This window comes from Camellia sinensis, chromosome 5 (assembly GCF_055761805.1).
Source record: "Camellia sinensis isolate YWXY chromosome 5, ASM5576180v1, whole genome shotgun sequence".
NCBI classification, from domain to species: domain Eukaryota; kingdom Viridiplantae; phylum Streptophyta; class Magnoliopsida; order Ericales; family Theaceae; genus Camellia; species Camellia sinensis.
The window spans coordinates 112,667,019-112,811,197 of NC_138965.1; the positions used below are offsets into that span (position 1 = coordinate 112,667,019).

General features: G+C 37.2%; 2 protein-coding genes and 1 long non-coding RNA gene across 4 annotated transcripts; 2 read left to right on the top strand and 1 right to left on the bottom strand.

Moving 5' to 3' along the window:
* Positions 1–6,893: 6,893 nt before the first annotated feature.
* On the bottom strand, positions 6,894–23,196 carry LOC145790186 (uncharacterized). Its single transcript, XR_014328850.1, has 2 exons — positions 23,071–23,196; positions 6,894–7,152 (listed from the first exon to the last, which is right to left on the bottom strand). It is a non-coding gene; the product is annotated as an uncharacterized LOC145790186 (long non-coding RNA).
* Positions 23,197–45,391: 22,195 nt separating this feature from the next.
* On the top strand, positions 45,392–45,892 carry LOC114304577 (SAUR-like auxin-responsive protein family). Its single transcript, XM_028249738.2, has one exon. It carries the CDS (start codon positions 45,392–45,394, stop codon positions 45,890–45,892), a length of 501 nt encoding a protein of 166 aa, XP_028105539.2.
* A 39,350-nt stretch (positions 45,893–85,242) lies between these two features.
* PDLP8 (plasmodesmata-located protein 8) lies at positions 85,243–89,459 on the top strand. Of its 2 annotated transcripts, XM_028249981.2 has the most exons (3): positions 85,243–86,186; positions 88,179–88,286; positions 89,297–89,459. In XM_028249981.2, exons 1-3 carry the CDS (start codon positions 85,418–85,420, stop codon positions 89,299–89,301), a joined length of 882 nt encoding a protein of 293 aa, XP_028105782.1. In that variant the 5' UTR covers positions 85,243–85,417; the 3' UTR covers positions 89,302–89,459. The 2 variants fall into 2 exon arrangements, with proteins under 2 accessions (XP_028105782.1, XP_082725730.1); XM_082869604.1 differs by lacking the exons at positions 88,179–88,286; positions 89,297–89,459 and adding an exon at positions 86,940–87,314 and having other exon boundaries at positions 85,290–86,186.
* Positions 89,460–144,179: the final 54,720 nt, after the last annotated feature.

A 144,179-nucleotide genomic window follows, 5' to 3' on the forward strand; every position in this document is an offset into this window, starting at 1 on the left:
ATGTGATCTCCTTTTGGGGACAAATTGCTTGATTTAGGGAAGAAAAATTAGCCCAGGGTACAAATGTGATTAGATATTGATATATATATATATATATATTGTACTTGTAACCAATTCAACCTTGATTAATCAAAACCTTAACTAGATCATGTTTGAAGGCGTAATTAAGGCTCTAATCATCATACATTCCATTTCATCCTTACTAAATCCAAGACTATTCAATTGAATTGGAACTAAGGACATTTTAGACTTTTCACCATTCTTTTTTTTTTCCCTATAAATACACCAATTCTCTCTACACTTTTGAGCACAAAACACACTCACGCACTTACATATTTGACTGAGAGAGAAAGAGAGAGAGGGAGAAAGAGAGTGAGCCTGGTGGAGGAAAAGAGAGAAAGAAAAGGTTTTATTAGTAATTCAACCTAGCATCAGGTAAGCCACATCACCATCTCTCCTTCTATTTCCTTTTTCAAATACATGTTATTAGAGATTTAAAATCATATTTTTAGATGTGTTGTAATGGTGTTCATGTGTTCAAAGTTGATGAATTGGGCTTTGATCCTTCTTCTATTCATATTTCTTCTTAATAGATGTAAAACTACATTTTTCTTCTCATATCTCACATTATTTCCAAAGGCATACCATCACTCTAAAAATTTGAGTTATTAATACATTATTTCATATGTTTTCATCACAAAAGAAGTGAAAAATTTTCCTTAGTTGGCCTATTTTCTCACCAATCTTTTTATTTTGAGTATTATGCATAAAAAAATAGTTTTACAGCTAACTTTCGAAAATTCTAGAAAAATTTATAAAAATCTCCTAGACCTCCTTTTTATGTCAAAAATTTCCTTAAAGCGTTATCTTTCAAGGAAAATTGGTTTATTTGAAAAAGAGTGGGCGGTTAGAAAGAAAATCTGATTATTGTAATGGTCGAAGAATTTGGACAGTGCTAGAGTGTTTCTTAAATAACTAAAAATATAGAAAAGATATTCCATTTCCGAAAAAAATGTTATGAAAACTAGATGAAATTCTCTATGAACCATAGGAAGGCTAGGCTTAGAAAAAATCTGAAATGGTCCTTTGATTTTAATCTTTAAATAGCACCGAATCTGAAATTTTAGTTTTGCATTGGTGTTTTATGCCCTTGTCTTCATGAATATGCTTACTAGTGTATGATCATGTCTTGGTATGATATTACATATGTCATGGTTATGTACCCTTTATTTTAGTCCCTCGATGATGCTCATACTTATACAAATTTATTCACTTTTTATTTGTTTGTGCTAACTAACTTAAAACATTAATCTAAATGGAAAACTTAATGGGGTGGTGTGGACTCGCCTTTTTCCATGCCCCGCCTTTCGGAAAGGGTTTGAAAAAAAGGCCTCACAGTTCGGACTCCCGCGGTTCTGAATCTAGTCTCACAAGTGCAATGTGAAACTGATAATCACCAAAGAGTCCAAATCCGACAAATTGTTTTGGAAAATTGATTTTGAATCAAAAAGTGCTAAAATTGGACTGCTTTTCCAGATACAGAGTCGCCACCTAAATATTTTATTTTTGAGAAATTTAGGAAACCCTGACTCGTGCCGAAGGCCACATGTCTGTCATCACCAAAGTTGCCTCAGCTCGGGAACTTAGGTACGAGAGGGGAAGGTCCTGAAATGAGCACCCCCACTCGCCCGATCAAAGATCGGCCTCTACTAATCATGATATGCTCTTTTATAAACATTATGTGTTCTTATTTCGGTTATTAAACTAGTTTTACTATGTGATGCACACAAGCAAGTATAAGACTTGGAACAATTCAACTCATGTTTGTTTGCGAAAATGGTTTGAATTTGCCACCTCAAGTGGGCTTAAAAATGCGAATTTGCCATCGAACATAGTAGGCTTAAAACATGATTTGCCACTCAACAGAGTGGGCTTAAAACGCATATTTGTTGAATCATTCCAATTCAAACAACAGGCCTTCATCCACAGACATTCATGCAGTTTATCAAGTAAGCACATAGTCTCATGGCAAGCATACGAATCATGGCAATATGACAATCACACTCATGCAAGTATACTAAAGCATAAAAACTTACCGAGTATTCCAAGCCAAAACAAAAACTAGTTAGAAAAAGATGCATGATCCTAACTATGTTAAGATGCCTAACGCAACACATGCAATAATGCAATTAATAGGCTCGGCTACTAATAAGTCATATGATCAATTTAAAAAAAAATGCGATTAAACACGTATTCAAAGAAGATATTGAAATAATGATGCAGTTTGAATGATACGCCGAGCCTCGGGGCATGCAAGACAAATGAATGGATGCAAACATGCAAACATAAGGTATGCTAATTGAAAATGTCCCTAATCTAACCATCAAAAGTGATTAAATAAAAGGGAGAAAGACGTGGGGTTAGAAGACATGCACACACGCACACACACTTATTACAATATTATGCCCTCGCGAAGAAGGGTCCGAATAAATAGGCTAACTAGCTACGCTAAGCTAAGCTAACTATTATAACATGATATGAATTAACTAACTATTCTAAGCTAATTAAATATTACAAATCAAATTAATTATCTAAACACTTAACTAACTAATTACAAAGCAATTATCCTAATTAATTACAACATTAATTAACTAGCTAATCTACTTGAATAATTACAATATTTGCATGAATTAGCTACCACTAACTAACTAAGCAAAGCAACTGAATGGCCTTGGGAAGTGAGGGATGCATGCATGCTTGGTTTCTCCACCCGGAAAAGCCACCATTTTGCCACTGTGAGCCTCTGTTTGCACATATCTGAACACTGAAAAGGATTGCCCACTTCCAAAACATTCTTACTTCAACTTACCAACACATTGTGCAATTTTCATTGGTGGCCGACAGGGGGCATGTCGGCTACTGGTGGTGGCCGGTCGGCCACTGGTGACAAGAACTCCTCCTTTTGCTGTAACAGAGAGCAGACAGAGCAAGGTAGTGTATTTTCACAGGTTTGTATGTACTGTTACCCTCCTTATCATCAAACAAGCTCAAAGGAGTGTAACTCTTGGCTCTTAAACCACCATCCAAGCAATTTCCATGCATGATGGTCAAAGAACCAAGTTTGTACAAGTTTAATGAGTGCAAAACAAGACTAAAAAAGGCCACCACCCTATCATGCATGATCAAGGATGATGGTGACCAAGGAAAGTAGCACATTTCATCACTTTGAGTATGAAATGTCCCATTTTCCTTGTGTTCAAATTAATGTCCGATTTGAACACATGCAATGCAACACGAAAGATACTTATCTTGCCTCTTTTACTTGTCCAATTTTGTTGACCCATTTTAATTACCAAGCCATTCTTTAGTCAATTAGTCCATTGGTGAGTGTCATCTAAAGCAAAAGAAGTGTCAACCAAGAGGTAGTTCAAGGCATGAGGGAAGCTTCATGCCATTGGTAATGAACCCTCAAAAGAGGATTAAACCATTAAGCATGAGCCTCAACCTCAAGCTTAAACAACCCTAAGGTTAAAACAACCCTCAAACAAATGAAAAAGTGAAGCAAAGAGGGAGGTTGCAGAGATGTTAAGTGCTGGAATTAGGCATGAAAAAGCATTAAAACATGCAACCAAGACACAAATGATGCTTAAAGCCTAGAAACACTAAGCTAGTGCATGGACTTACACTACAACTATTTAATACAATGCTCAAATGACCCAAACAGCCTAAAATAGAGCTAAAGTAGACCAAAACAGAGGCAAAACATGCTAGACCAAAGCTAAGTTAGGCTAAAAAAGCATGCTAACACGTGAGGCAACTAGGCATGCAAGCAAGACAACAAAGAGAGGAAGCTAACCCCTCTAATTTTGGACTTCGAAAGAAGGTTTTTATCACTGAAAAGCCTCTGAGATTTAGTGGATAAAAGGCCCAAAAAATTTATTTTCAAAGTGAGGAAAAATAGCACAAAAAGCTTGACAAGCTAAAGAGCCAAAAGGGGGAATAACCCCCTAACTCAAAAAGGCTCAAACCACCATTTTTAGGTCACAAAAACAGAGGTTTTTACACTTCAAAAACAGCCTTAAAACAATTGAAAAAGATAGGAAAATAAGTATGCACAATAAGCTTAAATGAGGTAAGTTCTATACCTTTGAAGCAAAGCACAATTTAGGCACAAATCCAAGCTCAAACCTCCTTCCAAAGCTCAAACAAGGCTCCAAAGGACCTCAGCTCAATGGTGGTCAAGTTTGGTTAAGGGTTGGTGGGCAAAAGTGTGGAGGAACTAGGCAATCAAGCACAAAATATCAAGTGAGCGAGAGAAAGCTAGAGAGAGAGAGATATTTTTGGCCCAAAATCTTCTAACCCCTAAAAATAGGGGAGGACACCCCCTATATATAGAAAATCAAGTCTTGAGCTTGTATACATCCTACCATACACGTGTATGAAGATGCAGCTCAGTGAGAAACAGCTGGCACAGTTGGCAACAAATATCCAGAAATATCTAGAAAAAAAGACTGGTGGCCGTCGGCCACCATTGGTAGCCAACTGGCCAAATCCATGGCCGACAGCCTTGGGGGTGGCCGACAGGTCACCAAGAGGTCCAGACACCAAGTTTTGGTCCAAACAAGGTGGAGAAAGAACAAGGTTCAAAGGCTAAAAGACAGGGCATTCCGCCGAGGACTCCAGGCACTCAAAACGAACACAAACAAACACAATCATCGAGTGCACAAACGATGACGTCTAAGTCTTAAGGATGGTCAAAAATGGGGTGTCTACAGGTGGCTAATGAGGTTTCGATCACATGGGTATTGTTATGAGATAAAGTTATGTTTAAATAGAATCGGTTAGTGGCACGTGTTCCCTTTTGAAAGTTAAAAGTCTTACTCAGGTGATTGTTTCAGAACCCTTGAACGGAGCGGTTGTGTTCGGATCCTAGGTGGTTTTGCTGTGAGAAGGGAATGGGCAAGGCCCTAATTTTATTGTCTCCTTTGAGGCCCTGCGGTTGGCGCTACGTGGTATATAATCGTTGGTAGGCATCCGAGGTAAGGTCTACAACAAAGTAGGACATACCGAATAATCCGCGTCCGATTCTTGTGATTGGAAGAATTAAATCTCTTTGGGGGATTTCTAGGCTACTAACATCTAACCTTGTAGCCCTTGTTATTTACTTGAATATCATGTTTCTTTCCCTATTGTTGTAATTTCTTAAAAACTCATAGCGTTTCATGCCAAGTATCGAAGAAACATACAAGGCCGACAAAGAGCCAGAGACATTTGAAGATTGGTGTCTGCTTTAGAGAAAGTTATAAGTCATTTTGCTTATAACAACTAACCTTGTAACCCTTGTTATTTACTTAAAGCCAGTTAGAAGCCATTTCTAGAGATTTGAAACCTTGTCTTTCTGTACTTTTATTTTTGGATTGTAATAATAATGGAACTCGTTTTGTAATTTGAGATTTGAAACATTGTAATTATTATTTGCTTTTGTAATTCTACGCCTATCTCCGCATTACTTATGAGACCTTGTGTTAATACCTCTTAAGATCTGTTAAAAAGATGGCTCGCTATCTAAGGTGATTAAACTTAGAAGGGAGGCTATATTGACTCCTCCGACCTTCCTAGGATCTTACTTGGCTATTGACCAAAGGACTCTTAGTGACGTTACCCTAACCCTTAGAGTAGAATTTGATGCGTCACAATAATCAACACAAATTACAACATATATGATCTCATATACTGTTTATGCTACTGATAATTGATCTAAAATATTCTGGTGATAATTAATTACACGTCTATAATGTGCAAATGTATCCCAAATGTGGTTGGGTTGAAACCTTCCTGGAGGGTATTCAGATTCTAAAGCTCTTAAACTTTTCTGGTATCTTCACAATTGAGTTAATACTTAAAATATCATTATCATAATTCATAAACCATAAACCATAAAAACAGAGAAAGAAATACTTACAATCAAACTTTTTATTACTTTTTCAAACCGGCTACAAAATTCTTATAACCAGGAGAGTAGGAAAGAAAAAGAAAAAAAGGAAAATGTAGATATGCTTCAATAATGGTGAAACCTTTCCTTAACTACACGAAATTGTTATCCAAAGATGATAAGGGTAAAGACAGGAGGCGTGTTCTAAATGGATGGAGTCGATCATCTTTATCTTCATCCTGAGTGGGAATCTTATTTATGACTCAGTCTTTTATCTTGTTTGGCTGGATGCTGGTAATGGAGATAGCTAGAATCTCATTTTTCTGAATGGAGCAGTAATGTGCTACTAATGGTTTGTCCATTTGTATCGATAGATTTTTCTAGTTGATCACGGAGGAAACAAAGCTTTTAGTCACTGGCTTTGCCTTTTCCTTTCTTGTCTTTTTCTTTTTCAATTTTTTCTGAAATTAATGCAATGAGGGAATCCCAAAAATCACCTTGCCTAGTTTTCTGGTTCTTATGACTCACAAGCTAGGACAGAGAACTCATTGTCATCCTCATCCTAACTTCCTACTGCAGACTTCATAGAAGTATCATCTCTGGTTTCGAATTGTGATGTCCCGAGTCTTCGACTTGACCGATATTGCGTAGTAAGCTGGTTTGTTTTACGTTCGGCGTTTTGATTATTGTATTGAGTCATTGAGATTTCTTTTCTACTCTTACTTAACCTCTCTTAACGTTTCTGGGTGAAAATTTTGAGTTTTGAGATTGGAACTTGTTTCACCGTGTGAAATCAAAATTTTGGCTTTGGCTGGCAAAACCGCTAACACGGATTTGGCAACCGCTCGAGCGGAATCACACAGAGTTTATGGAAAAATTCTGGGCAAAATCCGCTCATGCGGATGTAACGCCTCAAAATAATTACAATAATCCAACTCCCAACAACTAATACAAGGTGTCATAATTGAAATAATAAGCTTTCATTAATCAGAATTAATATACAAAAGATAATAAGGATTGAAAGCTAAACAAATGTTTATATGCTCTAAAGGCTTACATCTTTCCAAACCAAGGCTTGGGTACATCAAAAATGAGTCATAAGCTCAATACAAATAAAGCCTTAGGTTTGTACAAAAATTAAATACAAGATAAACAAAACTGAGCCTTCAGCTCCGCAATCCTCCCAAGCTAAGTCCTTGGTGGACGCATATCATCAACACCTGAAATTCATTTTTCCAAGTAAGGTGAGCCAAAACCCAATAGAAACAATCTAACATAACATATGAATCTTAACAAAGATATAAGTGTAATATGCATCTACAATGCTCGTAATAAAATCATTTACAATTGCTCTACAAAACCATGATATACCAAGCTCAATATCTCAATCCATATTATCTCGATTCATAAATCATTTTTCATTTCATTCAGACAACCAAACTAAGGGTACAACTCAGTGGGTCTTTAACCATCACAGCTGTTATACAAACGCTTCCATTTTCCATTTTACAGATATTTCGTCCACGGGAATTGGCACCCTTGTATATGTGCGATTTTCGGGACTTTCATCCTGGACACACAGACCATCTTAATTTAATGGAGTCCATCCCATTTCTTCTCTCAAACATGGAGTGCATCCCCTTTCTTCTCTCAAACATCATACATTTACAATGTATTAAAAATATAGCCATATTCAATGACAATGGATAAAAGATTACTTTCAATTCACCTAATCCTCATGCAATTTCTACAATAATCACAGCTATCCTCCACTGATAGCCCAAAACAGATATTTCTAAACAGATATACAATCTCTAAGACAGATAAATTATCCAAATTTTCATAGATGAGAGGTAATATATATCCAACTCCACCATTTATATAAACATCTATCCAATTTCATATTCCCAATACCAATTTCATTTATTTATACAAAATAACTATTTGAGACATTTTAGGGCAAAACTCCATTTTCTTCCAAAATCCATCTCGGGTATCAAAATCAACAAATTTATCACAACATAACATCACATTTACTCCCATAACCATTTTTAATATATAGATTTGAAAACCCCTCTTTTGGTTTTAAACCAAAACCCTAGGTTTGTTCAAAATCATTCCAAATTCTAATATTCTTTATACATCAACAAATAACTAAGTTAAAACTCATAGAAGAGTGTAGAAAGTCCTTACCTCAAATTTAGAAGATGAGCAAAGCAAGGAAGAAACTTCAAAGACGCCGAAACCAAGTTTTGTTCAGACCAAAGTAAAGCTCTTGAGATGCTCTGCCTCTTTCCCAAAGACACTAGGGTAGAAAAACCAACGGATCTAGGTGAAAGTGTAGAGAGAGAGAGAGAGTGTGTGTGTGTGTTTTAAAGACAGAGGCTCTAGATCTAGGGTTTTAAGAGAAAAATATGTGAAAAACTAATGTAGAAAGGTGTTGCTGCGAACTGATATACGCACAGTGCATTCGAGCACAAAAAGTGACGCTCGAGCATCAGACACAATAAGTTGTTCCGCTTGAGCGCAAGAAGTGACGCTTAAGCACAAAATGCACACTCCCAATAGTTTTGCGGACAACAGACCAATGCTCGAGCACAAAAAAGGCCGCTCGAGCTGAGACCGCTCAAGCGTAGAATACATTCTCCTAGTAGTTTTGCAGACCTGCAAAAGTACTGAGAGTTTACAAAGCCCGCTCAAGCGCAAGAAATGCTGCCCGAGCGGAGAAGTAAAATTTTGGGCAACAAAAGTTTGAAAACCAAGCAACCAACCTGTTTCAAATGTATCCATTACAATCCAATAGCCAAACTCAAGGAAGTATGAGGGAAAAAAGACATGAACAACACTACAACACCATAAAACTCGAGTCTAAGATACAAAGGGTCGGGTTAAAACCGAAATCGTTATAATCTCCCCCCTTAAGGAATTTCGTCATCGAAATTTCGAATCAAGTTTTAAAACTATGTTTAAACCGATCACAATAAAGATAATTAATCAATTTCGTCACCATGACCCATCCTCTGGTCACCCATTCTCATCAACTCGATATACAAGTTCCAACATTGAAAGCACAATTCACATTTTTCCAAAGCATATACAATGTTTACATTAAATCTGTGTTTCTAAAACACATACAACATATACAATGTTTCCATATTCTCAAAACATATACAATGTTTTCATATTTCATTAACGTAATCGAAATTTCGATACATGCTCAAGTATCAACAAATTAGTCCGGATACTTCTCACGGACTTCCAACTCATGTTCCCAAGTTGTTTCCTCAATCCCGTGATGTCCCCACAATACTTTAACCAAAGGAATTGTCTTGTCTCACAAGACTTGGTCTCAAGTATCCAAAACTCTCACCAGTCTCTCCTCATACGAGGCATTCTCATCTACCTCTAAGTCGGTCCAATCTAACACATGCGATGGATTCGGCTCATACTTCCGAAGCATGCTAATATGAAACACATCATGAACCCCATAAAACTATAGTGGCAAAGCCAAACGATAAGTTACCTCTCCAATCCGCTCAAGGATCTCCAAAAGGCCCAATGAATCGAGGGGATAACTTCCCACTTTTTCCAAACCTCATCAAACCCCTCCTAGGTGATATCTTCAAGAAGACATGGTCTCCGATCTCAAAAGACAAGGGTCCCCTCCTACGGTAGGCATAACTTTTCTGGCGACTCTGGGTTGTAACCAACCTCTAACGAATAAGTGCAACTTTCTCTGTCGTTTTCCAGACTAACTCTAGACCCAACCTAGGTGCATCACCCACCTCGGCTCAACACATAAAGGATCTATACGGTCGACCATACAAGGCCTCAAATGGTGCCATGCCATTACTCAATTGGAAGCTATTGTTATAGGCAAACTCCACTACGAGCAAGTGTCTCTTCCACAACCCCTTAAAGTCAAGAACACAACCCTAAAGCATATCCTCAAGGATCTGAATAGTACGCTCGGACTGGCAGTCAGTCTGAGGATGATACGTGGTACTGAAAGTCAATCTCGTGCCCAAGGCACTTGGTAGGCTTTGCCATAACTGAACTGTGAAACGTGGATCTCTATCCGAGATAATCGTCACAAGGACCCCGTGCAATCTCATTATGTCTCTAATATAGAGGTTGGCAACATGATCTACCAAATCACTCACACGCATAGATATGGAGTGCGCCAACTTGGTAAACCAGTCAACTACCACCCATATTGCATCACTACCCCGTTGAGTCCTTAGAAGGCCCACAACAAAATCCATCATGACATGCTCCCACTTCCACTCGGCTATAGGTAAGAGTTGCAACAAACCCGCTAGCCTCTGATGTTCAGCTTTCACTTGTTGTCAAGTAAGGCACCTCGACACAAACACAGCCACATCCTTTTTCATTCCCCTCTACCAAAACTAGCAGTTAAGGTCGTGATACATCTTTGTGCCTCCCGAATGCACCGCAAGGCGCTAATGATGAAACTCTTGGAGTACTTCCTTTCGGCAAGACTCTGGCACAAAGAGACGGTCAAGGTATCTAACACTCGAGTCGGAGTACACGTTCAAGCCTCTTTCTACCTTTCCACTGGAGATCTTCTCTCGGAGGGATTCTACCTCAAGGTCACCTCTCTGTCCTTTTATCACTCAGTTCACAAGTGTAAGTTGTGCAACTACTGGACACAAGGCTACTGACTCAACAGACTCACTGAGATACAAGTCAAACTCACCGATAGCACCTAACATTTCCCATTCTTGGATGGCAATACAAGCTACACTGCTAATAGATTTCCTACTCAATACATCGGCCACAACATTGGCCTTCCCCAGATGATAATGTAACTCGAAGTCATAATCCTCTATGAACTCCATCCACTTCATTTGCCTTAGATTCAAGTCTTTTTGTGTAAACATATATTTCAAAGTCTTGTGATTAGAAAACACTTCAAACTTCTCACCATACAGATAATGCCTCCAAATCTTTAAGACAAAGATCACCGTCGCTAACTCTACGTCGTGAATAGGGTAGTTCCTCTCATGTGTTTTCAACTGCCACGAGCCATAGGCTACTACCTTCCCCTCTTGCATCAATACACAACCCAAACCTTCATATGAAATATCACAAAACATTGAATAACCCAAACCTCTCTCCGGAATAATCAATATTGGAATAGTGGTAAGTCTAACCTTAAGCTCTTGAAATGACTTCCCACAAAACTCACTCCACACGAACTTGATCCCTTTCCTCGCCAGCCTAGTCAATGGTAAGGCTAGCATAAAGAAATCCTTCACAAATCGACTGTAATACCTGGCCAACCCCAAGAAACTATGGATCTCAAAAGCATTCTTAGGTTGTCCCTAATCTTGCACTGCCTCTATCTTGGATGAATTTACAGTCACCCATTCCCCGGATACCACATGGCCTAAGAACTTAACTTCTCTCAGCCATAATTCACATTTCCTAAACTTAGCATACAGTTTGTGGGCTCTTAGCAACTCAAGAACCACTCGCAAGTGTTCCTCGTGCCCCTCCTTAGTGAGTGAGTAAATCAAGATGTCATCCATAAAGACGACCATAAAACGGTCTACGAAATCATGGAAGATCCTGTTCATCAAATCCATAAATACAGCTGGTGCATTGGTTAGCCCAAAAGGCATCACAAGGAACTTATAATGGTTACACCGCGTATGGAATGTCGTCTTCTAGATATCCTCCTCCCTTACTCTCAACTGGTGATAACCCGATCTCAAGTCTATCTTAGAGAAACAATAATACCCCTTCAACTGATCAAACAAATCATCTATACGAGGCATTGGGTACTTGTTCTTAACAGTTAGTTGGTTCAACTTCCAGTAATCTATACAAAGTCGCAATGCACCATCTTTCTTTTTGGCAAAGAGAGCCGATTGTAGACATCCCATTTTTTACCTCCCATAAGACTTGAGCACTTTGTCATGTGCACCCAATAATGAAAGTTACATTGTGTATAATTTGAATTCTCAACGAAGGACTCCAAGGTCGAGCTTTGAAACAATCCCAACACCTTCCTATTTACACTATTCTAATCTCAGAAGTCCCTTTTTGAACATTGTGCCACCCTACACTGAGCCTGAAGCAGAGGAACAAGGGAGCACATTAGGGCCCGACCGCACCTCATCAGGAGCAGGTCATGCCTTGTTGGCGAGAAATACTGTTTTGGGCGGGAGCCCGCCAACTGTCTATTTTTAAAGATATTTTTGACCTATTTTGCTCAAATTCTATAAATACGAGGTCATATCTCTGTTTTAAGGGTTAAACAATTTTCAAAAAGCCTATACACTCACGTGAGAGCTCGTTCTTCCTTGCCAAGCCATCTTTGAGCAAGCTTATCATCCTTGAGCTATATCTATACACCATACACACCCTCAAACCTTAACTTTGGAGTCTTGGTTGAGCTTTGAGAATCATAATTCAACCTTGAGAGTGTGCTAGGATTGAGTTTGATTTGCAAACAAAGCTTACTTCCTTCAAGAGGTATAAGCTTGTCACCTTTGTTTTTGCTTTCATTTCAGTCTATCTCTATCCATTTCTTGTGTTCTTGTGCTGTTTTGGATCCATTTCAAGTGTTGAAACTTGGGTTTGAATAGCTACCATAGGTAGAGAGGGTTAACACCCTTTCTTGCACCTAAATTCATAGCTCATACCCTTGTTTTTACACTTTTTTCTTTGACTTTTAACCTGTTTTTTCAGAGTTTTAAAAAGGCTAAAAAACATGGTTTGAAATCTCAAAAGTGAAGGGGTTAGCCACCTCTCCTTGTTCTTGTTTACTACTTTAGTGTCTTCTTGCTTTTACCTATCTTTTTGTGCTCTTTAATACACTTGTAGCTACTTTTTTTTGTGTGTTTTGGGGCTTTTTAGGGCTGTCCTAATTTATTTAATTAATTTATGCTTTGAATATTTTACTTGTTGTGTTGTAAGTCCTCATGGCTTCAGTTGTTTAGGCCTTAGACACCGAGCCATTTCAGTTGATTACTTTTCTTTAGTAGTTGTTTTATACAAAAAGTCTCATTCTAATAATCAATCTCGCGTAATCATTATTGCGCCCTCCTTCATTTCTTCTTTTATTTTTCTTAAGAGTTATTTCAAAAAGATTCATGGTTATTCGAGGCATGGGAAAGAGACCTATACTCAATGGGTGTACGAAGGTTCATCGTCAAGGTGTAGTTTCTCTTTCATGCCAAGAATCGCTTCTCATTTGATGTTTCTTCTCATTTAGTAGGCTTAACCATCAGTTCGGACAAATTGACTAAAGAATGGAAAGACAAATAAAATTGGCTTAAAATTAATGAAACCGACATAAAGAAAAGGGATTAGAATAGTTGGATTCTGTCGGACGTTATGCTGAGTCCATCGTGTCAAGAATTGTCACATACCAATTCATGATGTTTTGATGAGTCTTGAGACGTGTTTATCTTCTTTTTTGAATTTCCATGATAAGAGTGAGGGGTGGTCATATTCATTGCATTTATTAATTTTTTATTTTTTATTATTATTATTTTTTTTTTGTCCAAACATGCCCGAAATCACCAAGCAATCAACTTGTTATCATTGGTGGTTTCGAACTCGAATTCTTTCTTCTCTTGAGTTCGCCATGACAGAGAAGAGCAAGAAGGACAAACAAAGCTTAAGCTGCTTTGTCTGCACTGTTTTCACCTCAAAGCACAAAAATGTTTTTAGCACAAAATTATAGCACGACCAGCTATTTTTGGACCCGACCGGGCCTCATTGGGAGCCGGCCGGGTCCCAATGTTTGGTAAATAGTGAATTCTGGCAGAAACAGAAGGCAGTGGCTGAGGGTAAAACAAAGCAAGTTTGGGCAGACAGAACAGTTTCTGAACATTGTGCATGCGATCTTGGTAAATTGTGAATTGTTGTAAATTGTTGTAATAATTGTTATAAATATCATTGTTGTAAATTAAATAGGTAACTAGCTAGTCATTAATCATTCGATTTTATAATAGCTAGTTTTAAATTCGGACATTTAGACACTCATTTGGACCCTCTTGCACGAGGGCAAAACATGTAATAATATGTGTATGTCTTCCAACCTCATTTCTTTCTCCCTTTTATTTTTCTTCTTATGATGGTAGCGTAGAGCACTATGTTTCTTTTAGCATTTCTCATGATTTGCATCCATTGTCTTGCATGCATAAGGCTCGGCACATCATTCTAACAAAGCACTGTTATTTATTACTTCCTTGAATACATGCTTAAAATCGCATGCTATCAAATTGATTTATGTGTCATGTTAGTAGCTGAGCCTAATAATTGCATATTGCATGTGTCACATTGTCACATTGCATTATTTAGGAACATGCATGTTTTCTAATTATTTTGATTTGTTTGGCTTACCTTGGAGAACTAGGTGAGCACTTATTACTTTATTGTGTATGATTGTTGCCATGTCAAGAATACTACCATTAGGCTAAGTGCTTAAGTGATATACCTGTTTGAATGCTTGTGGATGAAGGCTAATTGTTCAAATTGGGATAATTTGATAAATGTACGTATGAGATCACTTTTTCAAGTAGTACATATTCAAAACACAATTTTCAAAACAAACATAAATTAAAGTGTTCCAATTTTTACAAATTAGTCTATACTTATGTGCATCACATAGTAAAATAGCCTAATAAATGGAAACAAGAGCATATAATGTAAATAAGAATTACATCATGATTAGTAGAGACCGATATTTGTTCAGGCGAGTGGGGTGCTCAATTCATGGCCTTCCCCTCTCGTACCCAAGTTCTCGAGCCGAGATACTTTGGTGACGACGGATAAGTGGCCTTTGGCACGAGTCTCAGGTTTTCTAAATTTCTCAAAAATATTTAGGTTACAACTCTATAATCTGGCAAAATAGTCTATTTTTGGCATTTCAATTCAAAATCAATTTTCCAAAAAAAATTGCCGAATTTGGAATCATTCGTGTTTATTTATTTCATATTGCATTTGTGGAATCAGGTTCAGAACCATGGGAGTCTAAACTATAGGGCTAATTACATCCAAAAGGAGCACGAAACGCAAGTTACAATTTCTAGCGACTCTGCTAGGGAAACTTAGAGAACTTGACTTGGACTTCATAATGTGAAATTTTATCTACATATATATGTTCTTTGCATTTGCATTTGCATTTGCATGGTTACTATAAAGTCACTGTGTTTTCCATTTATTATTCCTAGATGGTTTGCCAGAGGCTTGCCTAAAAACGCCTACCAAAAGGCTGACCGGTCGTGGGCTCTACTATTTTGGAAACACAACCCTTGGATCTAGACTACCATTGTACGGCTTGATCCTCTTTTCACTTCTCGATGATAAGTGTGAGAGGTATATTAGGTAGTCTTGCTGAGATACCCTCTTTGACCATTTGGCCTAGCTGCATGTAGTAAGCCATAGTGATTGTTCCAAACTAGGATAGGATGCTCACTTGCGTGCAAGATTGCGTGAAACTGCTTGATTAAAATAGTGAAGCCCTAGTTCATGACAAAAATTAGGGCAGGGTAACCCTTCTCCCTCATAGGGATGTTTTGGCTCATTTAAACTAGTATGTGCTTTATAGTGAAACTATACAGGAATGTGCATATCAGTTGCAAGGTTGGTATCTGTTTTGGGGCAAGATTCAGTGTGGAGTGCAGCCCCACAACTTTGATCATGTCTGTGTTGATAACATCTTAGCTAAGGTGCTGTGTGGTTTCTGATTACTGTTTTCTTTCTTTATTTTCTTTTGCTAGGTAGTTAAAAACCATAGCTTCAGAAGGTTCTGATATCCCCCAAGTACTCTAGACCCGTGCCGGAAGACTGTGCAAGGTCAGAGATCTTGTTCGGGGGCAACCTATGCTTGCTCACTATCACCAATTATAAGGTGGAGGAGAATCAAACAGAATTCACCAGTCCAATTCTTACAGCAGTCATCTCTTAACTCACCTGTATCCAGTCTGGTTCGAGAACGGTCAGCTACTTCCAGTTCAGCTCAGGAACAGTCACCTATTCCAATGGCACAATATCCCCCGGCAAATATGGAGGACTTAGTACTCCAACTATAACAAACAGTTGAGGCACTGCAGCATGATGCGGCCCGTCAGGCCAAGGTTATAACTAGGCTATAGCAACAGCAATAGCAACCGCAGCCGGCTGCGGCCTTTATGTCCTCTGCGTCCCATATACCCACCGCGGCTATCCCTATGCCCGGTGCCACTGCTAATGCTGCCGCTGCTCAGGATCTACAAACAGAGGGTATTCTGGTTTTTCTAATCCCAGCTGCACCCATCCCAACACAAGCATCCAAAGCCCCGATTTGTCAGACCGAGGGACCTTTGGAATTTGTGTCAGACCGAGGGACCTTTGGAATTTGAGGCTGACCCTACTGTGCTCAAAGTCAACTAATGGGAGAAGTTATTCAAAAAAGCGCAAGGGGTCAATTCCATTCCAGACATAGAAGATGGATACACCGAATCTATGGTTACATTACTGAAGCGGTTCAAGATGCCACACATTGACCGCTTTGATGGTTCCGGAGACCCGATGGTTTACTTACGGTTGTTTTCGGACATCTTGCGGCCAATGGGCTTAACTGGACTGTAGAAGCTATCACTCTTTGATCGCACTATGTCAGGCATAACTACCATTTGGTATGCTAAGTTGGAAGATTGAGTAAAACAAAACTGAGAGGAGTTAGCCGAGTCCTTCATCACTCAATACTCTTATAACACGTAAATTGAGGTCATAACTCGTGATCTTGAGGCAACGCGTCAAGAGCCAAAAGAAGGTTTCTCCGAATTTGTGACAAGATTGAGGGCTAAAGCATCCATGATGACTATTCGATCTTCAAAGAAAGATTAGATCAGAATGGTTGTCCAAAATCTACATAGAAAGTTGTTGTAGAAAATGATTGTTCTCCCCCTATTTACTTTCAAAGAGCTTCATGAAATGGGGGTACAAATTGAAGATGCCATAAAATAGGGGATTATTACTGACGATAAGGAACTGGTTAAGAGGTCGTTTGTTCGTAGTTCCAATGCTGGCAGCAGTAGCATAACTGCAGGGCCGTCTGACGTAAGTGTTGTCACCACAACGAAAACTGTCGACCCCTTCGCCAACATAGGCCCACAAACACCATCCAACCCTACCCGAACCCTGAGTAAAATTTTTCACCAGCTATACATGACTCTATTAAAAGCCATGCAGGTGCTGATCAAGAAAGGGCATCTGAAACCCTTAGAACCTCGCCTACTTCCCGATCCTTTTCCATCCAAGCATGACCCAACAAAATACTATGCATTCCACCAGCACCACAGTCACAGAATCAACCAATGCTACCGCTTGCATCATGAGATTCTGGATCTCATTGACAATAAGGTCATCGCTCCACCAAAGAAACCAAACGTAACTACCGACCAGCTTCCCGTCCATAACCACGTCCCCCCACCTCAAAATCTTCACCTCATCCACACACTGCCTGTCTCATATGACCCCAGTGTCTATATTACCCCCTTCTATCTACCGAAATCGACGGTGTTCGTTCTTAAGGGCATAAACTTGTGCTTGATGGACACATCTAACCTATAACTTGAACCTCACAAATTAGCGGTGACAACACCTGCGGTATAAGAGATGTTGACATTGAAGGGAGGCAATAATCTACTATCGAAATGTCCTGGGGACTCATCTGGAAGCAAGTACGACCCGAGCCATTATATTGTTCATACCACTCAACTAAGGCCTGAGGTGGTGTTACCAACCTTAGCAGGCATTAATGTGGTCAACGAGGATGGCCTGAACCAAGGGTTGGACAACCTTGCAAATCTTGAAGAAGATCTAGACAACCTACAGTTCTTCGATGAACATGATTAGGGAGATGTACAGATTGGGTGGTTTGACCTGAACGGATCAATTGATAATGACGGATCATTAAGTGATGAGCCAAACAATGAAGAAGAAACTGGGGGTAAAACAAAGGGAACGAAAGCTGAGATAGCTTTGGTAGTCGATGAGGCTGATGAGAAAGGAAAATTACCAAAGGGCACCTATGCGGGGAAATCCACCCAAGCCGCAGGTGTTGTGGGAACGACAAACACAAGACAGGAAGTTGCGCTGGGGCAGTTTGAAAGAGAAAGAATTGAAGGCAGCCAGAAAATTGCAACTACACGTCGCATTGAGAGAGACATTTGTAGTATAAAAATGATTCAGGTAGAGCCGGACAACTGTTTGTCGGCGGCTGATGGCGAGTGGTAAGATGACAATGATTTGCATCTGGCCCATACTAACGAAGACTAGGGCGACTCCAGCCCAGATAATACATGGTATGCTAAGGAGATAGATCATCTCATAAGAAGTGGACGTTATTTTAAACCGCCACACCTAGATCAAGCAGAGCCATCAGGAAAGGACCGGGAGGTCAAGAAATAGAAGGAAAAGTAACTAGAAGATGAGCTAATTCTGAAGCAGCTCAAGAAGATTCAAGCCAATATCTCTATCTAGGGACTTCTCATGGCTTCACGGGTGCACCGACAAGCAATATTGTTGGCAATGGACAAGGCTAAATTGTCCATCGATACTACGCCCTAGCAACTTATGGGTTTGGTCTTTCTAAGTGGAGCCAAGACAATACTCACTTTCTCTGACAAAGAGTTGTCGCTGGATGGGTCGGCTCATAAAACCATTATACATCTCTGTAGAGTGCAGAGAGAAATGGGTGCCAGTGGTGTTGGTAGATACTGATTCTATCATTAATGTCTGTCCATCCCAAACTGCCTACGCAGTTGGCCTCAAACCGGTAAACTTTATCCCCACAACCCAAGTGATATGGACGTATGACAATACAAACAAAGAGGTCATGGGTACAGTGAAAGTGCGACTCTAGGTGGGCTCGTCTAAGCAAGAGATCGAGTTCTATGTACTGGATGTGTCGGCAACCTTTAACCTGCTGTTAGAGAGGCTTTGGCTGCATCACATAAAGGCTGTCTCCTCCACCCTCCATCAGATATTGAAGTTTCCTCATAAGGGAGGAGTAGTAACAGTTTTTGGGAACTCATCCATCCACCTGCCTCCAGAGGTGACTACACCAGTGCTCAAGATCAATCATGGTGATGAGGATATATTCATCTCAGGATTTACTTTGGCAGAAGCCCGAGTAGTGCCGACACTTTTGGCTATGGACGAAGGTAAGTTTGTTAGGGCCCAGTCTGTCTACTTCATGAACAAGCTGCGACATATTCTGGGAATGGGGCTCAGAAAGCGTGGATGGAAGGGTATTGCAGCATTAGCAGAGGTGCCACACAACCCGCATACCTTTGGGTTGGGATATGTGCCAACCAGAGGGGATCAGATCAGAAAGGGAGAGGAAATAAAAGGCAGAGCCAAAGCTAAGAGAGCTAGGAAGCATTATGAGCTCGTCCACATGCCAATCCGAGGGACGTTGAATGGCCGTTTTATTCGAGAGTAAGAGAATTTTTCTTTTTGTGGCTTTCCCGAGCCTTGGGTAAATTCCTCGGAATAGCGCATCCCCAGATTCAAGATTTTCTTTGATCTACAGCTGTAGGACAATGATGAGGAAAGGGCTGAACCAAGCATCAACACTGACCAGAGCAAAGAGGATGATTCAATCAATAGTAAGGTTGGCATAGGGGCAACACTGGCTGATCTCTTGACAGATCCCGCGACCGACCTAGAGAACTTAGGGGATAACTTTACTATCTCTATGATCGGGGAGGAACCGAGTGTGGACCCAACTAGTTGTATTTTGGATACATCAAGGGCACCATGTCTTCCTTGGCAGCTGGAGAAGGCCTATCTTTCCAATTCAAAATCGGATGATGATGAGCCAAAATCTGATTCCACTGAGTCTGTAGGGTTGGGATCAAATTCGAGTCAGTCCAGGAAGTCTGAGTCTGGCATTCTCGAGGGTGGTAACCCGGATGCCAAGGTCCTATCGAGATCTTCTTTCTCTTTTACTTTTGAGTCTGTTGCAACAGAAGAGCCGGAACTTATGAATGAGAATACTGCAGATTTTGTGTACTACTCTGTGCCACTAGTTTATTGTATTAACCAAGATTTTTAGAATTTTAACGAAAACGAAGATGAAAAAATTCCTCTGGCTTTGAAAAACTTGATTAATTGAGAGAATGAAAGGCATGCTAAGCCCTGTATTGATGAAATCATTGCCATTAATGTGGATACTGAGAAGAATTCGTGCTTGGTCCAGATCGGGTCCACATTGTCTTCTGAGGAACGCGAGCGTTTAATCGCTTTATTAAAAAATTTCAAAGATGTTTTCGTGTGGTCCAACGAAGACATGCCTGGAATCGACCCTGAGATTTTACAACACTGGATCCCTTTTGACCCTAAGGCCCGACCAGTCAAACAGAAGTTGTGCCGAATTCGTCCAGATTGGGCATTGAAAATCGAGGAGGAGGTCACCAAGCAAATTGATGCAGGATTCTTGTTAGTATTCGAGTATCTGACCTGGTTGGCCAATATCGTCCCAGTTCTGAAGAAAGATGGCAGAATTTGGGTTTGTGTCGACTTTAGTGACCTGAACAAAGCGAGTCCAAAAAATGACTTTCTACTGCTGCACATAGATGAGTTGGTGGACTTTACTGCTAGCCATGCTTTGCTTTCATTTATCGATGGGTTTTTTGGGTACAATTAGATTCTGATGGCATCGGAAGACAGGGAAAAGACTGTTTTCAACACACCATAGGGTACGTACTGCTACCGAGTCATGCCTTTTGGGTTGAAAAATGATAAGGCTACTTATCAGAAGGCTGCGACCACTATTTTGCATGACATGATCCACAAAGAGGTTGAGGTGTATGTAGATGATATGATTGTCAAGTCCAAAAAACTAGAAGGCCACTACACCACACTGGAAAAATTCTTTCAACGGATCAGGGAATACAGATTAAGGTTAAACCTGCAAAAATGCACCTTTGGCGTAATGATAGGGAAAATGTTGAGATTTATGATCACACAGAGGGTAATTGAAGTGGATCCGTCCAAAATCAAGGCCATCCTAGAAATGCCACCACCAAGGACTGAAAAGGAAGTGCGCGACTTTCTGGGCAAGGTGCAATTCATAAGACGGTTTATTTCCAAATTAACCTTGACTTGTGAACCACTATTTAGTCTCCTGAAGAAAGGAAAGAAGTTCTGATGGGACAATCGATGTCAATTTGCCTTCGAGCAGGTCAAGCAATACATCCAGAATCCGCCTGTGTTGTTGCCACCAGAGCCGGGAAAGCCTCTGATTTTGTATTTGTCAGTGACGGACTCAACCATGGATGCATATTAGCTCAAGAATCTGAAGATAAGGTGGAGAAGGCTATCTATTACTTGAGCAAGAAGATGTTGGACAATGAGACCCGCTACACTCCCCTGTAGAAAGCTTGCTTAGCCTTGGTATGGGCTACCAGGAAGTTGAGGCACTATGTGTTAGCTCACTCCGTAATTCTGGTTTCGAGATTAGATCCCATTAAATATCTCTTTGAGAAACCAGCGCTTACGAGTAGGCTAGCTCGTTGGCTATTTTTTCTCTCTGAATTTGATCTCAGATATGTCACACGCAAATCTATTAAAGGGAGAGCTGTAGCTGAATTCCTAGCAAACCACTCAGTAGAAGGAGATAAAGCAGTAGAATACCTATTTCCAGATGAGGACCTTCTACAAGTAGAAGAGAAAACATGGACGATGTACTTTAACAGAGTGTCTAATCAATATGGTTATGGGATAGGTGTGTTGCTGATAGCACCCGATGATTCCCATATACCCCTAACATTCAAACTCCAGTTCAAATTGTCCAATAACGAAGCAGAATATGAGGCGTGTATTGCTGGTCTGGAAGTTGTCCTTGAACTAGGGGCAATGAGGTTGGATGTCATCGAAGATTTGAATTTGGTTGTTTCTCAAGCTAACAGAGATTGGCGGGTTAAAAAAAAGAAAATGAAGGTTTACCATTATGCCCTGGATAGTCTAATTCTGAAGTTTGAAAAGCTAACATTTACGTATCTACTGAGAGAGAACAACAGGTTCGCTAATGCTTTGTCAACTCTATCTTCTATGGTAGACATTCCGCTGGGAGTTAAAATGTGTCCAATTATTATCGAACAAAAATACGCGTCGGCCTGTGAGACCATGGCCGCAATAGATAAAGTTAGGATAAGAACCTTTGGTATTACGACGTTTGGAACTTTCTGGAAAAAGAGACGTATCCACCAGGTGTCACGACCCACTCCCCGTACCCAAGGGTTAAGTATCGTGATGGCCAATAACTGAAGTTATCTCCGGTTAATAAACGCGAGCAGAAATAATATTTAAGTGTAGGTACCAAAATAATCATTGAAGCTTCTACTTTTATTACAAAATTTATTGACCAAAAAGGCCGATAATTACATATAAAAATATCATAAAAGTGCTGTGTGTGTCTATTCCGCAACCCCGCATCTAAGACTTTCTAAAAGCTATTTCTGAATTGCATTGTTTCTTGAAAATTGGTGAACAGCTATAAGCACATAGCAGAGTAAGAAATATTATACTAAGAGCATAAGGGCATAAAATTCACCATGGATAATTATGGGACTAAACATAAGTTGATATTAAATTACAGAATATATATAGTACGAAAATCATTTGACATATAATACCGAAATTACATAAATAACTATAACCACGGTACAGAACAGAACAAAACAGATGTATGGACTCAAGAGGTGACTCGTACGAACTCTGAAGGTAGCTCCCACAATAGTGTAGCACTTAGTTCCGTACAGCACTTTGCTCCACACTAGAAATCAGAGTATCAATGGATCCATGACAGACAGAGGGTCACAAAGTGACTAATCAGAGGGCCAATGGTTATTTAAGTCCCCAAGACATGAGACCTCTGTGGTGGTACTTATAAAATATAATTGTTTATAAGGTCATAGTCAAATATTCTTTAAGATTTAAACAAACATATCCATGGGTTTCATTTTAAACAAATAGAGTTCAGAAAATAATCCACATAATGGAAATAGTAATATAACTTATAAAACATAACTTATATAAAATAAATTATGATAAGTCAAAACATATGTAAAATATATTATGGTAACTCAAGGTATAATATAACTCACCTTAAAATTAATACCTCACTCTTTCTTTCAGTTTTCAAAGCCTTCTTGAAAGTATTTTCGTCTTCTTTCCTTAATTTCTTTTTCTTCCTATTTTTCTTGGCTATGCATTTCCTCCTTTCTCTCCCTGTTCGTTTTCTTTCTTCAATCTCCTATTTATAAGAGTTCTGCTCAAGACCCACACTCTGTGTCAATTGGGGTCAATTGGATTAGGATGATAGCCAGCAAGCCACGTCGTTCTAGATTGTTTTAATCTTTTCTAAAGATATTTGATTAATTTTATTTTGACCCTATTACTATAATTATTATATTATTACCATGCACAATAACTCTCAAATTTTAAATTAAAATTCATTTTATCACATATAATCATAATATTTAATATTTTATTTTATTCTTACAGAATATTTAATAAAACCTTTAGTGTTTTTCACATTTATAATTAAACAAAACTAATATAAAATTTAAGGGACAACTTAAATTTTTAGGTTGTTACAATCTTTCCTCCTTTTAAAAATTTCATCCTCGAAATTTGGCATATGTATAAGCTATTCGCTGCGCACTCTAATAAATATATATTTGATAATTAATCTGATAGAAAATATTACCTCAAAAAAACTTTACCAAAAATAACTCGATGTTTATTTGTCAAAAATTATTTTGGGCCAAAATGAGAAATAATTGGTGACTTTAAAAAATTTTCGTTAGTTTTGTTTCCAAAAAAAATAAAATGAGAATACAATTAAATAAGCAACTGGAAGTGAAATGACAGAATCATATACAGGAGTTGAAGGGAATTGAGATGAACTCCCATTTCTTTTATACGTGAACTTTCCACTGACAAAAAATAGTTTCAAAATTAGTATCTTTATAATTTGAACATACTTTTTAAAAAGTCGAAATGAACTTCTTTTTTTTTTTTAATACTGAACTGGAAATTACATATATTTAATTATATTATAATTTTGGTGGGTGCTTGAGCCCAACACCCTTTGTATCTTTTCCTTCTTTTGCTATAACAAATAAAAATTATATCTAATATCCTTCACAAATTATGCACACAAAAAAAAATTAATATATATAAAATCATACAAAATTATAATATAATTAAATCGACTAACAAAATATAATATTTAAGTACTAATTATCCGCTATCCTACTTTTTAAATGTGCATGTCCTATGCTCCAATAATGATTTTTTTTTTTTTTTTTTTTATAAATCATTGCTCTGATACCATTTGTCACGACCCGCTCCCCGTACCCAAGGGTTAAGTATCGTGATGGCCAGTAACTGAAATTACCTCCGGCCAATTCTTAAATAAATTAACAAATACGAGCGGAAATAATATTTAAGTGTGGGTACCAAAATAATTATCGGAGCTTCTACTTTTATTACAAAATTTATTGACCAAAAAGGTTGATATTTACATATAAAAATATTATAAAAGTGTTGTGTGTGTCTATTCCGCAGCCCCGCATCTAAGACTTTCCAAAAGTTATTTCTGAATTGCATTGTTTCTTGAAAATTGGTAAACAGTTATAAGCACATGGCAGAGTGAGAAATATTATACTAAGAGCATAAATGCATAAAATTTACCATGGATAATTATGGGGCTAAACAGAAGTTGATATTAAAATACAAAATATATATAGTACGGAAATCATTTGACATATAATACCAAAATTACGTAAATAACTATAACCACGGTACAGAACAGAACAGAACAGATGTATGGACTCAAGAGGTGGCCCGTATGAACTCTAGAGGTAGCTCCCACAATAGTGTAGCACTTAGTTCCGTACAGCATTTTGCACCACACCAAAAATCAGAGTGTCAGTGGATCCATGATAGACAAAAGGTCACAAAGTGACCAAGCAGAAGCCAATAGATATTTAAGTCTCCCAAGGCGTGGGACTCCTGTGGTAGTACTTACAAAACAAAATTATATATAAGGTCATAGTCAAATATTTTTTAAAATATAAACAAACGGGTTTCATTTCAAACAAATAGAGTTTAGAAATTAATCCACGTAACTGAAATATTTATAAAACATAATTTATATTAATATAACTAATAAAATACAACTTGTATAAAATAAATTATGGTAAATCAAAACATACATAAAATATATTATGATAACTCAAAATATAATATAATTCACCTTAAAATTAATACCTCACTCTTTCTTTCAGCTATCAAAGCCTTCTTGACAATATTTTCGTCTTCATTCCTTAGTTTCTGCTCAAGACCCGCACTCTATGTCAATTGGGGACAATTGGATTAGGATGATAGCCAGCAAGCCACGTGGTGTTAGCCACGTGGTTCTAGATTGTTTTGATCTTATCTAAAGATGTTTGATTAATTCTATTTTGACCCTAATTATTATAATTATTATATTATTACCATGCATAATAACTCTCAAATTTTAAATTAAAAATCATTTTATCACATACAATCATAATATTTAATATTTTATTTTATTCTTACAGAATATTTAATAAAACCTTTAGTGTTTTTCACATTTATAATTAAATAATGCTAATATAAAATTTATGGGACAACTTAAATTTTTTGATTGTTACATCAGAGGCAAATGCCAAAGATAAACGGGGAATACGGCGTCTGGTCGTTCAATTTATCATCTGTGAGGGCAATCTATACAAAAGAGGTCATCTAGGAATGCACAAGTTGTGCGTTGAAGAAGAGGAATCGAGGCTGCTCATGGAGGCTATCCACGGGGGAGAGTGTAGGGCACACATGAATGGTATGATGCTAGCTCGGAAGATCCTCAGACAAAGTTACTACTGGTCAACCATGGAGGAGGATTACATTAGTTTTGTACGGCGATGCCATAAATTCCAGATCCATACCAATCGCATGAACATACCGCCGTCAAAGCTTTACAATATGACTTCACCATAGCCTTTCTCAGTCTAGGGAATCGACGTTATCGGTGCGGTCTCGCTGGCCAGCCTCTCCCTTGACTCTGGCTCTGAGAAAGAGCCGAAGACGATGTAAACCGCTGCCCTCCTCCTCTCTGCAAGTAAGCTAGAGACTTGTGGCCTAACTGACCACACTTGAAACAAGTGACATCTCTCTGACCATCTCTCCCAGAACCCGAACTCGGTACTGGAAAAGTGGACCTCGACTGAGCTCCCTAGGACTGCTATGGGTTAGAACTCCTCTACGTCTTACTGTCCCTCTGAATATCCTGACTCCTTTTAGAGCCCCTCATCCTCTCCTCCTCCATCTACATTGCGATCTCTAGATGAGCCGCCGTCTCCACAAGGTGTCTATAATCTCTAATCATTGACCCGACCACTTTGAACATGAGCTTGGTCCTCAACCTCTTCTTGAACTCTAAACAACGGTGCTCCTCAGTTACCAGGAATTCCGATGCAAACCTCGACAAGCTAGTAAATGTGGTCTCAAACTCAGCCACTAGAGTGTTCAACTACACAAGCTTGGAGAATTGATCTGTAACAACCCTCATACTGTTTACTGATTAAGGACTGATTGATTACCGATAATCACCGATTACTGTTAAACGAAACGGATAATGACTGATAACTGACTGATAATTGAACTGATTAAAAGTACTGAGACTGACTGAAACTGGAAACTGAATTGACTGAGTATATGTTAGTTAATTGCATTCTATCTGTTTGATTGTCTGATTATCTGTTCATGTTTATATGTTTAAACTGCTAATTGAAGGCCTTATCGGCGGCCGAATTAGAAACCGATTGATGTTCCGTGACCCTCATGATTAATGTGATTTTATGATATATTTATCTGAAAACTGATTAGGTATGATTAAATTAGATTAAAATAAGCTAATTAAAGAGGTTGCCATATTTACCATTTTGCCACATGAGTGGCCACTATCTCATATACACACTTGAGCCTTATACTTGAATCAAGACAACATTTCCTCAGCCATTTCCCCTCTCATTGCCGACCATAGAGAGAGTTAGGGAGGGAGAGAAGTGTTCTTGTTGATTTAGCTTGTGAATCTTGAAGAATTGAAAGTGTATTTGCATATTTGAGCTCCCTTACCTCTAATTCTACACCCAAGGTAGATCATTCATCATCTTAATGGTGTTCTTGAGTTCATTCTTGCATGATTCGTGTTAATTTGTAGAGCTAAGTCATGATTTGGTTCATTAATGATGGATTGAAGATCATTTCTTGCATGCATGTTAGTATTGTTGCATTTTGAGGTTGATTACATGGACATTAGTGCATGCATGCTCATATTGTTGTTATAGACCATGTTTTCATCTGGTTTTGGAAAGAAATGAGCCCATTTGAGCAAGCTTTGGAGCTTCAATTTGGTTTAAAACTCATTCATGCATGTTTGAATGTTGTTCTTGAAAATGGGTTTGAATGTGGTTTTAATTGACTCACCTTTGGGGCTTGAATTCACAAATTGAGCTTTGAAACTTGTTATACATTGAATTTAATGAGGTTTTCCAGAATTTGGGCCCAAGATGTCGAGTTTGGAGTGGTTGAATGCTTGGTTTGAGCTTGGGAGGCAGATCTGGAAATTCCAGATTTGGCTTCCTCGCTCGAGCGAAGGATTCCCCGCTCGAGCGAGCACCTTTGTCCAGGGCTCCGCTCGAGCGACCATCGAGCGACGATCGCGCGTAAAATTTCAGCATCCAGTACTTTTACTGTTTTGCAGACCGCTCGAGCGAAGGATTCCTCGCTCGAGCGAATCCTTTGATTTTGGACCTACGCTCGAGCGGAGAAAGTCTCGCTCGAGCGAAGCTCCTATTTTCAGCAAACTTTGCGAAATGTTTTCTAAGTGTATTTTTGCATCCTCATCCCATCCTAGGTATTCTTAGGCCTAGTTTAAGACATTTAGATGAGGATATCGTTGTAGAACACACCAAGGCAAATTAGGGATTAAGTTATGAGATTTCCCAACTGTGTAGCTTAGTGTGTTCAACCTGTGAACTGTGTAGGGTTGGCAACTGGGGAGACACGCTCTAGCATACTGTAGCCCAGAACTCTGTGAGTAACAATTGTGTAAAGATATGTTCAACTGGTTATCTTTCGAATACTGAACTGAACTGTTTACTGAACTGGTATTATTTACTGAATGAATGTATGTCCTTTATTTCTGAACTGTACTGTGGCATCCTTAGTACTTACTGTTTACTGTTACTGTTACTGCGACAGAATTCTCTGTCGGTTCCCTCGTGGAACCACTACTGTTTACTGACTGATGGCCATCATTACTGTTCGGTCTTTCAAGACCTACTGTTACTGTTATGCTAATGGATGTACCACATATGACTGTTTACTGTACTGAACAACTGAAATACTGATTGAATTGAACTGTTTTCATTACTGTAAGGACATTCATTCTAAACCCCTTTACGCTTTATGTTATTCACTGGGCTTTAGCTCACTGCTCATATATATATGTAGGTGTTCAGGCACCAGACCGCAGCTAGAGGCGTCAGGGTTACTCCAGTTTTGTCAAGCCAGCCTTTGTGCCTCACTCCGAGGTTCCGAGTTGCCATGCTATGGCTTGGGGGTGTCTTGTTTGTTTTTCCCCCTTCTGTACTGTTTTACTGTTTTGTATAGACCGTACTGTTTTGTACAGACGGAATGTTTTCTGTACTGTTCTGTAGGGTTGAGTCCCTAGTTGAATGGATGTGAATATTGTACATACTGTTCTGTACTGTTTATGTGTGAATGTATGAAAAATCTTTTGCATACAGACTGTCACAGCTCATTGGACATTGTTTAATTACCGTTTTGGCTTCCGCCAGGCCCTGTACTCTGTTTTACTGTATTTCTGTTAAGCAGGCCTTCGGTAATCTCGGATTACTGGCCGGTTACGGTGCTAAACCCATAGGGCCGGGTTTGGGTCGTGACAGAGTGGTATCAGAGCGATACTTAACCACGAGTTATACCGCACACACGTGTCCAAATGAGCTATAGGGTGTCCTAGAAAAGTGATTAGGGCATCTCATGAGCATGATAAGTGTGTGTGGTTATGTTATGACTGAATGCATGCTAATGTGGTAAACTGTTAAACAAATGACTGCTTATGTTTAAAACTGCTATAACTGCTTATAGTGAAATGGACAATGCAAATGAACCTGAGTCCTCATCTACTGAGGCAAGAATGGAAAGAATGGAAAGAATGATAGAACTGATAACTGCTAGACTTGAACAACAACAGAACCAACCGCCTCCTCCTCCTCCTCCGGTACAGCCGGAACTTAATGCGAATGTGAATGATGGGGACATAATTGCTTTGACCCAGAAGTTCAGCAAAATGAAACCGCCATCCTTTCAGGGAGGCCTTGAACCGTTGAAAGCTGAAGCTTGGGTTCTTGAAACAGAAAAATTGTTCGAAGTGTTTCCGTGCTCGGAAGCGAACAAAGTGCTGTTAGCTACCTTCACCCTACAAGAAGAGGCTAGAAGGTGGTGGATGTTGATCCGTGACACAAATACTGTTATGACTTGGGCTCAGTTCAAGGAGTCCTTCTTTGAAAAGTACTTCCCTCAGTGTGTTAGGGATAGAAAAGTGACTGAATTTGAACAGCTGAAGCAGGGCACAATGTCCGTTGCAGAATATGAAACGAAATTTACTGAGCTTGCTAGATATGCACCGCACATGGTGGATACCGAATATAAGAAGGCCAGAAAATTTGAAGGTGGCCTTAATGTGGCAATACTTGACCGGATAAATGTTTTGAAATTACCGACTTTTGTGGGTGTTCTCGACCGGGCATTGATGGCCGAGTCGAACATTGCAGCAGTGAAACAATCTGAAACACCAACAACTGAATGGCATGGAAAAAGGCAGGGTTTCAAATTTAAGAAAGGCAAGTACAACCCAGCCAACAAGAAACAGAATACGGGGACGATGATTAGCCCCAGCCAAGGGAGTGGATTCATACCACCCTGTTCTGAATGTGGCAAGAAACACAAGGGGGTTTGCTACAGAATATCTGGAGCCTGTTACAGGTGTGGCAAGGTGGGCCACATGGTTAAAGATTGCCCTTCTGCTCCTCAAGGCAATAGCAAAGCTGCACCAAGCGCAGCAGCATCAAATGCTCCACCAAAGCCTAACCCCAGAGCTACCGGGAAAGAGCCTGTGAGGCAAGGCCGAGTGTTCGCACTAGTACCGGGAGATGTGCAGAATACCGAGACCGTTGTGTCAGGTATTCTCTCTATCTGTACTCAAAATGCATATGTATTGATTGATTCGGGGTCTACGCATTCTTATGTATCGCATGCTTTCTCACGGAAATTGAACAGACCCTTAGAACCCATGAACTATCTGCTAGCTGTATCATCACCCATAGGGGGATCTATGACATGTGCTTATATGTACCCCGCATGTGAAATCATTGTTGGGGATATGCATCTGTTTATTGATTTACTGCCATTGAACATTGATCATTTTGACGTAATATTGGGGATGGATTGGTTACAAAAATATCATGCCACTATTGACTGTGTGACCAAGCAAGTTGTTTTTCCGTCCACCTGGTTTGCCTGAATTTGTGTTTAATGGGAGTGGAGTAGTACCTCCTCCGTATTTGATTTCATCTGTGAAGGCTGTTAAACTGATTAAGAAGGGCTGTAAAGGATATCTGTGTTCTGTACTGACTGTGCCTACTGATGATAGTATTAAAACTGATGTGAATTGTATTCCTATAGTCAGAGAATTCCCAGATGTTTTTCCAGATAATCTTCCAGGAGATTTGACTGACAGGGAGATTGAATTTGCCGTTGATGTGATTCCCGGAACACAACCAGTTTCTAAAGCTCCTTACAGAATGGCTCCAACTGAACTGAAAGAACTGAAAGTGCAATTGCAAGAACTGTTAGACAAAAAGTTCATCAGACCTAGCACTTCGCCATGGGGTGCTCCTGTTTTGTTTGTCAAAAAGAAAGATGGCTCACTGAGATTGTGCATTGACTACCGTGAGTTGAACAAGGTAACTGTAAAGAATAAATACCCATTACCGCGTATTGATGATTTATTTGATCAGTTACAGGGTGCACAAGTATTTTCCAAAATCGATCTCAGATCGGGATATCATCAACTGAAAGTTAAACCAGAAGACATTGATAAAACTGCTTTTAGAACGAGGTATGGACATTATGAATTTCTAGTTATGCCTTTTGGAGTCACGAACGCACCAGCTGCTTTTATGGACCTCATGAACAGAATTTTTAAACCGTACCTTGATGACTTTATTGTTGTATTTATCGATGACATATTGATTTACTCCAAAAGTGTAGAACAACATGAACATCATCTGAGACTTGCCCTACAAACCTTAAGAGAACAGAAACTGTATGCTAAACTGTCTAAATGTGAATTTTGGCTTGACCATGTTATGTTTTTGGGGCATGTTGTTAGCAAAGATGAAATTTCTGTTGATCCGCAGAAAATTGAAGCTGTAGTGAACTGGCCTAGACCAACAAATGTGACTGAAGTCCGAAGCTTTTTGGGATTGGCTGGATATTACAGAAGATTTGTCAAAGATTTCTCCAAAATTGCCCTACCATTGACTCAGTTAACTCAGAAGGGGACATCATTTGACTGGACTGACCAAAGAGAATCTGCTTTCCAGGAGTTGAAAACTCGACTTGTGACTGCACCAGTTTTGACTTTACCCTCAGGTACGGATGGTTATACTGTATTTAGTGATGCTTCTCATAAGGGTCTGGGGTGTGTTTTAATGCAGAATGGGAGAGTTATTGCTTATGCTTCCCGACAACTGAGACCGCATGAAAAGAACTACCCGACCCATGATCTGGAACTTGCTGCAGTAGTATTTGCACTGAAAATCTGGCGTCACTATCTGTACGGGGTGACATGTGAAGTATACACCGACCACAAGAGTTTAAAGTATTTCTTCACACAGAAAGAACTGAATATGAGACAGCGGAGATGGCTGGAACTGATTAAAGACTATGACCTACAGATATTGTACCATCCGGGAAAAGCCAATACCGTTGCCGATGCATTGAGCCGGAAATCGATTGGAAACTTAGCCTGTTTGCTTACAGGACAGAAAGAGTTGCTTTGTGACCTTGAAAAATCCGAAATAGAAATTGTTTTGAGAGAACAAGGTGGAACCTTAGCTGCTATTTCTGCTCAACCGGCACTGATTGAAGAGATTAAAGAGAAACAACAACTGGATGACTTCTTGAAGAAGATCATCGAAGAGAGAGAATCTAAACCGAGACCGGGATTCAAATTCGAGAACAATGTACTGAAATTTCAAGAAAGATTGTGTGTACCAAATGATACTGAACTGAAAGGAAGAGTTCTGCAAGAGGGCCACAATTCGAAATTGTCTATCCATCCGGGGAATACGAAAATGTACCAAGATCTGAAACAGAATTTCTGGTGGCCGGGAATGAAGAAAGAAATTGCTGATTTTGTATCCAAATGTCTTCATTGCTAACAGGTCAAAGCTGAACATCAGCGACCTGCCGGATTATTGCAACCCCTACCCATACCAGAGTGGAAATGGGAGCATATCACGATGGATTTTATCGTTGGATTACCTCGCTCCAGAAAAGGTATGGATTCAATTTGGGTTATTGTTGATAGACTAACCAAATCTGCTCACTTCTTACCTGTCAAGACAATCTATAATGCGGACAAATTGGCTGTTATCTATATTGATGAAATTGTAAGACTGCATAGAGTGCCTGTGTCTATTGTTTCTGACAGGGATTCGAAGTTTACCTCGAGGTTTTGGCAAAGCCTACAAACTGCACTGGGTACTGAACTAAGACTGAGTAGTGCCTATCATCCTCAGACAGATGGCCAATCAGAAAGGACCATCCAAACTCTGGAGGATTTATTGAGAATGTGTGTCCTTGATTTTCAGGGAGACTGGGAAAGTCATCTGCCACTAGCTGAATTCGCCTACAACAACAGCTACCATTCGAGTATTGGTATGGCGCCTTTTGAGGCATTGTATGGCAGAAAATGTAGATCTCCAATTTGCTGGGCAGAAGTTGGAGATGGGCCTTTGCTTGGGCCCGAGATTGTGTATGAAACAACTGAAAAAGTGAAACTGATACAGCAAAGACTGAAAACTGCGCAGAGCAGACAGAAAAGTTATGCAGATGTCAGAAGACGGGACAGAGAGTATGAAGTGGGTGATCACGTTTTTGTGAAAGTGACACCAATGAAGGGCCAGACTCGTTTTGGAGTCAAAGGCAAGTTAGCGCCGAGATATGTCGGACCGTATGAGATTATCGAGAAAATCAATCCGGTGGCGTATCAAGTCGCGCTCCCTCCTGAAATGGAACACATGCATAATGTTTTCCACATTTCTATGTTAAGAGATTATCTCCGGGATCCTTTCCATGTGATTGAGCCTGCTCGGATAGTGTTGAGTGATGACTACACTTACGAGGAACGGCCTATACAGATTGTAAACCGACGGATCAAGAAACTGAGGAACAAAGAGATCCCGTTAGTGAAAGTTGACTGGCAAAACCACGGTGGCGTGTATGCCACTTGGGAAAGGGAAGATGACATGGCCAAAAGATATCCTGAACTGTTTCCACTGAATCCTGTTTTCTTCCAGAATGAAGGTAACTCGAGTTTAGAGGACTAAACTCTTTATAAGGAGGGGAGACTGTAACAACCCTCATACTGTTTACTGATTAAGGACTGATTGATTACCGATAATCACCGATTACTGTTAAACGAAACGGATAATGACTGATAACTGACTGATAATTGAACTGATTAAAAGTACTGAGACTGACTGAAACTGGAAACTGAATTGACTGAGTATATGTTAGTTAATTGCATTCTATCTGTTTGATTGTCTGATTATCTGTTCATGTTTATATGTTTAAACTGCTAATTGAAGGCCTTATCGGCGGCCGAATTAGAAACCGATTGATGTTCCGTGACCCTCATGATTAATGTGATTTTATGATATATTTATCTGAAAACTGATTAGGTATGATTAAATTAGATTAAAATAAGCTAATTAAAGAGGTTGCCATATTTACCATTTTGCCACATGAGTGGCCACTATCTCATATACACACTTGAGCCTTATACTTGAATCAAGACAACATTTCCTCAGCCATTTCCCCTCTCATTGCCGACCATAGAGAGAGTTAGGGAGGGAGAGAAGTGTTCTTGTTGATTTAGCTTGTGAATCTTGAAGAATTGAAAGTGTATTTGCATATTTGAGCTCCCTCACCTCTAATTCTACACCCAAGGTAGATCATTCATCATCTTAATGGTGTTCTTGAGTTCATTCTTGCATGATTCGTGTTAATTTGTAGAGCTAAGTCATGATTTGGTTCATTAATGATGGATTGAAGATCATTTCTTGCATGCATGTTAGTATTGTTGCATTTTGAGGTTGATTACATGGACATTAGTGCATGCATGCTCATATTGTTGTTATAGACCATGTTTTCATCTGGTTTTGGAAAGAAATGAGCCCATTTGAGCAAGCTTTGGAGCTTCAATTTGGTTTAAAACTCATTCATGCATGTTTGAATGTTGTTCTTGAAAATGGGTTTGAATGTGGTTTTAATTGACTCACCTTTGGGGCTTGAATTCACAAATTGAGCTTTGAAACTTGTTATACATTGAATTTAATGAGGTTTTCCAGAATTTGGGCCCAAGAGGTCGAGTTTGGAGTGGTTGAATGCTTGGTTTGAGCTTGGGAGGCAGATCTGGAAATTCCAGATTTGGCTTCCTCGCTCGAGCGAAGGATTCCCCGCTCGAGCGAGCACCTTTGTCCAGGGCTCCGCTCGAGCGACCATCGAGCGACGATCGCGCGTAAAATTTCAGCATCCAGTACTTTTACTGTTTTGCAGACCGCTTGAGCGAAGGATTCCTCGCTCGAGCGAATCCTTTGATTTTGGACCTACGCTCGAGCGGAGAAAGTCTCGCTCGAGTGAAGCTCCTATTTTCAGCAAACTTTGCGAAATGTTTTCTAAGTGTATTTTTGCATCCTCATCCCATCCTAGGCATTCTTAGGCCTAGTTTAAGACATTTAGATGAGGATATCGTTGTAGAACACACCAAGGCAAATTAGGGATTAAGTTATGAGATTTCCCAACTGTGTAGCTTAGTGTGTTCAACCTGTGAACTGTGTAGGGTTGGCAACTGGGGAGACACGCTCTAGCATACTGTAGCCCAGAACTCTGTGAGTAACAATTGTGTAAAGATATGTTCAACTGGTTATCTTTCGAATACTGAACTGAACTGTTTACTGAACTGGTATTATTTACTGAATGAATGTATGCCCTTTATTTCTGAACTGTACTGTGGCATCCTTAGTACTTACTGTTTACTGTTACTGTTACTGCGACAGAATTCTCTGTCGGTTCCCTCGTGGAACCACTACTGTTTACTGACTGATGGCCATCATTACTGTTCGGTCTTTCAAGACCTACTGTTACTGTTATGCTAATGGATGTACCACATATGACTGTTTACTGTACTGAACAACTGAAATACTGATTGAATTGAACTGTTTTCATTACTGTAAGGACATTCATTCTAAACCCCTTTACGCTTTATGTTATTCACTGGGCTTTAGCTCACTGCTCATATATATATGTAGGTGTTCAGGCACCAGACCGCAGCTAGAGGCGTCAGGGTTACTCCAGTTTTGTCAAGCCAGCCTTTGTGCCTCACTCCGAGGTTCCGAGTTGCCATGCTATGGCTTGGGGGTGTCTTGTTTGTTTTTCCCCCTTCTGTACTGTTTTACTGTTTTGTATAGACCGTACTGTTTTGTACAGACGGAATGTTTTCTGTACTGTTCTGTAGGGTTGAGTCCCTAGTTGAATGGATGTGAATATTGTACATACTGTTCTGTACTGTTTATGTGTGAATGTATGAAAAATCTTTTGCATACAGACTGTCACAGCTCATTGGACATTGTTTAATTACCGTTTTGGCTTCCGCCAGGCCCTGTACTCTGTTTTACTGTATTTCTGTTAAGCAGGCCTTCGGTAATCTCGGATTACTGGCCGGTTACGGTGCTAAACCCATAGGGCCAGGTTTGGGTCGTGACATGATCTCTCAACTTCTCCCCGAACAGTGGGAAGCAAAAACTTATCCTAAAAAACACTGACAAAAACCTCCCAAGTCACACCAATACGCCCACACACATACTTCCACCACTGACCCACATCTCCTTTCAGTTGGAAGGATGCCAAGGTCACTCTTAGTTAGTCGTCCTCGATGCCAAGCATCTCAAACGTTTTTACTATTGTTCTAGCCACTCATTCACCTTTAGTGGCTCCTTAGGATCACCCAAAAACTTATTCAGATTCGACCCGAAAAACTCTCACTTCAAGAAAGACGACCCTTCCTCAGCTACTTGGGCTTGGACTTGATTCTCAGCCCTGAAAATGTCCATATACTCCCGTAATGCTCCGGCCATTTCGTGGGCTAAGGCGCTCATGGCCTGTTCACCAACTAGTTCGGCCACATTGGCCTGACCAATCCCTTCTTCTTAGGTCAGAATATCATCTGGTAAAGGCACCTCATGCCTCTTCGCCGTACCACGCCTACCACCACCACGTCCACGTCTTGACATCCTAATGAAGGTAACACAAGAGATTAGCACATTTATAAATGTGTCGAAACTAACTCACTTGCCTCATAATACGGTGGACAATAGTGACTCACTCCACATAAGCACGTTGTGACATAAACACACGAATTTCATTTCTAGATAATGACCGCCCCGTGGCATTGCCAGAGTTCCAATTAGAAACAGTAGTAATCAAGTGCTCTTCTAATAGGACTTCTAGAAACCCGTAGACTTAATCAACATCCTAGAAACTAAATCCCATACCCATGTAACCACAGAAGCATGTTATCATGTAAGCACATCGTACATACCAAGGTCTCTATCAAGCAAGACAAACCTATTATGGCAATAACCACTTTCCACGTACCCAAAGTATTCAAACCTCGCTTTGATACCAAGTTGTAACACCCCGAAATAATTATAATAATCCAACTCCAAACAACTAATACAAGGTGACATAATTGAAATAATAAGCTTTCATTAATCAGAATTATTATACAAAAGGTGATAAGGAATGAAAGCTAAACAAATGTTCATATGCTCTAAAGGCTTACATCTTTCCAATCCAAGGCTTAGGTACGTCAAAAATGAGTCATAAGCTCAATACAAATAAAGTCTTAAGTTTGTACAAAAATTAAATACAAGATAAACAAAACTGAGCCTTCAGCTCCACAATCCTCCCACCATAATCCCCCTAAGTTAAGTCCTTGGTAGAGGCATATCATCAGCACCTAAAAATCATTTTCCTATGTAAAGTGAGCCAAAGCCCAATAGAAACAATCTAACATAATATATGAATCTTAACAAAGATATAAGTGTAATATGCATCTATAATGCCCGAAATAAAATCATTTACAATTGCTCTACAAAACCATGCTACACCAAGCTCAATATCTCAATCCATATTATCTCGATTCATAAATCGTTTTTCATTTCATTCAGACAACCAAATTGAGAGTACAACTCAGTGGGTCTTTACCCAACATAACTGCTATACAAACACTTTAATTTTCCATTTTGCGGATATTTCATTTATGAGAATCAGCACCCATGTATACGTACAGTTTTCGAGACTTTCACCCTGAACACACAGGCCATCTTAATTTAATGGAGTCCATCTATTTTTTTCTCTCAAACATCATACATTTACAATGTATTAAAGACATGGCCATATTCAATGACAACAGATAAAAGATTAGTTTCAATTCACCTAATCCTCATGCAATTTTTACAACAATCACAGCTATCCTCTACCAATAGACCAAAATAGATATTTCTAAACAGATGTACAATCTCCAAGACAAATAAATTATTCAAATTTCCATAGGTGAGAGGTAATACATATCCAACTCCACCATTTATATAAACATCTATCCAATTTCATATTCCCAATACCAATTTCATTTATTTATATAAAATAACTATTTGAGACATTTTAGGGCAAAACTCCATTTTCTTCCAAAATCCATCCCGGGTATCAAAATCAACAAATTTATCACAACACAACCTCGCATCTACTCCCGTAAGCATTTTTAATATATACATTTGAAAACCCCTCTTTTGATTTTAAACCAAAACCCTAGGTTTGTTCAAAATCATTCAAAATTCCAATGTTCTTTACACATCAACAAATAATTAAGTTAAAACTCATAGAAGAGTGTAGAAAGTCCCAACCTCAAGTTTAGAAAACGAGCAAAGTAAGGAAAAAACTTCAAAGACGCCAAAACCAAATTTTGTTTGGACCAAAGTGAAGCTCTTAAAACGCTCTACCTCTTTTCCAAAGACACTAGGGTAGAGAAACCAACGGATCTAGGTGAAAATGTAGAGAGAGAGGGATTTTTAGAGAGAGAGAGAGAGGCTCTAGATCTAGGGTTTTTAGAGAAGAAGATGTGAAAAAGTGACGTAGAAAGGTACTGCTGTGAAATAATATGCGCACAGTCCGTTCGAGCGCAAGAAGTGATGCTTGAGCGCAGAATGCACACTTCTAGTAGTTTTGCAGATAACAAACCAACACTCGAGCGTAAGAAAGACTGCTCGAGCTAAGACCACTTGAGCGCAAAAAGCACCGCTCGAGCATAGAATACATTCTCCCAATAGTTTTGTAGACCTACAAAAATACTGAGAGTTCACAAAGCCCGCTCGAGTGCAAGAAGTGCTGCTCGAGTGGAGCAGTAAAATTCTAGGCAACAAAAGTTTGAAAGCCAAGCAACTAACCTATTCCAAACGCAACCATTACAATCTAATAGCCAAACTCAAGGAAGTATTAGAGGAAAAAGACATGAACAACACTACGACACCACAAAATCCGAGTCCAAGATACAAAAGGGCGACGAGGGCTACATTTACACCGATCGAATCAAGTTTTTATCAACATTAAATTTAGGGTTTTTATCTCCTTCCTCTCCCAAGCTTGAGGTAGGGGCATTCTTAGAGTTATATATATGTTTTTGTAAGTCTATGCTTGTTTGGAGTATTTCTTTCTTGTTTGAACTATGGTTTTTGGGTTATGAACTCTAGATGATTTTAAAAGTGTATTTTCTCTACATTTTCCCAAACTTTTGAGAGTATGAGCTATGTTCTAAAGTGTGAGTGTTGTTTTGAAAAAAATCCTTTCAAAAATGTGACAGAAACCTAGTTTTGGTGAAAACTCTAGAAATTTAGGAATATTTAGGGGAAAAAAATGTTGAGATATTGTGAAATTCATGCTTGATAAATTATTATGGGGAATAAATAATGGAGGAATTTCTATAGTTGTATTAAATGAGGGATTTCATGGAAAAATGAGAAATGTTGATTTTTGAAGCTTGATAAATAGCTTGTTGTTTGTTTGTCTTGGAAGGACCAAGTTTAAAATGATGATTAATATGTGGAAAATGTATGTATGAAAATATTGCTATATTATCTCTTGGAAGATATATTATGATGTTACATTGATAAGAGAAGTGAGAATTTAATCACAATGGAGGATTGTATGGTGGAAGTTGAAAAGTGAACTATATTAAGGCATTGTTACATATTGCATTGCCATTCCATTTCATCTTATTATCATTGATTTTGAATTTTGCATTTGAAAACTATTGCTTTGAGAAAGGAATTGTTTTGTGAAACAAGATTATCTTGAATTGTTTTGGTGTATATATGTTGATAAGTCCTGATAGGGGGTGTAATTTGGTATTGGTTAAGTTGGCCTAAGTGTCTATAGTGAAAGACTGAAAACACACGTGGAGGAAGTACCACGTGCCTTCCAGTTAGCAACCGATAAAGTGACGATTAGTAGTGCTTAATATGTCACCTACTTGCAGACACCAACCCAAAGATTACCTGAGTTGTATTTACCACCCCTTGAACCATATTGAAGTTACTAAATTGTTATATTTTCAAATTTGCATTATACACAACATTTTCAAAAGATATATATCTATATATATGTTTTGAGTATGACATGATATATGTACTCATCTCAAGAGACCTTTTTGAAAGACCAAATTAGATTTTTTTTTTTTTTTTTTTTTTTTTTGAAGTCGGGGTTCAGGTTTGCTTTTTTTTTTGTTAGATTATTTTCATTTTAATAAACTTTTTTTAAAAAAAATTTGGAAAAACTTTAAAAGTTTTTAAATTCTATTTGAGGAGACAACTCGAAAAATTAAATTCAAAAAAAAAATTCAAAAAAAAAGGTTCAAAAATAATAAACGTCTTAAATTTATTTTTATTTTTTCAATTTTATTTTGATTTTTGGGCTGAAAAAATAAAAAATTTGATATAATTTTAATTTTTTTTATACTAAAAATCAAAAAAATAAGTGATTTATTCAAAAAATCCCAAATAGCCTCTAAGGCCTTGTTTGAGAGTAGGCTTATTTAGTGCCTTTTTGGTTAAAATATGAGATAAAAAAATTAAGATAAATTACACTTACCTCTCCCGAGGTTTCTGACAAATATTTGAACCTTTACAAAAACATTCCCTACTTTTGCTGACAATATCAAGGTTCTCTCAACCTGTTAATTTAGCACAAACGATGTTACTTGGTTTTCAAGCTTTTTTGGCTATTTTAGCCACAAAAAATAAAATAGGTTATTTTAGCCATAACAAACAAAACATCACATCCAACCTATAATCATTACATTCTTCTCTCACAAAAAAAGTCAAAAAAGCCAAAAAGCCCTTCCCAAACCAAGTTTTTTAGCCCAGGCTAAAATAGTCAAAAAAACCAAAAAGCCAACCTACTTCCCAAACCAAGCCATATTACCCATTTGAATTGAGTAGGAAGAGATGAAAACTATCAAATCAATCAATAAACTATTTAAACAAAAAAATTTACTCATCTTCCCTAAGGTTTTGCATATATATTATTAAAAATCCAAACATATTTTAACATAACACCCTAATAATTTAATATAAAATCCTAATAATTAATATAATGATTATAAGACTTATTTCACATATAGACAATGGAAAATTTATCAATTTTAATTAATGCATTTATTATTTAAATTCCTTTTTTCTTTTATGTTTTTAAGTTGAAACAAATGGATTTTTTTTTCTAGAAATTTGTCCTACTTATTATTCATATGTTAAAAAATATATATTTATCTCTAAATTGTTAAGATATTATTAAACTATTTAATGAAAAAAAAATAATTTTTATTGATAAAATATTTAAAAAGAAATAATCTATCTAAAATTAATGTTAGATAATACCCAAATAATTTAATGGACACTTTCTACCTCTAAATTATTGCTAAATTGTTTATTTAGTCTCTGAACTATCGATTGAGTTTACTCAATCCCTAAAGTATATAATAGTTCCTAAACTATCGATTGAATCTATTAAATTCTTAAATTATTTAATGCAAACATATTTAGTCACTGAAAATATTATAAAATTAAAAAAAATAAGCCTATAAATAGAGCGAATGAAAATGAATTTTTAACTTTTGAGTACTTGTTAGCTTTTTGAATTTTTTAGCGCTCATTTGAGAACTTGACTATTTTAGTTAGTTTTTTTTTTATTTTTTAGCTATTTTAACTTGGATAAAAAAAAAATTGTGTTTGGGATAATTATTGGCTTCTTTTTCTTCTTTTTCTTCTTCTTCTTCTTTCTTTAGTTGATTTGATGGTTGTGAGAGAAAAAAATAAAATAATTATATTATGAATATGACATTTTATCTTATTGGTTATTTGAACTTATTTTATCTTTAAAAGTTGTTTGAAATAATCTAAATAAGTATATTTTTTTATTTTTTACGATAAGCTGTGCAATATGGTAGAGAAGTGATATAATCCAAATAAAAAGTGGTGTAACTTAAATAAGATAAATAAACAAAAAGATAATCTAAAATAAATCAACTCAAGTAAGGCCTTATTAGCTATTTTAGCTAAAAAAATCTCTCACCCCAAGTTTCCAAACAACCCCTAAAATCAATACGCCAAACGAGACCTAAGTTTTAAAAAAGGGCAAATTACAAACACCCCCTCGAGGTTTGGTAAAAATGCAGATTTCCCCATGAGGTTTGAGAAATTACATCCCGCTCCCTGAGGTTTATATTTTCATAACAAATTGCCCCCTGAGATTTTTATTTTCATATAGATTCCTCCTTAATTTCCCCTAATTTGTTATGAAAATTTGGCCCTTAGGGGGCAATTTGTAATTTCTCAAATCTCAGGGAAAAATCTGTATTTTCACCAAATCACGAGGGGGGTGTTTGTAATTTGCCCTTTAAAAAAAACAAAATGGTAAATTATACTTATACCCCTGAGATTTGAATTTAATACATATCACCGCTTGAGGTTTGGGAAATTACACCACCCCCTTGTCATTATAATTATTTAGACGGAATGAAAATATTGAACTCATGCACTCTCTCTTTTTTCTTCTCTTTTTTGTTTTACATCCTTTGTTTTTTTTTTCCTTTCCTTTGTTTGACTCTTTTTTTTTTTAATGTAATTTTTTTTATTTTTCTACGAAGAGTTTTTACTTTTATATAAAGAGTGGAGTTTATGAAATGAGATTAATAATCATAGGAATGATAATATAATTTCTAAAATGTTAAGAGATGGTATATAATTAAATAATGCTATATGCACTAATTAGTGTATTAATTAATATATTAATTGATGATGTGATATAATTTAAAATATTTTTAATATTTATAATTTATATAATAAATAGAATCAATAATAAAATCATAACTAATGTTGATACATTATTTAATATACTAATTAATATAAATAGCACTATAGTATATAATTAGATCAAACTTCAAGAGGCTTTAGTGTAATTTACCTTAAAAAAAAGAGCCCAGAGGGTTTTGACTGGCCGATCTAAACATAAAGAAAAATGCTTGGGAGCACTAATTAGTGCTCCCACTAATTAGGTGGCAGTGGGTCCCGTCATTAATGACGTGATGTTTTGGTCTTGGAGTTGTATTTTTTTTATTTTTTTTTTACTTTTTTAATACATTAGTGCTATTAGTGGTGATGTTTTTAGTGGGATGAATCATTGTTGAAACATAAAACGTGCAGCCTACAGAAAAATGTAGGGGAAAGAATCCAACGGCTCTGGTGCACGTACAACCTGACTAGGTTTCCGTGCAATTCATCCCTCTTAAGATACTACGTGGCACACTTCCTTTTATTAAAATATATATGTTACTATTACTCCTCGATTACTTAAGATTATTTAAAATAATCTAGATAAATATACTTTTTAATTTTTTATAAAAAAAAATATAAAGGCCTATTTTGAGAAGTAGATCATGATCTACTTTTCAAATTATAACTCATTTCCTTTTTTTATAAAAAAGTTGATTATAACTATTTTCTTAAAATAGTCCAAAATATGAATTAAATTTAAACTGATGTGTTAAAGAGATGATGTAATTTAAATGAGATAATATGACTTAAATAAAATAATGACTTTTTAACTTTTTAATTTTTTTATATTATGCCAAACTAGACCTTAATATGAATATGTGGTGAACTCCCATAATAATAGAAGATATGAGATGGCATATACTTGTTTAGCAAGATTTTTTTAGTTAATTTTTTAATTTTTTAATTTTTTTTTTTTTTTTTTTAAGTTTGAAACTTTTTTAGTGGTTTGGTATTCTTAGGTTTCTTTTGGGAAGCCCAACTTCGGAGTTTTTTTATTATTTTAGTTATAAAAAATAAAATAAATTTTTTAATTTAATAAGACAAAACATTATATCAATCCATAATCATTATATTCTTTTTTTCATAAAAAATTCAAAAAAGCCAAAAGTCTTTTCTAAATTAGACTTTTTAGCCTTAAACTAAAATAGTTAAAATATCAACTCACTTCCCAAACGAACTCTTATTTAGCTTTTTATTTTTTTAAACTTTAGAATGATAAAATTATCCTTAAAATAATATTTTTTTTAACTTTTTGTTTGTATATAAAATAGTTGGATACTTTTGTAATTTTTTTATCCTTTTATGATTTTGTAGCCATTTTTTATCTTTTATTATTGTATAACCTAGCAAAAATGCCAAACCAAGGCTTACCCGCATGTAAAAATTCCGCCTTTGGTAGGGGAATGAATCCAACGGCTCTGGTGCACGTACAACCTGACTACGTTTCCGTGCAATTTCACCTCTCTTTACAGATTGTCTGAGATGATCTAAATAAATGTATTTTTTAATTTTTTATAAAATATAAATTAGATTTAGATTGGGTTTGAAATAATGTATTAGAGGGGTGGTGTGACTTAAATAAGATGATGTAACTTAAGGATTGTTTAAGATACATTTTTTTTCTTTTTACGAAAAAATATACAGAAAAATAGAGACGTAATGTGATAGAAAAAAGGTAAAAAGATAAATTATTTTGTGTATACCAAACTTAGCCTAAACTTTTTGACTTTTTAATTTTTTTCAAACATACTAAACCAGCCCTTAGGCCTCGTTTGGGAACAGGTAATTTAGTAATTTTTTGGCTATCTGGCTAAAATATGAACTAAAAAAAACTAGTATGTTTGGGATGACTATTTGATTTTTTACCAAAAAATATACAAAAAATAGAGAGAAAATTAAATTTTTAATATTTTGATATAAATTATTAACTTTTTAACTAATTTAATAATTTTTTAATTAAAAAAGAGAGTTCTCAAACGAGGCCATGGTTTGGAAAGTTTACCATTTTAATTGACTATTTCACTTTCTAATTACTTGGTTAAGATAATTATAAAAATAAAAATAAAAAAACTATAAATGAAATATAATATTTTATTTTATTAATTATTTTAACCAGTAATTAAAAGCCGTTATATATAATCCATTTTGTTGGATAGTGTGTGTGTACCGAACCTTTCAAAGTCGTCCTCACCTTCACTGTCTACTTCGTTGGATACACCTTCCTCTACATTTCACAAACCTCCTCTTCCGATTTCTTCTTCGTTTCGTTTATACTTATTGTTTTACAGAAACGTTTGGGGATTTCCATAATCCACAGAGGAAAATTGATGACAAAAACCGTTTAGATTCGCAGTAAAGAAAAAAACAACAAGAAACGCTCTCTGAATGAAGCTCTCAATTTCTACCCCCACCACAAAAAGATGTCAAACATCCTCACCTCTCTCTCTCACGTTTCTCTATCTCTCTTTCACTTAACCATGTCCATCGCTGATTCTTGGCCTTTTCCCTAGATTCCAAACTACCCACAGACCAAATCTCTCTCTCTCTCTCTCTCTCTCTCTCTCTCTCATCATCATCATCAACCATGAGAAAGATCAGAGGCTTCAAGCTTAAACACAGGGTCACAACCCTTTTCCGATTCTTCCTCCACCGGAACCGCTCTTCTTCCGGGTACCGTAGACTCGACCCACCAGACCCAAACCCCAAACCCATCTCCGCTCTCTTCACTTCCCTCAAAACAAAGGCCAAGTCCCTCTGTTCTGCCAATCCGGGTCGGATTTTGGGTCGGGGTTACGTTCCAATGAATAGGAATCACCGTTTGGTGGAGGTGCCGAAGGGTCAGATGGCGGTGTATGTGGGTCAGAAAGACGGCGGCGATTTTCGCCGGGTTTTGGTGCCGGTGGTGTATTTCAACCACCCGTTGTTTGGAGATCTGTTGAGGGAGGCCGAGGAGGAGTTCGGGTTTGATCACTCGGGTGGGATTACGATTCCTTGTCGGATTTCGGACTTCGAGAACGTCAAGACCAGGATCGCCGAAGGCCGCTGTGGCCGGAATTTGCTGACGTGGAAGAAGGGTTCTTCTTGATTAGTTTGATTTGATGAGGACGACGACGACTATAAATTGGTGATGTTGATTGAGATATTTTTGTTTCTTATATTTGGCAATTAAATATTTAGTTGATAAATCCAAAAGTTTGTATATATTTTCGTAAAGGATCAAAATAATTATTAAAATAGTTATCAAACCAGGTCATAATTTTGATTTGATTTGATTTTTATGTTTTTTGAACTTAGTTTTATTTGAGTTTAAATTCAACAAGTTCAAATATATGATGTATTTGATTATTAGTTGTAAATGTATATACAGTAAATTTTTTCTTCAATTAACATTTTGCTCTCCTATTTTTTAAGTGTTGATTTTTATTAATAAGATCAATCAACATTTTTCTTATTAACGTGGGCATATCTCCCATGAAAGTGAATTTATAACAAAATCCTTATAAAGGGTTCGATTGAGAATTATTATTTCGATGATTTTTTAAATTTTTACGAAAAAAAAAAGTAAAGAAAATTGATTGACTCTTTATATTAATTTTTTGATTTTTTTTTTTATAATTATTTTTAGCCAATTGCCAAACATCCCATAAAATTGTATATTCTTTGTGTGGGACGTTTTTTTCCTTTTAATAGAAAGGGATATTCTTGGTTCACATTTTTAGAAATTAATTTTGTTCAATAATTGTAAGGTGCAAATCTGATGTTTAGATGTCAAAAAAAATAAAAATAAAAATAAAAATAAAATGATTGAGAATTGTGAAGTGCAGATTTGCCTCGAGCAAGATGGGTGCTTCTTTCGGCTCCACAATAGAGCTTGTCGACCCGGTATTGGCCGAGGAATAAAGATTGAGTCTTATAATTTTGGAATTTTAAAAAAGTTTTAGTAATGTGATAAAGAGCAAGATTCGCATATAATGTGTTGTGTGTATTTATTTTTTTATTTTTTATTTTTTATTTTTGTGACATTATTAAAAAAAATTTAACACTCTAAAATTAAAGTTCTGTATCATTGGTCGAGAAAGTAATCTGACTGTCAAATCTGTACTTGAGATGTATAGGATTTATGAAGTGTTGTTAAGTACATGATATACTACTAGCTTTCTGTATTTATAATCTTGTAGATGTAGATGTCTCTTCTTTGTTTGTTTAGTAACATCAGGAAAGTAATCTGACAGTCAAATCTGTACTTGGAGATGTATAGGACTTATGAAGTGTTGTTAAGTACATGATATACTATTAGCTTTCTGTATTTATTAGCTTTCTGTATTTATTAGCTTTCTGTATTTATAATCTTGTAGATGTAGATGTAGATGTCCCTTCTTTTTTGTTGGCTTAAGTGACATCAGGTCGTCCATTTGGTGTTGTAAGATGTCAAATGGCTCTGCTCTACCGTGTGTTATTCTTTTCAACTTGGTTGGCTATGATGGTATTCTTTAGCCGACTTGTTTGTTTAGGTCTCTTTTGACAACTTTTCATTTTAATTAATAAGTTAAAAAATTATTAAATTAATTAAAAAATTAATAATTCATATTAAAAAGTCAAAAAAAAAAATTTTAAAATTTTTTGTATATCTTTTTATAAAATATTAAAAAATTATTTTAAACATATTAATTTTTTTAATTTATATTTTAATTAAATAACTAAAAAATTATTAAATTAATCTATTTCCAAACGAGGCGTTAGTCGAGATGATCTTCTGTTTTTTGATATGTGTTTTTTTAGGAAAATGTTTGGTAGCTTAAATTTTTGTGGCTCAAATGGCTCAAATCTGTCAAAACGACGTCGTTTTACACTCAAAATCTGTCAAAACGACGTCGTTTTGACAGATTTGAGCCATTTGAGCCACAAAAATTTGAGCTACCTAGCATTGTCGGTTTTTTTATGTCGGCTTGTGCGATTCTTTGGGCTTTTACGAAGGAGTTCCGAGATTGGCCCACGTTTCATACTTCCATTTGAGCTTCTGTGATTTTTTTACAAAAAATGTTTCGAAAGCTTTACTCATCAATGTTTTGATATGATATATATATATATATATTTTTTTATTTCTTGCTATATTATTAGAATAATTATTACAGTTGCAAGTTTAAAGTTATGACTCATTGTTGGATTTTTTACTCCCGCATGTATATATAGGCGCTGTTTGGAAAGCAAGGATTGAGGGTAATATAGTCTTATTTGCAAAATAAGTCAAAAAGTTTCGGAAGCATCTATTTACACACACACACCTCTCTCTATACACATCTTCCACACACAACTCTCCAACATATTCTCTCATTAAGTGTGTGAGAAAAGAGGATCTGGTGTGTGCAAATAGAACCTCCCAAAAGTTCCACTATTCAACCTTTTTCATCAAAAAAAAAAATATATATATATATATAGTGCAGTTCAGCTAGACAACTTGTTACATCAATGGGTAAAATTACGATTTTATCTCTTTACATTAATTTAAAAATATATATTTTTAAGGATAAATTTGTTATTTTAACTTCAAACATCATTTCAACACATTTTTTAATATAACAATTCAAATAAAATTCATCTCATCTTTCCAAACATAAAAATTAAAATAGTTAACTAAAATAATCAAAAAGTCAAATAACTTACTAAAATAGTCACTTTCCAAACGAGACAATATATATATATATATATATATTATATATTTTGTACATCATAGGAAGAGAAGAGAATACTTAAATTAAGTTTTAATGGCTGAGGTATTCTGGTGGTTAGAACCAAATTTTTTTGCCCAAATTTAAATTTTTTTTGCCCAAAAATCCACTTACTGAACTATTAAGCCCATAAGGACATATTTTTGTACAATGACCAAATTACTTACGGTCACGTGCCTTTTATTTATTTGGAAATAAATTACACTTTACACCAAATTTTATTTTGATTCCTACGCATGAAATCGTGACAGTCAACTCTTTACGGTACTAATCAAATCACATTTTGGTCCTTATACATAAAATCGTGATAGTTAAGTACTTATACTTATGAAATCGTAACAATTAACTCCCTGTACTTCTAGCCAAATGTTAATGTTTCCCTTTTATTATTTCATCATATAAGTCTTTAATAGAAGTCAGTAATATGCCAAGTATATGGCTATAAATGAGAGCAAAAGAGGAAAATCACTTAAATTTCCTATCTATATACATTTCATCGTAAAATTTACATCAAATTTTGATTGTATTCAGCTAAAATAAAATGTAAATTGTGAACAATTAAGGAGATAAATTAGGATTTTGTAAAAATTGGAATAATAAAACTTTGTTTTCACAGTAACTGAGACTTCGATTTCTCTGTTATGTTTTTTTTTTTTTTTTTTGGCTATATTTTTTTTATCTCTTCATCATAATTTTCAGCATATGAACACACACACGCACACACATACACATATTGTATTGTATAACTCTCAAATGCTTATCACGTGGGACAAAGTATATATTGATGGAAAATGAGAATGATTTTCCTCTCTCGCCTTCATTTCATAGTCACATATTTGTTACATATATGTTACTTGACGAGAAGTATAAGGGGTTGACCGTCACGATTTTATGTGTATGGACCAAAAGTGTAGGGGTTGACTATCACGATTTCATATGTAGGGATCAAAGTGAGATTTTGTCCAAAGTATAAGGGTGCAAAGTGTAATCTACCCCTTATTTGGATTCACACGTTTTATCTATTGAATTCAAGCCTATCTCTCTCTCTCTCTCTCTCCCCTACCTGATCTATTGAATTGGCTGGTATTCTTTTTATAGACCTTTGTGCAGATCTCTGATTCCACCTAATTGTACAACTCTCTTGCCGGTCCATTGCAAATCCCCGTTGTTCCTAACTCTGGTCTAAAGGCGGTGTGTTTCGAAGCCATGACCACGTGGCTGGCGCAGTGATGGTGAGGTCTCTCTTTTGCCGATCTCTCTTCTTCGCCTTCTTTAGTGTCGCCGCCCTCAACTTGGGCCGTATTTGTATCGAAGAAGACAAGACCCTTGACATTGTCCTCTTCTTCCTCCTCCTCATCGTCCGTCGCCGCTTATCTCACTCTCATTGCCCTGCTCTTCGTCACCACCTTTTACTACTTCTACAAATTCCGCCGCCTCAAACAACTAACCTCCCAAAACCCCAATATCTCTCTTTCTTCTCTCTCAATCCCAAACCCAAGCTCTTTTTCATCTCTCACATTGGCACTTCCAAAACCCTAGCATTCCGCTTCAGATCTTCTTCCTTTTTTTTCTTTTTTTCTTTTTATAGATTTGAGCTCAGATATGTTCAAGGCTCAGATCTGTTCAAAAAACTAAACAGATAGGTTCAAATATGGGAAATATACTTGATAAATTTCAACATGTAAGAAAAAATAAGTTTTGTGAATTTCAATAGATAGAATCCCAATAGATAATTTCAATCGATATATTTTTGAATAGATAATTTTGACAAATAAATTTTTTGAACAGACAATTTTAACAAATAGATTTTTTGAATAGACAATTTTAATAGATAGAAATTTCAGCAAGATAATTTTTTTGAACAATTTGAACAGATAGGTCAAAAAAAAATTAACATAAAAGGAAAAAATTGGAATGAAAATGTTCTCTAAAACAATAAAAAATTCTCACCATACTATTTTGCAAGACGTATACTTTTCACTAAAAAATATTATCCGATAGACCAAACACCTCAAACACTTTTTAAATTAGACTTATTGCTAATTTTCTCCAAAAATAATTCATTTACTAATCATTCCTTTCCTTATTATTAAATTTGAGAACTAATACGTTTGTTTTTATGAATATGTTAAAATAGATAATTTCCTCCCATTTGCTCTTGACCATAGGTGTCCTTGTCGCGTCCCTCTCTCTCTCTCTCTCTCTCTCTCTCTCTCTCTCTCTCTCTCTCTATATATATATATATATATATATAGTGGCAAGATTAGTGGAGAATCTATTGTGGTCACTAGATTGATGATATGCAAATCATGGGATGTAACCATGTGCCACAAGGACTTTGTGTTTGTAGCAGGAGTGGTCCATTACAAAGCAATTGGCACATGACATTATGTAAATCCTTTGTTCCATGAATAATTAGAGACATTTGGGGCATTTGATTTAGGTGATCCCCTCTATAGATCCAAGTCACATCATAAATTCTTATTATCTTTGAAGCATTGAAGGTAGCATGACTAATGAACATTGCATTTGGCATTAGAGATTTGGGATTTGGGACCATTGTTGTCGTCTTTATGGGTCTGTTTCATATTTTGATAATTTAAATTATTTATTTTTTAAAAATAATTTGAATAGAATATATTTGTAAAAAATTAAGTTGTTTGAGTATTGATAACCCCTCTATCAAACCATAGTTGTATATAAAAAAAATTAGTAAGTATGATTTTAAATATAAAAGTGATACAAATGTAATCATATTAAATGATTATCGATGTCCAATCAATTTAACCTTTTACAGGTATATTTTACTTAATGTTCTCTAAAACATAAATAATTCGAATAATCAAAATTAGGCCCAAGGTGAGCCCATAAAATGCACAACAATCATTGTTGTCACTACATTGCATTGCGCACAGCCATGAACTTGGAGTTGTTTCTTGTAATTTCTTATTCTAAAAACTTGTAATTTATAAATAGAATTTAAAAGCATAATTTTCCTGGTTTCAAAAAAACTAGCTAGCAGAAGACCATTTCACTTTGGCCCTACTTTGATAATTTTTATTTATTTTTTTTAATTCTTGTGGGTAGCTCATCCCCCCCCCCCCCCCAAAAAAATAAATAAATAAAAAAAATAATCGTAACCATATGATGAAATCACATTTGTCTTTGAAAAAGAAGAAGAAGAAAAAGAAGAAGAAGAAGAAGAGACGATCTATTTTTGAAATTATATTTATTAATTTTTTAATACAAATGTGATAAAATAATATAACTACAATTATTGAATATTTTGATTTTTGATTTTTGATTTTTTTTATTATTTTTTATAATGAGTGTGAAGGGGTAAAAACATTGACCCAAAGCTTCAGATATAAAAACATAGGCCCAAAGCCCAAGCCTAGCCAAGTAGGACGAATCAAGAGAAAAGCCCAGGTCATTGATAGGTCCATCAGATGAAAAGACACTGTCACATGACCAAAGCCTAAGTAAAATCGCCTTCTAAAAGGAGATCTATAGAATGCATGGATGCCCTTAGATCCATTCATAATCAACGGTGAGGACCACAATTGTCAGAGATAGGGGGATAGGTCTAGCCTACCCAAATGACACAACCATCTGATGAACATAATCGGATGGAAGGAGCAATTGGCAAGTTGGCCACTAACGCCTGATGTAACGCCCCACTTTTTATTACTCGGATTCCATTACCAAACCATTATTATAGATTCAATTTCAGAAATAACATACGGAAACTCTTTATATTTACAAGAACACATGAATAAAGATTCTCTCATCCAACTACAATATGAAAACAAGAGTTATAATTAAATAAATTGCCCGTAGGCTTACATCTTCTAAATGAAAAAAGAGTTTAACCCTTTTACATCAATGGCATTCCATCCAAAAATAAATGGCCCTGTGGCCAACAAGTAAAAAAGATCCATGACCTTGAAACACTTCTCGATGTTCACCTGAAAAAGAATTAGCAACGTGGGATGAACATAAAGTCTAGTAGAGATCTCAAGATGATCCTAAACAATAACAACTTACAGATAACTATGATCATGAATGTTTAGTCTCATACTATATAAATAATGTGATAGTTTATACAGAAATATGCGTATATAAGAACTTTTCTCAAAATCATCCATTTCATTCAATAATGTAAGCAATTCACTTTTCTTTCTTCTTGTTACCTTTTTCTAAAAATTCATATAACAATAACAAATTCCTGAAAACAATTTCACCAAGCCCATTACGTTTTCTCCCACTTTTCGGACTTACACCTGATTTTCCTTTTTAAAACATGTTCACAAGTATCCGATGTCCTTCACATTATTCACAATCTCAATACAGTACTTACGTTCGTTTCTAACACATTCATATCTATACATGTATACCTTTAGTACAAAAGAAAACAAGCAACCAACAACTATCTACTCAACAAATGAGGCAACTCGGCCTTCCAGAACCATAACCATTATAACCCATAATATACCCAGATACACTGAGACAATAATGATAAATAAGTTTTGCTCTACCTGCCTTAAGCACGGTAAGCCAAAGATGCACCTTTCCACAATGAAATGTCAATTTACTAAACACCGACTGGAAGGTAATGGTACCTCTGTCAAGTTCTCCAGGTGCTTGCTGGAAGGTACTGGTACCTCTCATTATAAGTGCAACCAATTCTCTAAGCGTTAACTAGAAGGTAATGGTATCTCTCATTCTCAGCACAGTATACGTTACCAATCATCACAACATGACAACGTACAACCAACAAGTGTAATGCATACACATCAACTATTTAACACAACAATGTCATCATCCACCAATGACCAAGGACAAAACCCCTAAATGTATGTATTCAACACACGTATTATAATAATCTAACTCTCATGAGATTTTAAATCCAACAACAACAATAGTAAAATAAAAGATTCATAATTCAACCTCAAGTAAATTTCTGAAATTCACATAGTGTAATAATTTCATTCTTCCCTTTCAAAAATCAATTCTCTTATTTTCCAAGTTAACATACTCCACCCTTTATCCCAATCCATTCTTTTCATTTCACAAAATTAAATACAACTTAATATGTTCGATCCAAAACAATTCCAATGCCATAGTCAATTCTCCCTTTGAGCTATTAACACATTTACACAAACCATAATAACAATTTACAAACATTATTCAACTTAATCCTTTTTTAATTTACCAAGTCAAAACATTAAGTTAGAATTTTTTTCTTCTTTCAATATAAATATACTAGATTACTCCCCAATTAATTCAAATAACAATCACTTTAACAATTTCATTCCCAAATGACAAACCCTAGATCCCCTTTTCATGATTTTCAAAGAAATCCATAATGGATATGATTTTTATGCAATAAAATCTACCACATATCTATCTATAGATGAGATATTGAAAAGGAGCAAAGAAATCCCTACCTCAAGATTAGAAGCTCAAGATTTAAAGCTAAAGATGAAGACCCAACTTGAAACTCCAATGAAATTGCAAAATAATCTGTAGAAGTCTTGATCTATGCTTGCTCTTCAACATTCTTGAAAGATTTGGGGTGAATCTTGGGTAAAAAGAAGACAAATCAAGAGTTTGAAAGGTTAGGGCTTCGTGTTTGGAGGATGGGAGAAGAAGAGAGGGAGAAAAATAAAGTTTTTGGGCCAAAAGTCACTTTAAAATGTCTGTTAGCGACGTGGTTGCTCAAGCGAAGGAAGCTTGGCTCTAGTGTACAAAAGAAGGTCCCAGAATCTCTGAAAATCGTGCAGTTTGCTCGAGTGAAGAAAAGCTCGCTCGAGCAAGCATGCTTCCAGCACAGAAACACAAAATTCAAATATGTATAACTCTCTCGTCCGGACTCTATTTAGGGGTCGTTCTTGTGTCCAAATTGAAGCCCTAGAAGTAAGCTTTCCAATGGTTCTAGCCTCACATCAAGATTCAAAGTATGGAGAGAGAAAATGATGAAGGAGTGAAAACTACTCAATAACAATTATTCAAATTTGGAGTTTCTGATTCAATCTCACCCAACCACTATGGTAACACCTCAACCAATGCTCAAATAACAACTAAGAAGGTTCTCAATCAAGGTAATCAAAGAGTCAAATATAGTTCCATTATAATAGGAAGCACATAGTGCTACACCTAACATAATCTAAGCCACACATAGCAAGATGATCCAACGGTAAAGGATCAAAACAACCTGACTATTTTCCCGACCAAAGTCTTGTAGCAAGTAAAGCCCTTAGATTAAGAAGATAATCTAACGGCCGAAGCCCAAGACAAAAACACTATAAAAGGAAAAATAAGTAAAAGCAACTGAAGTAACAAAAACAAAAACAAGTCTTACTTCTTAACAAAATACTATACGATTGATCATCATTCTGACTTGACCATCGGAGGGTCCTCTCGACCATCCCTAATTGGGAGTGATCATTAACGAGTTGGTTTCTCTTTACAGAGTAAAAGAAGTAGCACTTCATTTCATTTTCTCTATGGAGAAAATTTCAACTTTCCACAATGAGTAATCAACACACTAAATTCTAAAAATTCAATCATAAGGATTGTATGGTTAGAAGAAACCATCAAACCTAATTAGACATTGTTACCTAAAAGACAACCTAAGAGGGAGGTGAATTAGATTTTTATAATTAAAATTAATAATACCCTAATAAAACTTATGACTAGCACAATAGATAAATATAATTAATAAAAAAATAATTAAAACAAGTGTCTTAACAACTATGTTAGTTAATGATTTTAGCACAATAAAAATGTGAAATATAGTTATGGCAATTTAAAATAAAATAAAGAGATAAGGGAGAGAGAGGCAAACAAATTTATAGTGGTTCGGCTTTAACTCGGCTTACGTCCACTCTTCAAACTTCACTTGAGATTTTCCAGTATATTCTAACTTCACAGGGTGCTAGTAACCTTTTCACAGATTGATTAATCCTCCACAGATTTTACACTGACTTTCTAAGTCAAGAACACTGAGTGTATTACACTCTTACAAGGTTGAAAAGAAGGTGCTTTTGCTTTCACAGAAAGTTACAAGAATTATCTCTCAAAGATAGATATAAAAATGAAATTCTGATTTTTCTGTAAACCTCACACAGGAAATATGGGTTTAAAGCTATAAGGCTCAGTGTATAATTTCTGAGAATAGATGTGAGTGATTATAGATCAAAGAATATGTTCAAGTTTTTGTAACTTGTTTACATTAGAGGCTTTGGTATATATAATGAAAATTATAGTCGTTTATAGCCGATGTATTCATTTGAATTTATAGCCGTTTATAGCCGTTGTACTTCCATCATTACCAATTTGAATATCTTTCACTCCATTATTACAAATTTGAATATCTTCCACTTGAACCTTTTGGCCTTTTGAACCTTTATAGCTGTTTATAGCCGTTGTACTTCCATCATTACTAATTTGAATATCTTCCACTTGAACCTTTTAAACCTTTTGGCTTGCTGCTGTGCTAGGCTGTTTGAACCTCTATTTTTGGGCTGTTTGAACTCCTGATTTAATCAAATATTAAATACATTCTAACAATATTTAGGATAAAGGTTTAGGTGACAAATAATGGGACAAAATAAATTTTAATTTTATTTTTCTCTTTCAAATAAATCATCAAAATAAATTTTGATTCGATGTTTCTCTTTCAAATAAATTAAAATATAATTAAATAAATCATCAAAATAAATTTTAGATTCTATTTTTTTCTTTCAAATAAATTAAAACATAATTAAATAAATCATCAAAATAAATAAGTCTAAAAGACATGGTGTGCTTAACCAAATGTGAAAAGTGTTGGGCAGAAAAAGAGAACCCTACTTTGGAAAGTTAGTTAAAAGTTGATTTTTTTGATTTTTTTTTTTAATATGTTTTTAAAAAACGTGTAAAAAAGTAGAGAGACAATAGCCTTGTTTGAGAAATGAAATTTTAGGTTGTGTTTGGTGGGGGCTTTGTAAACAATTTTCCATCCACTAATTTGAATACTACATTTAGTTTTAGTTTTCAAAAATCATTTCCACACCCACGTTTGAAAACTCGTCTACCCAATCATCCTCCCGAACGTTTGGCTGGTTGACCAGAACAGTGTTTTTTTTTTTTTTTGGAACCTGTTATTTTTATATTTTAAATAAAAAATATTTTTGAATTTTTTTTAAAATTTTTATGAGCTTTGAATAGAATTTTGGGTTGTATATTTGGTTATGAGTTATAAGTTTTTGAATCAAATATTATATGTCACATCAAAAATTTTAAACTCAATTCAAAACTTATAACCAAACAAATTTTCTACACTCAAATTATAATTCCAAAACTCACAAGTTTAAAATACAACTCTATTATCAAATCATAATTTTAAAATTCTACCAAACGCTACCGTAGCCTTTTTTAAGCTAAAATTCACAAAAAGACAAAATAAGCTAAAATAGTCACATCAAATCTATAATCACTGTGTGTTTGGTAACGTTTACGTTTTCAGTTTATATTTACAAAAATTTTATAAATTGATTTTTGTTTATTTTTAGAAAAACATAAACTGCAAACGCTTTTGGTAATTAACAAAATGTTTAAAAAAATTTTAAAATATAAAAAAGAGTGAGAAATGGCAAGTGGCGGCAAGTGGCTGCGGAAGATGGTGGTGGAAAGTGGTGTCGATGGGTGGTGGGTAGCTGGCGGTGGTGGGTGGTGGCTAGCTGGTGGTGGCGGGTGGGTGGTGGTGGTGGGTGGGTGGGTGACGGTGGCGGGTGGTGGGTGGTAGACAGTGGGTGGTGGTGGTGGTGGTGGCGGTGGCGGTGGTAGGTGGTGGTGGCAAGTGGGTGGCCGATGGCGGGTGGTGGGTGACGGTAGCGGGTGGTAGGGAGTGAGTGGTGGTGGTGACAGGTGGTGGGCGGTGGTGGCAGGTGGGTGGCGGATGGCGGGTGGTGGTGAGTGGTGGCGGGTGGGTGGTGGGTGGGTGTGTGACGGTGACGGTAGCGGGTGGTGGGTGGTGGTGGTGGCGGCGGCGGCGGCGGGTGGTGGGTGGTGGTGGCAAGTGAGTGGCGGATGGCGGGTGGTGGTGGGTAGTGGCGGGTAGTGGTGGTGGTGGTAGTGGGTGGGTGGATTGGTGGGTAACGGTGGCGGGTGGTAGATGGTAGCGAGTGGGTGATGGTGGTGGCAGGTGGGTGGCGAGTGGGTGGTGGTGGTGGTGGTGGGTGGTGGTGGTGGAGGATGGGTGGCAGGTGGGTGGTGGTGGTGGGTGGCTAGTGGTAGCAGGTGGGTGGTAAGTGGTGGTGGCAAGTAGGTGGTGGGTAGCGGCGGCGGATGGTAGTGGCGGGTGGTGGCGGGTCAATGGCAGGTGGGTAGTGGGTGATGATGGTGGCGAGGGATGGGTGGTGGTGGCGGCGAGTGGGTGACAGGTGAGTGGTGGTAGCGGGTGGTGGGTGGTGGTGGCAGGTGGGTGGTGAGTGGTGGCGACAGGTGGTAGTGGAGGGTGGGTGGTGGTGGCGGAAGACGGTGGTGGAAAATGGTGGCGGATGGTGGCTAGTATTGGGTGGTAAAAAAAAAAAAACTCAAAACTCAAAACGGAAACACATTTTTTGTGTTTTCATTTTTTGGCCAAATTTATAAACTGAGACCATTGATTTATAAATCAAAAATTTTACCAAACAAGTTTTTATTTGAGTTTTTTAAATTTTTGTAAATATAAACAGAAAACTGAAAACGTAAGTGTTACCAAACGGCACCTTAACTTTTTTCCTCACAAACATCACACCCAACTACAAAAAAATCCAATTATCTTCCCAAACACAAAAATTTTAGCGTACAAAATAACCAAAAACTAAAATAACCTATTAAAATAATAACTTCTCAATTGCCCACAATGTAACTCAAAATAGGCTAAAAGCCAAAGCCAAGTTTCCAAATTGGCCAACTAAATAAAGCCCAAGACAATTATTCTTGTGAAATGAATAAATAAATAAATTTATATATATATATATATAATGTACTTTCTCAAATCCTTCCTGAGGTGAATTCTAATTGTGGGTGTTGATTTTCGACCACACTTCCAAACGGGGAACTCAGCTGGAGAGTACTGGCAGAATAGATTAAGCCCGAACACCTGCCAAACAAGAATATGAGAATACCGCGGTAGTTCGTCCACTCGGGGTACTCCGACGATCAAGTCAGTAATCTTATCTCTCACAGATATCAACACAAGTACTTAAACTTCAACAATGAAGGCATAAAAGCATCTCAAAAAAAACATCTCTTAGACCCACGAGGGTGTCTTATTTTTATAATGATCAGTGTCCAACTTCTCCTAGAAGTCTTACTTCATGGAACTCTATCATTTACAAGGATAACATTTATCATAACTCACACTATTCAGATTAAGATGAACTTCCCCAAGAGTCCTATCTCCATCCAAATAGGTAGCTTGATGTCATCTAGGACTCTAGTCCTCTATCCAAATATCTCGAATTCCGGTATTATCGCACCATATCTCAGCACCATGGTCCACCCACGTGGCATCTCGGCTAACAACCTCAGCCACGTGGACTACCTAAAAATATGTCCCAACAATTGCCCCTAGGTTCTATTACCTTGGCAAATTGAGGTAATGGAACCTATACATGTACTTCCCAGACCGAGATCGTGACTCGTTGGCACCAAGAAACAAGGACTCAAATGTCCACTCATTAAGAATCAAGAATCAAGAACCATGAACCATCATGTTCCGTTTCATCTAGGTCCAACATCTCGACAGAGATCGCACTAGGGCTGAGCAAAGAATCTGTAAAATCCGTAATCCGATCCAATCCAGTCCAATTCGATAGGTTTGGATTGGTTTTTTGAATCCGCGGTTCGGTTCCGGATTGAAGAATTAAAAATCCGTAGTCCACGGATTGATTCCGGATTGAACCCCACGGTTTCGGATTAGAACCGATCTGGACCGTATGCAAATAGTCTATATTTTTATTATACATCATCCCCTATAGTATCTTCTCTTATTATATATAAAATCTAAACTCAAACCTAAAACCGTATAATATCTTCTTTTATTACTTTTGTTTGTTAGTTTTTAGTTTTAATTTCTAATGGTATAAATACTTATGGTGAAATCAGTTTTCTTATAGTTATTTAAATTCTAAAACAGTATGTCGTTATTATAGAAAAACATGTTGCTATTGTGGAACTAATTTAACGCTATGTTTATATTTTTATGAAATTAAAGTATTATATATATATATATATTTGTTATTTAATTATGTGAATCTGTGGTCCTAAACCAATCCAATTTGTATTTAAATGGATTGGTTCGGATTGGTTCCATGATTTAAACGAATTAGATTGGTTCTAATTTTTTCAGGAACCGTAGATAACGGATTGGTCCTAGTTTATCCCAATCCGATCCAATCCGGACCATGCTCACCCTTAGATCGCACTACTAGCAGAGATCATGACTTGCCAGTTCAAGAACATCAAGATCCTAGTATCAACTCATCAAAAACCAAGAATAAACAAGTTCTGCCCCCATTCAAGTTCAACATCTCAACCAAGATCAACATCTTAACTGAAATCATCATGTTAACCAAGATCACCATATCAACCGAGATCATCATCTTTATCGAGATCAATATCTCAACTGAGGTCATCATGTCAACCAAGATCACCATCTCAACTGAGATTGCCATCTCAGTCGAGATCGTTATCTCAACCAAGATCATCATCTTTATCGAGATCAATATCTCAACTGAGATTGAACTTCTCAATCAAGATCATCATGAGATTGGAGCGTACCGATCACGTCCCCATCATGTCGCATCAGTTCTGCCCCCTGCCATCTGACGTCAGCACGGGCACATCAGGACTCGAAATCATAACTTTTTGCCATAATTTTCTAATTATAGTAAAACCATTTTATCTTCCTATCTCGTCTCTATCTGTGTCCCTAGACTCCCTTTCTCTTGGCCTTTACAAACCATCATCGCTGTTCTTGAAGCATTCATTACTATGAAGACTCCCTTCGTGCCCAAGGTTCAAAATCTACCAACTAAACCAGACTAATAGCCAAGCAATTCATTAGTTGTTCCACACATCAACCCACCATCTCAATGGCAGAGAAAACACCGACATAGCGACAAATTTGCAGCTAGAACCAGGAACAAGAAACACCGAGGTCCTAAGCTCCCAGCCTTAGACCTTGATAATTTTCCAATCGCTTTATTTGTGAGTAACCATCGCCGTAACCAATGACGACATATCTCGCCGAACTCTTGTCGTAAAAGACCTTCTTGTTGACATCCCTGATATCATAACTGTGCAATCCACTCCGTCTTCTTATAGTCAATCCAACATGCTCATGCCTCCAGCAATATGAAGCAAGTAGACCAAGTTACTGTTGCCAAAGCTGAGACCATTGCTAAGGCCAAAAAGACAAGCCAACATGGCCCGCAACAAAGGCTACTATCTTGACTGGATGACAGCCCTCAAAAAATGTTTGTCCCCGAGGACTCACCCCTCCGTGATATGGGTCAACTCAATGTCTATTTCCCTCCCTCTCCCAATCAATCTAAAGATGAGGCCGAGGAAATAGAAGAGGCCGACGACAAGGAGGCCGGAGACAAGGAAGAGGCCAAGGTTGAGGTTGCCGAGAAAGAATCTGAAGTTGCTGCTGGGGCCAAGTCCCCAACTCTGAATGAGCAAGTCCTTGACTCGACTCAAGATGAGGAAAATGAGGTTCAAAAGACCACTTTTGAGACCGAGGTCAAGACTGCCAACATGAGCCTAGATGACACACTGCGTGAGATCGACGCCGAGGTCCAAGCTGAAAAATCTACCCAACTGTCTGCCGAGGATGACACAATGCCAATTGCCAAGGCAGGACAGACTGTGGAAAATGCATGAATTTTGGTTTTTTCTCATTTTTGTACTTTTCCTTCTTATTTTTGGACAGCTGTAATCTTTTGTTTGAAAAATGTTAGTTTTATATTTGGCCGATGTGCCCCTTTTGAACAAGTAATCTCTTATGCCAGGCGGAAGTGCCTTTTTGTATCTAAACAAGTTTTTTTTTCTGAATACAAGTCTTATATTTTCTTCCAAGTGTTGAATGTATGTCTTCTTTTTTCTATGCATATTTGCTGCTTTCTTTTATGCTTTTCATGCTTACAAACTCGAAATATTTTTGCATTTCTTCAAAGTGTACTTTAACTGTATAATAACTCTGGGATACAATACCTCGGATAAACCTTGATTGTTTGCCTCGGCTAACCATTTTCATACTTCGGCTAACACTTTAAAAAAAAAATATTTTTACAAGTGTTATTGTTTTTTTACCTCCATACGCTATCTTCTATTAAGACTTTACCATTTCCAAGTTTTGACAACCTGGTTGGTCACCTCGGGTAACATGTACCTCAGATTCTTTATTCATCATTGCATCAGCTAACTTCAACTTGTAAATTTCTCTAAAATTTCAACATATGAAGCCCATTTCTGAAATTTCAACAAGTGTCAAACTCTTAAGTTTGTTCATTACTCCAGTTCCCTGCCCCCTAATGTGAACCTAAAGTTCCATTTAAGTTCACATTAAGCATGTGACTATGGTCTTTTGCTGAAGTCAGATTCAAACAAAGGCTTCCCGAGGTGTTTTAACCTTGGTTTCTCTGTTAATGAACTTAGTTTCATTCTGATTTTGACTCTGTCGATATGGCAAGTCTAAGTTAATTCAATTTAGTTTAACTTCATTATATGCAAGTATAATTCAACTTTTCCATATAATGATTCTAAGTTATTCGTCATGTTTCATTCAAAAACATCACCAACTTAGTTCAACTCTATTATATGCAAGTATAATTCGACTCTGTCGTATAATAAGTCTAAGTTATTCGTCATGTTTTATTCAGAAACATCGCCAACTTAGTTTAACTCTATTATATACAAGTATAATTCGACTCTTCCATATAATAAGTCTAAGTTATTCGTCATGTTTCATTCAGAAACATCGCCAACTTAGTTCAACTCTATCATATGCAAGTATAATTCGACTCTGCCATATAATAAGTCTAAGTTATTCGTCATGTTTCATTCAGAAACATTGCCAACTTAGTTTAACTCTATCATATGCAAGTATAATTCGACTCTGCCATATAATAAATCTAAGTTATTCGTTATGTTTCATTCAGAAACATTGCCAACTTAGTTCAACTCTATCATATGCAAGTATAATTCGACTCTGCCATATAATAAGTCTAAGTTATTCGTCATGTTTGATTCAGAAACATCGCCAACTTAGTTCAACTCTATCATATGAACGTATAATTTAACTCTACTATATGACAAGTCTAAGTTACTTGTCATGCTCACCATAGGAACATTGCCATAAGACATTTCGATCTTATCACACAATCACGGATTCTAACAAAATTTTCACGCTTTTTTACATAGGCTTCGACATCCTTTTACATGTAGGGTCACCAAAATCCCTATGATATAGCTTTGTGGGCAAGGGATTTGCCCCCTACATGGATCTTGTGTAAAAAGTCTTCAATCTGGGAAGGATGTACACATCGCAGTAGAGGTCCAGTAAAAGTCCTTCTGTATAGATGGCCTTCTGCCAACAGGCAGAACCTGGCCGACTTCAGTCTGATCTTGTGTGCTTCTTTTTTGTCTTCTAGGATCTAGGATCTAGGATCTGCTCATTTAAGCTGAGCTTTTGTCTTCTCAGACCTACTCATCTAGGCAGAGACCTTGTTTTCTGGGATCTAGAATCCGAGATTTGCTCACTTAGGCTGAGCTCTTGTCTTCTCGGACCTAATCATCTAGGTTGAGATCTTGTCTTCTAGGATCTGGGATCCGGGATCCAGGATATGGAATCTGGGATCTGCTCACTTAGGCTGAGCTCTTGTCTTCTCGGACCTACTCATCTAGGCCGAGATCTTGTCTTCTGGGATTTGGGATCCGAGATCTACTCACTTAGGCTGAGCTTTTGTTTTCTCGGACCTACTCATCTAGGCCGAGATCTTGTCTTCAGGGATCTAGGATCCGATATCTGGAATCTGGGATCTACTCACTTAGGCTGAGCTTTTGTCTTCTCGGACCTAATCATCTAGGAATAGATATTGTCTTCTAGGATTTAGAATCTGGGATCTGGAATCAGGGATCTGCTTGCTTAGGCTGAGCTCTTGTCTTCTCGGACCTACTCATCTAGGCCAAGATCTTGTCTTCTAGAATCTAGGATTCAGGATTCGGGATCTGGAATCCAAGATCTACTCATTTAGGCTGAGCTCTTGTCTTCTCGGACCTAATCATCTAGGCCGAGATCTTGTTTTCTAAGATCTGGGATCCGGGATCTAGAATCCGAGATCTGCTCACTTAGGTTGAGCTCTTGTCTTCTCAGACCTAATCAACTAGGCCGAGATCTTGTCTTCTAAGATCTGGGATCCGGGATCTGGAATCTGGGATCTGCTTACTTAGGCTGAGCTCTTGTCTTTTCAGACCTAATCATCTAGGTCGAGATCTTGTCTTCTAAGATCTGGGATCCGAGATCTAGAATCCGGGATCTACTCACTTAGGCTGAGCTCTTGTCTTATCGGACTTACTCATCTAGGCCGAGATCTTGTCTTCTGGAATCTAGAATTAGGGATCTGCTTGCTTAGGGTGAGCTTTTGTCTTCTCGGACCTAATCATCTAGGCCGAGATCTTTTGGGATCCAGGATTCGGGATTTGAAATTCGGGATCTACTCACTTAGGCTGATCCTTCTATACTTGAAAGTCATCTGCTTGGGAGCGCTCATGTCCCCTGTCTTTGCATCTCTTCTGGAAGGGTCTTTATTCTGTTAATGTCAACACATTCTCCATCTTCGCTAAACTAGTCATTGCCGACATGTTGATCTTGCATGATGATGGCCATCTATTCTAACTAAGTTTCCACAGACGGTGCCAATTTTTGGGTGTTGATTTCAGACCACACAACCAAACAGGGAACTCAGCTAGAGAGCACCGGCAGAATAGATTAAACGCGAACACCTACCAACAAGAATATGAGAAAACCGCAGTGGTTCGTCCACCCGGGGACACTCCGACGATCAAGTCAGTAATCTTATCTCTCACAGATATCAACATAAGTACTTAAACTTCAACAATGAAGGCATAAAAGCATCTCAAAAAAAGCATCCCTTAGACCCACGAGGGTGTCTTACTTTTATAATGATCAGCGTCCAATTTCTCCTAGAAGTCTTATTTCATGGGACTCTATTCTTTACAAGGATAACATTTATCACAACTCACACTATTTAGATTAAGATAAACTCCCCCAAGAGTCCCATCTCCATCCAAGTAGGTAGCTTAATGTCATCTAGGACTCTAGTCCTCTATCCAAATATTTCGAATTCTGGTATTATCGCACCATATCTCAGCACCATGGTCCGCCAACGTGGCACCTCGGCCACGTGGACTACCTAAAAATATATCCCCACACTAACCATTATCCGTTGAGTAGTGATTAATGTTAGTAAGTAAAAAATATACAATAAAAAAAGTATATAGAAGTATATAAATATTTAAAAGAATATATAAAATGTGTATTGAAATTCTAAGTCTTTTTTATTATAAGTATGTCCTATTGATTGGATTTGTTTTCTCATAAGTTTCTACGTAATTTTTTATTTTTTTTATTTTTTTAATGTATTTGACCTTCGTTTTAATAATGAGAAAATTTTGGCTTGTTTTGGCAAGTGAATAAAAAATTATTTTTTTAATTTTGACTTATTGTAGATTACATTATCTCTTTATTTTTTTACATATTTTTTCACAAAGAAGTCAAAAAAAAAAAAAAAGGGACAAAAATCCAACTTTTTTTAATGTATTTTGTGTTTGTGAAATAATAATTTGTGACTAGTAATGACAGTGATAAATTTGTCAAACTGATAAATGATTGGGTATATTTTAAATTGGGCCAATTTGGGAAGTTGGCTAAAATTTAATTTTTGACTTTTAACCTATTTTGGGTCATATTACCTCTCTATTTTTTTACATATTTTTTATAAAAAAAAAAAGTTAAAAAGCCAATTTTTAACCAATTTTCCAAAATAATTTTGTTTGTGAGTTTTGATTTATTTTTATTTGTTTGTGTTAGTTTGTGTTGAAATATAATTTGAGAAGTGTAAATAATTGAATTATATTTAAATATATATATATATATATTTACAGTAATAAATTTATCTGAAAGTTAGAGTAAGATTTTTTAATAAATAAATTTAGTCCATAGGATCGGCTCAGAACTACCCAAAAAATAAAAATAAAAGTTAGAAGCACTATAATGTAAACTGTCTTGTTTGGCAAGTTGGTTTGTGGCTAAAATAGTCACAAAAGACAAAATAAACTATTTTAGCCACAACAAACAAAACATCACATCCAACCCATAATCATTACACTCTTCTCTCACAAAAAAAGTCAAAAAAACCAAAAAATCAAAAAATTAAAAAATCTTTTCCAAACTAAGCTTTTTAACCCAGGTTAAAATAGTCAAAAAAGTCAAAAACTAAATCCACTTGCCAAACGGAGGCTAAGGCTTCTTCAAGGTGTAGAATGAAGTCTGGATTGGAAGTGTTTTGGATCCAATTCTATTTTAAGCACTAGACTATGTTGAATATCCTAGAGCTGTCTTTGTGACTTGGCCCATGGTGTAGAGACAATGGGCTGTAGCCTATTTTCTGGATGGCTTCAACCCAATTACATCTCTCCCTCTTAATGGAAAAATTACTGAGTGATGGGAGGGATGGAGTCGGGACTAGAAGAAAGGTATAGAGCATGTCGCATCGGGCGGACAGTGGTCGGGCCGAGTTTAACTTCTTTAAATAATTAGGTCTCGTTTATTAATTATATATTTTAGTTAAAAAGTTAAAAGTCATTATAAATTGTCATATCTTTCTTTCTATTTTTCTGTATATCTTTTCTTAAAAAATCAAAAAATTATTAAAATAGCCTATTTCTAAACGAGACTTAAATTAAAATATTAGTGTAGGCTAATTGGCTAGATTAAAATTATAAGAAATTTGCACGTCTCTCATAGGCATATTTTTCATTTCAAATAAGCCCATATAATTATTTGATTAAAACTTCTTGTACTTTTAAGCCTATGAAGTTTTACAAGTCAGCCATTTAAAAAGCTATAAGAACCAGATAAGAAACCAATCTAATGTTTCTAACAAAATTTCATTTCTTAATAATTTTTATAAAAAAAATATATGATTTCAAGCCAATCAAATATATTATATTTATCGTTTATTTAAAGATTTTTCTAACATGTTATTACCAATATATATATATATATATATATTTTAGCACAAGAGGCCCTTTTGAGTTTTTAGAGGACACTACACAGGGAATTAAATTTTGAAAGATAACTATTATGCAAAGTGGGTTTTTTTTAAAATCTCAATTGAGCTTTGGAGACCTATTTTGTGGATTCCAAAAACTGTTACTAAAAGATAGACCTGTATAAAATATTAGGATTTGTCAAATTTTTGGAGGGTCACCCCTCAATCCTTCCTCTCTCCCTCTGCCCCTACTGCTTAGTATGTATCATGCGGTGCTCCATATCACTTACAATATGGCATATAATCACAATAAGTGATCCGTGCTAGTGAGATTGTGAAGTGACAAAACTTCCTAATAAGTTGTTTTAGTGTTCATTTGTTAATTTTGTGTGAAAACCTTAAAAACTCTGAAATAGTGATTTGAAATTAGGATTTAATTTTAGCAATGAATAATAATTCCCAATTAAACATGAGTAGATTTAATTCAATTAAACGAGAATTGAATTATATTTACCAAACAAACATTGACAAATCAACACAATGATATAATATGCAAAAAAATCACAATTGAAACATTTTCAAATTGTTATAAAAAAAATTACGGGTTAATGTCACAAAACAATCCACTAAAAAAATAAAGAAATTACACATGAGAACTCAATTACCTAGCGAATCCAAACCCAAATTGAACTAAACTTGATGTGCCTCTTCCATCACCGTCTTCACCTCGGTATTGCTTTGCCCAACATTAAATCCACAACGCCGATGTCAAATATATGACGTTGAGCCACTCCAAAATTTACTAAAACTTCAGGCTTGAGTTTCCCAAAATCCATCGATGAACATCTCTCTTTGAATTTGTATTAAACGAACTTGATGATTGTCAACATGAAACTCGTTGATCCATCAATAGGGATGGCAATTGGAATGCGGCCCGACAAGGACCTGATCCCCTGACCCCGAATTGAGCGGTTATTCCCCGAAAAGTACCCCCGACGGCCCGAGGATGGTATTAAAAATTGAATCCCCGATGATATTCGGGTCGGGGACGAGGATACATGTTTCAGCCCCGGACCCGGCCCGACCTCGCCCCTGATCCCCACCCCAGTTGCCCCCCGATGTAAAATTACTATTTTGCTCCTGTTTATATATGATATATGTGTGAATGTGTGTAGGGTTTGGGGCTATCTGTTGGCAGACGCAGAACACCCACACACAAACATCTTCTCCCTCTCTTTTTCACACACACGACCTCTGTTCCTCACCGCCTCTCCTTCACCGTTTTGGTCAGCAGCAGCTCCTCCCCCACCGCCGCTCCTCACCTCAGCTCCTCCTCTCTCCTTCACTAGCGGCTTCTTCTTCTCTCCCTCTCACGCTATCGTCTCTCTCTCATGGTATCTCATCTTCTCTCTCTCTCTCTCTCTCTCTCTCTCTCTCTCTCTCTCTCCCCCTCCCTCCCTAGTTTGGTCGGCAACGGCTTCTCCCTCACCGTCGTTCCTCACCGCAGCTCCTCATCTCTTCCTCTTACGGTATCTCCTTCTCTCTCTCTCTCTCTCTGTTTTTTGATTTGTTCTTCAGATCTGAAATGATGAAGATGAAGATGTTGATCTGTGTTAGATTTGTTGATGAATGTGCTAGATTTTTTGATATGTTTGTTGATGAAGATCAAGAAAATGAAATCTGTTGTTGAAAATCTCTCTCTCCCTCTCTCTCTGATTTGTTGATTTGTTGTTGATCTGTTGTAAAATAATGATCTATTGTAAATGTGTTGATGAAGATCAAGAAAATGTGTAGATTTGTTGTTGATGAATTCTTGTAAATATGTAGAGTTGATTTTTTTGTTTTTTTTTTAATTTTTTGGCCGGGGAATTTTCGGGGTCGGGAAAACCCAATCCCCGTTAGGGGACGGGGACGGGGGCGGTTATGGGTTCCCCGTCGGGGATCGAGGCCGGGGACGGGGGTATTTCCATCATCGGGGATCAGGGACGGGGAGTGTGGTCCCCGCCCTCTCCCCGCCCCGCCCCGCCCCGTTGCCATTCTTATCCATCAATCACCCTCAATTCATCAAGAAAACAATATATAAACACTCTCCAATATAGAACACTATGGCTTATCTCTTCAGAGAAACTTATGGACGGCTTTTTTTCCTAAAACAAGCAACTGACGCACATTATAACAAACAGGGACGCAAAGATCACCCGAGTGCAAGAATTGTTAGAAAATCTTTACAGTATTCGAAGAATTGATTAAAGAAGAAGAAAATTTGTTTAATTAATTAAATCAAAACAGAACATAGAATAATAAAATATGGAAAAATAGATTCTTATTTTGTTACACAAAACAAAACAGAATCCAAAAAAAAAAAAAAAATTGAAACATGAAAAGAAAATCACAAACAAACTACTTACAGTATTACTTCTCCGGAAATTCAATCAAGTCTAGTATTAAACACTGTCTCCTTAAGACAGATTCGTCCTCTCCATGGTGCTTTCAGAATGTGAACGTCTATCTCCTAGGATAAAATGATTGATGACAATTAATAGCAGCGCTACAAACTAAATGTCCAACGAACACACTTTGTATTTATACTCTTTCTTACAGAAAATTTATGCAGCAAAATGCAGGAAGCAAAAGCAAAAGAAAGAACGAAAACTGAATGAAAAACCAAATGGAGGACTTATCTATTTATAGGAGACTTGGTGGAATTTATTTTGAATTTCAAACTGAAATTCAAATTTCAAACAGTAAGAATTTAATTTTAGAAAAATAAAATTTAAATATTTTTAGCCCGAAAAGATAAGCATTGGACTACGCAAGCCGAACTCAATCTCACACCTCGCACCCGCGCCTAGGCCCAAGCTCAGGCCCAGTCCGGCCAAGTGGGCGGCGGTGGCGCGCGCACGCATTTGTGGTAGTTTTTGGGTCTAATGGGTCATGGCTCATTTTCTCCATAACCTCCCTCTCTACAAAACTTGGGTACCCCTTGGGGCCCTTTCCAAGATGTAAACTCAAGGCTTATAAACCCATACCAAGTTTGCCTACTCAAGCACTGTGGGACAAGTCTTTTCTTCATCCCTTATGGAAACCTTACCAAAACACTATTTTCATGGAGCTCATTTAGACATTGATTTCTCATTCACCCGATAATGGTTTTAAGCAACCAAATATACGACGTGAATCGTTACGTGGCAAAGAATGCGTTGCCACATAGACTTGCCAACTTTGGCGCATGGGTCCCACTTAAAAAATAGACCAAAGTTTAAGAAAAAAAATTGTTTTATATTTTTTTTTCCAAAATCATTTCTTACAATTCCCCACATGAATGAAATTTCATAACAATGAAAATGCAACAATATGAAGAATTTTTTGAGAGAATATAAATCGAAAATATCTTACCTCGGGACAGGTAGCTTTCGGCCTTGAACTTTCCCTAGTGATAACCTGTCGGATTTACTAGCTAATCAATGGACGCGATACCTTAAATTGTTCAGCCATTAGTGTAAGCCAAGACAATAGATTTCATACAAAATATCTTATGATACATCGTGGTTCTCATGGTTGTGTTCATTTTGGCCCTGAATGTTCCTTGTTATTCATGAGTGCTCTATAGAATTTAGTCTCTTTATTTTCATAGAACTGGCTCCAGTTCAACACTCATATAGGTGATTCTTATTGAGAGTATCCCTTATACTCATCTTGACTTTTTATTCCTAAGTCAAGATATAAGTAATCATTAAAAGCAAAACTTACCCTTCATCCCTTGCATACAACACATGATGCAGATATCACTCTCATTAAAAAAATAGATAAGGATTTTAATCCCTTAGTGATTGCTAATGAGCCACACATAACTTAGTTGTCTCTTTGAACTTGGTTCTTGGGATCTCCAGTCATCTAAGTAGGGTTACTATTATAATGACTCTTATGTAATTGGACTTAATCTCATTCCCTTCGATGAACTATACACTTGCTCTTTTCATAAACCTTTTGTTAACGGATCTGCGGTATTCTCCTTAGACTTTATGTAAGCTATTAAGATCATACCAATTGAGAACAATTGTATTACGATATTATGTTGACGACAAATGTGTCGTGACTTACCGTTATATATATGACTTTGTGTCCTTTCTATTATAGATTAACTATTACAATGAATGCAAATAGCTAGCATAGGTTTTGGTCACATTGGAATATCTTCTAAGAAATGGCGAAGCCATTCTACTTCTTCTCCTGCTTTATCTAAAGCAATGAACTCAGATTCTATTGTAGACTATGCAATGCACGTTTGTTTCGAGGATTTCCACGAAACAATTGCACCCCCTAGAGTAAAGACATACCCACTAGTGGATTTTGAATCTTTAGTATCCGATATCCAATTTGCATCACAATAGCCTTCAAGTACTGCTAGATATCAAGTAAAGTTTAAGCCATGATCACGAGTAAATCTTAGATATTTAAGAGCATTGGTATCAAGCTCTTCAAAATTTTAGTCAAATTATAGCTTAAAAAGCCATTTTTCTATTTTAGCTAGTCACCCCACTGCATCAAACTCTCTATTTTAACTCAATCTTATTAAAATATTTGTTATTCTTTTTTTATAATTAAATTGATGAGCTATCAACCAAAAAATTCTTATGTTTTACAAAAGGTAAAACTTGAGGAAATGTAAAAAAAAATATATATTTGGCCGTTGATCAGCCGAACTTCCAGGCGGACATCCTGTATCCGTGTTGTAGCGATAAACAGTGTCTCGCTTGTTGTAACGAGTTACTGTAGCATTCGTAAATTAGCGACCTACTGTAGCGAGATTGATGGAGGCCCATTTTTGATGAATAGTATCATCAAACTAGCTAAAAAACGACTTTAGCTAGTTTGATGTGGATACTCTAAGAACACAAATCATTACTTTCCAATGATCTTCTCCGGGTTACTAGCGTATCTGCTTAATTTACTAATAGCATATGCTATATCAGGACGTGTGCAATTCATTAGGTACATTAGGCTTCTAATAAGCTGGGAGTATTTTAATTGAGACATCCCATCACCTTTATTTTTTGACAGATAAAGATTGACATCTATAGGTGTTCTTGCCACATTTGCATTATCCTTGATATATTTATCAAGTATTTTATCAATATAATGTGATTGAGATAAAGCATATCGATCAGATATTCTAGTAATTTTCATTCCTATAATAACATCTGCTACTCCCATATCTTTCATATCAAATCTTTTGTTCAACATTTGCTTGGTTGATTTGATCATATTATGATTGCTACCAATTATGAGCATGTCATCCACATAAAGACAAACTATGGCATATCCTTGGTTAGTGTCTTTAACATAGACACATTTGTCACATTCGTTTATCTTGAATCTATTAGTTAGCATAGCATGATCAAATTTCTCATGCCATTGCTTAGGAGCTTGTTTTAATCCGTAGAGAGATTTTACATGCCGACACACTTTCTTTTCTTTTCCTGGTACTACAAACCCTCTGGGTTGTTCCATGTAGATTTCTTCATGTAAATCCCTATTTAAGAAAGTTGTCTTAACATCCATTTGATGTATCTCAAGATTATATAACGCTACTATAACAATAAGCATGCTAATGGATGTGATCCTTATTACTGGAGAGTACGTGTCAAAATAGTCCGGACCTTCCTTTTGTCTGTAATCTTTAACCACAAGTCTTGATTTTTACTTATCTATTCTTTCATTTTCCCCTTCAATATCCATTTATACCCAAGAGGTTTGCACCCAATTGGAAGATCCACCAACTCTCAATTGTGATTTTGCATGATGGATTCAATTTTACTATTAATAGCCTCTTTCCATAATGGTGCTTCAGGACTCGACATTGCTTCTTTAAAGTTTTGAGGCTCATTTTCTAACAAGTATGTCAGAAAATCTGAACCAAAGGATTTTAATGTTCTCTTTCTTTTACTGCGTCTTGGTTCGTTTTCTATTATTTCCTGGTCATGACTAGTACTAGTCTTTTGTTCTTGATTGTCAGTAGTATCCTGACCTTGTGTAGAATCATAAGTTCTTTTCTGTGAACTTAATTCATGTCCATTTTTATGAGGAAAAACATGTTCAAATAAAACGACATTCCTAGACTATATAATAGTATTTACATGTATATCAAGTATTTCTGACTTATGAGTCAAAAACTGATATGTGCTACTATTATGTGCATAAGCAATAAACACACAATCAACTATTTTTGGTCATATTTTAGTCTTTTGAGGAACAGGAACTTCTACCTTTGTTAGACACCCACACACTTTAAAATATTTGTAGGAAGGCAGTTGATCTTTTCATAAGGAGTGCTATTCATTTCTTGTGGGGTATTTTGTTAAGAACATAATTAGGAGACAATATTGCTCTCCCCCACAAGTTCTGTGGTAAACCTAAGCGTAGTAACATGACATTCATCATTTCCTTAAGGGTTCTATTCTTTTCTTCCTCAATTCCATTTTGCTGAGGAGAATATGGTGTTGTAGTTTGACGAATAATGCCATATTGTGCACAAAATTTATTTAAAGGTTCATCATATTCACCATCTAATCACTACTAACCATTTTAATAGTTTTACTTAGTTGATTTTCAACCTCGGTTTTGTACAGTTTAAACATTTTTAAGGCCTCATCTTTACTTCTAGGTAAGTATAAATAACAATATCTTGTGCAATCATCAATAAATATAATGAAATACTTTTTGCCTCCTCTAGTTTGAACAAATTTAAGATCACGTACATCAGTATGAGTTAATTCTAGAGGTTCAATTTTTCTTTCAACTAATTTAAATGGTGCCTTAGTTAGTTTCGCTTCTATAAATACTTCACATTTATGATTAGGATCAATTTGAAATTTTGATATATAATCCAAACCAATAAGCCTACACAAATCATCAAAATTTACATGTTCTAATCAATCATGCCATATATAAGACTCAAGAATATAAACAGAAGCTGTGTTAATTTTATTAATAGTAGAAATTGGTACAACAGTCATTACATTCAATTTGAAGAATCCATCGCTTATATACCTTTTACCCACATACATGCCACTCTTAGTTAGTACAAATTTATCAGACTCAAACACAAGTCTAAAACCATTTTTACTCAACAAAGATCCAGAAACTAAATTCTTGCGAATGTCTGGTACATGTAGTATGTTGTTGAGAGTAAGTTCCTTTCCCGAGGTCATTTTCAATATCACCTTTCCTTGTCTAGCCATGGCAGAAACTGAAGAATTTTTCATGAAAAGTTGTTCCCCATTAGCAACCATACTTTACGAAGAGAACATCTTCTTATCCACAAAAATATGACGAGTTGCCCTAATGTCAACTCACCACTCCTTGGGATTTCCAACCAAATTAGCCTCGGACACCACAGCAGAAAGATTGATATCACTTACCCCGTCAGAGATCTGATTTAGTTCTGTCACATTGGCTTGATTGATAGTCTTTTTGCTTGTACTTCCGCGATCCTTCTTAGGGTGTCGGCAATCAGAGGCACGATGTCCTGTTTTGCCACAGTTATAACATTTTCTTTTGAACTTTTTATTGCCATTGTTGTCACCTTGTTTAGGACCATCTCTAACAAACTTCATTTTTTTGTTATGTGGTTTGGGCACTTGTTCCACTAGATTAGCCTTGGACTCAATGGGATTTTTACTATTCCTCTTTTCAGGATTTTGATTATCTTCTTCAACCCTCAATCGGACAATAAGTTCTTCTAATGTCATCTCTTTGCATTTATGCTTAAGGTAGTTCTCGAAATCTTTCCAAGCAAACGATAATTTTTCCACAATTGCAGTAACTTGGAAAGATTCGCTGAGAGACATACCTTCAGCATGAATATCATGCAAAATGAGTTGGAGACTTTGTACATGGCTAATAACCATTTTAGAATCATAATGACAAAGTCTAAAAATTTTCCAACAAATAATTTCTTCGTGTTGTATTTTTTCTCTAAAGAATCCTACAATTCTTTTGCTATTTTAAGAGGGCTGTAAACATTATACAACATGTTGTCTAGGCCATTGAGGATATAATTCTTGCAAAAAAATCAGAATGCTTCCAAGCATCCACTGCGGCAACAACTTGCCAATCACTTTCATCCTTTTTAAGTACTGAAGCATCTTCATGGAGAAATCGGGCAAGATTAAGAGTTGTCAGATAAAACAGCATTTTCTGTTGCCATCTCTTAAACTCTGTACCGTTAAATTTTTTCGATTTCTCTCCATGATTCACAGGAATTTGAACAAGGTTCTAGGTAACGGTCGGTGTTGGTATAACAACCAGATTGGAGGTACCAATTTCAGTAGCCATCAAATATGATTACAAAAATCAGAAAATAAATTAGAAGCAATACAATTTTCTAGTTACAAAAATCAGAAAAGAAAATCAAAATTTTGAATACAATGAAGAAACGATTATGTCGTAAGATTGTTAGACAATCTTTACTGTATTCGAAGAATTGATTAAGGAAGAAGAAATCTGTTTGATTACTTAAATCACAATAGAATATAGAATAATAAAATATGGAAAAATAGATTCTTATTTTGTTACACAAAACAAAATAGAATCCAAAAAAAAAAAATTGAAACTTGAAAAGAAAATCACAAACAAACTACTTACAGTATTATTTCTACGGAAATTCACTCAAGTCCAGTATTCAACACTGTCTCCTTAAGATAGATTCGTCCTCTCAACGGTACTTTCAAAATGTAGACGTCTATCTCCCATGATAAAATGATTGATGACAATTAGTAGTAGCAGTACAAACTAAATGTCTAGCGAACACACTTTGTGTTTATACTCTTTCTTACAGAAAAGTTATACAGCAAAATGCAGGAAACAAAAGCAGAAGGAAGAATGAAAATTGAATGAAAAACCAAATTGAGGACTTGTCTATTTATAGGAGACTTGATGGCTATTCGGGATAGATTTGAAGAGGTGAAGAGCATGTTCAGGTTGGTTTTGAACAGGTAAAAAACCTATTCGGGTTGGAGGAAAAGGTGCATTGCATTAAACTGCCAACATTCAGAAACATTGCGGTCATTTCAGAATTTATTTTGAATTTCAAACAAAAATTCAAATTCCAAATGATAATAATTTAATTTTAGAAAAATAAAATTCAAATGTTTTTGACCCAAAAAGATAAGTGTTAAACTTATTTATTTTGATAATTTATTTAATTATGTTTTAATTTATTTGAAAGAGAAAAATAGAATTTAAAATTTATTTTGATGATTTATTTAATTATATTTTAATCAAAATTTATTTTAATGATTTATTTGAAAGAGAAAAATTATATGATGTTATGTATTTATAATTTGATATCTTAATCTTATATCATGTTGTTGATTAAAGCTTATTTATTACACATGTGCTAACCTATGTATATAGAAATGAATTCAGGGCGTATGACTTGAGGGGGAGCCTTTTTTTCTCCAAAATCAAATCAAAATATCATTGTGTGTCATCATCAAAAAGGGAGAAATTGTTAAACTTATTTATTTTGATAATTTATTTAATTATGTTTTAATTTATTTGAAAGAGAAAAATAGAATCTAAAATTTATTTTGATGATTTATTTAATAATATTTTAATCAAAATTTATTTTGATGATTTATTTGAAAGAGAAAAATAGAATCAAAATTTATTTTGTCCCATTATTTCTCACCTAAACCTTTATCCTAAATGTTGTTAGAATGTATTTAATATTTCATTAAATCAGGAGTTCAAACAGTCCAAAACAAAGGTTCAAACAGTCCAGCACAGCAGCATGCCAAAAGATTCAAGTGGAAGATATTCAAATTAGTAATGATAGAAGTACAACAGCTATATACGGCTATAAAGGTTCAAAAGGCCAAAATGTTCAAAAGGTTCAAGTGGAAGATATTCAAATTTCTAATGATGGAGTGGAAGATATTCAAATTGGTAATGATGGAAGTACAACGGCTATAAACGGGTATAAATTCAAATGACTACAACGGCTATAAATTCAAATGAATACAACAGGTATAATTTTCATTATATATACCAAAGCCTCTAAAGTAAACAAGCAACAAAAAATCTGAAAATATTCTTTGATCTATAATCACTCACATCTATTCTCAGAAATTATACACTGAGCCTTATAGCTTTAAGCACATCTTTCATGTATGAGATTTATAGAAAAATCAAAGCTTCATTTTATATATCTATCTTTGAGAGATATTTATTGTAAGCTTTCTTTGAAAGCAAAAATACCATTTCATCTTGTAAAAGTATTGCAAACACTATGTTCTTTAAATCTTGAAAGTGATTGTGAATCACCTAAAATTTGCAAGGGTTTGGGCTTGTGAAGTCTATGTAAAATCCGGGAATGATTACTCTATTTGTAAAGAGGTTGCTAGCACCCCTGTGAAGCTAGAAGATAGTGGAAAATCTCAAGTGAAGCTTGAGGAGTGGATGTAGGCTTGGTTGAAGCCGAACCACTATAAATCTGTTTGTCTCTTCTTCTCTAATCTCTTTACTTTCCTAGAGGAGTGGATGTAGGCTTGGTTGAAGCCGAACTACTATAAATCTGTTTGTCTCTTCTTCCCTAATCTCTTTACTTTCCTACTACTGCTATAGCTATCTAATATTCATATGTTAAATCATTATGCTTGTTAATATTCATGTGTTAAATCGTTATGCTTGTTAATAATTTGTTGTACTAGTAGTTAATTTTATTGGGGTATTATTAATTTTAATTTGTAGAAACCTAATTCACCCCCCTCTTAGGTTGCTTTTTGAGTAACAATAAGCATTGGACTACATAAGCCCAACCCAACTTCACACCTCGCACCCATGCCTAAGCCCGGTCCGAGCAGGCGGGAGGCGGCGGTGCACACGTGGTAGTTTTTGGGTCCAATGGGTCAAGTCCCACTTTCCCCATAATCTCCCCATCCACAAAACTTGGGTATCCCTTGAGGCCCTTCACAAGATGCAAACTCAAGACTTATAAACCCACACCAAGTTTGACTACTCAAGCAATGTGGGATATGCCTTTTCTCCATCTCTTATGGAAACCTTACCAAAACACTATTACTATAGGGCTCATTTTGACATTGATTTCTCATTCATCTAAAAATGGTTTTGAGCAACTAAATATACGACGTGAATCGTTACACGGCAAAGAACGCGTTGCCACATAGATCCGCTAACTTTGGCCCATGAGTCCCACTTAAAAGTAGACCAAAGTTTTAGGAAAAAAACTATTTTGTGTTTTTTTTTTCTAAAACCATTTCTTACAAGAATGATCGCTTAAGCGGTGAGACTAGTAGAGGCGATGCTAACAAACTTCCACGTGTAACTTCGCTCAAGTGCAAAACTGACCGCTTGAGCAGTAAAACACAACTCTTAATATCTCTAAAGTTAGACTGAGATACTGGATGATCCAAAACATCACTTAAGCATACACTTGACCGCTTGAGCATTCCAAGAAATTTGATAGATTAAATGACTCCTTCTGCTCAAGTACACAATTATTTTAGCACAAACTCTTTTTCTCAAACACAATTGGTTGGATTCATATTTAAACTCTCTCAAACTCATAGATATAAAAGAGCAAACACAATTACATTTAAATGGAATTTTATCAAATGAAATTACTAATTACAAAATACCTAACAGTATGAAACAACATGTGCCCTATTTTTAATATGTCGAAGTTATGAGTTATCTAAGGCTAATAAAACATATATATATATAGAACATATACAGAACCATTTGAACAAGGAATGCGATACCTTTACAGTATGGGCAAGGCCTATATTACAATATAGAATAATTGATATTCTTTTTGGATATATATGCTATGCCCATTTTAATCATACAATTTTTAGAATATATTCTAATGTATTCACTTTATGTTGATAGCATAAGCTCTGCACTGCTATTAATCAACATTACCAATGGACCCATTTTCCTAGTTGTAGTGGTCTTGATAATCATAACCTGTCTTCCCGTAAGAAATATCAAACTTGTAGTCTATATTATATATATATATATATATATATATATTTATTTAGCTGAAACACAAGATGATATTTGTAATTTAAAGGCATTTCTATTCCAAGCAAAAGTGGATTTTGACAGTCCATATTAAATACAAATTTTTAGGTGAAATTTTTCCAAGGCTTAAACTTCATTTTGTTCAGACTAAAATGTAGCAATTAGTTTTCTATTAAAAAATAATAGTTAATATGAAATGTTATTTTTTAAAATAAATTAATTACTCGCAAAATTAAAATATAAAAGTAAAAGAAAATAGTCTAGAAGGGTATCAATATCATATTTAATAATTTAACAGAAACTAATTGATAATTGGGCAAATTACATTAATGGCCTATATAATTTAGGACTTATGTCACTTTGATTCCTGACCTTTCAATTATGATACATTTGATTCTGAATTTTGAATCTCGTTTCAAATAAGGATAATTGAAGATACCGTTTTCTTTGCAAACAAAGAATACTCCATTTTCAAGTCGTTAATTGAATAAAATATAAATTAATTTGAAAAATATAAATGTCAAATTTTTCTTTGAATTTTTAAAAATTATTTCTACCCACCAAATATAAAATTATATAAAGATGATAAATTTTTTACTTTTTTACTTTTTTACCATATTAATTTTTACTATGTGTTTGGATGATGATTATGTAATGGGTGATTGTTTGTTGATGTTTTTGTATGGTTATTATGTAATAGATGGTTGTTTTTATTGTTAATAGATATTTTTAGATGGTTATTAGGTTTTTAATGTGCAATTGATATGTTTAATATATGAAACATTTTTAGTTTTAGATTTTTTGATTTAATGAATTAGTTTAATAATGACATCAAAGTTGTCGTCATGTTTGACTTTTGAAAAAATAAAAACTAATTTAAAGAAAATAAATATAAAAAAATTATTCAAAAAAAATATTTCTACCCTCCCCAAAGATAAAATTATATAAAAATGATGTGCTTTTAATTTATATTTTTTTACCAATTTAATTTTTAGTTTCTTAGAAAAAAAAATTGAAAATAGATTCTAAAAACTAAACCAAATACAACTTTATAACCAAAAAAATGTCAGCATTATTCATTAAAGGAATAAGGCACCTAGGGGAAAGGAGAGGCTGTTCTCGAAGGGATAAAAGAATGATGGACTTCAATCAGTTTATTGAGACTATGGAACTCACAGATCCTCCTATGATGGGTCGTCAATTTACATGGTACAACGCCAATGATGGTGAAAGGTGGAGTAGGATAGATAGGGTACTCATGGCCTCGGAATGGGTAGAGAGGTTTAAACTCAAATTGTGGGGTTTGGAGAGAACAATCTCAGATCATTGCCCCTTGTTGCTTATGGAGGATGGTAGGGATTGGGATCCTAGGCCATTTAGGTTCATCAATGCCTGGTCCTTACACCCACAATTCCGTAAGTTTGTGAAAAAAGCATGGGAGGATTCATCTATATCCGGCTAGGCAGGGTATGTGATTATGTGTAAATTAAAAGACCTAAGGCTCGCACTAAAAAAATGGAACTGTGAGGTCTTTGGGAATGTATCTGAGGTTCTAAAGATTGCTAAAGCGGAGCTTCATGCCTTTGATCTAGTGGCAGAAACTAAGAGTCTGGATGAGGAGGAAAATAAGGAGGAGGCGAGAAATTAGGAAGGAGCTCTGGTCTCTTAGTAGAAAGGAGGAATGGCTTTGGCTACAAAAATCTCGGATGAACTGGAGCATGAAGGGGGATAAAAATACTAGATTCTTCCATGTGGTGGCCACAAGTCGTCAGAATAGGAATTTGCTGAACTCAACTGAAGTGAATGGGGAGGTACAAGAAGAGCCGCAACGGGTAAAGGAAGAAGTGCTTAATTACTTTCAAAGTAGATTTGCTGAAGATTGGAAGTCTAGACCCAAGTTGATGGGTGAATTCAAGCGTATTGGAGAGGATGAAAATTTTTCTGGGTTGATAGTTCCCTTTTCTGAAGTTGAAATTTGGGGAACAGTGAGAGATAGTGATGGTAACAAAGCTCCGGGGCCCGATGGTTTCAATATGTTGTGTTTCCAGCAATATTGGAATGTGTTTAAGGGAGATATCCTTAAGTTCTTTAAAGAGTTCCACTCTAATGGATGCCTGGCTAAATGAGTTAATAGCTCGTTTATAACACTAATTCCCAAGATAGAGAATCCTGGTGGACTTGCTGACTATAGGCCTATCAGCCTTATTAGGTCTCTTTATAAAATTCTATCTAAAGTTCTTGCTAATAGACTTAAGAAAGTTTTATCTCAGATTATAGGTGAAGCTCAATATGCCTTCATAGGTGGTAGGAACATTTTGGATGGGGTGTTGATATCAAATGAGATAATTGATTGGTGGAAGAAAAGAAAGAAGAAGGGGATAATTCTTAAACTGGATTTCGAAAAAGCTTATGACACCGTTAATTGGGGCTGTCTGTTGGATTTCATGTCTAAGTTTGGCTTCCAAGATAAGTGGACTAGATGGATGAAAGAGTGCTTATCCTCAACAAGGGTTTCAATTATTGTTAATGGTTCTTCTACGGCAGAGTGTAGTCCAGTGAAGGGTCTTAGACAAGGGGACCCCTTGTCGCCTTTCCTTTTTAACATTTTGGCGGAAGGCCTGAATATGCTCTTCCAAAGAGCTAGATCTTTGGGTTTCATAAAAGGAGTTGCAATTGGACATAGGGAAATCAATGTTACCCACCTTCAATTTGCGGATGATATATACAATAGTTTTTTGTGAAGCAGATGAGCTTGAGATTCAAAATATAAAAAGGATTCTGAGGTGCTTTGAAGTGATATCGGGGTTGAAGATTAACTTTCATAAAAGTCATGTGTGCGGGGTTGGGGTCAATGAGGATGTCGGGGAAGTTTATGCGAAACAACTGAATTGTTTGTGTCAAAAACTACCATTTATGTATCTTGGGTTGCCATTGGGTGCAAGTCCAAGGAGGAGAAGTACTTGGTTGCTTGTAATTAACAAATTCAAGGCTAAATTGGCTTCTTGGAAAAGGAAGCTTTTATCATTTGGAGGCAGATTAACACTTGTTAAAGCAGTGTTGTCATCTCTACCCATCTTTTATCTTTCAATTTTTAAAATACCTGAGAGTGTAGTAAGACTACTTGACAGGATCCAGGCCAAGTTCTTGTGGGGTGGCTCAACGGTAAAAAAGAAGTTGCATTTGGTCAAATGGGAGGAGGTTTCAAAGAGCAAAGACATTGGGGGTTTGGGCATTAGGAAGTTAAGAACGGTAAACGACTGTTTGTTAGCTAAATGGTGGTGGAGATATGGTTGTGAAGATAGGTCATTGTGGAAGTCTATCTTAATTAGCAAATATGGCAACACTGGTGGAAAATGGCTTCCATTCACTGAGGCTGGTCAGCAGAGATCGAAAATTTGGGGTGATATTCTCAATACGGCTGTTAGTAACACCCAGCTCTACAGTTTCGATGTGGCAAACTGTGAAATTCAAGTGGGGAATGGAACTAGAATCAGATTTTGGGAAGACCATTGGATGGGTGAAAAATGTTTCAAGGAGGAATATCCAAGGCTATTTGAGCTATCGTTGGAGAAAGAGGTTCCTCTATCTCATCTGGTTGAAAGAAAAAGAATCACAGCAAGGTGGGACCTGAAGTTTAGGAGGAGATTGAGGGCTTGGGAGGAACTTGAAGTTGTAAGACTCAATGATAAGTTAAATAGCAATACCCCATGTTTGACTGAAAAAGCTGATGCCTTGGTTTGGAAGGCCTCTTCAAATGGGTTGTTCAGCACTGCTGCTGCTTACAATAAATTTACTTATGGGCAGGTTTTACCAGCCATTGAGCTTATTTGGAAGAACATGTCGTCACCAAAGGTTAAATTTTTTTGCTGGCTTGTTTGGAAAGGTAGAATCAAATCAAGAGCATATCTACAAAGCTTAGGGCCGCTGGAACAAAATACCAGGTCTGATTGTGTTTTTTGTAATGAGGAATTAGAATCTTTGAACCATGTTATGCTATTATGTCTTGTTGTTTGGCAAGTATGATCAAATCTACTAAAGTGGTGGGGGTTGCAATGGGCTTCACGTCAAAGTGTTGTAGGTTTGCTAGATTGGTGGAGAGGGTTTAAATGGAGAAAAGTTGAAGGCATAATCTGGAAGGTCATCCCATTGGCCACTCTATGGTCTATTTGGAAGATGAGAAATGAGTGTGTGTTTAATGGGAAACAACCTTTGATGGGGGAGTTGTTGGAACTGATTAAGACAAGAGTCATCTTATGGTTTAAGGCTGAGTCAAGGGATAGTTTCTACTCAGTTCAGGAGCTGGTGTCAAATTTGCAGCATGTTAGGAGGATTTTATGCTAGAAGGTTAGATTATGTGCCAGGTGATCACTTGTGGATTGGCTGGCAGTGGTGGAGTTGTGTTTGTTGTGTTGTTCTGCTCTGTGCTTTGCTGCTCTATTCTACCTTGACAGATTTGGAAGGCTGTGTGTTAATTGCTGCACAAATTCAGGTTTTTGCTGTCTTCTGATGTTCTGTTGTACTGTGTTGATGTTCCTGAATCTGTTTTGAGCTGGATTTGGTAGGGTTCAGTTGATAGGCAGAGGAGTTGAGTCAGATGTTTTGTAATGAATTCAGATGGGTTTGGAAGGCTTCAGTTCTGTTCTGAATATGATCTGTTGGTCTGCTCTCTGGCTTAGTCTCATGTCTTCAGTTGCTGGATGTTGGTTTCTGGATTGGTCTGATCTGTTGGTTTCTAGGTTGGTCTGCTCTTTGGTTGATCTGATCTATTGGTCTGCTCTCTAGTTTAGGCTCAAGTCTTCAGTTGCTTTGCAAGTTCTGCTGGATGCTGGCTGCTGAATGTTGGTCTGCTATGTTAGGACTAGTATGGTCTGATTCTGTTTTGTAACGACTAGTATGGTCTGATCTGCGGAGTTGGCTGCTGATCTGTTTTGATTTTCTTCTTGTTTCTTTGTTGGTTTCTCACCAACTGGAGCTTGGAGCTTCATTTAGCTCCAAGCTCCTCTTTATTGATATTTTGTAGTTTCTTGCATGGTTTCATCAATAAAGATCTTCTTTGCCGATCAAAAAAAAAAAAAATTATTACATTTCAAATAATATATAAGTTAATCAACACAAAATAAATCGTATGACGACTTTACTTTTGAAATGAACCATTTGCAAAATAAACATCTTTGATTGTCTTTATTTGAAGTAAGATTTAAAATTTACGATTAAATTTATTACAATTGAAAAATTAAAAACTAAAATGACACAAGTCTTAAACTGTATAGACTATTAATGTCATTCACCCTTGATAATTGCATTTTGATCAATATAAGTATACAGGATCCATTTTGAAATATCGGTATTAAAGTGAAAAAACAATATATTATGTTGAAATGCGATTAATATTAGAAGGATGACAAATACACTTACGATCTATTAAAGAGTGAGTGGCTTAATCGGTTTAAATTCAATTCATCAGATGATACTGATCGAATTTTTAGTAAATCCCTTACAATTTCTGTTAATTCCATTGTTATACCAGGTCTAAGCGTGACAATAGCAATGGAGTAGTGTTTTACAACCAATGTTGCTAGAGACACACCCAAGGATTGAGTTGGGAGTGCACGAATCATTCGAACTCTCTACTTGGATGTGCCTGCTTTGCTTTAGGAGGTATATTAGAAACTTCACAAGGTACTATTTAAGATAAATTATACTGGTAATCTATATATTTTGTTTTTTTGTGGTATCTTAATTTTTACATTTTTAATTAACTCAATTTTGATAATTTATTTTTAATTTTGTGTCAATTTAGTCTAATTGATAACATTGTTAGAATTTTTGATAGAAAATAATCAATGAAATTATTGAGGTTAACTCATAGAGTTAAAAACTTATAATTTTGTCTCTAAAATCATGACACAAGACACAGAACACTTATGTACATATTTTATATTAAAAAAATGCTAACGGTCGTGTTTAGTTTGACTAAATTGAGATAAAGTCATAAATTTATGATCAAAATTGAGTCCATTAAAATTATAAGAATCAAAATAACATAAAAATTAAAATACATGAACTATCTACGTAATACGTTTTACTATTTAAATTACAAATTATAAGGGTCATTTGTTAACTGACATGCTTTCCCCATCCAACTTCTACAATAAATTCAGACTAAACTTAATCACTTGGCCAAGGTAGACTAATCCATTTTAAGTCCTATATTGCCCTTTCAAATTTCATCATCAAGTTCTATATGGCCCTTTCTGGCATAAGCCAAAATAGTCTTGGCAAAAGGACAAAATCCCCCTTTCTTTAAAGTAAAGCCTCTCCACATTAGAATTGATTAAAGACAAAAAAAAAAAAGCTACCCCAAACCACTCACTCATCAATCACCCTCACAGCATCAAAACCAAACCAAAGCATCAAAGAACAAAATCAAATGAGAGGAAGACAAAATTGAAAATAAAGAGAGAGAAAACAACAGAATCAAAAACACAAAAAAAAAAAAAAATGTTGAGAAGCCTTCACCTACACTCCACACTCAAAACCCTCCCACCACCTCTGAAAACACTCTCCTCCCTCTCCCTCCCCCTTCTCCTCCTCCTCTCCTCCCTCTGCAACCATCCCCGCCTCATCACCGCCAACATCTTCATCTACGCAGGTTGCTCCCAAGAAAAATACCAACCCAGCTCGCCTTTCGAAGCCAACCTCAACTCTTTCCTCTCCTCAGTCATCTCCTCGTCTTCCCAAACCTCTTACAACAGTTTCGCCATTGGAAATACCTCTGCTTCCCCAGAAGGAGCCATATACGGGTTATATCATTGTCGCGGTGACCTAAAAATACCGGATTGCTCAAAGTGTATCGAGAGTGTGGTTAGCCAAATCAACTTGGTGTGTCCCTACGCTTATGGGGCTGGCCTACAACTAGACACTTGTTATCTAAGGTATGAGCATGGAGATTTTTTGGGAAAATTGGATACTGGACTTAGGTTCAAGAAGTGTAGCCGAAGTGAAAGTAATGACGTGGAGTTTTTTAGGAGAAGGGACGATGTTTTGGCGGACTTGCAGGGGGCGATAGGGTTTCGGGTGAGTAGGTCAGGTTTGGTTGAAGGGTTTGCTCAGTGTTTGGGGGATTTGAGTGCTTCGGATTGCTCGGCTTGTCTTTCGGATGCTGTAGTGAAGTTGAAGAGCTTGTGTGGGTCGGCTGAGGCTGCAGATGTGTTCTTGGGACAGTGTTATGCTAAGTATTGGGCTTCTGGCTACTATGATACCTCTTCTGGTAAGTATTCTAGTTCATGTTTTCATCATCATCCATGAATTTTTATTGAATAACTTTAAGAATACAAAAATCGATTGCAAAATTTTTGTATTTGATTTTTGTAGTTATAGCAAAACTGATTTTCAAACATAAATAGAAGCTGCTATTAATAGTGACTGAAATCACTTTGTAGTATTCTGATTCAATAAATATATGTGCGTAAAATTTATGCATAGAATTATACCTTTAAAAAATAATATGGTGTATGTTGAAACTCTCATTTGATCACACATTGATGTTTTTGAGTTATTTTATGTACACAAACTCTGTATTAGTATGGTTGACTGGACATGGGTCCCTTTTGAATTTGTGGGACCATTTTGAAAAATTGTTGTGTTTATTTTTGGAAAAAATTCTTTTAAAAAGTAATTATAAATTAATGATAAATTCTGTTGGGCCTCCCTGAAGCTCACCATAGAGCTCACATTAATAATTCGAACTGTTCAATACGTAAAGCTCGTCAAGAATATTTTATTCTTGTAAAAATTTACATTGATCAGATCACAATTGCGTCAATAATTTATTTTTAAAATCATAATTATCATTAATACAAATTTGATATGATCAAGTGACTATTGATATTCAATTAATGTGATTTTTTATAAAAATAAAGTATTCGATAAGATTTACATATTAACTTATTCGAATTATCAATGTAAACTTTGTGTTGGACTCACGAAACTTAACAATATACTCTGATCTAATTTTGGACAGGAGAGAAGCTGAGCCTTTTCGAAGATACGTATTTCTAATGAGAGTTTGTTCAGTTTAAAAAATGTTGACCACTTTTACTGCATCAATGACAGAGAGAGAGAGATTCAAGTTAAAAAAATTTCAACACCAAAGGATCAACTCAATGGCTAATCTTTTTAAAAAGTAAAAGTATTAAGGCCATTGGCACTTTGTTGCTTTCTTTTAGTCACTGTATTGTTTTGTGTTTCCAAGAAATCCATTTTTCTTTCTTTCTTTTCTTCTTTTTCCTTTTGTTTTACACTTTTTGTTTTAATTTGAGGTAGGATTTTGATGAATGCTAGTGACCTAAATTACATTATTTTAATGATTAACAAGGTCAAATTTATTCTTAAACAATGTTGTTGGTGCTTCCATTATGAGTCTAATGATTTATTCTAAAGCTACATATATGATGGCTGAGAAAATGTAAGAAAATAAAAGAAAATCATTGTACTAGAATCAGTCCCTAATTCTGTTCCCTTAGGTTCTGTTTGGATGAACATTTAAGTAGAAATTTGTGAGGGGAAATAGGGGGAAAAAAAAAGGAAAAAATGACATTAAAATCTTGGGGGAAAAAAAAAAAAACTTGGGGTTTGATCCTTGTAACAAAATAAATACTGATTTTTTAATTTTGTCAATTTAAATTATAATCTTTTAATTTGTTTTCAACTTAAACCATTTATCTATTTTATTTTACACATTTTTCGTATATTTACATTGAGTTCAATAACTAAAAATACTATACTTTTCATAATTTTACCTTGAAAAAAGTCTGGAAAACACATTGTGTGTCTCATTATGCATAATTAAATTTAAACCACACATCCATATTCATGGTAAAATTCTGAACATTTTTTTATGATATTTTAGGGTTTCTATCTATCTATATATATATATATATATATTTCTAGGATAAATTATAAACACTTCTTAAGATTTGCTTAAAATATAAATTGATCATTTTAATTTTATTTTCATTTATTTAAATTTTACACATATCGCATATGTTAGCCACTGCTATATATAAATGTAAGAGCTACAAACAAAAATTTTAAAAAAACAAAAGAAGAGAGAGAAATGTTTAAAGAAGAAGTTTGGTGAGGTAGTGGCAGCCTTGCATGCTCTCTTTGTTTATCTTTATAGGCACAGTAGTTAGTTGTGGTGAGTACTAATTCCAATTCCTTTTTTTAAAGGTTTTGGTGATTGTGTGTTTGTGTGTAGATTCTGCAAACAAGGACCAGGTCGGAAAAACAGTAGCCATAATAGTAGGCGTCTTGGCCGGTCTCGCCGTTTTGATCGTTCTTCTCTCTGTTTGTCACAAAGCACTTGGTATGATCTCCCTCCATTTTTATCATTTTTAATAAACAAAAAACCAAAAATGAAATTGGGTTGCGCTCCTCATCTAGATGGAGAGGAGATGTTGAGCTCGTTTCAGAATTCACATTGAATGATACAAATTGTTTATTCTGTAAAATTTATTGAAATCCATATACAAAAATTAAGTTTATTGAACAATGAAATCCATATAATTAGATTACATTTATCTTAATAAATAAATAAATAAATCACCCATTTTAAAAATTATATTATCCGTTCAATTTTCAAACACAAATTTGATCAATTAATCAAAAATTTTATATGAACTATCTTCTCGATAAACTCTACAAATGAATGGTTGTTCAGGTAGGCCTCATAGTAGGCACAACGAGCCCAACATTGCCTCTCTAGTTGGATCACCAACTCTAGAAAAGTCATCTTCAATGAAATTATGAAATTTTGGTGTCGTATAACGTTTATAGTTTATTATTTTTTATTTATGAAAAATATTAAATATAATTATATTTATTTTTAGTAAAATAAAAATACAAAATATTTTTAATAAAAATATTTTTAAAAATATATTTTGACAAGGGAGGGTGTGGTTGGAAGTAAAGGGCGGACTCGCGAGAAGTGGTAGTTGGAGGTAGAGGGGGACAACTGGAGTTGTGACCCTAGCTAGGGCGGTGACTAGAGATGGAGGGAGATTCGTCAAAGTTGATAGTTGGCGGTGGTGAGTGGGAGGAAGTGGAGGGCAGAAAGAATGTATTTTTTTTTTTTTTCCATGAAAAAGTAACTTTTTGTGTCTATTGCGTTTAGTAAATTTTTGTAAACTATTTATATTGTTTTGGAAATAAAAATAGACATGACACAAAAAATTATAAAAATGGATTATGTTTACGGTTTCTTTGAACTCATATAAACTATTCATCAGCATATATTATTGTATATATTATTATAAGTTATGATAATGATAAAGATGAAGATAAGAATGATGATTCTGATCTGATACATGCATGCAGGTTAAAGGAGATGAACATAGAGACGGTGGTTTATTTTCTTTTAAATGAAATGAAGCGTGGTCATTGTAAAAGGACCCATATGTTTGTTACAAATATTCTTGTGACATCTATTTCTTCCACTTTAATCCATTTTAATATCAATTTGGTGGTGCACAAAGAAAAAGTTTGGTTTTATCTTTTGCATGTTATAAAGTAGCATTCTTATCTTCATTACTTTTAAGCCACTAGTTATATAGTATTTTTGGATTATCAATTTAGCACATTAATGATGTGGTGTTTTTAAACTAATAAAAGTACTAGCAATAGAATGAGTAGCTGATTTGATCCATTTTGATTAGTTGGATGGAAAACAAGTTGGTCCCAATCATTTTTTTTTATATAGGATTTCATTAATCAGAAGTATCTTTGTATCATGTAATATGCTAAGAATATTGAATATAATTTCCCTCTTCAAAGGAGCCGTTGATTCCCCTACAAATTTCACCAAGAATAATAGATCGGGAATTCAGACAAAAATAAAATAAAATAAAATAAATAAAGAAAGAAAAACAATATCGCTACAACAAATAAAAGTTTTAGAGATCAAATATTTTGGTCTCTAAAAGTGAAAATTTTATTACAAATGACATTTAGGGACCAATTTTTATCGTCATGAGGATAGTCGTTAAAAGCTCGTCTCGAAAAGTCTAAAACAAGGCTTTTAGCGACAATTTTGAAAATGTTACTAATAAATAGACTTTTATGGACAAAATAATTTGGTCTCAAAATAATTTTTTTTTTGAGACAAAAAATTTGGTCCCAAAAAGATAATAACTTATCACTAATGTCTAATTTTTATTGCTAAAAATATAATAACGACACTTTTTATAATAAAAATATTTGGTCCCTAAAAAATAATTTTATCCTTAAACTTTAGTCTCTAAAATCTTAATTTTTTATAATATATGTTCATAATCATATAAAATATTAGTACTAAATCTAAATCACACATTATTTTAAACACTTTTTTTAATGTCAATTCTTGGTCTCTAACATTATTATTTGACCCAAATAACCATCACTTGCTTTGGTATATCTTATTTACTAAATTCTAGTTTTGCCTTCTAGATGGAGCTAGCACATGTTGAGCTCCACTTTAGGTAAAAAAAAAAAAAAAGCATAAAATCCTTGTCAAATTAGCATGAATGCTACAGACCTAGAAATAAACCTAAGAAACTGACCATCATTTGATTTATTTTTTGTGACATGATGGTTGGATTCTATGTTTTATTTATCTGTAATATTTTTAATCTTTTAAGTGATTGACATGTGTCGTAATATTTTTGTTCATTGTTATGTGGATTATCAGGTTCGTGGAATTTGCGTTAGGCACCTAGAAATTATTTCAAATTGTGAGTTCATATTCACTTGCATATTTCTTAGCAGGAAAAAAAAAAAAAATTGCTATTGATACAAACGCAATGAATAGAAGCACATCAAAACTTGCATGATTAACTTGTGTGTTTTAAAAATATACTCAATAATGTTAGATATTGATATTCAGAAAAATGATTACAGGCGCACTTTGGCAAGTTAGTAAAAAGTTAACTTTTTGACTTTTTAATTTTTTTGAGTCACATCAACTCTCGATTTTTTTACACAAACTCAAAAAAGTCACAAAAAATTTTCTTTTTACCAACTTTCTAGAACACCACTAGATAGTATAAATTTATTTTCAAATGCGAGTCTCATTATACAATCATTAAGTGCCCACTAAACAACTTAACTTTTTAATAACCTCAAGAGGTCAGCCTTGTAGTTAAGGCTTGAGATTTGGGGTGTGCTTCCACTAAGTTCTCAAGTTTAAAACTTCTTAGGTGCAAATAATTTCTTGGGACTAGCGCATATAAGACTTTTGTCTTGACTTTAATTGAGACTCCCCTACAAGTATGGACCAGATATTTGGTTATCAAAAAAAAAAAAAAACACCTTGACTTTTTAGTATTTTTTAGCTTTTTGGTTTATTTTATGAGATAAAAGAGTTTACTCTTTTGGAATTTTTCTAAATTGAATAAATAATTGAAAAAAATAATTGATTAATATATATAATATGATATTTTGACGTTTTTGTGGTTTTTTAAGTAACCAACGAGCACTAATCTAGATCACACATTCTTCATGGATAAATTCCTGAATAACTTTTCTGGTTTTCTAGAAATACATTACAAAGAATTTGATGATCCTTTTCCTATAATGTAAGCTAGGTTGAAATATACTAGGCAATAATTATAGGGCCAATTACGCCTTAGTGTAACTTTTGAAAAAAATTACAAATATATGAAAAAATTTATAATTATTAATATTTATAAAATTTATTAATGATTTAAAATTATATTTTGAAAATGTCATTGATTTGATATTTTCCCATAATTATAAGCCTTGGGTCAATGTTATGAAGAAAAAAACATCTTTAAGAGATAATCCATTTTGATTGTATTTTTATTTAAAAAATATTTTATGAACTATTTTCGAATAAATTTTTTAAAAATTACCAATGATAACTCTAATGAAAAAGTCAACGGCTACCTTAGTGAAGAGAAATTGGAATTTTGAAATAAAGGTTCCGTTTAAGATTTTTATTATTTGGTTGATCATAAAGTAAAATATTTTTTGACAAAAATGACTTTCCCTTTAAATTTCGGTAAGTCATTTTTGTATACCTTGTTCCAATCATCCCGGCAGTTTAGTGAGCAAGTCCAGTGGGTTTTGCAGCTATATGGATAATTATTGGTTCTCCTCAATGATCAATTCAACATATACAAAAATTGCATGCAAAGGGAGAAAATACAACTTGAGTACTATGAGCCTCCGTTTGGGAAGTGGGTTGACTTTTTGGCTTTTTGGCTTTTTTGACTATTTTAGCCTGGGCTAAAAAGTTTGGTTTGGGAAGGACTTTTTGGCTTTTTGGCTTTTTTGATTTTTTTTGTGAGAGAAGAGTGTAATGATTATGGGTTGGATGTGATGTTTTGTTTGTTGTGGCTAAAATAGCCTGTTTTGTCTTTTGTGGCTATTTTAGCCCCAACCCAACTTGCCAAACACCACCTCACCGAAAAATAGAAAGAAAATTTATTTTTTTGTATAAAATTGTTTTACATAGAAAAATAATTTTCGTGTAAAATATTTTATTTTGAAACAAACGGAAGCTTTCCAGCTCTAAAGTCAGGGCCTTTAAAAATGAATAACATAGTGTTGTTGTTAGGACAGTCGCAAAGAACACTATTGTGTACTAGCAATTTGGTTTTGATATCCCTTGTAAGATCGAGTTCTATTATTTCACCTAAAATCAATTAGTGTTACATTTGCCATTGCATTACACATGCTATTTCTAGAGTAATTGTAGAGAATAATATTGTCTACTAAACACTCTACAATAATCTTAACTTGCAATAATCTCTCAATATATTAGTTCAGGAGTCCAAAATAATTTTGAGCTCCTAAATTCACAAGTCAGATTTATTACAGAGAATCTCATTCATAAGATAACTGAAAAGGAATTACCCAGTCTACCATCTTTATATCTAAGTTTTTCAGCCAACAAACTAAAGACCAACTACCACAATCCCAATAGTCTCATATTTTTTGCAAAAAATATCCAATTTGCTAAAAAGATTCAAGAACTCACTATTGTTGTCCTTACTGTGCCTTAAAACAATCCTAATTTTATACGCTTTATTTTTTTTTTAAATAAAAGCCCTTCCAACACATCTCCATGGCCATCTTCCGTCAAGCACGTTAAATTCTAACATCATTAACAGAAAGATAGATCTTATTTCATGGACAATGTTTGAGATGGTGAAAAAAAATCCCTCAATTTGTTCCACAATTATATGAAATGATAAGTGTCAAATTTTAATTTATAAATAATTCTATCACATAGACTCCACTGCAGTCTACATTGTAATATAATTTCTAAATCATGGATTTCTATTTCTAATCTAATATTTCTATCATTTTTGACTGTTTGGCAAGTTATTTTTTTTGATTTTTTTTTAGTTAAAATAGTCAATAAAAACAAAATAAGTTAAAATAGTTAATAAAATAAAATATTATATTCAAATCATAATTATTTTATCATTTTTTTTCTTTCAACCATCGAATCAATCAGAAAAAGCTAGCTTTCCTAAGACAACTTTTTAAACTAAAGTAAAGTAACTAAAAACAAAAAAAAACTAACTAAAACACGTCGGGTATGTTTGGTTTGTGTTTGAGAGATGTGTTTTAGAGATAAAAAGTACGAAAAGTTGTTTGGTTTGGTTTTTTTCAAAAGATGTTTTGGAAAATTATTTTGAGAGAGAGTTTTGGAAAAAGTGATTGATTTGATGTGTGTGAGAGAGAGATTTGTTTGGAAAACTTGTTTGGTTTACAAGTTTTGAGAAATTTTTTTGAGAAAATTTGTTTGGTTTGATTACTTTTAAAAACTTATTTGTAGAGAAAATTTCCCAAAATTTTTTCCGAAATGCAAACCAAACGAACCCGTCATCTGTCTGAAAATAATAATTCATTTTAGGGCATCAAACTTTTTTTAGTTTTACAATCATTACATTTTAAAAAAATTATTTTTTCAAAATTATCTTTTAATAGTATGTTTTTGAAAATATCAATGGTCATAATTGTACTTTTTGGATATGTTTGATTGGATGGATTAGAACATGGGATTGAGATTATTAATCCGTGGGTCCAATTTTTATAATATTTTGGTTTAGGATTATTAATCCAATGGATAATTAATCCAACAAATTTGTAGAATTATTAGTAATGGAATAGGGGTGGGATTATTAATCCAATGGATAATTTATCATATTAATCAAATTGGATAGTGAATACCATACTAATTTAATAGGATTATTAATACCCCACTATTAATCTTGTGAATCAAACATGACCTTTGTGTTGTTAATAAATTTAAAAGAATGACAATAGAAAATTCATATTATTTTAATTCTTAATTTTTGAAAAATAACTGATATTTTAAAATAATAAAAAATAAAATGAAAGACTAATATTTTGAGATAGAAAAAATAGATAAACTTGCCACACCAGCCCTTTGTTTGATGCGTAATGATAAAGAGTTCTAACACTAAAACTCTAACATGAGCTTTAGTAAAGTGTCAAAAAAAAAAAAAAAAAAAAAAAAAAAAAAAAAAAAAAAAGCCAAAATATTACATTATCATATGGGACAATCATTAAAACTTTATTGCAACTCTCAAATTAGAGCTATCGTTGTTTGATTGATGGGACTTGAAAGAGTAAATTTTTTTATTTATAACTTAATAGAATGTAAATTTAAAAAATGGGACTTGTGTTAATAAAGACAGATGATACAAATCAAAATGAAAATAAATAAAGTTCAATTTTAGTTCAATTCACAAATCTAAAAATATTACTCTTTTGGAAATTAATTTTGGGACATCAGGGTTTTTCAGAGTAGAGATGGAGTGAGTGCAGAGAGATTGCCAGTGGTGTATGGGATTGTAAGATTATGGTGGGAGCGTTGAGCTTTAGATTGAGAGCGGAGAGATGAGGAGATGAGAGAAATTATGAGAGAATCTGAAAAATGAGATGATTTTAGGATTAGAATCTATTATATAAGAGAAATAGTTTTTCTAACCCATAAACTTTGTAGGAGATTTATTATTTCAAATCTAATTTTTTGATTAAAACAAAAATTCTGTATTGGCCTAAACCCTATAACCCATTACTACCAACTAATCTAAATCCCACCACAGCACATAGCAATCTAAGAAAAAAGTTGGGCCCATTATTGCACAGCACACAACAATTTCAAGAAAAAATTTGAGCGAGCGAGAGAGTTCACATAAAGTAAAACAGCATCTTGGACCCCTCCTATCACAGCGACAGTAGTACCAATAGCTCTGGGACATAATTTTGAAAGAAAAATATTTTAAAGTATGTGAGTAAATTATTTATTTTTTAATATAGTGATTATATTTTTAAATTGCTTAAGAATAATTATATTCATTAGGTTCACATAAAATATTAATTATTGATGATGATTAGATTGTATTTTGTGAATGTGGTTAAAACTTGGTTTATTTTTCAATATTTTATTTTTGATCTATGTTTTTTGGAAGAAAAAAAATTTAGATTGTATTCATTAGGTTCACATAAAGTACGCACTATTGATGATAATAATTAGATTATTTTTTGTAATTGAGTTTTTTAACTTACTGTATTTTTCAAAAAAAAAAAATGGTTGTGCTTAATTTGTGGTTGGACTTTTAACTCACTATACTTTTTGATAAAAAAAAATAATTGTATTTTTTAACTATCAAGTGACTTCATTATTTTTTTTTTTATGAGAAAAAATGTGATTGTATTTTTTTATACTCCATTTTGATCACACGGTGATTTTTTTTTATAAATGATTATTTTTTTTTACACTCCATTTAATGTGTTTTTTGAAAAAAAAAAATAGATTGTATTCATATTTTTTGAATACAATCACACGATGATTGTATTTTTAATCTATGTTTTTTGAAAAAAAAAAATTAGATTGTATTTATCAGATTCACATAAAGTAGTCACTGTATTTTTTAAAAAAAAAAAAAAAGGTTGTGCTTTTTAACTATCAATAAACTTAATTTGTATGTTTTTTTAAAAAAAAAATAATTTTATTTTTTAATTACCAATTGACTTCATTGTTTTTTAATACGGTGATTGTATTTTTACACTCTGTTTGATTGATGATGATTAGATTATATTTTGTGATTGTGATTGAACTTAATTTATTTTTCAATATGGTGAATGTATTTTTAATCTATGTTTTTTGAAAAAAAAAAAATTAGATTGTATTCATTAGCCTCACATAAACTACGCACTATTGATGATGATAATTGGATTATATTTTGTATTTAGATTTTTTAACTCACTATGTTTTAAAAAAAAAAATTTGCTGTGCTTTTAATTATTAATTAGCTTAATTTCTGATTGAATTTTTAACTCACTATGCTTTTTGAATTTTTTTTTTATATTTTTTAATTATCAATTGACTTCATTGCTTCTTTTTTTTTTTTTTTTAATTAGCTTAATTTGTGACTGTGTTTTTTTACACCCCATTTTGATCACACAGTGATTTTATTTTTTTTAATGATTGTGTTTTTCTACACTCCATTTATTCTGCGTTTTTTTGAAAAAAAAAATTTGTATTCATGTTTTTTGAATACAATCACACGATAATTATATTTTAATTTATGTTTTTTGAAAAAAAATAGATTTTATTTATTAGGTTCACATCAAATACCCACTACTATTGATGATTAGATTATATTTTATGATTGTGATTGGATTGTATTCATTAAGTTCACGTAGAGTATCCACTGTTGATGTTGATGATGATGATTATATTTTATTTTGTAATTGGAGTTTTTGGGGAAAAAAAAAATCTATTGTGCTTTTTAACTATCAATTAACTTAATTCAAGATTGGGTTTTTTAACTCACGACGTTTTTTGAAAAAAAAAAAATTTGTATTTTTTAATTATCAATTGATTTCGTTGCTTTGTTTGAGTTATAACAATTTCTATATTTTTTGATGATTAGATTATATGTTGTCTTGCAAAAAATTGTAATTGGGTCTTTAAAAAATTGTCATCAAGATATTCAATTAATAGGTACGTTATTTTTACTAAATAATACTTATCTAGATTACATGCTTACATAGTTTATTACTAATAAAAAAAATTTAAACTATCAAAATAATAAATATGTCAATGCTAAATTATACAGATGTGATTGGATTGGTTATTAGTGTAATTGAATGTCAAGATATTACAAATCGTGATAATTACAAAAGAGAGATTCTACTACTTGATAAAAGGTATGATATGATGACATATTTTTGTGTCTTTACCAAATTTAAAATACTCTACGAATGATTTAACCCTTTTCTTTTTTAATTGTAAAAACAGTTTCACATTAATAAGACTAACTTTATGGAACATGTTTCCAACAACTGATGGCATGCAACTATATCATACTCTAGAAAATGATAATATTTTATTTGTCACTAGATTAATAGTTAAAAATTATTATGGTGAAATTATTTTTCATTGACTTTTATAATATATAGATGCATATACAAATATTGATATTGATAAATTATATTTCTCAACTTCTAGGTCTATGTCTCTCTACATGCAAATGCAACAAGTTATATATTAATCATTCATTCCGTTATACAAATCATATTCAAGTGTGGTATGTTATGATTGTATAATATTAACCAATTACATATGACAAAATAATTCTCACAATTATATATATATTGATGTCTATCTAGGCTTGCTACGAATCCTATATCACAAAAGTTGGTATCTTGGAATTGAAAAAATGAATTCTCAATTTCACAGTTATCGGTAATATCAAATGCCAAAAGAATTCGAATACATGATTAGCATTTGTGCCTTCAAAAATCAATTTATTGACTTTATTAATTGATTATATAAATTGCTTGGCATTTTATATTTTGCATTTTGTATGTTATTATGGGTAATGTTATATTTAATGTTACATATGATGTGAACATAAGGTCCCTTGGATAACATTGTAGAAAAACATGCTAATGGTTAATGAACCAAAAGTTGGGAGATATGATTTTTCGGTGCCTTGTAGACCCAATTAATGTTCTAGGTTATAGGTGTTGATTGGGCATCGCACTACTATGTCCTACACTTGTTTTGCTGCTATATGATAGAATGATTAACTCCATCATTGAGGTAGTGGCCTTAAGCAAATAGGTGGGTATTATGCAATAAGTACATGCACTGAACAGGATCGGTTTTAAGAACACCTATGGAATGATCACTATCAGTTTAAAAGGTAGTTCTATTACAATACACTTATTTTCCTTTGACTTGAGAGGCTTGTATAAATTAATTATATATTCATTTAACTTTGACATTGTTAATCGGTGACGCCGAATCAAAGGCTATACACGGACATGTTGGGTTATGTGAGTGGTAATTAATTTATATAGGTGCTTAACGTGGAATCCACCATTCTCAAGTGAGAAAGTATATTCAAGCAATTTTTCCTATTAACATTGGACCAAAAGAAAACCGGCCGGTTACTGTTTCGTAAAAATATTTTATACATATATAATTGTAAAAATATTATTTTTGAAAAATGCTTTTAGGGTCCAATTAGAAGAATGAAAAATTTAGAATTCGGTTACATGAGTTAGGGCTTTTGATAGTGATAAATTTGTCCATACCTAAGAGCTCATGTGGAATATAGTTTGGCGGAAGGAAATTCGTGATTAATTGTAAGCAATGGCCTCACTTGTAATTCTCTACTTTTAGGGGTTTAATTGTAATGTGTTGATAGACATTATTACAATTAGTGGAAGTTCTATATTATCTGTTTAAAAGATAATTAATGAAAAATTGGATAGGTTGTATCCTGTATATTTAAAATAAAAGATACATCTTTTATTTTATCCCCACAACTAAAAGATAGAGATCCCTAAGGATCTCACCTACATGCAAACTCTATCATGTGTTGTGTATATATATCAGATGTATTTGATACAAAAAAAAAAAAAAAAATTGGCCATCAGAATTTTTAAGGTATGTAGAAAATATATACACAAAAATAAATCAAAGAGGGTGCAAGGTGAATCACTTTGGAGGCGAGACACTTTGATCGCTTGGTGAGGTATTATCAACAACTCACTTGGAGAAGGTATTTTAGATTGTGTAATCAGGTGGTGTTTCTTTGAAAAAAGAGTTTTTAAAATAAATTATTTTTCCACAAACTTTCATTGGTATCAGAGCCACCCACTTTGATTGCATGAATCTATATTTTTGTTTTTTATAGTTTGATAAAAATATTGAATATTCAATGTTGTCTTGCATAATAGTTGATTATATAATTTGTGAATATATAATCTATATTTTCTTGTATTAATCACAAAAGAAAAGGACCGAAATAGTATTAAAAAAAAAACGTACTGTTTAATTGGTGATAACGGTGCACCTCAGTTTTTGTGTTTATTAGGGATTGGCCTAAAAGGCATTCACATGGTATCATTATTTTATTTTTATTATCTATTTTTGCTTAATGTTGATGCATGTTCCATAGTACAAAAATTATAGAAATATGCTATGGGATTATGTAAATATTATATATAACATGTTAAGTAGAACTTGTAGTATATTGTTATTTTAAATAACATGATTTATTTATATTGATGAATTTTAATTCCATGATTAAATATTCTAACATGCTTTATTTTATGAATTACAATGAGATGTTATCATGTAGAATTAATGTTTTATCATGCTTTAGACATGCCACAGTTAGTGGGAGGTTGTTCAGTTAATAAAAATCTTTGTAGATTTTCTCTCAAAAATTCTTTTCTGTTGATGGATATAACCATATTCATGATTATATATATATATATATATATTTTGTGAGTTTCATGTTACTTATGATAACATTAAAATTAATTTGCTAATTTATGGGGATAAATTAGTTATAAATGTTATTGGTACCCCATTTTAATTATTAAGTGTTAAATAGGATTATTTTAAGAAAAATAATGCCTATGGCCCTCCATTGTTGATAAATAAAAATTTTGATTAATTGAGATTCAAATGATACTAAAAGGGTCAGTTGGGTTTTAATTAATTAGTTTGTTTTATTTATTTTGTAAAGAGTATAAGTGTGACTAGTGGGAGCGTCGGCTAAAATGAAGGCATAATCTTACATGTTCATGCTATGTATCTAGACAATGGTTTGCACTTAGACAAATACTATATGGTAACCAAAAGGTGTCATATGAGTTGATTTGGAGGCCAAAAGAAAAATTGGGAGTCATAAATAAATTTAATATTTCTAAAAGAAAAAAAAAATGTTAATATGAGATGATATTATGATGGGTAGTAGCTACCCACCCATTCAAGGTATGTTCACTTATTTCAAAAGAAATTTTTGTATATGCAGGATTGGTTTCCCAATGCTCACTATGAATGTTTTAAATATAAATGTTATATTTGTGGGGTTATAAATTGTTTGAATAAAAATTCTAGTGAGCATCACCATAGTAGATTCAAAATCCCGCATCCTATGGATTTATATACAATGCAATACTTATATTCTTCTGACACATGTTTTAATTTTTAACATATGTAGTTAAAAATGAACAACTTTAATCCTTTGTCCAAAATTCTTGATGATAATCGTTTGACTGGATCAAACTATGTGAACTGGAAGAGAAATTTAACAATTGTCCTCACTGCTGAAAAATTGAACCATGTCCTAACCACTGATCCACCTGCGCTTCCTGAGGTGGATGCCACTGATGAACAATGTGAGGCTGTTAGGAAGTGGCATGAGGCAGATGATGTTGCAAAATGCTACATATTGGCCTCAATGACCAGTGTGTTGCAAAAGCAGCATGAGGGTGTTCCTACTGCAAAAGACATGATGGTTAACTTGAAAGAAATGTTTGGAGAACAAAGCAAAAGTGCACGCCAAACAGCCATGAAAGGTTTGATGTCCACTAAAATGGTGGAAGGTACTCCAGTACGGGAACATGTTCTAAAAATGATATCTTTCATTAACATACTGGAAACTTTGGGTGCAGATATTGATGGTGAAACTAAAATTGATGTGATACTTTCATCTTTACCAAATTCTTATAATCAGTTTATTTTGAATTACAATATGAATAAGATGATTGTTGCACCATCAAAGCTGCTCAATATGTTGCAAGCAGCAGAAGATCTTATTAAAAAGAGCCAACCCACTGTAATGATGGGTGAGAAGGAAAGCCCTAGAAAATTCAAGCCTAAGGGCAAGAACAATTTTAATAAGAAACCAATGGACTCCAAATTCTCTGAAAAAAACACTAAGTGTTTTTAAAAAGGGCATAGATAAGAAGAAAAGCAAAGGAAATTGTTTCCATTGTGGAAAGCTTGGCCATTAGAAGAAAAACTGTCGTCAGTATTTGGCAACACTGAAAAAGGACAAACCTTCAGAAGGTATGTTGAATCTGTTTGTTATTGAAACCAATTTATTGATTGGTCCTCCTAAAGCTTGGTGTGTAGACTCTGGTGCGACCTCACATATTTGCAATATGTTGCAGGGGTTCAAGGAGACCAGAAGGCTTAATGAAGGGGAGATGCTAATAAAGTTGGGAACAAGTGCAACAGTTGCTGTAGTTTCCATAGGATTTTTTTTTATTTGGAATTATCATTTAATAGAACTCTAGTTTTAGAAGATTGTCTATTTATGCCAGACATTCGTAGAAATTTAATTTCTGTTTCAAAGTTATTTTCGTTGGGATATTGTTTTTCCTTTTCTTCAAAAAGTTGTTATTAAGCACAATAATAAATTTGTGGCTTCTGGCATTTTAATAGAAGGTCTTTACTTTATTAGTTCTATTGATAATTCCATTAATTGTGTTGAGAATGATACATCCACCAGTATGTTACCCCTTAAAAGAAAAAGGGATGTTAATCAAACTTGCACGTGACACTTGAAACTCAACCATATCAATTTAGAACATCTAAATAGATTGGCCAATGATGGACCTTTAGATTTTTATTTTTTTTTTTTTGAAAATTAAGCCCTATCCAATTTGTGAGCCCTGCTTGCAAGGAAAAATGTCTAAAATTCCATTTCTGGGAAAAGGAATTAGAGCCACAGAAGTTTTGGAATTAATACACACAGATGTTTGTGGTCCAATAAATCACATAGCAAGAGGTGGTTTTTACCATTTCATTACATTCACCGATAATTATTCTAGGTATGATTATTTATACCTAATGAAACATAAGTCTGAATCCTTTGAAAAGTTCAAGGAATTTCGTAGCAACTTGCAAAAAGTATCAAAGCTCTTCGATCAAATCGTGGGGAGAATACCTTTTATATAATTTTTGAAATTATTTAAAAGAGAATGGTATTAAATACATGTGTAATTAGTTTTGAGTGCAAGTGGGAGAATGTTAGCATTTGTGCCTTCAAAAACCAATTTATTGACTTTATTAATTGATTATATAAATTGCTTGGCATTTTATATTTTGCATTTTGTATGTTATTATGGGTAATGTTATATTTAATGTTACATATGATGTGAACATAAGGTCCCTTGGGTAACATTGTAGAAAAACATGCTAATGGTTAATGAAGCAAAAGCTGGGAGTTATGATTTTTCGGTGCCTTGTAGACCCAATTAATGTTCTAGGTTATAGGTGTTGATTGGGCATCGCACTACTATGTCCTACACTTGTTTTGCTGCTATATGATAGAATGATTAACTCCATCACTGAGGTAGTGACCTTAAGCAAATAGGTGGGTATTATGCAATAAGTACATGCACTGAACAGGATCGGTTTTAAGAACACCTATGGAATGATCACTATCAGTTTAAAAGGTAGTTCTATTACAATACACTTATTTTCCTTTGACCTGAGAGGCTTGTATAAATTAATTATCTATTCATTTAACTTTGACATTGTCAATCGGTGACGCCGAATCAAAGGCTATACACGGACATGTTGGGTTATGTGAGTGGTAATTAATTTATATAGTTGCTTAACGTGGAATCCACCATTCTCAAGTGGGAAAGTATATTGAAGCAATTTTTCCTATTAACATTGGACCAAAAGAAAACCGGCTGGTTACTGTTTCGTAAAAATATTTTATACATATATAATTGTAAAAATACTATTTTTGGAAAATGCTTTTAGGGTCCAATTAGAAGAAGGAAAAATTTAGAATTCGGTTACATGAGTTAGGGCTTTTGATAGTGATAAATTTGTCCATACCTAATAGCTCATGTGGAATATAGTTTGGTGGAATGAAATTTGTGATTAATTGTAAGAAAGGGTCTCACTTGTAATTCTCTACTTTTAGGGGTTTAATTGCAATGTGTTGATGGACATTATTGCAATTAGTGGAAGTTCTATATTATCTGTTTAAAAGATAATTAATGAAAAATTGGATAAGTTGCATCCTGTATATTTAAAATAAAAAATACATCTTTTATTTTATCCCCACAACTAAAAGATAGAGATCCCTAAAGATCCCACCTACATGCAAACTCTATCATGTGTTATGTATATATATCAGATGTATTTGATACAAAAAAAAAAAAAAATTGGCCATCAAAATTTTTAAGGTCTGTAGAAAATATATACACAAAAAAAAAATCAAAGAGGGTGCAAGGTGAATCACTTTGGAGGCGAGACACTTGGATCGCTTGGTGAGGTATTATCAACAACTCACTTGGAGAAGGTATTTTAGATTGTGTAATCAGGTGGTGTTTCTTTGAAAAAGTGTTTTTAAAATAAATTATTTTTCCGCAAACTTTCAGATTTTACACATATGCCAAAGGTACGAATTTTTTTTTTTTTTTTATCAGCAAAGAAAAATGAACTTTATTGATGAATTAGAAGACTATTACATCAATAAGAGAAAAGAGAATGATGAGTGCAAAAAGTATCATAGCGAACCAAATCAATCCCAACTAAGTTGGCACCGATAAGGCCGCCCAATCATATGCTAGCACACCATCAAAAGTTGGTGAGAAACCAATCATAAACACCGATGCCAAAACTACCAAAACTAACAAACTAACAGCATACATCCTCACACAGCCAACAATACAGCATGAGCACCGCAGCAACCAGTAGCTAACAAGGAGCATAGGTTCACATCCTTCCTTTCCAGCCAACTATCCATTTGCTTGCACCAGATCAGGTCAACAGACAACATCAGTAGCAGCATACAACAACGGACCTGCAACATATAACATCAGTTGGTGAGAAGGCCATTGGCAGCATACACCGACAAACCTGCACTCATAAGAGCTATGCTTGATAGATTTACAACAGCCAATACATCCTCACACAACTAGCAACAACCAGTAGCAGACAATGAGCATAGGTTCACATCCTTCCTTACCGACCAACTAACCATATGCTTGCACCAGATCAGGTCAACCTCATTTTGAAGACGTTATGCTCATAATGCTGGCATACTCTCCACAGCAGAATAATAGCAGCAGACAGAGATGAGTTCAGCAGTAGATCAACCAAACCAGAGCAATGAACCTCTGCTATGCACCTACATCCCAACTACACATCAGAACTAAGAGGGCACTCAACAAACAGCCCAACAGAGCAACACAACAACACCAGCCACTGCTAAGTAGCTACACTTCTGAACTGGACATCAGTAAACATGACTTGCAGATCCATCAGCAACCTCTTTATGCCTTAAATATACATCCATCAGCAGCAAAAAGGCTACCCACAGCAGAAGGACTACTATTTAGACTAATGAATTCAGATCAACCTCAACAAACCAGCAGACTATAATCCCAGCAGAGCAACAAGAACCCCAGCAGAGCAGCAACAAACCATCTATCTATAATCCAGAGCAACCTCAGCAGACCAGCAGAGCCTCCTGTAAACCTTAAATAAAATGCCTCACCCATTTTATGTTTGACACAATCTCTTGAATGGAGAGGCAACACCCCACATCAACAGATTTCAGCCACATGGCCACTCGAATTTTAATAAGCTCTCACAACACATCAGCATCAGGATGCGTGTTATTGAATAAACAGACATTTCTATACATCCACAAGGACCAAATAACAGAAATAAAAACAACCCTCCACACTTTCTTTTCCTTTTTCCTGAGCTTCCCTCCCAACCACCATTGCATTAGGCCTTCAAAAGACCCTGGTAACACCCATTGAATTCCCCACCAGGCCATGATACTTGACCAAACATGCCACACAAATGAGCAGAACAGGAAAATATGATTAGAGGTTTCCTCCTCAAATTTACACAGCACACAAGATGAAGGCCCATTACCTCTCAAGACTCCAATTCTGCTGAGAAATGCTGATGTTTTCAACCTACCTTTCCAAGCGAGCCAAGTAATGAATTTAGCCTTAGGAGGTGCAAAGCTGTTCCATACCAAATCTGGGTAGCTTAGGGTAGGTCCAACACTTTGTTTACACCAACTACACACAGACTCAATTGTGAATATCCCTGACTATTCAGCCTTCCACCTAATTGAATCCCTTTGACTAGCCATAAAGCATGGACCAACAGCGATTGCAGCCTAATCACCTCTTCCTCCTCCCATCCAAAAAGAGGCCTTCTAAAATTAAGGTACCAATTGTTGCTACTGTCTCTGCAATCATTTTGCATCTTCAATGTTATCTCCTTGTTTAAACTCAGCTGATACAACCTTGGAAACTATAGTTTAAGGCTTGATGTTCCCAAGCAAGTATCCTGCCAGAATCCTATTCCCATCACCAATCCGAAGCTCTACATTTTCCAGAAAAAAATTATGCAGCCGAGGATTTGAAAATGACACATCAAGGACCTGTCTCCATGTAGACGAAACAGGAGCCAAGGCATGCACTGGAGGAAACCATTGTCCCCCCGATACACCATACTTGGCAGCAATTACAGATTTCCACAAAGTTTCATCTTCAAATGCATATCTCCACCACCACTTAAGAATCAAACAATCATTTGTTAATTTGATATCTCTGATACCCAGACCTCCTTGCTTCTTATTCAACTGCACCCTTTTCCATTTTACCAAATGAATTTTCCTTTTAAGCTCATCCCTTCCCCACAAAAACCTTGCTTGAATCCTATCTAGTTCCTTAGCCACACACACAGGTATCTTGAACAAAGACATATAATAAACAGGTAGGGAAGATAAAATAGATTTGATGAGGGTGACCCTACCAGCGTAGGATAGCATCCTTCGCTTCCACCCCGATAATTTCTTTTTATACCTATCCACTACTGGCTGCCATGTTTGCTTACGACATGGGTTGGCTCCAAGAGGCAACCCTAGATACTTTAAAGGTAATTTATGACTCTGGCAATTAAGTATTTCTGCAAACTCCTCAACTAGCCCATGATCAACTCCCACCCCACAGATCATACTTTTATGAAAATTTATCTTCAAACCCGAGACCATTTCAAAGCATCTTAAAATTCGTTTGATAGCCATAATTTCAGCCCACTCAGCCTCGCAAAATATGATAGTGTCATCCGCGAACTGAAGATGGGACATGTTGACCTCACTAGAACCTACTTCCACCCCTTTTATAATTCTCAATTCCCTAGCTCTTTTCAACAAGAGATTCAATCCTTCAGCAACAACATTGAACAAGAAAGGGGAAAGGGGATCTCCCTGTCTTAACCCTTTTTGCGGACGGAATTCAGTTGTAGGTGAGCCATTTACTAAGATGAAAATTCTAGCAGATTCTACACATTCCTTCATCTATCGAATCCAACGTGAACCAAAACCAAATTTAGCTAACATCTGCAGTAAACATATCCAATTAACAGTATCATATGCTTTTTGAAAGTCCAGTTTGAGAATAATACCCTTCTTCTTTGATGTTTTCCACCAATCCACCACCTCATTGGCTATAAGCACCCCATCTATAATGTTTCTTCCCCCTACAAAAGAAAATTGAGCCTTATCAATCACAGCGGGCAGGACTTGTTTCATTCGATTAGCCAAAACTTTGGACATCACTTTATATGGGGAATTTATCAGACTGATAGGTCTCTAATCAAGAAAAGAGGTTGGATTCTCCTTTTTGGGGATAAGAGCAACAAAAGAACAATTTACCCCATACCCTAATTTACAATTGCTAAAAAACTCCTTCATAAACTTCATAAATGTCACCTTTCAAGAACTTCCACCTTTTTTGAAAAAATAACATGTTAAACCCATCTGAGCCTGGGGCTTTGTTTCCGTCACACTCTTTTATTGCAGACCAAACTTCTTCCTCTGTAAATTCTCTCTCCAGAATAGTGCCTATTTGGTTAGCATCAATCTTCTTAAAATCACCTCCAATACTTGGCGTACTCCTCTAGTGTTCAGAAAACAGATTTTGGAAGTGAGAGCAAGCTGTTTGTTTGACCTCTGAAGGTTCATCCACCTCAACCCCATTATCTAAAACAGAGGCAATCAGGTTTCTGTTGTGTTTCTTGGTGGCCATAATATGAAAGAATCGAGTATTTCTATCTCCTTTCAATGCCCAGTCTATCCTCGATTTTTGCACCCACATCCATTCACTTCTCTTGCTAAGCTTTCAAATCAAACCCCTTATCTCCTTTCTTCGGCCCTCTTCCACCTCAATCAGCACCCTCAATTCGGATTGTAAATCCATAGAATGTAACTCACTTTCAGCTTCTTTCAACTTTGCCTCTACATCACCAAACACTTCCGTGTTCCACTTTTCAGAGCTACTTTTAAAACCCTCAGCTTCTCCATAATTATATAACTAGCCCAGCCTTGTACATAAGTTGAATCCCAAACTTTATTTGCTTTGAGAAGGAACTTAGGGTGTAAAACCCAAACATTGATAAACTTGAAAGGCTTTGGGCCCCAGTTCCTATCATCTTCCATCAGCAAAATGAGGCTATGGTCAGAAAAAAGTCTTGGTAACACCCATACCTTGTATCTGTACCATTCCAGCCACTCAGGGTTAACTAAGAACCTGTCAATTCTGCTCCAACTTTGAGAATTGCCCCAATTATATTGCCTGCCTAACATTGGGAAATCCACCAATTCAAGATTGCTAATGAAGGTACCAAATTCCTCCATGCCTCTATCACTCCTTATACACCCTTTTCTTTGACAAATATTTTTAACTTCATTAAAATCTCCCCCTAAACACCAAGGATCAGGGAAGACAGTTTTCAAATTAGATAGGATGCCCCATAACCTCCTCCTATTCAAATCTTCATTAGGAGCATATATGTTACCAATTACACAGTTAATACAAGAATGCATGATACCTGCCAAAAGGATGAAATTTCTTGAGCAGCAACACTCCTGAAGTGAGAAAGTCATGGGATTCCAGATGCACAGAATTCCTCCTGCACTTCCCTCCGTATCCACTTCCATATATTCCACCGAATCACTAGGCCACAGAGATCTTACAACACTACCATCAATGTTTGATCTTTTTGTTTCTTGCAGCAGAACCATATCCACATTTTTTCAGCCTCAGAAATTCCTTTACTCTTCGCCTTCTGTCAACCCTTCCCAAACCTCTAACGTTCCAGGACAAAATCTTCATAGAGATATAAATATACACTAAAGCCTCATACCAAGTGCTGATTAAGCACCTGGCGCCACCCTTTTTGCTTTCCTTCTCTCCATATCTTCAATTTCTATCTGGATTGCTCGCTCCACAACTTCTGCTTCATTCCCATTCATTTCCAGACCCAAAGTCTTTCCCAACTACACCGTAGCTTCTACTTCCTGTCTGATTCTGTTTTGTTTTCGTAAGGCATTGGTGATCGATAAAGATGATGAAGATGCCATTGCAGCTGCTCGAACAAGGGCACCTCGTTGGAACCCACTCCTAAATGGTATTCCTTTTTGTCCCTTTCTTTTCCAGAATTTTCCAAACACCCTATTTTCATTAAGCTGGGCCTCTGCTTTACTATCCCAAATAGAAGCACCAGGTTGATGTACTTCTTCTTCTTCGTCACTTGGGCTGGATTCATCATCGATGTTATCAGAAGCCTCACCTTCTTTTATTGGGTTAGCCTCCTTAACAGAATTGATCTTTGCCTTATTAGGCCTCAGACGATTCCTATCAAATTGGGCTTTAGTCAATACAACTTCCAAAGATATATCAAGCCTATTGAGATCTCCTGGACTTAAACTTCTTATAAGCCCATGAGGCCCATTAGGTGTCTCCAGCATCCCACCTCCTCGTCTTTCACCCCTGTCAACCTCCTTTTCTAACGGTGCCTGCAAACTGACATTGGGTGCTGGGTGGACAACATCATGGTTGTGAATTCCTATCTCCACGCCTGTCTCGTTAACCATCGATACAGAGTCTGAAGTATACGTGCGCTTGTGTCCTGCTCCTACCACCGCCTCCTTAGACTTCTTATTGTGTGCCATGTAGAGGCTTCTCTCCACGTCAGCCCCAATGTTTCCCACGTCATCACCTTCACTCCTGCTTGCATGATGAGTTGTAGAGCAATGGTCACCCTCATCCATGGATGTTGTTAACAAATCCCTTGCTTCAACTACACGAACAGGGTAGGATGTACCATCTTTTTCCAGAATAACCAATTTATCAATATGTTCCAGATGGGATGTACATATTCTGACTTTCCCATACTTCAGAGAATTCATACTTGATACATTATCATTAAGCTCCACGACTACACCACACGCTTCACCAATTTTCCTGAAGTTATTGACATTCCATAGATTGGAAGGCATTCCAAAACAACTTAACCAAACCAGTCTTTCATTTTCTAACTTCACACCTTTGTTCCACTCAAAGATTGATTCACACCACTCCGATAACCAACCTCCAAAACTGTTCAGTGATTGCTTCATTGCTTCTTTGGAGTTAAAAGTGATAAATGCATTTCGGCCTCCTCATTTTCTAAGTTGTATGTCCTTCCATCCTCTGTTACGACATTTAATCTTGAAACCATCAAAGTTGCAATGCGGTTTAAGTTTGATTATTGTGCTAAGTAGTAACCAACTAATGGCATATTCCTCCGCTTGAATTCTGATGTGATTATCACTACCGGACCTCCCTCTTTTCAGAACATCCGCATAAGAACTTCTCCCTCCAATCCCAACGCCAGACAATCTTGAGACTCTATCTGGTTTATATGCCCCTGGTCTTGGATTAATCAGATCCTTTTCTTTTCCAAAATCTACTTTTTTCACCTTCACAGATTTATCGCCGCACCACACTCCATTGGCTTTCTGAATTGCAATCTCCGCTGCAACAGGACAGTCGTATCGTACGAATCCAAATCTGGTTTTCGTTGCTTTTCTGCGTTTCTTTGGGATGTAGACATCCTTGACCACTCCAAAGTTGGAAAACATGGTGTACAAACCTTTAGGATTCATCGAGTGTGGGATCTCATCAACAAAGATCGTGTGAAGTTGTGCTGCCGCCCCATTTCTACCTTGTCGTCGACGGAATACCGGATTCCACCTACCTTGTTGACGTTCCATCTTTTGCTCCACTTCCTCTTCTTTTATCTTTGCAAACTTCTTGTTATTTTTACTTTTTGAGAATATTACAGCAAAAATGAACAATCAAATGTACGAATTGTTATCATCCCAAGTAATGAAAGTTAAACGATATGTATATATATTCGTTTATAGAGAGACATTAATTAATGTTTTTTCAAATATTTTGTAGATCTCATATTTTCGAGTACTTGGGTACATCGAACAAATTGATGTTGACAACCTTCGGGTTGATTTGTACTAAAGTTGCTACCAAAAAGTTGAATATCATTATGGTCACATTGTTTGTCGACACTGTATTCATAATGATATTGATATTATAACGAAATAATTTTCTTTAGGTAAATAATTACTATGTACAATAATAATTCAAACTCAACAAGTATTTTAAATTTTTATTAAATACAATATTTTTTTTTAACAAGTTTTTATTTTTTATTTTTTATTTTTTTTATTAGATACAATGTTAACATTGTGGTCGAAGACAATACTGGTTCAATAAATCTTATTATTCAAGATAAACGGACAGAGTTTATCTTGCGATGTCAACCATCATATTTGAAGAATATGAGATCAAAAGTGCGAAACTATATAATTTATTATAAATAACTTATTCCTACATTTTCAAACACAATGTTATAATTCTAAAATTTTATAGGATAATAGAGTTAGAATGATTAAAGATTATATTGCGTTATGCCAAGATCGTACCTATGCATTTATCATACATATACCAACAATGCAAAGTCAACTAGATTATGCACCGTGTGTAACCTTTGCTTTAAATATAAATTGGTATAAAAAATGTCTATACTTTTTAGAAGGTAATATATATATATATATATGTAAGTATAATATTTTATAAATACATAATATATGTATTGTTCATCAATTATAACACTAACTATCATGTTGACAATGCATGAATGCTGATGGAAGACCCATAACAATTTAGATTTTAGTTATACTTTGTTTTATTTATTCAGTGAATTCCGAACAAATGTAATGAATTCTTATTTTTATTACTTTAATTATGCAATGTCCACATTTTCTTTTAAAATTACATATATTTTATGCTAACAATTTAAAAATATATTTGACATAATCATAAATAGTTTTTTTAAATTCAATCCCGCGCATAGCATAAGCGATATGCTAGTGAGATATATATATATATATATACACGCACACATTAAAAATACTAATTCAATTTAGTTAAAATTGTAATTTTTTATGCAAAAATCACTAAACAATTATATTTAATTTATATATATATATATATATATATATATTTCTCCTAATCAAGATTTGAGCGGTCTACTTTTTTATTTTATTGATTTATTTTTTAACAATATTAACTTTTTCCAAAATTCATCATAATCACCACTATCGTGGTTCATGCCCATGGAAGTTATACCATATTAGATACAAATTAATGCCTCACAATGGTCCTGTTTGATGTAATTGTTAAAATAGATTATAGATTATAACTTAACAAATTATAACTTATGACTTTAATCAGAAGCTGTTAATCTGTTTGGGATAACTGTTGGATTATAGATTTAAGTTGTTGAGTAATATTTGTTCAATAAGCTGTTAAGTAGCTTTTTTAATTAATTTTTATTTTTTATTATTCACTATTTGTCTACATTTCTTATAAAAAATAATAATAATATTCTATAGTCCATTTGGTTCTTTTTCTATTTTTAAAAAAATAAAAAATAAAAAAATCTAAGAGCATAATTGTGAATTAATATGTCCACAGCATAAGCTGATAACTAGAAGTAAGGGGTGAGCAGCTTCTCAAAATTAGCTTTTTTGACTTAAAATAAGTTGTTAGAATTAGAAGCTTTTTAAAATAAGTTTAACCAAATAGTCCAAAATAACTTTTTAAAAGCCAGAAGCCATAAGTTGGCTCAAAAAAGCCCCACCAAACACCCTCAATGAACCTAACATGTTTTACATGCCCAAAGACTATGTAATGCACTCAAATCCCATGTAGAGGGGTGTAATTTTGGCCCAGGCCGGCCTATTCGGGCTCAGTCTGGGCCGGGCCCATGTCGGGCCTTGTGGGTTCCTGCCAAAAAATCGGGCCGACCCACGGGCCAGAAAACTAGGCCCAGGGGTATTCGGGATTTAGACGGGCCAGTGGGCGAGCCTCGGGCCAGGCCCATGGGCTCGGGCTTGAGTGGGCCTAAACAATTTTTTTTTATTTTTTTATTTTTTCCATCAAAATTTTATTATTTTCCATTAAAAATAACACTGGGCATTGGAAGAGCCAGGCCTTGGGCTGGGCTTTTGGTCGAGCCACGGGCCAGACCAAGGGGGTCGGGCCCATGGGTTGGGCTTCAAAACGATGACCCAGGCTCTGACCCAAGGCCTCGAGTTGGGCTTGGGCTCGGGCCTAAACGAGTCGGGTCCACCTCAGGCCGCGGGCGGACTTCGAGCTGCCCACGGGCCACAGGCCAAAATTACACCCCTACACATGTATTATATGATTGGCTGGGGCTTACCTCCAGTCCACCATCTGGACTAGAGGGTTCGGTCTTGCTTATTAGGCCTATTTTTGATAATTCGAATCGTTTATATTTTAGAATTTGTTAAGTACATTATCTCTATAAAAAATCATGTCGATCAAATAACGAATATTGTGTATTCATATCACTTTTTTATGAAATGTTAATTTTTTGACCGTCCATTTTTTTCAGACAAAAGTGATCCGAATATATAGTATCCGTTATTCGATCGACGTGATTTTTTACAGAAATAATGTACTCAACAAATTCTAAAATGTGAACAATTATAATTATCCAAAAAGGGCCCAAAAGTGAGCCCAATTGACCGAACTAGACCGAATTATCCCAAATTTAGACTGGAGACCGTCTGGACCCTATATGATTCTTTTTATACCTATATTTTTTATATGAAGTTTACAATTAAGCTGGTTGGTGAAACTTTGTAATTTTTTTTTTAATTTTTTTAAGGGTAAATTACAAATACACTCCTTGAGGTTTGCTTAAAATACAGATTGTCTCTTGTGGTTTGAAAAATTACAAATACCTCATCGTTAATATTTTTTATTTAATAGAATTAAATAAAAAAATAAAATTCATAATTGTTCTCCTATACAATAATAAAATTACCTAAATTATTAATTGAAATTTATTTCTAACATCATTAAAAATTGTTAATCGGCTTGATGATTTATTAATAAAAGGGAAAATTTGTTATGAAATTACAAATCTCAGTAGGTGGAATGTAATTTCCAAAACTATAAGAGATATATTTTAATCAAATCTCAGGAGTGTATTTATAATTTATCCTTTTTTTTAAATGCCAACACAATCAGTTAGTTTTTAAACTTAGGGCCTCTTTTGTTCTATTTTAGTTTTCTTTGTTTTTTATTTTAAAAAAGTTACAAAATTTTAGAAAAATTCAAATTATCCAAAATTTAAAAAAATCACTTTAAAAAAATTCCTTATTGTACTACAATTACATTTACGCTGTGTTTGGTTGAAGGATTTTAGGAGGGATTTGGAAAGGGAAAGAGAAAAGTTAGGTGAAATGTGAATAAAATATACCTACATTTCACTTAGTTTCACACACATTTTCCTTTTCCCTTTCCAAATCCCTCTCCAAATCCCTCAACCAAACATAACATAAAGGATGACAATTTCCCCTCTTTTTCCTTAGTTCTCACCCTGCCCTCATAATATAACATAATATTTTCATTATAAAAATATTAGAACATCAAAATATTATACTTGACATTTATTTTTACTTATTTATTTCACATTTTATATTTGTTAGCCGTTCTCATTTGCAAATTTTTATTCATAATGTCATATCATTTTTCATTTTGATTGCTATCACCATTTTTAAAGGAGTAAATTACACTAACCTCCCCTGAGGTTTACCTTAATTACAGAGACCTCTCCTATTATTTCAAAAATTACATAGACCTTCCTTACTTTTGAAACTAATATATAAATAACCCCTTCTGTTACCCACCCGTCCAAATTCAAACAAATTTGGCTGATGTCATCCAAAATTATTCTTCAAATTCTAATACTGCCCTTACCACCCCATACATATATACCCATATATATATATATATATATAAACACATACATATCTTATATATATATCACTGTACGGTTCTTCCCTCTCACTCTCTCTCTCTCTTCCCTCTCACTCTTTCTCTGTGTTCTGTCTCTCTCCCCTCGTCAGCTTCTGCTGCCCCGACGCTTCCCCTTCCAAAACCAACGCCCAGTGCCATCACCACCATACCGAACTCTTCTCTCTCTCAACTCATCCATATCTGCCACCGCCACAAAAAACCCTAAATTTGAGGAGCTTAGTGTCGCGATGGTCGCGATCTGATCATGAGGGTTACAGTAATAGCGGATCGCAATGACGATCATGGTGATTGCAACGGTTGTAGAAAGAGTGAGAGAGAAAAAAAAGATCGTAGTGGTGGTTAAGTGCGATGATGGCGATGTGATGAGGAGAAGATATGACGCTCAAGGAGGCGAGAGGGAGGTAGAGTTCTCGATTGGATTATGAACAGATCTCATGTCAACTGGAACTTCAATCTTGATTTGTTATGGTCTTGAACCTTTGTACCTGATTTGACTTGTGTTGGACATGTTCTTGCCAAGCACAAAACAATTGTGATTGAGTAAACAGAGAGAGAGAGAGAGAGAGAGAGAGAGAGAGAGAGAGAGAGAGAGAGAGCCATGGATTTGATTATCGACGGGGGCGAAAAAATAACAGTGGGATGTATTCTCTCAATCAAAACCACACTCGGAGAAGAGCTCGAAGGCCAAGTCATGTCCTTCGATGCACACTCCAACATACTTGTTCTTCTTATCCTTTTCTCTCTCTCACTTTACATATCTGATTCCTTGCTTAAACTCTTGAATCAATTATCAAATTATCTATGTATACATTGCCAATTTGAATTTTTTAATACTTTGTGTATGCGTGTGTTTGATCGGCACAAGAGGGCATTCAATGTGTAGATTGTGGAGACACAAAGGCCTAGATAGAGAGTTCGATCGTAAGCTGAGTTAGCGATTTGGGTGTGTAGAAAAGGGGTTATTGTTGGTTTGGGTTTTGGGTTTTTGATTAGAGAGGTTTGGGAAGAGAGTGTGAGGAAGACAATGGCGAAAATGGGTAGTAGAGTGAGAAAGATACTGATGATATAGAGTGGGTTAAGTCTTTGTAGAATACAATGGGTTGAAGGGTATTATGGTTAATTTCACTGTCAAGTTAATGTTGTTAAGGCTCTTTTGACCCGAAAGGAGTCTTTGTATATTAGTTTCAAAAGTAAAGGAGGTCAGTGTAAGTTTTGAAACTATAAGGGAGGTCCCTGTAATTAAGGAAAATCTCTGAGAAGGTCAGTGTAATTTACTCTTTTTAAAGTTACAAAATAAAACTGCTTTTTCCACTTCTTAAATTTATCCCACCTCAGATATGCAAGTCAAGGACGGAACGGAATGTTACCAACCCAACCCAACCTGCCACAATTCGTTGCCATATTACAACTTGCTTTGGCAATTCGGGTAAAACTCTTTTATTTATTTTTTTTGACTTTTTTTAATCATATCATCTTTTTATTTTTTTATACGTTTTTTTTAAAAGTCAAAAAAATTCAAAAAATCAGCATTTAACCTACTTTCCAAAACAATTTATTTGATGCAATCTATCTATATTGTATATTAAGGGAAAAAAAGGATTTCTAATGAGAAAGAATATGAGAGCTCCACATGCTCAATCTTATTTCTTGAATTTTCAATTTAAAAAATTAATTAATAAATCACACACTCAATTTCATATATGATTTTACTCTTTTTTCAATTTTACAAATTGAACAAAGAAGGCGTTTTTCATTCCTAAAATCATTCATTTCTTACAATCAAACAAAGAAGAAGTTTTTTAATTTAAAAAAAATTAATAAATCATACACTCAAAAATATTTCGGTTATCAAATATTCTCCATAAAGCATAAAATGATTTATATAATTAAATTTTTGTGATTATTTTTTTTTCTCACTATGACCATTACTAAACATTGTTATTATTATTTTCTAATTTCAAATAATTAATTACAAATTAAATAATCTATATATATATATATATATTAAGCAAAAGGAAGTTTTCAAAGATGAAGGGTGTTGAACCTCCAACACCTTGTACCAAATTTTACGATTTTTGAACAATTAAAAAAATTCTATTGGTTAATTATTATTTAATCTAATAATCCCATAAAGAACTCTAACTATCCCACAAATTATGACTTTGAAAAGGAAAGTTTGCATTACCATTTCAAAATATAAATTTATGTGCCAAAAATATGATAAACAATTCACTAGAATTTAATTATTGTTTATATATATTATAACAAAATATTTCAATACCAAAGGCTCTAGAATCTTCAAAACTTGATCACACTTTGTGATTTTAAAATATTAAAAAATATCATATTAATATATATATATATTTACCATAATAAGAAATTTTCAAATTCCTTGAAAGAAACCAACGCATGAGCAAAACTTCCCAATAGAAAACTTTTAGTAACCATATATTTAACAATATGCAACCATATATTAAAGCTTACTATAATGAAAATATCGTAATTTTCTAAGAGGTTTCCACTAATTAAACAAAAATCTTGTCATGATCTTATATCCTTCTTATTTTTTTAAACAAAAAAACCCTAATTATTGTAATTATATCTATTTAAACCTTAGCCATTTTAACCTATATAGTCGTAATTATATTTGACAATACCAATGTTTTCTTCCACTTTATTTCACAGTATACCAGTGTTCTCTTTTACAATGTTCTCTTACTTATTAGGTTTACATAATTCATCCACATAGATTATTTTTTTAACTATTATATAATTTCATACCATGTATTTTGTAAAATTTATATTAATATATAGATTTCTTTTCATGATTATATGTATCATATGGTTTATACTTTTAAGTATGGTTTGTTTTACTGTATGTACAGAGAATCCCTATATCATTTCAAAATAAACATTGTAGTCATGTGATTCAATTTGTCAAGTATTTTTCAATTATTTTCTATAAAATTCAGTCAAATATATATGGATTTTTTTTTTCTTTTTACAATTATATGTATTATAACGATTTTGGTTTAGACCCGACCCATTTGATGTTTGGATCCGAGTTTTATTGTTATATATGGTTATTCATGTCCTATTTCTTCTTATGCTTCATCAAGTTTGGTTGTCGTTGTGTTTTGGTTGCGTTTGGAACAGGTCGGGAGTTAGTTTTTCAAAATGGTAATTGCTTAGATTTTGGCTTCTTCGCTCGAGTGACATCTCTTGCGCTCGAGCGATCTTTGTGAACCTTCAGTAATTTTACAGGTTTGCAGAGATACTGGAAGTTGGTATTCTTCACTCGAGCGGTCATTCTTGCACTCGAGCGGTGCTTCTTGTGCTCGAGCATGGGTCTTTTGTCTATAAAACTTCTGACAGTTTGTATTCTTCACTCAAGCGACAAACTTCTTCGCTCGAGTGGTCATATCTTTTGTGTCTAGAAGCTCAAGCGACATATCTTGCGCTCAAGTGACCTGCGCGTATATCAATTCATAAAGTCACTTTTCTGAGTTACTTTTTCACTTCTCTCTCTCTCTCTAAACATTTCAAAACCCTATTTTCTCTCACTTTCTCTCTAAAACCCATCTATTCCACTCAAATCCGCCTAAATCCGTCAATCTTTTCACCTGTGTCTCTTTGTTAAAAAGGTAGAGCTTGACGAGGGCTTCGTTCTAATCGGAGCAAAGTCAATTTTTGGGTATTTGAGTTTCCTACACTCTCTCTCTCGTCTTCTAAGCTTGAGATAGGGATTTCTCAACACTTTCTTATGATTTTTAATTTAACTATTTGTGTTTTGAAACAATATTGTGATTTGGGAGATTTTTGAACAAATCTAGGATTTTGGGTCGAAACTCAAAAGAGGGGTTTTCTAATAGTTTCATGAATATGGTTATGGGATTGGAAATGAGGTTGAGTTGTGACAAAATAGTTGGTTTCTGTCACGCCTCGAATTTACGAGGTCCGGCCCACGTGAATAAACCACCTAACGATAGACAATAACTAACAACACTCATGCTGATGTATATAATATAGGCACACAGTACATGTGTTATTCCAATTTTATACATTTTTAAATAAAATGGATGCTCTGTAACTAAAACATACAAAGATGTTATAATCAAATTAAAATGTCCAAAAGCTTACATCATATACAAAGGGTGTAACCCTTACAAGAATAGCATACGAACAAAAGTAACATAAATGACGTAGGGCCTAAAAATAAAGGAACCACCCTACACGATTCTGAACACAACTTCACTGTCTCAGTCCACATAAAGCCTAATAGGAAATATTTTAAAAACTAAATATGCTTCACCAGTGCAAATGATCATAAATGTAATACATACATATATAATATGCCCAAATGCATTCTCAAATCTACTTGCTTTCTCAATAAAAACCCTTTCTTCCCAGTCTTCAAAACCTTTCGTTTATTCAAAACATTTTCCGAATTCAATACATTAGTCTGATACAAATCCATTTCCACAAGTCAATCTAGGTATCTCAATACCAACTAGCAATTTCATTGTCAATTCCAATAAGAATACATCGTTAACCAAGATCAATTACATTGCTACGAACTTTTTGAAATCATTTTTTTCCAAAACCAAGATGATACTAAATAAAATGGGTAAATCTCCAAAAACAATACAATCTTTCACGAAAATTTCATCCGCGGAAAACCGTCAAACGAGACCCATGTAAATGTAGGTTATACAAGCACTACTATTGTCATTTTACAAAATTTTTTTCCTCGGGATCGACATCCATGTACACACGCAATTTTCGAGACTTTTACCCTGGACACATAGGCCAACTTAATTGATATAGCAACAACCTTTTTCCAAATTCACTATTTTATTTATTCCTTCCAAATAGCACAATACATGTGGTTCAAAATATTATTTTTCCAAAACAATGCAAATGTTCCAAAACATAATGCCAGAATTTCCAAAAACCTCTTTCGAAAACATACAATTTAAATTTTGAAAATCCATTACATGCTCCATCAAATGCATGATTTATAAACAATTCTGTTTGCCTAGTTCGCATGTAATTTCTACAATAATCATAGTTATCCTTCACCGATAGCCCAAAACAGATATCTCTACACAGATAAATAAATTCTATTAAAGATATACTTTTTCAAAATCTCAAATAGGAGTGATAATACATTTTCAACTCCATCATTATCATTAATCTTTATTTCAATTTCACATTACTCAATATTTATTCCATTTTCTCTTTACAATCTCAACAATTACATTTTATGGCATAACCCCTTTCTATAAAAGCCTCAACTTCGGGAACATTCATTTCATCTTAGTTTTAGGCAAAGATGGAGGCGTTTCTCGCTGAAAATGTCGCATCTTGGATCTCTTCTCTAGATGGCTCGGAAAAATTGAATTTCCGGGGTTTCGGCTTGAATGCACTATTCACGTTGACCCGTACTCCGTTACATCTCTCTTTTCTCCATGCCGCGGCAAGGTTCTGGAATCCAGTGACGCATGTTTTTAGCTTTGGTGGTCAAGAGATGTGCCCCACTTTCGAAGATTTTCAAGTTTTGATGGAGTCTGAAAGCTCTGAAGTGATCTTGCCCCAGCTCCGTTTTGGCCATGCTCAGGCTTTAGGGCGGATGTGTGGGCTCACGGCGCATGATGCTCGATCTCTGATCTGCAGTGGGGAGCTGGACATCCTCGGCTTGATCCATCGTTTTTCCGACGCTGGTGACCGCAGCAACCATTATTGGCAGGGTTTCCGGCAACACGCCCTCTGCTTGTGTATGTTGTCTCACTTTCTGCTTTCCTCGGGCTTCGGCGGGGCTAGTATTCGCCTGATTGAAGTCGCCCAAGGTTTGAGAGAAGGAAAGAGTTGTATTGCCATGACCTTGGCCGAAACACTGATGGGCTTAGATTCTGTCTATCGCCGGGAGGCGATTAGGTTTGCTGGGAGTCCACTGCTGTTGCAGGTAATGTTTCCCACCCAACCTTACATATATATTTGCTCACATCACTCGGCCCTCAGGCTCGATTTTTCTCACAAAACCCTTGTCTTACTTTTCTCTCATCGTACATCTCTCTATTCTTTATTCTCTCATTTTCCATCCCTCCCCTAGGTATGGTTAATGGATAAATTGCAGGTTGTGGACTCTTGCCCAGCTTATTCAGCTCGAGGCTACTTCTTTCGACAGCGCCTAGTCAATGCTCTTGACGAAAGGTGGTGGTTCGATTGGATGTGCAATTTGTCCGCAAACGGCATTGCTTGGCGTTGTCCTTGGCTCAACCTCCCGGCAATGAGCTATAGCATGTCCCGGCTGATTGGGATTCAATTGGTTGGTCTAACCCACTGCGTATTCTATTTTCCGTTCCGGTTCCTGCGTCAGTTTGGTCATGATCAGACCTGCCCACCGGAGGGGATTGAGTATCCAGCCGCTTTCCCGGTCCGGGGTGCACAGCTTGCCCGATATGCCACGGCATGGAGGACTAGAGAGCTCCTGGCCCCTGCTTCAACTTTCAGTTGTGCTTTATCCGATGAGTGCTTGGATTGGCTCAATGAAGAGGCACAGATTGGGCCTAGCTTGGCATCAGATGTTCCGTCCAGTTCTGGGAGGGGACGCAGAGATACTTGATTCAACCATGCCCCAAATTTATCGCTTATTTAGCATTTTCAAGTTTTCTTTATGGATGTACTAAAAAAGCAACCTTGATTGTAATGCAAGAGCAGGAGAACTCTATTTTGAAATCAATGAAATTGAAAGTTATGGTACTGAAAATTTTCCGTTTTTGGTCCAAAAATGGTCTTAGTCGTAAAAAGATTGATTTGAACAAAGTCAACTTTTATCAAAACTTTTCAAAACTATTTTCGATGTGGATCAGAAATGGACACGCCAAAAATCTGTCACTGAAATGCACAACCCCAGATCCCTGCAACTGGAAAGTTGCCCCTTGTCTGAAGAACAATGCGGCACTGCAAAGCAACGGAAAGTTACCCTTGTCTGAGTAACTTAGCACCGTCGCGGCAACGGAAAGTTGCCCCTAGTTTGAACAGCACTGTACCGGAGATCGCGATAAATGCCGATGGATAAAGATGACTGAGATGATCGAAGTGGACAAAGTTGATCGGGGAAAAGTTTATGGCTGAACTTCAAGATGAAGTTGCCTACGTATCCCAAAGATGGGAATCAAGCCTTACGTAGTTCAGGCCCAGGTTCACTCGAGTATTTTCACTCTCCTTTTGCGCTCTAACTTTTGCCAAGGCCGCCCTTTGCGGGTTTTCAACCTTGCGAGCTCAGTTTTTATATTTTCTAATTTTTTTTGTGCTCTGAATTTTGCCTAGGTCGCCCTTTCGGGTTTTCGGCCTAGCGAGCCTCTCAAGGATAGTATTTCTTCAACTTGTCCATATTGATCGGCTGTGAGAACTCCAAGCCATCTAGATCCATCAGAACCACAGCTCCACCTGACCAGATAGCTTTGATGATGTAAGGACCAGTCCAATTTGGTTTGAACTTGCCCCTTGGGTCGTGGATGGGAGCTCGGTTGTCTTTGAGCACCAAATCTCCTTCTTTCAGATTCCTGGACTTAACCTTCTTGTTGAAAGCCCGGGCAATTCTTCGTTGATAGCCTTGGATGTGGTACAGTGCTTTCAGTCTTCTTTCATCAAAGAGCATGAGTTCTTCGAATCTGCTTTGCTGCCAATCTGCTTCGGCTATCTGGCATTCAGCCAACACTCGTAAAGACGGAACCTCAATCTCAATGGGTAGAACAGCCTCCATTCCATAGACTAATGAATATGGAGTTGCTCCAGTAGAAGTTCTGATTGAAGTCCTGTAGCCCCACAGAGCAAATGGCAGCTTGTCTGGCCAATCTCGATAGGTTTCCACCATCTTCTGCAGTATATGCTTGATATTCTTGTTGGCGGCCTCAACCGCTCCGTTGGTCTGCGGCCTGTATGTAGATGACTTATGGAAAGTCACATTGTATTTCTCCAACAAGTCTATCACTTCTTTCTTGAAGTGGGAACCATTATCTGAAATTATTTCGTTTGGCACCTCGTAGCGACAGATGATGTTGTTCCTGATGAACTTTGCGACGTGCGACGCCTTCAACACCGCGTATGATTGGGCCTCAACCCACTTTGTGAAATAATCTATCGCTACTAGGATAAACTCATGCCCGTTTGACCCCTTTGGGGTAACAGCTCCGATCACATCAATTCCCCAGATTGAAAAAGGCCATGGGGAAGTCATGTTGTACAGTTTTGACGGCGGGATGTTCATGCGATTTGCATGGATTTGACACTTGTGGCATCGCCGAACAAAACTAATACAATCCTCCTCCATGGTTGACCAGTAGTAGCCCTGTCTGAGGATCTTTCTGGCCAGCATTACTCCATTCATGTGTGCACCGCACTCCCCCCCATGGATGGCTTCCATCAGGCGTTTTGACTCTTCAGCTTCTACACAGAGCTTATGCATTCCCAGATGCCCCCTTTTGTACAGCTTTCCCCCGCAGATGATAAACTGAGCAGCCATTCTTCTGACAGCCCTCTTATCTTTGGCATTTGCCCCTAGTGGATATGTCTCCTTTTCCAAGAAGTTCCAGATGTCGTAATACCAGGGGTTGCCGTCTTGAACCTCATCTATGGCGGAAATTGGCTCGTATGCCGGCACGAACTTCTGATCAATAATGACTGGACGCATCCAGACTCCGGACGGGATGTCTATCATAGAAGATAGAGTTGCTAGTGAATTTGCGAACCTGTTGTTCTCTCTTACGAGGTGGGTGAAATTCAGCTTCTCAAACCGAGGAATTAGCAGATCCAAGGTTTGGTGGTAGATTATCATCCTTTCCTCCTTGACTTTCCAATCTCCTTTTGCTTGAGACACAACGAGGTTCGAGTCCCCAATGACGTCCACTCGTCTTGCCCCTAGTTCTAGGGCTGCTTCCAGGCCAGCAATACATGCTTCATACTCTGCTTCATTGTTGGAAACTTTGAACTGGAGCTTGAATGCTAAAGGAATACGGGAATCGTCAGGCGCTATCAGCAACACCCCTATCCCACACCCATACTGGTTTGACGCTCCATCAAAGTACATCGTCCAAGTTTCATCTTCGACGTGCAGAATAGCTTCATCTGGGAATAGATACTCAACCGCTTCATCCCCCTCAACCGGGTGGTCGGCAAGGAACTCCGCTACCGCTCTCCCTTTTACTGACTTGCGCGTTACATACTTCAAATCAAATTCGGAGAGCAATAGCAGCCAACGAGCTAGCCTACCCGTAAGTGCTGGTTTCTCGAAAAGATATTTGATGGGATCCAAACGCGAAACCAACATTACAGAGTGGGCTAACAGGTAGTGCCGCAGCTTCCTGGTTGCCCATACCAAGGCCAAACAAGCCTTCTCCAGCGGTGTATAGCGGGTCTCGTAATCCAGCATCTTTTTGCTCAGATAGTAGATGGCTCTTTCCAATTTGTCTTCTGACTCCTGCGCAAGCATGCAGCCCATGGTAGTCTCAGTCACCGAAAGGTACAATATCAACGGTCTCCCCGGCTCTGGTGGCGACAACACGGGTGGGTTCTGTAGATATTCTTTGATCTGCTCAAAAGCTGCTTGACATCGGCCGTCCCATTGGAATTTCTTTCCTTTCTTCAGGAGACCAAAAAGTGGTTCACAAGTCAATGTTAATTTAGAAATAAACCGTCTTATGAATTGCACTTTACCTAGAAAGCCTCGCACCTCCTTTTCAGTCCTTGGTGGTGGCATTTCTAAGATGGCCTTGATTTTGGAAGGGTCGACCTCGATGCCCCTTGGTGTGATCAGAAACCCTAGCATCTTCCCTGCTGTAACACCAAACGTGCATTTCTGGGGATTCAGTCGTAGCCGAAACTCTTTGATCCTTTGAAAGAATTTTTGTAAGGCGGTGTAGTGGCCCTCTCTATCTTTGGACTTGACAATCATGTCGTCCACATACACCTCGACCTCTTTATGGATCATATCATGCAATATTGTAGTTGCTGCCCGTTGATACGTAGCTCCAGCGTTTTTCAACCCGAATGGCATCACTCTATAACAATATGTCCCCCACGGGGTAGTGAACGCAGTCTTCTCCCGGTCTTCGGGTGCCATCACTATCTGATTATAGCCTGAGAAACCATCCATAAACGAAAGCAAGGCGTGTCCTGCCGTGAAGTCCACCAATTCATCGATGTGTGGCAAGGGGAAGTCGTCTTTCGGACTGGCCTTGTTCAAATCTCTGAAGTCTACACAGACCCGAATTCTGCCGTCTTTCTTTGGCACCGGAACTATGTTGGCCAACCAAGTTAGATATTCAGATACCAGCAGGAACCCTGCGTCAATTTGCTTGGTGACCTCTTCCTTAATCTTGAGGGCCCAGTCCGGGCGAATCCTTCTGAGTTTCTGTTTGACAGGTCGGGCCTCGGGATCAAGAGGGATCCGGTGCTGTACAATCTCAGGATCGATTCCAGGCATGTCTTCATAGGACCACGCGAAAACATCTTTGAAATCTTTTAATAAAGCGACTAAACGCTCGCGCTCCTCTGAAGACAACGTGGACCCGATCTGGACCAGCCGCGGGTCCTTCTCAGTACCAACATTCACAGTAGTGATTTCATCCATTAAAGGTTTAACAAATCTTTCCTGCTCTTGATCAATTAATCGTTGCAAAACTGGGGGAATTTCTTCCTCGCTGTTTTCATCAAAATTTTGAAAATCCTGATTTAAGCAATAAATCAAAGGCACAGAAAAATACTCGGAAACCACATCCACATCATTCTCATTAAATACTTCCAAGCCGTCAGATTCCTCTGTTACAACAGACTCAAAAGAAAATGAAAAAGACGACCTAGACAGGACTGTGGCATCCGGGTTATCACTCCCAGGAATACCGGACTCAGACTCAGTCGAGCTGGAATCTGATTCTGACGTACAAGATTCGGAAGAATCAGATTCCGGCTCACTACCTGACCCGGAACTGCTAGATAAAAAGCCTTCTTCATATTGCCAGATGAGAGAAGGTGCGATAGATGCATCCAAGATCGGCGCTGGAAAGCCCGCAGCTATTTCATCTCCAATCACAGAAACTGAAGAGTTATCCTCCAAGCACTCTTGGCCGATCGGAGGATCTGATAGTAGACTCGCCAGTGCTACCCCCATTTCAAGCTCTGTGCTCTCAGGATCCACTGCTTCACATTGCTCAACCTCAGTTGGTGGGTCTGTCTGCGCTTCGGCAACGTCATCCCCAGATAATTGTATGTCGAAGAAGATTTCAAAACCAGGCACGCGCGTCCCCTCCGCGTTTAGCCATGGCTCCGGGAAGCCGCAGAATGGAAAATCTTCCCCTTCCCGGACGAAGCGTCCGTTTAGGGTACCCCAGATGGGCCTGTGCATTAAATCAAATGGCTTCCCGGCCTTCTTTGCTCTGGCCCTTCCGGCCATTTCTTTTCCTTTCCTCATCCAATCCTCCTTGGTGGGCAGATAACCCAGTCCAAAGGCATGAGGGTTGTGTGGCACTTCGGCCAACACTGAGACGCATTTCCGGCCACTTCTCCCTAATCCCATCCCAGGGGTATGCTTTAGCTTGTTCATGAGGTATATGGATTGTGCACTAACATACATGCCCTCATTCGCAGCCATGACATTCTGCACCACTTGAGCCTTGGCCAAAGTGAACCCCGACAAAAACACATCCTCCGTGCCGTGCTCAATCTCCAAGACAGGTGTAGACACCTCCGGCGGCGGATGGATTGAAGAATTTCCGAAAACTATCGCTACCCCTTTCCCGTGGGGGTACTTTAGCATCTGATGTAGAGTGGAAGAGACTGCTTTGACCTGGTGCAACCACGGTCGCCCCAAAAGTAAGTTAAAGGTTGCGGGAACGTCCAAGATATGAAATTCAATGCTGTGTTGTCCTGGACCAACCTTAGTTTGAATTTTAACAGTCCCCATCACCTCTCTGCTGGTATTATCGTATGCTCTGATCACTTGGGTGGTTGGGACGAAATCCGCAGGTTTTAACCCGATTGCATATGCCGTTCTGGTCGGGCAGACATTAATCGCAGACCCGGTATCAACAAGTACCACCGGTATCCACTTATCTCTACATTCCACAGAAATATAGAGAGGTTTGTTATGACTTGTGCCCTCAGGCGGTAGCTCCTTGTCCGAAAAGGTTAATGCCGGGGAACCTCCTCCCGGAAAAACCAGCCCAACCAGCTGTTCAGGCGTGGTGTCTATGGAGAGTTTGGACTTGTCCATAGCAGATAGAACAGCCTCTCTGTGTACTCGTGATGCCATTAGCAGTCCCCAGATGGAGATGTCTGCTTGTATTTTCTTTAATTGTTTCAGCACAGCCTCATCTTCAATCTGCTTCTCCTTCTGTCTTTCTGCTTCTCTGTCCTTCCCGGATGCCTCGGGTTGGTCCAGGTGTGGGGGCTTGAAGTACCGCCCACTTCTTGTCATATGGTCCACTTCATCAAGGTACCAAGTATCATCCGGCTGGTTATTTCCCCAGTCTTCATCCGTGTGGGCAAGACACAAGTCGTCGTCTTCCCACCACATTCCACTGGCAGCCAACAGACACCTGTCTGGCTCCGGTCCACTCGCACTCTCAGTGCTCTCTGTCCATATGCTCGCAGCATTGTCTGTCTTCATGCACACAGCACTTTCAGTCCCCTCAGGGCCTTTAGCTTTTCTAATTCTCTCAGCCTCCTCAAACTTTCCTTGTTCCAGCTGTGTCAGTACAGCTGTTTGTTCAACAGTTCCCATATCCGTAATGCCCATGTCCTGAGCGGAATTCTTAACACCGGCGCTCTCCGACGGTACAACTTGACTTCCGGCCGTTCCAGCCACAACTGATATTTCTGCCCCTGCCGGGCTCTGTTCTGGTTGGGTTTCCCCCACTGCATCCGGTTGATCTTCGAGCCATCCCGTGGCCTCCTCTGATTCCTCATAATCATACCAGTTAATCGACGCATCTCCCAGTTCCTGGTCCTCGGGAAATTGCAAATTAGCAAAGTCCTCCTCTACGGCTGTCAGCTCATCTGTCCATAGCCCAGGTCCATCCCCCCGGATCATGCATAGTTCTCCTGTCTCTGGCAATTCTACACTTAGCCCAATTCGGCTCGTTGTTAGGATGTACTTGCTCGGATCATAAGCTCCCCCAGTAAAACTCTGCCCAGTCCCAGATTCAACAATCTCATTCTTTCCCAAAATCTGCCCTGCTCCGTCTTCGACGGTCACCACCACCGGTTCTGGTTGGGTTTTGGAGATGTCCACCATGCACAAGGAATCAGTGCAATCGGGGAGGAGCACCTCTGGCTTGGGTAGGTGGGTGGGAGTAATATAGATGCTAGGATCGTAAGATGCGACCCCAGTCTGGATAAAGTTAATTCTTTTGGGAGGAGGAGCTTGGTTATGTGATGGGAGAGGGTTGGTTGTAACATTGGGTTGATCGGGAGGTGCGATCACCTGTTTGTCAATAAGATCTTGGATCTCATGACGCAATCTGTAACAACGGTCGGTGTCATGACCGTGTTGTTGGTGGTACGCACAGTACTTTGACGGGTCATATGAGGGGGGGAGTGGATTCGGCAATGGCTTTGGTTCTAGGGGTTTTAAATGATTCTTTCTGATCAGTATTCCCAGAACTTTGGTCAGAGGCATATATAGTGGGGTAAAGGTTCTTTGGCCTCGTGGTTAGAATCGGCTGTTGGCTTGTGTGTTGCTTCCGGACGCGCCGGAGAATGGTCTGGCAGTCATGGGCCTTGGAGGGGGAGGGGGAGTAGTGGTGACCATACCAACTTCCGAGGTTCTCGTATTTGCAGCGCCACTCGGGCCCGCATTGTTGTTACGGTTAAACGTCCTCCTCGGTTGTTCTCTATCATGGTCAAACAGACCTTGTTTCATTGCGTCTTCGATTTGCACCCCCATATCATGTAAATCTGCGAAAGTAGGAAAGGGGACTACAATCATTCTCAGCATCAGTTTTGGGTGGAGATTGCGCACAATCATCCGGATTTGATCTTTGTCTGTGGGCCTTAAAGTCATTGTTGACGCCTTTTCCCTCCATCGGATCACAAAGTCCGAGAAAGATTCCTTGGGCTCTTGCCTCGTCGTTTCAAGATCACGGGTTGTGACCTCGATCTGAGTGTTGTATGAATATTGTGTGACAAAGGCCTCAGCCATCTCATCCCAATTCTTCTTCACTTCATCTTGTAATCTTGCGTACCAATGGGAGGCCACACCCGACAGGGTTCGGCCGAATAGTGAGAGCTTCTGTGGTCGTGTAAGGCCCATTGGCCGCAAGACATCCGCAAACAGTCGGATATGGACCATGGGGTCGCCGGTACCATCAAAACGGTCGATTTGTGGCATTTTGAACCTATCGGGGAGTGTTACGGCCTCCTCGGTATATCCATCTCCGATATCCGGCATAGCCTTGACCCCTTGGGATTTCTTGAAGAGCTTCTCCAATTTGCTCAACTTCAGAGCTGTATGATCAACCTCGACCTCGAATGGAGAGTCCGGGTGATTGGATGTATGGACCTTGGACAGTTGTGGTGGAAGCGGGAGCGGAGCTGGCCCCGTTGGAAGGTTCGTGTCCTCTTGTACATTTTGGACATGCGGCAGGGTATTCTGGGCATTTGGTGGGGCGTTCTGAACAGTGGGTGCCTGCTCAGGTAACGGAGCCACTGCCGGAGGAGGAATTTGTTGTGAGGCAGACGCTGTATTCTGTTGTTGCAGCCTGGTGATTAGTTCGGCCTGTTGGGCCATGATCGCGGCCTGCTGTTTGGAAAACTCCGTTTGACGGGTGGCATCATCATGCATCTGTCTCATGCTCTCCTGCATCTGGCGCATTAGAGCCCCCATCCCCGATGTATTCGGTTGATCCATCTGACTGACTGGTATGTCTACTCTTATAGCACTAATCAAGACTTCACCTCTGTTGTCCTCTGAAGGGGTAACCCACTGTTCTGACAACCTTTGTTCTGACACACTGCGCCTTTTCGGCTTCCTTCTGGTAACAGGGGGTAGAGAATGGAACACTGGCTGTCCGTCGATTAGATCCTCAGATCGGTGGAGTCGACGACCTCGTGTCCAAGGTGCTTGGGGAATGCCTGTTGGGTTGGAAGCAATCGTGCTAAAACTGACCTAGCAAAAGATAAATAAAGCGAAAAGGAAATAAATAAACAGATAAACGGACAGCACAACAGCTTAAAATAAAATACATGACACACAGTCGGGCATAATCAACACACAGTCAATAAGCTGAATAACACACTGGCCTCAAACACTGATTATTATCCCTGTATCACTGTTCCCTGAAACAGAATCTGATATCCGCAGATAACTCGTTCGCAAATACCGGCTAATGCCCGCAGGCCTGATACCCATAATACTGAACTGATGCCCGCAGGCCTGATGCTGAAACTCATGTACTGAACTGATACCCGCAGGCTTGATACTTGAACTCATATACTGATCTGATGCCCGCGGGCTTGATATTGACAATACTGAACTGATGCCCGCAGGCTTGATACCCAAACTCATATACTGATACATGCATTCCTGTAGAGACGCACTCTAAAGCACATAACAGATAAGTGAGAGCCAAAACACCCCTATGTTGGGGTAGGGTTTCCCTGTCCTATTGTGTCAGGAGCTAGGGTTTCACTACGCACACAGCGGTTTCAAACATTCTATAAACGGGTAAGCAACCTGTCCTAATTTGGAATGGTCACTATGGATCCGAATATGCACTAGGTCGAATGGTCAAAGAGGGTGCCCCGGTAAAACCGGGGTTTGTGTTCCCATACTGGCAGAGCCCACAACCGGTCAGCCTTATGGTCATGCCTTGACAAGACAAGCCTCCGGCAAACCGTTCAGGAATAGCAGATGGCAAACACGGTGTCCTAGGCGCACCAATGCAAATGTAATGCAAAGAAACACACAAGTGTAGTCAAAAACAGATATCATGAGTTCGAGTCAAGCTCTCTAAATCCCCAGCAGAGTCGCCAGAAACTGTAACAAGCCCGCGGGGGACCTCGCTACAGCTCGGACTCGACTTTTTGTTAGTCACGGTTCTAAGTCTGAACCAAAGAGTCCAAATCCGGCAAATCGTTTTGAGAAAACTGATTTTTGAAAGAAGTGCCAAACATGGACTGCTTTGCCAGATACAGAGTCGCCACCTAAATATTTTATTTTGGAAAATTTAGGAAACCCTGACTCGGTGCCAAAAGGCCACGTGTCCGTCATCACCAAAGTTGCCTCGGCTCGGGAACTTGGGTACGATTGGGGAAGGTCACTTCGTGAGCACCCCCGCTCGCCCGGTCATAGACCGGCCTCTACTAACCATGATATCTATTTTTGAAAACATTGTGAGTTCTTATACCGGTTATTAGCCTAGGTTACTATGTGATGCTCACAACATATAAGTATAGACCGAGTCGCCCAAATTGGAATAAAACATTTCATGCTTGTTTTTGAAAAGGGTTTGCTACCCGCAGGTAGGCTTGAAACATTTGATGATTTATTCCAATTCAGATAACCCGACCTTCACCCACAGGCATTCAGGCAGTTATATCACATAAGCACATAGCCTCATGGTAAGCATGCTATTCATGGCAGTCACTCACACGCATGCAAGGATGCTAAAGCATAAAGCTTACCGAGTACTCCAAGCCAAAATAGGAATTCATTAGAAATCATGCATGATCCTAACTATACAGAAATGCCTAATGCAACACATGCAAAATGCAATTTATAGCAGGCTCGGCTATTCTAAGATGGCATATGAAATGTTACAACTATCATGTATTCAACTTTGAAATTGAAAGTACAATGCAGTTAGTATGATGCGCCGAGCCTGGTGCATGCAATACAGATGAATGAATGCAAACATGCTGTCATACTGTATGCTAATTGAAACATGCCCTAATCTAACCATCATAAGCGGATAAATAAAAGGGAGAAAGACGTGGGGTTGGAAGACATACAACACACTCACGCACACTTATTACAGTTGTGCCCCCCGCGCAGAGGGTCCGAATAAATATACAGTCCAAATATTACAGTCCCAAATAAAAGAATATTACAGTCCAAAATATTACAAAATCCTAATTTAATTAATGAATTAACTAAGAAAGCAAATAAAACTGGCGTGCAAGCCAGGGACTGCCTTGCTTCTGATGGATGATGCATGTCCGGATTGTCTTGCGCGGAAATCCATCGGAATGCCCCAATTAGCCTCTGTTTACATCTGTTCTTGAAATGCGTGCCAAGCCCCGAAAAGTTGTTGATTCCTGATTTTGCTGCAACAGAGAGCAGGAAAGGGGCATAGCAATGTATTTGCACAGATATATGCATGTCTCGATCCTCGTGCCACCAATCACGCATACCGAGGCATGATGGCCGAGGAGTCAAAATGCACAACTCAATATAGGATGAATGCACATGAAACTACAGCTAAAACCTAACTCCATCATGGATAATCCGGAGTGTCGGTGATTGGGGAATTGAGACACATTCCGTCACTCGGAGTACGAAATGTACCTCGTTTCCTGTGCCCGGGCTAACTCTTATTCCGGACATGATGCAATATGCATGATATGCAACTAAGATACAATCCTAACATACACGATGCTATGGAAATGAAATGCCTCGAAATGCGTGCACGCATGCACGCAAACCGAGAAAATATACGAATGCAATGAAAATGATATGCCTCGAAATGCGTGCACACGGGCACGCAAACCGAGAAAATGGCAGAATATGATGAAAACAAGGTGCCTCGAAATGCGTGCACACGGGCACGCAAACCGAGGCGATGGCAAAATGATATGAAAACAAGGTGCCTCGAAATACGTGCACACGGGCACGCAAATTGAGGCGATGATATGTGTCTCGAAATGCGTGCACACGGGCACGCAAACCGAGACAATGGCGAAATGCTATGAAAATGAGGTACCTCGAAATGCGTGCACACAGGCACGCAAACCGAGGCAATGGCAGAATGATGTGATGACATGGAAAATGATAAATGGACTTATACCAACATGAGAGAGCCTCAGCCACACTCACATAAGATGCCGTCGGATAAAAAAAGAAGTGCCTCGAAATGCGTGCACACGGGCACACAAACCGAGGCAATGATGAAATGTGATGAAATGACAAATGGGCTTATACCAACATGAGTGAGCCTCAGCCACACTCACATCGGATGCCGGTGAATGAAAATGAGGTGCCTCGAAATGCGTGCACACGGGCACGCAAACCGAGGCAATGATAAAATGCAATGAAATGGCATGGAAATGACAAATGGGCTTATACCAACATGAGTGAGCCTCAGCCACACTCACATAGGATGCCGGTGAATGAAAATGAGGTGCCTCGAAATGCGTGCACACGGGCACGCAAACCGAGGCAATGATAAAATGTGATGCAACATGGCATGGAAATGACAAATGGGCTTATACCAACATGAGTGAGCCTCAGCCACACTCACATAGGATGCCGGCGGATGAAAATGGAGTGCCTCGAAATGCGTGCACACGGGCACGCAAACCGAGGCGATGACAAAATGCAATGAAATGGCAAAAATGATATGCAAGCATGCTAATGGAATTTCAGCAACAAAACAAGGGGAAAACAGCCCCGGGATGAGGCGAAATGACATGAAATGCAAGGAAATGCCCCGAAATGCAACATAAGGCACCTGAAATGGCCTATAGCTATGCCAAACATGCACAATATGGACATGCAATGCAAAGACAGAAGCTAGAAAGTCCCAAAAGATGCACTTTCATAGTTATAAACATGGCCAAACAGCAAGCATAGGTAAGGGAAAAATAGCATGCAAGAAAAGGGGCCAAAAGAGGGGTAATGAAGCAAGTGGTATAAGCAAAACCCAAACTGAAAAATTTCCTTCTACAACACTGAAGAGGGACCAAAAATATGAATATTTACAGTATATGGCAGATCTCAAATCAGTATACAAACATGATAGAAATGTGATGCAAAATAAGGCTCAACAATGGCTATAACATGAAGTATACAAAATATTCACCAAACAGAAAAAAAGTGTGAATGAAACATGAAGTATAGGCCAAAATAAAACCACTTTCAGTTCGGACCAAGGTCCAAAAACAGAAGCAAAGAGGGTTGCCAATTTATGCAAAAATGGGGCCAAATAAGGGATATAACTACAAGTGACACATGGAGACACCAAAAAATGTTGAGCCCTTCTCCAATGTTGAAGAGAGGCTCAAAATAAGCCTAATATCAGTTTACAACATGCTCGAAAATAAATTGCTCATGGTTCAAAAATAGCATGCAAAACTATGACATATAAGGGGGTCAATGAAGCAAGTGTGTTATGGAGGGCTCAAACAGGGTTGAGCCCTTAATGAGAAGTGAAGATGAGCTCAAAAGATGGCCCTTTTCAGTTAGGGCCGGAGCTTGAAACCAAATAGAAGTGGGGCTTAGAAATAGATCAAGAAAAAGGGTCAAAAGGGTAAAAGTGTTACTTACCCTTGAAGATTCAAACTTTTGTTGCTTCTTGGATGGATTTGCAGCTTCTTTAGCCTTCAAGAATCCTTCCTTGTTGCTGGAAATGAGATGGTGGTGGTAGAGCTTGGTGGTGTAGAAGGAATGATGGTTAGGGGCTTAGGGTTTTTTCAAGAATTGAGAAGGAAGAAGATGGAGTTGGCTATGGAAGCTTGAAGGAGATTTTTTCTAACCCCAACAAAGAACAAGGTTTGCTTGCTATAAAGGCCAAACAAGGGGTGTAAAGGTGGGGGAAAAGGAGGGTAAAACTCTCCCACAAAATATCCCCCGGACACAGAAAATATCTGGGGGATATTGCCCCACAGCTGTAAAGTGCACAGTGCGAGGAACACGGCCGGCCTCTCACTTTTGCTGGAGGTGGCCGGCCGGCCACACCACCTAGCCGGCCGGCTAGGGGTCAAAAGGTTCAATGAGATTTTCTGGCCGGCCAGCTACTGGGGAGGTACTCCTATGTGTGTACAACACAACCATGTGGTTAAAATTCCAAGAAAGTGGGTCCAAGGGGTTCAACAATGGCTCGGAAAGAGGGGGTCAAAAGGGTCAAGTTGACTTACTGGCCGGCCATGAACTTTTAGGGGCCTCCCAGGTGTGTACATCACAGATATGTGGTTCAAAGTTCAAGAAAAGGGGTCCAAGGGGTTCAACATTAGCCCGGAAGAAAGGGGTCAAAAGGGTCAGGTAACCTTAATGGCCGGCCATGAACTTTTAGGGGCCTCCCAGGTGTGTAGATCACAGATATGTGGTTGAAAGTTGGCAACACTAACCCTAAGGTATTCAACATTAGCCCGAAAGTGCGAAAAACGGGCGCCGGGAGGCTCCGGAAGAGAGATAACTGGTTGTTGCAACAATTACTAGCCTCCCACCCTTCAGTGACCTTCCCTGTGATAAAACAGAGGTACCTGCCAAAAATGAACGAAAACCGTTGCAAAACGAATGTTCGGGAGCCAAAACACGCAGTTCGGGATCCCGAAAATGGGCTGTTAAGCACCGAAAGTGGCATTCGGCCACGAAGTGGGTTTCTCAGACCCCAGTGTCCCTCAAAAGGGAGAAAATAGGAAGTATGCCAAAAATCAGAGCAATAGGAGATGATTAAGCGATCCCGAACCGAGGCACACGGCCTGACGGCTCCGAAAACCGGGAACCGAACTCCGAAATGGGCAAAATGGCCTACGGCCACCAAATGTAGCCTACGGACATTGAGAGATGGTCTACGGGACCTCTCCCTCCCCTCAGGAAAAGAAAAAGAGAAAACCGGGTCTGGTTCGCAAACCGAGACAAGGCACAGAAGAGGGTTCGGAAGTCCGGAGGCAGGGCTCATGGCCGCAACTCTGAAACTTCTGAACGAGCACATTATGCAACATCACCAAGCGCTCAATCGGTGACGTCTGAGTCTTAAGGTCGGTCAAAAATGGGGTGTCTACAGTTGCCCCTCTTTGACAGAACTCGGAAGTCATAAGAAATGACAGGAGTGAATGTCAAAGCCCAGAGACGACCCATTTTTGACAAGGCCGAAGACTTAGACAAACATACGGGATAAACAGAGATGTGCCCGCAGGCATGCCCGCAGGCAGGGGGCAAAATGCAAGTGATATGCAAGAAGCCGAAGGTAACCTAATGATCGTGCAGATGCAGCATGCTGTAATGAAGCAAATATTCGCAAATAGATGCAACAGTTTTAAGCAAGAATGCAAAGTAACAACTACATTTCATGCAGTTAAGAATGCGGAGGATTATCCAATCCCCGCCACGTCTCACACGGAGAAGATACGATACCTGCGCGATTCGTCTGGTCGCACCAGCCTCAATTGAACCGTACATACAATATCGTGCCTGTAAAATAGAGAAACTCAACGAGCACAACATGTTAACAACATATATTTAATGTAATTTCGAAAGTTCGACACACTCAGTGCCGGTGAGTGAATGCATCGCAATGCAAGAATGGAACATGCGTGACAACGTATGCTCAAACATAGAAGTATACCAATATCAAGAAACGTGCATGACAAGGCAAGTATGCTCATGAGAATGCAAGTTATGCGCACGATAGTACAAAACTAGCATAAATTGAGGTGTTCATTTGTCATGAAACAACGAGTACGGAAATGCGTGTTTTGGCGAAGGTAACTCAATCGCGGCCTCCGATCCGCTTCCTTGAAAGGTTACAACTCATTCAAAAAGGATACACTTTGATTTTGATGAGTGATGATGATACACATGTCAGAACTTGAAGCCGAAGTCCCGACGGAGCTATTTCGCGACCGGAAGTGTACTTTTCTTGAACTTTTTCAGGTCCCGGGAACTCCGATCTTCCTCAAAATTTGCAGAGAGCTAGGTGAGCATGTGGGGAGCATGGCCGGCCGTTCATCTTCCCAAGGGGGGGTGTCCAACCGTTTTCCATTAAAGCTAATGGCTGGCCGGCCATTTCTGCAAAAAGCAGATGGCTGGCCAGCTAGAAAAAGGGGCCGGCCGGCCATGGCCTTTTTCCGGGGGCATTTCGGTCTTTTTCCCTCCTTTTGATGCTCTTGCAATCCAAGGCCTTGAGGCTTATAAAAGGCAGCCGAGCCCTCTTCATTTTCTTGCCTCTTTCAACACTTTCCTCTCCAGATTTGAGTTTCACGCGCGTTTTCCAACGCCCCGCGCAAATTGTTTCCGCAAAAAAACACTCAGTTTCAAGCACTTTGAAGCGATTAAATTCCGGCTTCGGAGCTTCTTTTTGCATTTTCGCCACTTGAGGTAAGTTTGTCTCAATATTTGGAATATTTTCTTGGGGGTTGACTTTTGTTGACTTTTTATTTCCCGAGAGTTGACTTTTGTTGACTTTTTCCAATTTTGGCTCATTTTGCTCATTTTGCTCCCCTTTTACAGATTCTTCTAAAAATGGCGGGCAGTTCTTCCCACGGCGGAGGTTTTCCAGGTGCCGGCGATGATTTCGATCCCATGACTCTACCTCCGAGGACCCGACCTTTCATTCCTGGGAGGTACCGTCCGCCAGCACACGTCCTTCCGCGCGTTGTCTTCCGTCATTTTACCAGTTTCGACAAGCGAGCACCCGTGGATCTGCTTCTCAGAGAGCCGGAGCAGCATCTCTCTCACGAGGCCCGAGAGGTATTTGCCTCATCTTCTGTATTTTACATTTCGCACCTTTGCCATGCTTGAACATGCAGTTTAGCTTATGACATAGTACTTTGCTTACATCTTGAAAATGTAGTTTCAACACTTGAATTTCTGAACACCCGGCTCATTAATTAATTGCGAACACACAGTACACATTAGAACACACGGCTCAAACACTGATTTGTCGAACACACAGCCCGAATTCGAAAGTGAACACACAGCCCACACTTTAAATTTTCTGAACACGCAACCCAGATTAGATAGTGAACACGCAGCCCACAATTTAACTGAAAGTTGAACACGCAGCCCAAACTTCAAATTCTCTGAACACGCAGCCCAGGTAGATAGTGAACACGCAGCCCAAACTTCAAATTTTCTGAACACGCAGCCCAGGTAGATAGTGAACACGCAGCCCACAATTTAACTGAAAGTTGAACACGCAGCCCAAATTTCAAATTTTCTGAACACGCAGCCTAGGTAGATAGTGAACACGCAGCCCACAAATTAACTGAAAGTTGAACACGCAGCCCAAATTTCAAATTTTCTGAACACGCAGCCCAGGTAGATAGTGAACACACAGCCCACAAATTAACTGAAAGTTAAACACGCAGCCCAAACTTCAAATTTTCTGAACACGCAGCCCAGGTAGATAGTGAACACGTAGCCCACAATTTAACCGAAAGTTGAACACGCAGCCCAAATTTCAAATTTTCTGAACACGCAGCCCACAATTTAACTGAAAGTTGAACACGCAGCCCAAATTTCAAATTTTCTGAACACGCAGCCCAGGTAGATAGTGAACACGCAGCCCACAATTTTAACTGAAAGTTGAACACGCAGCCCAAATTTCAAATTTTCTGAACACGCAGCCCAGGTAGATAGTGAACACGCAGCCCACAATTTTAACTGAAAGTTGAACACGCAGCCCAAACTTCAAATTTTCTGAACACGCAGCCCAGGTAGATAGTGAACACGCAGCCCACAATTTAACCGAAAGTTGAACACGCAGCCCATTTCATTTCATTGGCACACAGCCCATTTCATTTCATTATTGACACATGTATTCGTTCTGAATGCAGGGTGGTTCCCGCAGTGTGCGGGGGTATGGTTCTACTGCCGCGAGGGATTGGTATGCTGAGCTCCCGGAGGGCGTCAGAGACTTGGTAGATTTGGCGAGGTTCGGCCCCTTCTGCGTCGGGTTATCACGTTGCCCTGCCAGGAGGACACTGATGGCGGCCCTGGTAGAGAGATGGTGGGACACCACCAATTCCTTTCATTTCTCTGCTACCGGGGACATGACCATGACCCCTTTTGACTTTGCTGTACTGACCGGCCTTGACGTCGGAGGTTGGTCCATCCCTTACGACGAGGACATGGGCGAGTGGGAGGCCGCCTGGACGTACCTGTTGGGGGCTCGCCCACCTGTTGATAGGGTTTCAGGGAGAGTCCGATACACTTGGTTCTCTTCCCATTTTTGGCGGGCGGAGATGGTGCCCGAGACTCCCGAGGAGACAGAGCAGTATGCCCGTGGCTTCCTTATGTTCCTCTTCGGGACTACCCTGTTCGCCGACAGAGGGAACACCATTGGGCTATACCTGCTGAGTGCTCTGGTTGACCTATCACAGGTCAGTAGATATGATTGGGGTGGCGCCGGCCTGGCTACCCTTTACTTTTATATGAGCGCGACCTCCCGCGGGCGGGGCGACTTACTTGGCGGCTACTGGAGAGCCTGGGAGGTACTTTTCTGTCCCCTTGATTTACATTTCTGCTTCTCATTACTTGTACATTGCACACACAGCGCACTTTTACAGTCTGTATTTTGCTCTCAGCATTTCGTACTTACATTCTGCATTGCTTTTCTCAGTTATGGGTCTATGTATACTTCCCATCATTAGCCCCAGAGCTGGAGGTGGTAGGGATTCCCGTGACCCCATATTCATTGATATTCGAGGGCCCGCACCGGCCGAGGCCTCGAGAGACCCTCCTTCGCCTGCGGCAGTATTTCGACACGGTGCGACATTCAGAGGTACCTCAGAACTTTCAGTTCTTTTCATTTTCATCTTTGATTTGCTCTGTATATTCTCGATTTCTGATTGGTTTATGCATTCATCATCCGTAGATTACATGGCAGCCCTGGGTGTCCCTGGGTGACGGCCTCCGACTTCAGTATACCGGAGCGTCGGACATCTCCCAATATAGGGTCCTGCTTGAAGGGCCGGTTGGCAGGGCATGGTTCCTGGGAGAGCGCTTTCTGCGCCAGGTATGGGGGTATCTTTCTCAGGATATTCCCGCAGTACCTCCAGCCAGTATGCGGACCGCTGACAGACTCTCTTACTCAGAGGTAGTCGGCGCCATGCTGGGCACTGATGCTTTACTGCATGTTGAGGAGGGGGACTACGCCACTTACCGTCACATATACTTGATGCCCCCATTGACGGAAGCTCGTATTCCGATGATGAGGCCTGCCGGTATGTCATCCTCGGACTAGGCTCGGGCTCGGGCTGCAGACGCCCCTTCTACTAGCAGGGCCGGTACATCTAGAGGTGGGAGTAGACCGGTTCCTCCGGCTCCGTCGGTTCATCCTCATCCTGGATAGCCAGATATGCCTACTGAGTTGATGGCATGGCAGTATGGGGCTAGCTTTCCGACTCCGATTCCACTAGAGCCTCCGATGCCCAGTGATCGATACGCCATTGACCCGGACTCACCGCCGGTACGCTCCACTTCTTTTCATTCATCATTCAGATGTTTAGACACTCTTCTGTTCACTGATGATTCTGAGTTCATTTTTGCAGCCATCGCGAGGGTACATGGAGGAGGTGGTTGGACTGGTGGCCACACTCGAGGGCATGGTCCTACGCAGGGAGGCACAGTTGTCTGTTGCTGGCATTCAGGTACCCTTCAATTTTCTTGCATTTATCATACTTCTGATGACATGCTGATTTCTACTGCATCGATAGACTACTTGTGTAGAGCACATCTGACACACACCCCACTTGTGCACTGTATTAACATGCACCCACTTTACGTATCCTTTGCTTGCATCTGCATCTGCTTGCATCCGCATCTGATGTATATATTTTGACTGACATATTTGAATTGAACTCTTTGTTTTCAGATGCCTTCATGGTCCGGTCAGTCGCAGACTAGGCCACCTAGGCCTCCTTGGGGAGCTGGGCCATCTGGGCCTTTTCAGGGGGCGGGGCCATCCCGAGGAGCTGGGCCGTCTAGGCCTTTTCGAGGAGCTCGAGGGGGGCCTGTCCGCAGACGCAGGGCTCACGTTGTGGAGGCGGAGCCTGAGGAGGAGGAGGAGGAGGAGGCCACAGATCGTCAGTCCGAGACGTTCGCCGGGGAGGAGGAGGCTGAGGGGAATCCTGAGGATGACGGTGCTGACTCAGATGATGATGATGCTGTGGAGATTGTCCCGCAAAAGAGGACTAGGCTTGCTTCTCGTTCCCGCTCCCGAGGACTTTGATGTTATTATTTCCTGCTTTATTTTTCTTTTTGCTAGTAGTTTGTAGCACTTTGCACATTGTTAGGCAGTTTTATTTTTTTTTTTTAAAACTTGTACCTTTGTTTGTTGTAAAGCATGATGAAATGAAATAGCTTTTGAAAAGGTGTTTGTATTTTAAACTTTAGCATCGTATCGCATCAATTTATTTCGCACAAAAATGGAATTGAATGGAAATGCGCATTGTGTAATCACCAAGTCAGGTAGTGAACCGACGCACAAACTAAACAACTCAACTTACTAAGATATATCAGAATCTTTAGCAAGTTTACAACTCGATAAGCAAAATGCAACAACGTAAATAAACAAGACTTTAACAACAATTGCTTAAACAGAGAGCAATGACTCAAAAACACAAAACACGTCCGCTCGACAAACAACTCGATAAGCAAAACAACAACTCGATAAACAAAACTTAACAATAACAAAGTGTACTTCTGACGATCTGGGCATCGGAACGCATCCGGAATGAAGGCCTTTGACTTTCCCGTTGCATGGAAATACTTGGAACTCTCCCTCGAAGGATAAAACAGGGCCAAGGAGATACACTGCAGCATTGCCAGCCATCCCTGGGGGCCGGCCGGCCATTTTTGGTGGAGAGAGACAGCTGGCCGGCCATTTCTGAAAAAGTAAATGGCTGGCCAGCTAGAAAAAGTGGCTGGCCGGCCATTCAGTCCTGCAGCCACCAGATTTTTGACACGTGTCCCCGTGAATAGTGTTTTTCCTTCTATAAAAGCCTCAACTTCGGGAACATTCATTTCATCTTAGTTTTAGGCAAAGATGGAGGCGTTTCTCGCTGAAAATGTCGCATCTTGGATCTCTTCTCTAGATGGCTCGGAAAAATTGAATTTCCGGGGTTTCGGCTTGAATGCACTATTCACGTTGACCCGTACTCCGTTACATCTCTCTTTTCTCCATGCCGCGGCAAGGTTCTGGAATCCAGTGACGCATGTTTTTAGCTTTGGTGGTCAAGAGATGTGCCCCACTTTCGAAGATTTTCAAGTTTTGATGGAGTCTGAAAGCTCTGAAGTGATCTTGCCCCAGCTCCATTTTGGCCATGCTCAGGCTTTAGGGCGGATGTGTGGGCTCACGGCGCATGATGCTCGATCTCTGATTTGCAGTGAGGAGCTGGACATCCTCGGCTTGATCCATCGTTTTTCCGACGCTGGTGACCGCAGCAACCATTATTGGCAGGGTTTCCGGCAACACGCCCTCTGCTTGTGTATGTTGTCTCACTTTCTGCTTTCCTCGGGCTTCGGCGGGGCTAGTATTCGCCTGATTGAAGTCGCCCAAGGTTTGAGAGAAGGAAAGAGTTGTATTGCCATGACCTTGGCCGAAACACTGATGGGCTTAGATTCTGTCTATCGCCGGGAGGCGATTAGGTTTGCTGGGAGTCCACTGCTGTTGCAGGTAATGTTTCCCACCCAACCTTACATATATATTTGCTCACATCACTCGGCCCTCAGGCTCGATTTTTCTCACAAAACCCTTGTCTTACTTTTCTCTCATCGTACATCTCTCTATTCTTTATTCTCTCATTTTCCATCCCTCCCCTAGGTATGGTTAATGGATAAATTGCAGGTTGTGGACTCTTGCCCAGCTTATTCAGCTCGAGGCTACTTCTTTCGACAGCGCCTAGTCAATGCTCTTGACGAAAGGTGGTGGTTCGATTGGATGTGCAATTTGTCCGCAAACGGCATTGCTTGGCGTTGTCCTTGGCTCAACCTCCCGGCAATGAGCTATAGCATGTCCCGGCTGATTGGGATTCAATTGGTTGGTCTAACCCACTGCGTATTCTATTTTCCGTTCCGGTTCCTGCGTCAGTTTGGTCATGATCAGACCTGCCCACCGGAGGGGATTGAGTATCCAGCCGCTTTCCCGGTCCGGGGTGCACAGCTTGCCCGATATGCCACGGCATGGAGGACTAGAGAGCTCCTGGCCCCTGCTTCAACTTTCAGTTGTGCTTTATCCGATGAGTGCTTGGATTGGCTCAATGAAGAGGCACAGATTGGGCCTAGCTTGGCATCAGATGTTCCGTCCAGTTCTGGGAGGGGACGCAGAGATACTTGATTCAACCATGCCCCAAATTTATCGCTTATTTAGCATTTTCAAGTTTTCTTTATGGATGTACTAAAAAAGCAACCTTGATTGTAATGCAAGAGCAGGAGAACTCTATTTTGAAATCAATGAAATTGAAAGTTATGGTACTGAAAATTTTCCGTTTTTGGTCCAAAAATGGTCTTAGTCGTAAAAAGATTGATTTGAACAAAGTCAACTTTTATCAAAACTTTTCAAAACTATTTTCGATGTGGATCAGAAATGGACACGCCAAAAATCTGTCACTGAAATGCACAACCCCAGATCCCTGCAACTGGAAAGTTGCCCCTTGTCTGAAGAACAATGCGGCACTGCAAAGCAACGGAAAGTTACCCTTGTCTGAGTAACTTAGCACCGTCGCGGCAACGGAAAGTTGCCCCTAGTTTGAACAGCACTGTACCGGAGATCGCGATAAATGCCGATGGATAAAGATGACTGAGATGATCGAAGTGGACAAAGTTGATCGGGGAAAAGTTTATGGCTGAACTTCAAGATGAAGTTGCCTACGTATCCCAAAGATGGGAATCAAGCCTTACGTAGTTCAGGCCCAGGTTCACTCGAGTATTTTCACTCTCCTTTTGCGCTCTAACTTTTGCCAAGGCCGCCCTTTGCGGGTTTTCAACCTTGCGAGCTCAGTTTTTATATTTTCTAATTTTTTTTGTGCTCTGAATTTTGCCTAGGTCGCCCTTTCGGGTTTTCGGCCTAGCGAGCCTCTCAAGGATAGTATTTCTTCAACTTGTCCATATTGATCGGCTGTGAGAACTCCAAGCCATCTAGATCCATCAGAACCACAGCTCCACCTGACCAGATAGCTTTGATGATGTAAGGACCAGTCCAATTTGGTTTGAACTTGCCCCTTGGGTCGTGGATGGGAGCTCGGTTGTCTTTGAGCACCAAATCTCCTTCTTTCAGATTCCTGGACTTAACCTTCTTGTTGAAAGCCCGGGCAATTCTTCGTTGATAGCCTTGGATGTGGTACAGTGCTTTCAGTCTTCTTTCATCAAAGAGCATGAGTTCTTCGAATCTGCTTTGCTGCCAATCTGCTTCGGCTATCTGGCATTCAGCCAACACTCGTAAAGACGGAACCTCAATCTCAATGGGTAGAACAGCCTCCATTCCATAGACTAATGAATATGGAGTTGCTCCAGTAGAAGTTCTGATTGAAGTCCTGTAGCCCCACAGAGCAAATGGCAGCTTGTCTGGCCAATCTCGATAGGTTTCCACCATCTTCTGCAGTATATGCTTGATATTCTTGTTGGCGGCCTCAACCGCTCCGTTGGTCTGCGGCCTGTATGTAGATGACTTATGGAAAGTCACATTGTATTTCTCCAACAAGTCTATCACTTCTTTCTTGA

What these genes read in the sequence shown, in the direction of transcription:
- LOC114304577 (XM_028249738.2), top strand. Translation starts at nt 45,392, where the DNA reads ATGAGAAAGATCAGAGGCTTCAAGCTTAAACACAGGGTCACAACCCTT.
- PDLP8 (XM_028249981.2), top strand. Translation starts at nt 85,418, where the DNA reads ATGTTGAGAAGCCTTCACCTACACTCCACACTCAAAACCCTCCCACCA. An exon ending in CTACTATGATACCTCTTCTG is followed by an intron (nt 86,187 to 88,178) that starts GTAAGTATTCTA and finishes GTTTGTGTGTAG; the next exon opens with ATTCTGCAAACAAGGACCAG.